This window comes from Phymastichus coffea, unplaced genomic scaffold, assembly GCF_024137745.1.
Source record: "Phymastichus coffea isolate CEN01 unplaced genomic scaffold, Cenicafe_Pcof_1.1 PCOF00038, whole genome shotgun sequence".
NCBI classification, from domain to species: domain Eukaryota; kingdom Metazoa; phylum Arthropoda; class Insecta; order Hymenoptera; family Eulophidae; genus Phymastichus; species Phymastichus coffea.
In genome coordinates this window covers 1,046,410-1,151,077 of record NW_026706849.1, presented here as the reverse complement: position 1 = coordinate 1,151,077, position 104,668 = coordinate 1,046,410, and the positions used below count along the sequence as shown (strand labels likewise).

The 104,668-nt window shown below is 34.5% G+C and overlaps 17 protein-coding genes across 26 annotated transcripts in view; 10 read left to right on the top strand and 7 right to left on the bottom strand.

Moving 5' to 3' along the window:
- The first annotated feature begins 6,029 nt into the window (after positions 1 to 6,029).
- Positions 6,030 to 7,393, top strand: LOC131663751 (uncharacterized). The gene is made up of 2 exons (XM_058934355.1): positions 6,030 to 6,198; positions 6,933 to 7,393. The coding sequence occupies exons 1-2, from the start codon at positions 6,142 to 6,144 to the stop codon at positions 7,149 to 7,151; spliced, it is 276 nt and encodes a 91-aa protein (XP_058790338.1). The 5' UTR covers positions 6,030 to 6,141; the 3' UTR covers positions 7,152 to 7,393.
- Positions 7,394 to 9,642: 2,249 nt separating this feature from the next.
- LOC131663756 (uncharacterized) lies at positions 9,643 to 10,691 on the top strand. The gene is made up of 2 exons (XM_058934362.1): positions 9,643 to 9,985; positions 10,196 to 10,691. The coding sequence occupies exons 1-2, from the start codon at positions 9,734 to 9,736 to the stop codon at positions 10,514 to 10,516; spliced, it is 573 nt and encodes a 190-aa protein (XP_058790345.1). The 5' UTR covers positions 9,643 to 9,733; the 3' UTR covers positions 10,517 to 10,691.
- Positions 10,692 to 11,652: 961 nt separating this feature from the next.
- On the top strand, positions 11,653 to 14,705 carry LOC131663767 (uncharacterized). Its single transcript, XM_058934380.1, has 3 exons — positions 11,653 to 11,672; positions 13,357 to 13,561; positions 14,587 to 14,705. The coding sequence occupies exons 1-3, from the start codon at positions 11,664 to 11,666 to the stop codon at positions 14,703 to 14,705; spliced, it is 333 nt and encodes a 110-aa protein (XP_058790363.1). The 5' UTR covers positions 11,653 to 11,663.
- A 6,339-nt stretch (positions 14,706 to 21,044) lies between these two features.
- Positions 21,045 to 29,640, top strand: LOC131663752 (ataxin-2 homolog). 3 transcript variants are annotated; one of them, XM_058934358.1, is made up of 11 exons: positions 21,045 to 21,398; positions 22,489 to 22,718; positions 22,784 to 22,892; positions 22,976 to 23,314; positions 23,404 to 23,640; positions 23,743 to 24,079; positions 24,173 to 24,690; positions 25,608 to 26,006; positions 26,089 to 26,272; positions 26,365 to 26,724; positions 26,813 to 29,640. In XM_058934358.1, the coding sequence occupies exons 2-11, from the start codon at positions 22,681 to 22,683 to the stop codon at positions 26,992 to 26,994; spliced, it is 2,703 nt and encodes a 900-aa protein (XP_058790341.1). In that variant the 5' UTR covers positions 21,045 to 21,398; positions 22,489 to 22,680; the 3' UTR covers positions 26,995 to 29,640. The 3 variants fall into 3 exon arrangements, with proteins under 3 accessions (XP_058790341.1, XP_058790339.1, XP_058790340.1); XM_058934356.1 differs by having other exon boundaries at positions 23,404 to 23,664; positions 26,813 to 29,460; XM_058934357.1 differs by lacking the exon at positions 21,045 to 21,398 and adding an exon at positions 21,801 to 21,909 and having other exon boundaries at positions 23,404 to 23,664; positions 26,813 to 29,460.
- Positions 29,641 to 29,672: 32 nt separating this feature from the next.
- LOC131663754 (uncharacterized) lies at positions 29,673 to 31,005 on the bottom strand. The gene is made up of 5 exons (XM_058934359.1): positions 30,790 to 31,005; positions 30,595 to 30,672; positions 30,419 to 30,496; positions 29,881 to 30,145; positions 29,673 to 29,792 (listed from the first exon to the last, which is right to left on the bottom strand). Exons 1-5 carry the CDS (start codon positions 30,898 to 30,900, stop codon positions 29,743 to 29,745), a joined length of 582 nt encoding a protein of 193 aa, XP_058790342.1. The 5' UTR covers positions 30,901 to 31,005; the 3' UTR covers positions 29,673 to 29,742.
- A 469-nt stretch (positions 31,006 to 31,474) lies between these two features.
- On the top strand, positions 31,475 to 33,937 carry LOC131663749 (probable ATP-dependent RNA helicase DDX55 homolog). Its single transcript, XM_058934354.1, has 7 exons — positions 31,475 to 31,709; positions 31,795 to 31,902; positions 32,023 to 32,295; positions 32,371 to 32,729; positions 32,799 to 32,996; positions 33,057 to 33,753; positions 33,835 to 33,937. The coding sequence occupies exons 1-7, from the start codon at positions 31,611 to 31,613 to the stop codon at positions 33,871 to 33,873; spliced, it is 1,773 nt and encodes a 590-aa protein (XP_058790337.1). The 5' UTR covers positions 31,475 to 31,610; the 3' UTR covers positions 33,874 to 33,937.
- A 365-nt stretch (positions 33,938 to 34,302) lies between these two features.
- LOC131663701 (testin) lies at positions 34,303 to 37,436 on the top strand. The gene is made up of 6 exons (XM_058934256.1): positions 34,303 to 34,486; positions 34,746 to 34,950; positions 35,041 to 35,333; positions 35,448 to 36,217; positions 36,282 to 36,816; positions 36,891 to 37,436. Exons 1-6 carry the CDS (start codon positions 34,427 to 34,429, stop codon positions 37,257 to 37,259), a joined length of 2,232 nt encoding a protein of 743 aa, XP_058790239.1. The 5' UTR covers positions 34,303 to 34,426; the 3' UTR covers positions 37,260 to 37,436.
- A 1-nt stretch (position 37,437) lies between these two features.
- On the bottom strand, positions 37,438 to 40,468 carry LOC131663702 (transcriptional regulator ATRX-like). The gene is made up of 5 exons (XM_058934257.1): positions 40,361 to 40,468; positions 39,263 to 39,775; positions 38,288 to 39,007; positions 37,959 to 38,205; positions 37,438 to 37,882 (listed from the first exon to the last, which is right to left on the bottom strand). Exons 2-5 carry the CDS (start codon positions 39,740 to 39,742, stop codon positions 37,752 to 37,754), a joined length of 1,578 nt encoding a protein of 525 aa, XP_058790240.1. The 5' UTR covers positions 39,743 to 39,775; positions 40,361 to 40,468; the 3' UTR covers positions 37,438 to 37,751.
- A 327-nt stretch (positions 40,469 to 40,795) lies between these two features.
- LOC131663796 (FK506-binding protein 5) lies at positions 40,796 to 45,482 on the bottom strand. Its single transcript, XM_058934433.1, has 5 exons — positions 45,039 to 45,482; positions 44,681 to 44,949; positions 43,532 to 44,470; positions 41,298 to 42,689; positions 40,796 to 41,067 (listed from the first exon to the last, which is right to left on the bottom strand). Exons 1-5 carry the CDS (start codon positions 45,137 to 45,139, stop codon positions 40,973 to 40,975), a joined length of 2,796 nt encoding a protein of 931 aa, XP_058790416.1. The 5' UTR covers positions 45,140 to 45,482; the 3' UTR covers positions 40,796 to 40,972.
- Positions 45,483 to 45,613: 131 nt separating this feature from the next.
- LOC131663763 (eukaryotic translation initiation factor 3 subunit H) lies at positions 45,614 to 47,140 on the top strand. Of its 2 annotated transcripts, none has more exons than XM_058934375.1 (3): positions 45,614 to 45,702; positions 45,771 to 46,080; positions 46,250 to 47,140. In XM_058934375.1, the coding sequence occupies exons 2-3, from the start codon at positions 45,818 to 45,820 to the stop codon at positions 46,998 to 47,000; spliced, it is 1,014 nt and encodes a 337-aa protein (XP_058790358.1). In that variant the 5' UTR covers positions 45,614 to 45,702; positions 45,771 to 45,817; the 3' UTR covers positions 47,001 to 47,140. The 2 variants fall into 2 exon arrangements, with proteins under 2 accessions (XP_058790358.1, XP_058790357.1); XM_058934374.1 differs by having other exon boundaries at positions 45,619 to 45,702; positions 45,791 to 46,080.
- A 2,241-nt stretch (positions 47,141 to 49,381) lies between these two features.
- On the top strand, positions 49,382 to 51,368 carry LOC131663716 (non-structural maintenance of chromosomes element 1 homolog). Its single transcript, XM_058934284.1, has 7 exons — positions 49,382 to 49,599; positions 49,995 to 50,139; positions 50,223 to 50,418; positions 50,488 to 50,598; positions 50,667 to 50,790; positions 50,908 to 51,058; positions 51,229 to 51,368. Exons 1-6 carry the CDS (start codon positions 49,500 to 49,502, stop codon positions 51,048 to 51,050), a joined length of 819 nt encoding a protein of 272 aa, XP_058790267.1. The 5' UTR covers positions 49,382 to 49,499; the 3' UTR covers positions 51,051 to 51,058; positions 51,229 to 51,368.
- Positions 51,065 to 53,684, bottom strand: LOC131663715 (inositol oxygenase). Its single transcript, XM_058934283.1, has 6 exons — positions 53,542 to 53,684; positions 52,914 to 53,097; positions 52,529 to 52,737; positions 52,109 to 52,245; positions 51,431 to 51,661; positions 51,065 to 51,365 (listed from the first exon to the last, which is right to left on the bottom strand). Exons 1-6 carry the CDS (start codon positions 53,557 to 53,559, stop codon positions 51,257 to 51,259), a joined length of 888 nt encoding a protein of 295 aa, XP_058790266.1. The 5' UTR covers positions 53,560 to 53,684; the 3' UTR covers positions 51,065 to 51,256.
- Positions 53,685 to 57,187: 3,503 nt separating this feature from the next.
- On the bottom strand, positions 57,188 to 61,610 carry LOC131663748 (splicing factor, suppressor of white-apricot homolog). Of its 3 annotated transcripts, none has more exons than XM_058934351.1 (8): positions 61,406 to 61,610; positions 60,305 to 60,474; positions 60,030 to 60,220; positions 59,740 to 59,962; positions 59,374 to 59,450; positions 59,107 to 59,286; positions 57,715 to 59,033; positions 57,188 to 57,624 (listed from the first exon to the last, which is right to left on the bottom strand). In XM_058934351.1, exons 1-8 carry the CDS (start codon positions 61,597 to 61,599, stop codon positions 57,459 to 57,461), a joined length of 2,520 nt encoding a protein of 839 aa, XP_058790334.1. In that variant the 5' UTR covers positions 61,600 to 61,610; the 3' UTR covers positions 57,188 to 57,458. The 3 variants fall into 3 exon arrangements, with proteins under 3 accessions (XP_058790334.1, XP_058790335.1, XP_058790336.1); XM_058934352.1 differs by having other exon boundaries at positions 60,305 to 61,200; positions 61,406 to 61,517; XM_058934353.1 differs by having other exon boundaries at positions 57,189 to 57,624; positions 61,043 to 61,546.
- A 3,545-nt stretch (positions 61,611 to 65,155) lies between these two features.
- LOC131663705 (low molecular weight phosphotyrosine protein phosphatase-like) lies at positions 65,156 to 67,319 on the bottom strand. 4 transcript variants are annotated; one of them, XM_058934263.1, is made up of 5 exons: positions 67,244 to 67,319; positions 66,999 to 67,116; positions 65,729 to 65,919; positions 65,331 to 65,492; positions 65,156 to 65,252 (listed from the first exon to the last, which is right to left on the bottom strand). In XM_058934263.1, the coding sequence occupies exons 2-5, from the start codon at positions 67,051 to 67,053 to the stop codon at positions 65,172 to 65,174; spliced, it is 489 nt and encodes a 162-aa protein (XP_058790246.1). In that variant the 5' UTR covers positions 67,054 to 67,116; positions 67,244 to 67,319; the 3' UTR covers positions 65,156 to 65,171. The 4 variants fall into 4 exon arrangements, with proteins under 4 accessions (XP_058790246.1, XP_058790247.1, XP_058790244.1 ...); XM_058934264.1 differs by having other exon boundaries at positions 67,250 to 67,304; XM_058934261.1 differs by lacking the exon at positions 67,244 to 67,319 and having other exon boundaries at positions 66,999 to 67,225.
- Positions 67,320 to 67,393: 74 nt separating this feature from the next.
- LOC131663704 (U3 small nucleolar RNA-interacting protein 2) lies at positions 67,394 to 71,076 on the top strand. 2 transcript variants are annotated; one of them, XM_058934260.1, is made up of 7 exons: positions 67,394 to 67,579; positions 67,819 to 67,940; positions 68,017 to 68,117; positions 68,186 to 68,413; positions 68,491 to 68,603; positions 68,694 to 69,228; positions 69,600 to 71,076. In XM_058934260.1, the coding sequence occupies exons 1-7, from the start codon at positions 67,529 to 67,531 to the stop codon at positions 69,833 to 69,835; spliced, it is 1,386 nt and encodes a 461-aa protein (XP_058790243.1). In that variant the 5' UTR covers positions 67,394 to 67,528; the 3' UTR covers positions 69,836 to 71,076. The 2 variants fall into 2 exon arrangements, with proteins under 2 accessions (XP_058790243.1, XP_058790242.1); XM_058934259.1 differs by having other exon boundaries at positions 69,588 to 71,076.
- Positions 71,077 to 87,535: 16,459 nt separating this feature from the next.
- LOC131663768 (uncharacterized) lies at positions 87,536 to 88,778 on the top strand. The gene is made up of 2 exons (XM_058934381.1): positions 87,536 to 87,684; positions 87,755 to 88,778. Exons 1-2 carry the CDS (start codon positions 87,592 to 87,594, stop codon positions 88,541 to 88,543), a joined length of 882 nt encoding a protein of 293 aa, XP_058790364.1. The 5' UTR covers positions 87,536 to 87,591; the 3' UTR covers positions 88,544 to 88,778.
- Positions 88,779 to 92,427: 3,649 nt separating this feature from the next.
- LOC131663678 (ephrin-B2) overlaps positions 92,428 to 104,668 on the bottom strand; it is a 27,493-nt gene continuing 15,252 nt past the window's right edge. The window contains exons 2-5 of the mRNA XM_058934210.1: positions 100,922 to 101,063; positions 99,625 to 99,931; positions 98,367 to 98,717; positions 92,428 to 96,648 (exon numbers count right to left, since the gene is read on the bottom strand). Coding sequence (XP_058790193.1) covers positions 96,506 to 96,648; positions 98,367 to 98,717; positions 99,625 to 99,931; positions 100,922 to 101,063 — 943 coding nt within the window. The 3' untranslated portion in view covers positions 92,428 to 96,505. The remainder of the gene's footprint in view (positions 96,649 to 98,366; positions 98,718 to 99,624; positions 99,932 to 100,921; positions 101,064 to 104,668) is intronic.

Sequence of the window (104,668 nt, the reverse complement as noted above, 5' to 3'; positions counted from 1 at the left end):
ACATACAATAATATTCAGACATCGCCACGGCATACCAATCCATCTGAAAATTTCGACTCCGCTAACGGTCCGTCATTAAATACACAATCGCCAAATGAAAATCTCGAAAAAAGTACAGATTCTTCACTTTCTTCTGGGACATTCAACTCTCCAAAAATCTCAACATACAATAATCCAATTCAAGAGCAAGGAAAGTCACTACCACAGGATGGAACCACGCCCTCAAATACTCATCCAACTCAGAACAATAGTTACTCAGCCTCAAACCCACAGTTTCCAGATAATAACCTTGGAAAGAGCTCATATTCTGGAACTTCTTCACCCACTTTTAACTCGCCGGCAAACTCATTGCAACGAAACGCATACTTAGCATCTAATAATCAATCTCCAGTACAAGAGGCAGGGTATACGCCATCGCACCCTATGAACACATACAATAGTATTGAGACATCGCCGCCGCATACCTATCCATCTCAAAATGTTGACTTCGCTAACGGTCCGTCATTAAATACACAATCGCCGAATGTAAATCTCGAAAAAAGTACAGATTCTTCAGTTTCTTCTGGTACATTCAACTCTCCAAAAATCTCATCACACAATAATCCGATTCAAGAGCAAGGAAAGTCACTACCACAGGATGGAACCACGCCTTCAAATACTCATCCAACTCAGAACAATAGTTACTCAGCCTCAAATCCACAGTTTCCAGATAATAACCTTGGAAAGAGCTCATATTCTGGAACTTCTTCACCCACTTTTAACTCGCCGGCAAACTCATTGCAACGAAACGCAAACTTAGCATCTAATAATCAATCTCCAGCACAAGAGGCAGGGTATACGCCATCGCACCCTATGAACACATACAATAATATTCAGACATCGCCACGGCATACCAATCCATCTGAAAATTTCGACTCCGCTAACGGTCCGTCATTAAATACACAATCGCCAAATGAAAATCTCGAAAAAAGTACAGATTCTTCAGTTTCTTCTGGTACATTCAACTCTCCAATAACCCCATTACATAATAATCAAGCTCCAATTCAAGAGCAAGGAAAGTCACTACCACAGGATGGAACCACGCCCTCAAATACTGATCCAACTCAGAACAATAGTTACTCAGCCTCAAACCCACAGTTTCCAGATAATAACCTTGGAAAGAGCTCATATTCTGGAACTTCTTCACCCACTTTTAATTCGCCGGCAAACTCATTGCAACGAAACGCAAACTTAGCATCTAATAATCAATCTCCAGTACAAGAGGCAGGGTATACGCCATCGCACCCTATGAACACATACAATAGTATTGAGACATCGCCGCCGCATACCTATCCATCTCAAAATGTTGACTCCGCTAACGGTCCGTCATTAAATACACAATCGCCAAATGAAAATCTCGAAAAAAGTACAGATTCTTCAGTTTCTTCTGGGACATTCAACTCTCCAAAAATCTCAACATACAATAATCCAATTCAAGAGCAAGGAAAGTCACTACCACGAGATGGAACCACGCCTTCAAATACTCATCCAACTCAGAACAATAGTTACTCAGCCTCAAACCCACAGTTTCCAGATAATAACCTTGGAAAGGGCTCATATTCTGGAATTTCTTCACCCACGCTTAACTCGCCGGCAAACTCATTGCAACATAACGCAAACGTAGAATCTTATAATCAATCTCCAATACAACAGCTAGGTTCTACACCATCATACCATGAAAATATATACGAGTCGACATCACCTCCATCTGCCTCTAAACCTCAATATGTTGGTAAAAAAAATGAAGTGTCTGGCAACCAAATTTCGCCGTTACCCAACACAACAGTAAATTCTAAAACGCAATTATCAAATAAACAAGGAAACACGCATAATATTGCATCACCATTTAATAAAATTGGTAACGCGAATGGTTCAGCTTTAACAAATGCCTCTTCTTCACTCTCACATGATGGCGAATTATCTTTAAATAAGCACGGAAATACAACTGATTCAGCAATTGGAGGTGTAACGGAAACTTCTTCTTTATTATCGCCAGACTCTGATGGTAGTGAATCACCTCGAAAAAAACTTAAAAATACAGCGCCAGAGTCAGATGATAACGAATCGCCTCTAGGAATACTTGGCAATACAGCTCATTCAATTATTAACGTTATATCAAGTGCCGCTTCTCTATTATCCTCAAACTCTCACGACGACGAATCGCCGCTTGAAAAACTTGAAAATACAGCTCAGAAAATTATTAGTTCTGCATCTAATGCTTCTTCGCTGTGTAAGGCTCTTTCAACAGAAGAATCGAAATCGCCTGTGAAAAAACTTAAAAATATGCCACTCACACCATCAAGTAACAAATGTTTAGGCGGAGAGATAGATAAATCATCAGAAAAAGTTTTTTCTAAGCATCCACCATTGTCGGCACCAGTTTCATCAAACATAGACTCACCTTCGGAACAACTGGGTCAATCTTCTAACAATGAGTGTCTTAAAAAATTGGAAAATGCAGTTAATGCTATTGCAGATATTTTATCTTCATTATCTCCTACATCGACGTCAAATACTTCTGAAAAATCATCTCCATGTGAAGGATGTAATCCAGTAGATCGTATTACTGATTCGGTGAGTGCTGCTGCCTTGCTATCGAATTCACGCATACAACAAAGGAAACTTGATTGTGCCAACAATAATCCAAACTCACTAAATAACAAAAATCTACCAGCACCATCAGTTTCTACGATGCCAGTTCTTTTGACAACTCCATCGAGTAATACAAATGCAGCTACTTCTTCCATTACCAATTGCACATTGTCAATGGCAAATCCAGCAACTACAGCAAATACTTTTCCTTCAAAGTTATCGCAATTACCTTTACAAAAACCACAAAATGCATTGCCAGGACTAACTGTTTCACCATCTCGAAACTTTTTTATTAACAGAGCAGTCAATCAACTTGGTCCTATCTCTACATCACCAAATCTAGTTGTTCACCTGCCAGCTAATCAACCTAATCTTGAATCATGTTCCCAATTTACTTTGACCTTACCACGCGATCAAGTTTGTGGTGCTGTAAGTGGAGGTACAATTATTCCTGGTGATATTGTTACGTTCATGCTTAACGAACAATCAGTTTTGGTTGGAAAAGTTATTGATTTTGTAAGTCCTATTGTATTTAGTCTTGTAAAAACCAATAATCCCCAACCTACACAAACGCAAGAAAATCAAATATGGAATGTCCCTATTAATGAATGTAAAGATAAGAATTTAGAAGTATTATTGCAATCGATAAGGCAGCAGTGTTGAGTTGTATAATATTGTATCTATTTTTGAGGTAACTTATGTAATATTGAAATGATTCATGTATACCTGTCTATTTGAGAAATTCAGTTTTAATAGTTAATTTTATGATATAAAGACCATAACTTATTAATAAAACTAGTTAAAAAATTATTATATTTAAAAAAATTTTCTTTGGATCCTTATTCCCTATAATTGTAGTTTTTTATAAGAAATGAATATATATCCATTATTTTATTGGTTTGGCAATATCAAATTTAAAAAAATTTTTTAATCGCATAAGAATGCTCGATTTCGTTTCATCTGTATGCAGTAACGTCTTATGTAGTTCAAGGTAAAAACTTAAAACGATGCCAAAATACAATTCGTTCAACTTTTCAAAATAAATTCTTGATGCAACAGTGACATATTAACCTAAAACGCGCTACTGTAGCAAAAATTTAGCTGACATGTTGTAAGAAAATGCATATCTACAGAGTCCAACTGAATCATCGCGAGTCACTTGAGAAGAGTAATTAGTCGTTGCATTTTTATTTGTAAAAAATACTTTTTCATAAAGTGGTCTTCGACGAAATCTTCAAACAATAATTAGGTAAAAATGGCTCTTTCCAGATTCGTATATTCATTATTAAACTTCTAAATAAAACATACGATGATAGAATATTTGAAAATCATTTGATCTCTTTAGAATATCAAGTCAAAAAATGGGACTAAAAGAAAATATCTTGTTTGCATTACTGTTGATAAGCCTGTCAAGATGCCAAACTGAAATGATAGCCAGAGGTTCCTCGAATTTATCACTTATGCCAACAGAAATGGACGATTCAGGCTCGATCGAAATGCCAGTTCGTAAACCACGAATGGAACCATCCCAACACCGACCGATAATCGAATTGGTCCTCGGCGTACTAGACACCTTCCAGTCATCTTCTAGATCTGAACTCAAACGAATCAAAGCTAGACAAGCGCGTCAGGCATTTCATACAGCAACTACAACCTCGACAACGACCGAGGCATCTATTTCGAAACAATTTTCAGCTAAACCTTCCACTCCGAGAAAGCGTTTTTCAATTACGAAATTGTAAATGGAATGTCGTCTTGTATTTTAAGAATTTTATATAGAAATAGTTGTATTACATTACTTTTATCTGAAAAAAATTTTTACATGCAAACTTCATTATATTTAATTTATGTTTGATTCAATAAATTCTAAACTATTTATATTTTACGACTTTGTTTTATTCGTTGAATTAAAAAACAACATTCTGTCTATTATAATATTTACAGTAGTATAAAATAGAGATCAACAATGACTTATGAAATGATAAACGTGGCTGTCATCTTAACAAGTTGCATATCTGTGAATCATCGAGTCAAAGGTTTCTAGAATAGAGTAAACAACTGGAGGCACAATAGACCATTGAATCACGTGCGCATTCAACAAAATAACCAACTTCTTTGCGACGTAAAATTCTCATTTTCCACGGTGAACTTTTTGATTGGTATCGGAATACATGCAATAATAAGAACGCAAAAGAATCTTACACTTGATTTGATTGTTCACGACTCAGTGGCTGTTGAATAATCAACGGAAAAACTCGAACGATTCAAGAATCAGATGCGTGAAAATCTATTATGCCTTACTTCCGTGTATCTTTCCTCTATACGCCAGATAGTACAATCGAAACAATGCTTCGCGAGTATATATGAGTATTCTATTCTATCCGAGTATATATGTAAGTATGCTCAATAACACTTCTTTTGATTATATCACAATGAATAAATATGGGCAACGATTAATAATGTATTACGTAATAAGCTCTCAAAAAAATTTTAGCATTGGTACTTATTTTAGACTATTACTTGATATATCGAAGTGTTCGTGTTGCATTTTAGATATAACTATGAATCATTCGTGAAAGCAAATAAACAATTGCAAATGCATTATTTGAGTATGCGAAATTAGCTTTCAATTAAAGATGAGGTCGAGCTCACATGTATTCTAGATATCCAAAGGAGTACGAATAAAGAGAGTTGCTCAATAAAATAACATTAATGAAATATTAAGTACAATAAATCATTAAATCTTGTTATTTTGAATGGTATAGACCGGATTATACACTCGGTTATAGTAATTAAGAGCGTTGGCAAACTATTCATTTGATGAATAAAGCAGCCCCCATACTTTCCTCTGAATGGACAACTCGATTTAAATGTATACAGTAAATTAAAAGGTAGGTAGAAAGAAAGAGAGCTAAAAATAGTAAAATTAAGTAATTGCTTTTGTATTCGAATTCTAAGTAATTCAATTTTTTACTTCACTGGATTAATGCGTGCACCAATGGCATTTACATAACGTGTATTATTAATTATTCTCGTTATACAATTTAAAACGCTTTAAGCCGTATAATTTTTTTTCTCATCGAGTAAACTGTATCGTTAAAACAATTGTTAAGACGATGCAAAACAAAACGCATGCGAGAAAACAAATTGAAAGTCAGAGTTTGAAGAAACATTGAAAAGCGGAGAAAAAGAAAAAGTTATCGACTAGCTCTAGATAGTGAGCAAACACAAGATAGACGCAATCGTGAAAATAAGTAATTACGTTGAATGTGTAATGAACAAGGGGCGGAAGCGAGCAACGAACGGCTCTTGCACTAGCCTTCGTCCGACCTCCGACCTCGTACATACTGGACAGCTTGGTGTGTATCTATATCTCCTCTTTATCGCTGATACTACAACTAACCGCTGCTCAACTCGACAAAGCTCAGTTAGCCACGATCTATCGTAGCTCGTACAGCGTCTTCGCTCTCCCGGTAAATCATTATCAATAAAACTTACAAATTGTTCAACATGGCACGTTACTTCATCCTCGCTTTACTCGTCGTTTTCTCCATCTGCCTCATGCAGGTTAGTTTGAATATTTTCCAAGTGTTTATTTTAATTTACTTTCAATTATTTGTTCAAACGCGTGCGTAATACTCTCGTTACTACAATAAATCAATCAGTTTTGTACAGGACGAACTATGTACTGAAATATATACTAGATTCTTTTCTACGGATAATTTCATATTTCAGTGAAACCAAATTCATTTGTGTTTCAATTCAGCAGTCCATTGGATTACATTGTTTCCAAACACACATATATTTTGCTTTATCCACCAGTTTATTCCCTTAACATTATCGAAATTGTAAATTGTCCAGCTTCTACGATTTGGAGGCAAAATTAGACCTAATTGAACGTACATCCGATATGAATAAAATCTATTGTTGGCTTTTTTTGGAGTAATTAGACTTAATTAAGCGTACATCTAATATTTTTTACGAAATTATGAATATGCAATATTTCTCTTCGTCACGTTTTTTATTATTGAAGTAAAATTAATAGTAGTTTCAAATTGTATAAACATTGCGTATAATTGTCATTACAAAAACAGTTTTTTCTATAGTGACAACAGTGAAAATTACTTTTCTATTTATCTATATGTTATTACTTAATACATCAGCAATGAAGAAAAAAACTATCAAGTGTTATTGACTATTAAAAGTTTACAACAAAATGTCGATTTTGTAGAAATCATTAGTATTATAATAAAAATACATCCCAATTTAGTCCTATTAATCATAATCTTTGATTGCCGTAGGTGAGCGCTGCACCGCAAAACGATGAATCTCAAGAACCCAATTTCCAAGATGAACTCAAGAAAGCCGGAGACAAAATTTCTCAAGCTTTTAATGATGCCAAGCCTAAGCTCGAGGAGCTCCTCGCTAAAGGCCAAGAATTTTTAGATAACTTCGGTAAAAAGATAAGCGAAGAAGCTGGAAAGATAATCCCGAAGAGCGATGAAAACAAATCATCATGAATAAATACTTAACTTAATACAGCAGCAACCATTACCTAAACAATAATGCAATGACATTTGTACTTCTCAAAAATCTATTTAAACAAAATTTATTGATCAATAAATACTCGTTACTTAAAACGAACTTCATTTACAAGGTTAAAGTATTGTACATTTTATATTTTTCTATTTTGTCAAAGATTTGTTATTGTCACATCCACATGTGTAACTAAATTTAATAAAAAGCACATTTACACACAGAATAGCGTATAGTTAATAGCCAATTGCCCAATCTTTAAAATATTTGTTAAAATTTTGATTTAAGCAGTATAACTTAGTACAATGAACTTGGAGATAAATAATTTAAACGATTTCAGAGTTCTTTGTACAAGAATGTATGTTGGGAAACATTGCCGACATCTTGAAACTTCTTAAAAGTTAGCATTTCTTGGAAGTTGTTTTCTTGCATCACGGAGAATAAAGCATGATATGATTTTTGTACGCCAATGAACTCGCGATAAAAGTTTTGTATGCCTACTTTTATTCTCTATATAATCTCAAAGAGTAGTATTTACTATCCCGTTGATTCATAATGCATCAGATTCCACTGTATAACTCGGGTAGAAATATTACGTAATCTAAAAAAAGAAAACTACGACTTTAAAGCAATCAACTAATAAATTATCATATATTCTTGCATTATGTAAGAAACATGCAAGTAATTTTTTATCATGAAAAAGGAACATTAAAATGTACCAAAATGCTGATTGGTACGTTTTTCACTGTAAATTTTAATATAAGTCAACTAGGTATATATTTTTGAGTCTTTGTAGAGTAATTTTCACGTATTAATTAGAAGATAATATATACATAGCTATCAGACTAAACGGGATCGAAATTTAATCCTATTCTTTTAATTTAAATGTATTATCCCTCGTGAGAATTTTTTAAAAAGACAAATTTAGAAGTATTCTATTGAATAATTGAAATTTCCTAAAACAAATGTAGATAAACATGAAATTAAAGCGACTAAATAAGTCCGAAGACTGATGTCTTGTAAGTATAAATTGATAAATTCAACTATACGATGGCCTCGTTGACCTTTCGCTGATTATGATGATTAGCACTCTAAAAGTTAGCAATAAATGTTGAAAAAAACTCTGTCGCGTAAAGCTATTATGACTTACAAACTTTTTTGAATAAAAATTCAAGTTTTTAAATGTTTTTTATCAAACTTGTATTACCGTCAACTACTTGAAATTACTATTACTTAATTGATATTATTATTTACTTTAGATTAGGTATTAAAGCAAATATAATTTTCAGTTCAATTTGACATACTCATTTGATATCAGTCCAAGCACAGCACTATAAATGCAAGGTATGCATTAGTGTCATCAGTTATAGCAATATTGTACATAAAAATTTTCGCGTACTCTTGAGAAGTATTTGACATAAATTAAAAAAAGGATAACATTATATCAATTTTCGTTTTAGCAATTAGTTGAAAAAAATAATGAGTGATTCGGTTAATACTCCCCGATCCGTTATGAAATTATAGAACTTGCTTAATAAAGACTTCCAAACACAAAAGTACATAAGATATTTTATAGACAACAGAAACCGAAATCATCGTAATTAAAAATAGTTTTTAAATTATAAATACGATAAGATCATATTTTACATTAAACTAGGGAGTCATTGTCTGTGCTGACTATGTTTAAAAACTTTCCATAGTTGGAACGCCTCCATAGCTAAGCGATAACGTGCTGGAATAATTTTCCTTTTCAGGCATTCATGGTTATACGTAGAATTTTAAAGCTATCTATCAAAAAATTATAATATTGAATAAGAGCTCAAGATCACTATTTCCATTTAGCATGAAGTATACTCTACAAATCATTAACGACAGTGTCCATCAAAATTAACGCATACCTGTTGTTATCTAAATATTATGTAAAGTGGATTCGAACACAATTTATTTTATCACGCATGCAAATGAGAAACAAGTTAAAAAAACAGTTAAAAACAAACATTCATCGCAAAAAGTATTAAGATTTGAGTAGTCGTTTATTATTTAAACGTATTAGAGGCACGACTATGTAGTTTAGAACAAACGTATTATTATGAATTTTCATTCGAAAAACTAACTATTTATTAAATAGCTAGTGTATGCATTTAAAATGATGTCATTGATTAAAGTACTCGCGGAGCTTTTAAATCAAAGAAAAGACAATCATCGTATAAAATAAAAAGAGGAGTTGCGAATAGATAATTTTGGATAACAATAGTCGCAGACAATGCGATAGAAAAGACGAGAATGAAAGACGATAAAAATTAATAGGTCTTTTTCAGAAAGGGGTGCGAAGCTTTAGACGAAGAACTAAGTGTTATAATACCAGTGTGCGCTGGTACATAGCGCGCGCTATAGCGAGCGGCAGGAGATAAACGGCACTTTGCCCCGGCGCGGGCGGTGAACGTGATAAGACTTTCCTATAAATGGAGACTCCGGAGTGCGTCTATGTCAGTTTGTAGTTCGCTCCCAACGGCAAAGTATCTCGTGCTCGACAGTGTCTGTATAAAAAGTCAAATATCTTGCAAACATGAAGTGCATCGTTTTTGTAGCTCTCATCGCTTGCGCCTGGGCTGCGCCCAAGGAGGCCGAAGTCGCCCAGCAACCCTTCCAACTTCCCGAATTCATCAGCAACGCCCAGAAGAACCTCAACGAACTTGCCCAGAACATCAAGAACCAGATCAACATTCCCGACCAAGAGACCGTTGTCAACACCCTCAAGAACCAGAGCTCGAGCTTCGTTACCAATGTCCAGAGCTACATCGATAACGTGTCTGAGGAGGTAATTTTGCGCTCGAATATATCCAACCATTTCTCATACTTTCATCGAGAGTATATAGCTTTTTGCACGCGTTGAGCTAACGATTAATGATCACTGCCGCTATACGTAATTTTTCTGTTTATCACGCATCATTGGGAAATTTTTATGTGGCCAATAGCCATACTATTGGTTTCCAAATAAGTTTCTAAACGATCGAATAACAATTTTCAGATCAAGAAGAAAACTCCCGAGCTCCAGAATGTCTGGAGTGACATAAAGACCAAATTGAACAAGGTCGTCGAAGACATCAATGCCCAAGTACCGCACGCCAAGGAATCCGCCGAACAGCTGCAGAAACAATTCAACGAGGGTGTACAGACGCTGGTGAAGGAAAGCAACAACTTCGCCGAGCAGGTCAAGCAGAACGCTGGCCCAATCAAAGAGGAAATTGCTAGCTTCACCAAGAAGGCCGTCGACATCGCCGTCGAGGCTTCCGAGAACCTCAACGAGCAGCTCAAGAAGGCCGCCCAACAAGTCGAAAAGAAGGATTAGAAATTCCCTTAACTGTTAAATCGTGTATTTAGATATTACGTCGTCATCTTTCTTATCATTCGGTGACTTTCATCAGAATCTTTCTACTCTCTGCTGACCTGATGTGTTTTTGTACGCTAGACCCATTTCTCCATATCACGAAAATAATAATAAATGATGTTTTTTTATAACTGTTATATAAGCATTGTTTTTTTATTTTACCATTCGTCTTTCGCAGCGTTGATCAAATCTCCATGAATAATTATTAAAAAAAATGTTTATTAACTCGATCAAAGAACAAAATTCAACTCTGAACATCACATGATCAACGATAATTGGCACGCGTCTTTGCACAATTAATTTTTAGTAAACAATTTTGGGCAATCGAATTAGGTCATCCAGACATTATGCGATATGTTTGCCAAGCGGTAAATTGAAAAACGATAAACAAGCACAAGCGGAAATTAAGCCATGCATCATTTGAAAAAGAATATATCTAGTGCACGGCAAATAATCCAAATGAAATGACATAATGCGCGACTCTCGTCTACTTGAAGGACTCGAAAAAGAAAAAAAATTAGATTTAATGATAGCCAATTATCACGCAACCGCGTATAGTCAGAGTTCAATGTTGCTGATATATGGTCAGCTGGAGAGCACATGCATCTGTCTTTCAGGATTTCTTATTTTTCATTGACGACGATAAGCTACATTGATAAATACCTAGAATTATACATCAATTGTACTTATCAAACTTTCGCGCCACAACATTTAATGTAAAAAATGTGATTCTCGCATGTTCATACATATTTTGCGTAATGCTTATACATTTAGATTGAAAACGTCATTATTTTGTACGCTTCGTTGCGTACAATGTACGTGACTACAATGTCCTCAATTAAGAAAATGAGCTCGAGTGTTTTCAATCGTGAGACTGAAATTATTGAATAATGGATACGCTATTAGCAGTGCGTAACAATAAAACAGGAAAAAGTGTAATAGTAGTTCTTGTTTAAGTGCGCGTGAATCAGCTGTATTGTACCAGCGTCGTGTGTGCGTGAAATCACAAGCTCGATTTATCGCTATAAAGATGAAAAATGAGACATATAAATATGCGATCCAGTTTTCGAACAGAAAAACTGTTAGTGCATTTTGAAACTCCGAGGCGATGGAAAAAGTACACCGCTCCGATTCTCGACGTCATATTTTCGCTCGACGTATTAATTTACACCGCGGATGTTTACTCGATGACGTGGATGATTTAACAAACACGATTCTTCTGCAAATTAACAATTAACAACACGGCAAATTTACAATATTTGTTTATTTATTTATTTATATGCTGTAAAACATAATTAATCAATATCATAATCTAACAAAAATCAATAAAAATCGTCATCGTCATCGTCGTAATGTCGTCGTCGACTTTTCCTTCTCTCGTAATTTTTGAAGATGCGTCTGGAAAATCTGGGCGGCACTGGTCTGAAGAAGTCAGGCACCCATTGATAGAAAAAAGATAAGGTTCTAACAAAGACTCCCAAGGCTCTCGATACCATGTAACTTAGTGGATTTTGTGACCCCGCTCTTAACCTATTAGTGGTTAGGTAATGTCTTTCCGCCGGCGCCGCTGATGTCTGTAAATGGGCAATAAAGCTAGGTGTCATTTGCGTCTCTTTCTTAACATATCGCGAGTATTACAGCAATCCATAAGGAAACCGAGACCTTGAAAAATTAGCAAGCATGATTTATTTTCAGAAAGCAAAATGATTGCTATAAGCATCTAAAAGTATCGTTGCACAATGCATGTTCATTGTTTCGCTTACCAGTAATATACAAAGCGAATGATCGTTACACGTTATAAGTTTTTTTCTTTCCGCGGGAATAACGGTGGTTCGGAAACTCGCATACAAAACTGTACTGTTGTACGTAAATGTTACAATCAGACGAATCTAGCACTAATGATAAAATAATTTCCATACATTAACGTGTCTCGACTGGAGCCACTTAAAAATCCTATCTATGGGCCCATTAATTGAAGTCTACACAAATGTTAAAAGCATCACGGGAGACCGATGAGTTTTAATCTTTTTCCGCATAAATCATTATAAAACGTAAATGCTCGAACACTCACCCATTGGCAAAGCAACAACACAAACAAAGAAAATACGCAGATCCCACTAATATTGCAGCAAAAAAACCTCATCACGATCGTTTCGTTTTGCTTCTAACCGATCGCACCAGGAATTATGCGTGTACATCCGCGAAAGCTTTCCATGTCAAAATATAAAATGAAAACTTGGGCAATGACCTTCCGGAGAGGAACGGATGCGCGTGCTGAAACTCGAACGAGCAGCGAGCAATCGTGAGCCGTGCAGTGTCGCGTTTTCCGCATTCGTCGACGCTCGAGAAAGGAAAAGGAAAAAAAAATCGAGGTGCGAAGTGCAATATTGAGAACAAAAGTGCGGCTCGATGCCAGAAATCGTCTTCATTTCCGCATTGTTGCGCGGAGGCATTCGTTTCCTATTGCTGGTGCTCTTCGTTGGCTCTGTTGTCTGGAGTAATACGGAGGCCGCTGTCAATCGCGATTATCTCAAATATCATCGGCCGATCGACTGTCAGGTCTGGCTTGTCTTATCAAATGTTGCAAGCCCGAATAGTGCAATAGTAATACGTAAATCAATTTTCTTTACTCGTGCGGTTCAATTGATTTTGCATTTAAATTGGCCGATTTGCACATACTGCGCGATCTTTGCACCGCGCTCGCTTGTCTATGTTAGTGTTGCATATGCAATCGAATAATTGCGGCGTTTGAGGAAATTCCAGGGCGGGCTAAGGAAATAATGGAATGATGGTGTGCGCAGGCTAACGCGAGGGAGAGCATCCGCCAGTTTCTGATACAGGCGAAGAAGGCCAGTCGGGAGGACTTGGATCATTTGCGAAAGCACATACGCGAGCTGATCGACTTTCGGATGGGCTGCTTCAAGAAAGCCGCGATCGAGCGCAAGTCGGCCCGTTTGGAGAAACGCAAACTGCGACGCGCCGCCGCCAATCGACGACGATCGCCAGGTCAGCATGTGTGTTTGCTTTGCGTCGCCGTCTTCTCTCTCTTTATTGCTCAATGCCGCGACGCTAATGACCCCCTGCTACTCGCTACGAATATCACTGCGCGCACGTGTAACGAGGAACGTGAACGTGGCGTTCGCAAAACGTCGGGTTTCTCAATCGGCGAGGTGGCCAAGGCTTCGCTGCCGATTATTATCAATAATATTCCAGATTTCCAAGATACACATCTGTAAAAATACGTTTTTCACGTGAAATTTTGAATTTCGTTGTTTGTTAAAAATTTGAAAATAGCTCAGACTTTAGCAAGCAAGCTACGTTTCGTACGGTTTTTCTAAATACCCTCAGTTTTATAGACACTACAATTAATAAACTTCGTTATTAGCCGACAAGTATTCAAGCTCAGTTCGATGTATATTCACCAGACATGGAACTGTTCCATCAGTAAACCATGCTTCGTTGCCACGCAAAACAGATCTATTTCGAGATAATTCACGTTATAATTACAAAATTTTGATTATGATGAAATGTAGGCCGCGATCACCCGCAACAATATCAACAAATTTTGATGAGTATTGAATTCCCGAGCCCGTGTCATATGTATAAGAGTACGCTGAGCATTGACTTTTGGCATTGCCGATCGACAAGCGCGTTACAATTTCATAAATTTATTTAGCGCTCTTTTTCAACTGAAAGTAGTCGACTGAAGTCGATTCTCGATACTTTTGGAAAGCTGCCCGCGATGGCGTTTTCCGTATTCGTCACTATTTTCATTGTCGCTCTTCTATCAGTAAGTAAACACAGTGAATAATTATCATCCTCGCATAAATTGTTTTCTCTTGACCTTTATCATTTTCTTGCACAGTAAGTGCAAATTCCATTTTCAAATTTTACGCGCTGCCTAATAGCTGATAATTTTGTATTGCGTTCGCATTCTTCACGAAAACGTAGAATCAATGCACATTTGTATCGTGTAAGGATATTTTGTACTGACGAAAAGTTTAACATTGATCCCATTTTCTTGTTAACAGACAGCCTCGGCGGACGAAAAATTCACAAGGGAGGACCGAGAGATGCTAAAACGGATCTCACGAATGGTCCAGGAATCGTCAAACCCGAAGTCGCTACTGGATATACCGTTGACTCGTGAGCAATTCGAGCTCGAGAAATCCGAGCGGATAAATCGGGGCTTCGAGAAGATGATACAGCTGGTCAGCGTGCTCGGTCAAATCGATAGCTTTATCACAGATAGAACGAAATGTCTGGTCAGAAAGCTTAATGCCGTTTACGATGTCGACGACAAAGATCGAATGAGAAACCGAGTAAGGAGATCGCTAAATCCCCAATAAGCCCATTCATACTCAATTTTTGTAACCACAATTTTTTACTTTGTATACGTTACGTTCCAGCCCATTGGCCGGTGACAGTATAACTAACTAGTAAGGCACGTTTTTCTAATTTTCTATACTTGCTAGGTTTTATTTATTAATCAATAAAATAGTTTAAATGATGTAAACGATTCTCCTGTTACTATGAAGGTTTATTTGTTATTTTTCATATCACGCGACATAGTTCTTTGCAGTTTATTACCCTGCATCTAAAATAACATTGAAAACAAACGAATTTTTTCAAATTGTAAACTTTGTTTCCTTCTAATATTTGCAAAGAAATGTTTATTATTCAAAATCATATTCGATACTTATATTATACTTATGAAAATTATCTTGAAAATTCGAGTTCAATAAATATATATTTGTTTCATTAGAAACAACATATACATGACCGAACAATACGCAATAACCGTATCGATTGCTATGTAACTAAATCATTCATCAAGCATGTCAGTATTCGTTATTATTGTTATATAATAAAACGAATTTAATCTGCTTTATATGTCAAACAATAATTTGTAGATATCAATTGATAAATAATGAATTTAACGAAAGTACAGATGGTTTATGATTTTTTCGTACTGCGTACGATCAATTCATTTACTACACTACCGTTTTACGAGTTGAAAATTACAGTGTAATATTACAGATTTGAGAAGAAGCTTCCGAACAATGCGTTTAAGGACAAATAATGTTTCAAAATAAAAAGCCGACTTCAACATTTTTTTTTGTAAATACTCGCAAAGTTATGCTTTATTCAAGCAAAAAATTTGATAAATAATAAATTTATCTATAAATAAATAATAAATTTATCAATGCAAAACTTCTATACCCCTTTCAATGAGCTCATTCCATTGAAGTCGATTTGATTGTTCAAGACAAATAGGCGAACATACAAAAAAAATCATTTCGAATAGAACCTCCTTTTTTTTCAATCGGTGGATTCACAACGCGGTTTTACACGGTTATGGTTGTGAAAGAAATTTTGTAACCTTGTAACATGAAAATAAGACAAGTTCATTTATTCTTTTAATTAACATTTTATCGCTGATTCCGTAGTGAACAGCATGCTAATAAGATTTTTTAAATACTAACACTTCCAGTTTGGGCTGAATGTTAAATTCTGACAGTTAAGAGCTTATCGGTATGATTATTAAATAAAACACACATTTCTTTGTCTGAGAGACACCAGTTACAATGATTTTGTTTAGGATTTTGTTACCTCTTTACATGAAAAGTACATATATATATGTGTTACTTAAAAATTTTACACAATAATTTGAATTAAAAAATAAACTTTATAATTCAACTAAACATTCATGAGCAAATAAAATATATACAAAATAAAAGCAAAGCTTCTTCTCTAATGAAGTAAAAATGTTTCTTTTAACGCCTCCTACCCTCCCAAACATACATAGAGGAGATTCGGTGTTAGGTGGATTGTTAGGGGAAAGAACAAGAGTTATATATTGTTGTTTATTAAGTTTGCAATTGAACTAAAATTTTTTTCAACGCGGACATATGGTGAATCGAAAAAAATTATAACTTGGCAGCAAATTCGCACAGTGACACAATATTTTTAACGCGTATCTTACAACTGATTTCGTTATGCGCTTAAAAGAGTCTGCTATCTCTGCCATCATCTCTACTTGACTCTTCCTTTCGTCTCGTCACGCTGACCGTCGGCAGCGACTGCATAAGCATTACTTTTCGGGCCATTCTTTACTTCCCTATTCACCAAATTTTCCATTCCTTAACTCGTTCTTGCTTACCGCTGACCACGCTAATCCTGTACGCTGTACAATTACTTTTCCGAACTGTGCAGCGTAAGGCCCAAGTTTTGTTCACATATCCGCAAAACAGCCTGGCAGTTTACATATGCAGGATTAATGACTGTAACTGCAAATCTAAAAAACAAGCTAACTATTCTCCACTGATCATGAACACATAAATTAGTACATTACGATACAAACGCGAGAAAATAGATTTTTGTTTCACGTGACGTTTACTTCCGAGCAAAGTGAGACCAACAATTCGAGCATAATAAACTGTGATTAAAAAAAGCATTAAGAATGAGTATAATTTATCAGTGTACATAAAGCTTGTGTGAGTAAAGAAGATTGAAGCTGTTTTTTTCCGGATTTCTTAACGTGTTTCTGTAGGGACCGTTTTATCCCAAATTTTTTCAAATGCTTAACATTTTCCCTATTTTTTGAGGTTAAAAACCGTAATTGAAAAAAAATAACCATATGATTTTGTACAATTTGGAACAAGGAATTTAAGTTAAGCATTTAAAATTCGATTATTTAATTTGCGAAGGCTTTACCGAAGTTCAAATTCGAAGGAGCCGTTTTATCCACTTTTATCTGTAATACATATTTAACGACTAAGGAATCATTTTCTTTACGATCGCACAATCACGAATTACAATTAATAAAAATGAATTCTATTACAAATAATAAATAATGGAACCTTAGAACAATTTCACTTAGTAAGAATCTACATCCTAAAACCAATCATTAGAAAATTTTAGCATTTTGAAGAGGATTATCACTGACATTTTTGAAAATATAATTGAAAAACGATCTAGTCTATACGAAAGTAAATTCACGATTAAAGATGCAGAAACATCTACAATTTAATTATTTTCTTCCTTATTCTTTCACATGATAGTAAATAAGGTATTATAGATCAAATGGATCTCAGCCATTAATCGCCTAAGTAGTATTGATTTTTATATTTATGTCTTGTGTATTTGACAATAAGTATGTTATCGGAAATTTCCAATTCTACAGGATGTTTTAGGAACGACCAATAGCTTGGGTTTCAAACTATAGTTAACAATAATAAATTATATTGTAAATTAATTATAACATAATACTCTTGAAAATACTACAACAGTATAGTTAGATTATAGTTGACAAATTCTCACTGTCATACACGAACTCTATATAATGGCGACTGAATATTTAGGTAAACTTTTATAAATTTTTAAAAAATACATATTATGAGAACCTTCACAAAGATCTAAATATTAAAAGCCTCTAAAGTCAATGACTAAGCGTTACAAGAAACTAGATTAAAATGATATAATGTTAGACAAGAATGCATATAATAAAAAATTTCAGCGTGTGAAAGTAAGTCAGGGAAGATTTATAAAGCGCTTTTATTAAAATCAATGTTTTCTAATAAAAATTATGACATTTACATAAATGAAATTGAAATTTTGTATCTTACTTCACAAATAATTTCCTTAATCACTTTTATTCGATCAATATAAATTAGAAATATGAAATCTTCATTTCGTTTATTAAATTGTTATAATTATAATTGGCAATTTATTGTTAAATTATCATATGCAAAATACATACAGCACTGTACGCTGTTAATTAATTAAATATATTACAAACCTATAAAATAGTACACATTGAGCCATCTCTCGAGAAAAGAGTTGAACTCAAATGTGCCGGTCAATTATGAATCGATCTCCTCGCTATTCAGAAGTTTGTTGTGATTATTGAACCAATTGCGGCATGATAATTTGGTCAACTTCTAGAAGATCTCAAAGACCAAGAGGAGGGATGTTATTTCCTCGACTATTAAAAAGCCACGAGTGTGTGGGCCAAGCTGCACTGTTGTGCAAATAGTTTTTGTCAAAATTAATGTAAAGCTCTATTATAGAAGAATCAACAATGTACTTTGCCGGTAAAATTAAGTTTCTTTTTATCAATATTTCAACTTTTTTCTATTCTTTTTTCTATTCTTTAGTTCGCGAACGGATAATCGACGTCATTAATTTCCTAATTGCACGTGCTATAAAGGTCCTGCAAGTGTCTCGGATAGAGCTACATTTACTAAGGAAAATTAGATTCTACAACACGTTTCGTCATGCTTTTTGACTCTTCAATATCACATCCTTGCTAGTTCAAGTTTTATTGCAGGAGAGTGCAGACTAAAAACAGCGTAATTAAATATGTCATATTTTCTGACGTCACAAGATGTCTAATCATGTTAAAATAGTTTAAATTATAGTAATTTATACTTTATTTGTAGGAATTGTTAATATAATTGTGATCTTTTTAAATAAATTTGAATCGCGCGCCATATTCCCAGGTGGGGATTTGTACAAAAATATATACTCGAGCGCGCACGCTCGAAAAATAAAACGTTCAAGCATGAAATAAAAACTTTAATCTATGAATTAATTAATCAATCTACTAATTAATTAATAAGTTCGGTGATTCATGATGACTAAATTCAACATATAATAACAGTAACTTGCACAAATGGTAAATAAAAACAATTTAGTATCTCAGAAAGATATATACACACACACACGCACACATGCGCGCGCGCGCACACACACACACACATAGTTCACTCATTATTTGTCAGGTTCCTCTATTATTGTGTAGAGAGTTATATACTATCTGTATATTGTACAGAACTATGGATTTAAGCTATTAACCATTGTAATCAACAGATTAATATGAATTTTGATGACTAATTGACTAAACATTTTATTTTTCTCGTAGCGTTGCCTTTGAAATCGTTGAAAACATATTTTACAAAGTTCCTAGAAATTATCGCATTATGTTAAATGAAATAAATTCTAGGGACCCAGAGAGAATTTTTTTCAGCAGCAACGCTGTTTTCACGCGTCCGCGCTGAAGTGCGACGTTGTCGTTCGGTTTAAAACATTCCGTAAGACTATTGGCAGTCAATTGTACAGGCCGTTACTACCTGGCCATTACCACTTTCTCCAAACATGCATACATATACTTAGTAATTTAATTGCCTGGTAGTCACTGCATGTTATCTTGCAGATCCTTTTTCATAACCTACGTTATAAATTTCAAGTAGTCGTTCTAGAAGCCCCACCACTTGCCTTGTCTCGACTAATCCCTTTGTCTGACGAAAACTCACGTCCGCCGAGCCCGCTCCTGGCCGATGACCTTCGGTCCTAATTGCACTTTTCTCGAATTTCGTAAAATGTTTGCGCATGTCGGAACTCTCGCACGAACTTGTGATACATTATTCGATTATACACACATCTAACAAAACTATACGTTTATGTATACGTTTATTTTAAAGTTGAATATAATAATTTTTTAACATTTGTTTTGAATAACGGGTAATTTTTGTGAAATTTCACGTTCATCGTATATACGTATTACTTCCCATTATTTTTCTTAGACTCAATGCGGTTTTAAGTGTTCAAACACTTTATGAAAGGAATTTACGATACATATAAATCCATATAAATAGACATCATAGTTAAGTATCTATTATCGAAAGGATTAGCGCACTCGATCTAAATTTGGCGGTTACACAGGTTATGCTTTGCGCGCGCATCAAAGAAAACATTGTAAGATAAAAGCAGACAAAAGATATGTAAAAGTGATCGGCGAACTCTTAGAAAAAGAGAGAGGGAAGAAAATTGCAGGAATATCTACGCTATACGGTCGTCGAACTAAGACACGCACACAACGTTAGGCATTAAAAATATGCGTGTATACATGTGTATATGCAATATACATACGCGTTATTTTGTACAATAAGTTGCAGAGCACTGCAAAACTTAGTCTAATAAAGAAATTTGGCAAATCAGCATTTTCAAATTGACATTGAATTTGAAAGTGTAAATGAAACAGGCCCCGTTCTGGCCCCGCTTTTTGTCCATTGAATGACTCGCCAAGCTGTTGTGACGTGCGCATTGAAAAATGCATCCAGCAAAAACAAAGTTGAAAATGAGACGAGATAAAAAAACGATAAAGCAAGTCAATAAGGTATATAACAGAAAAGGGCGGGTTGGGTGACACACAGTGCTCAAAACGAACTAACGAAGTGTCAGGGCCGAAACATGCAAACTAGATGCCTTGATCTGCGTAACCGCACATGCAAACAATGCGCAAACCCACAGCAAAGTTTGCCAGGTTAAGCTGTAGGTAGCGTGCTGGCAGAAGGGGGGGAGAGAAGGAAAGAGAGATATAGGCTGGGGCCGAGAGAGCGAGCAAGATACAAATTAGAAAGAGACAAAGCGAATCAGCGTAGGGTGCGCGCGCCGCGTGTATCCCTGCGCGTATTATCGGCGGCATTTTCCCGAGCGTGAATAGCGCGCGGTAGCTGTTCCGCAGTCTCACCGAGCACTCGGTAGACTTCGACAATCCTTACGCATATAGACATTGTTTTTAGTGTTTATCCGTCTGCACACGCGGTGACGACGGCACATGTTGATTTGAAGTAAGGGTGCACGTCCTCGCCCCAGGTTCGACCACTCGAGGAGAGGACAAGAGTGCGTTTATCGTTGCTTTCTGCGGCGTCGTTGGCAGAGGGAGAGAGAAAGAGTCGCTCGTACGTGTACACGCTACTTTGGTTCCTTCCAAGTAGCACCAGCAACAAGCAGCTTTTGAAATCGTAAACGGTGAACAAGTAAAGTAGCGGACGAGTAGGTAAGTTTGTCAAATGTAAAAAGTATTCTCAAAAACGTGTCAATTTTAGTCCATTTCTTTTTCTGTGCGCTTGTTTGTCTGCGACTACAGCATGCACCTTCCCTTGATTCGGTCCTTCGCAATGCTCGGTCTGTCTCGCTTGCACTTACGGCGCTTTATTTATCAGAGGCAGGGTTAGGGTGTACTCGAGTTTTGGCAAGTTTGTTTATTCAAGTATATCTTTGAAAGCTGGGACCGGCCCAGCGTAAAAGGGTCACGTCTGTCTGTCGGCTTCGCAAGTGAGTACGCGGCCCAGAGCGAGAGAAAGACGAGTAACGTGCGTGTATGTGTGTGTATGGTATGATGTGTGCGTGCATGTATATGCGTGTGTGTAAGAGAGAGAGAGAAAGAGGGACGATCCGAGTCCGACGTTACGTCACGCGCCAGCGAGCGAACGAGGTAGATACGAGGTGCACCTACTCGGTAAAACGGCGACGAGGAGAGTTTGCGATCTGTGTGCGCGCATAGACTGGTAACGGATGATTGCGAGACGCTTTTCCACTTGGTGTTCCCATTTTCCTTTGCGAAAATTTCGAGCATGCGGATATAAGCGCGCGCGCACTCTTCCTCTCTCTTTCTCTATCTTTCTCTTTCTCATATTTGCACACGCTGATGCTGCTCCCAAGAACCATTACCTCGCTCACTGCAGATGACTCTAAGGCTGTGTCTGTATTTCCTTGCGTTCTTGTCCCATTCCAATTGATCACCGTTATTCTTGCGTTCCGTCCTAGTCCTTTTTGCAATCTTTGCCTAATTATAAATACATCACGGATGCCCATGTGTCGATTTAGTACTTGTCATCTTAAACTGTTGATCATGGATACAGCTTTTACAAGCTCTGATTAATTTATTCATTGTAACAGCTTAAATTTCCTTTTGCTTATTTTAGCTCGTCCTCGCGTCGTTCAGCTAATGTAAGAAAAAGAACTTTAGACATTATTAATCAATTTAAAGACTGCTCAGAAAGAGAAAGAGACACAGAGTGAAAGAGAGAGGAAATACCAGTTAGTTTGTATACATTGGTTGGAGTAAATTCTACTGTTCGTTACAGTGACTTGACTGACGGAGGCATTCCGTAAACTGCAACCAGAGGATAACAGGCCTCTAGTAATAATATTGCGTTTGGAGAGTTTTTGAAAAAGTCGTCAAAATTCCGGTCCCCACAAGGAAACCAGAAGGCCCCCAAAAAACCGGCGGGAGAAATCCACCAACTTCTGGTGAGGATAGCTATCACGATAGCAAAATGAGCAGCAAAAGAAAGAACCGTCCAAACCTTACAAGGTCAGTTAATTTTGATATTAATTGAAAATCAATAAAATATTTAACAATGCTTCTACTTTTGATAGATCTCCACGGGCTCGAGGTCCGCAAGACCGCAGTGTCATAGCGGAAGGAGTTTACAACAATGCTCATTTTATGCATGCAATTACAAGCCATGTGGGTAACACTGTTCAGGTACTTATAATACAATATTATCATATGGTTGTTGAATTATTTTACTATTAATTGATACTAATCAAATTTGGATAACTCTTCAGGTTCAAACTCAAAATGGTTCAATCTATGAAGGTGTTTTTCGAACATTCTCTAGTCAATTTGAAGTTGTTTTGGAAATGGCTCACCGAGTTGAAAACTCTGGAAAGATGAATGTTGAGAGTGTTGTAGAAAAATTGATCTTCAAACCCCAAGATATAGTGATGCTATCTGCCCTAGATGTTGACTTGGAATATGCGGTAAGAGATACATTCCAAACAGACACAGCAATCAGCAAATTTAATGGTGTTCTGAAGGGAGAAAAAGAACTTGAACCTTGGGATGCTAGTACTGATAACGGAAAACCAACAAATGGGGCCAGTTTGGAATTAGATTCCTCTTCAGTAAGTTATTCAACTTGCAGAAAAATCATCATTGACAATGCTTTTTCAAAGATACATTCATTTAAAATCTTATTTGTTTTCCTTTATAGAATGGTTGGGATGTTGATGAAATGTTCCGTGAAAATGAGCAAAGATTTGGTATTCAAACCACGTTTGAACCAAATTTAAGTCAATATACTGTTCAGCTGCAGCGCAAAGATACAAAGGATTACAAAGAACAAGAAAAGAAAGCTGCGGAAATAGCAAGCGAGATTGAGTCTCAGCCAGATCATAGAGCTCGTTTGGAACTCGAAAATGGCGATGAAGAAGATAAATTCGCTGCTGTTGTTCGTAATCCATATGACTCTTATGTAATTATTTATACCGTATGGGTACTTGAAAATTTGAAACGTACTGGCTTTTTCACATTTGAAATTATATTTTTACAGTCTCGGAGCAACGAAGGTAAATATGTTCCTCCAGCAAAAAGGAAAAATGGAAATACCGGCAAGTTGATGCGTACAACTCCGCCACCACAGTCACCAGGTTCGGCGACGAGTAAGAACGCGTTCAATCAGCCTCCAGCGTCTACCAACACCACTGTAAATGTTCCTCCTTCAAGCAACATTCCAGCTAATATGCCGTCACACCCACCCGTCGTGCAACACGCGGTACCTATGAATATGAATGCAATTCCAAGTGGCATGCCCAGCGGAGTTGTAGTCTCGTACAATCCGCCACCTTTTGTGCCTGCACCGTCTTCTCAACCACCCCCGCCTGGCCCTGGTAACTAATCAATTAAATTTCAAATCAAAAGCGATTTATAGCTCGAAGTGTCACTTGGCTTATACAATAAATTTTTAATTTGCTCTTTTGTAGTGATGTCGCAGGGCCAGCCTCCATCGCAAGTCACTTCGAATATTCCTCAGGTACCATTTTCTGGTCCACAGCAACCACCCATGAACAAAATAAGTATGGAGAAACGTGAACGTCCTAGTAGACAACAAGTTTATCAATCAGACAAGGCGCCACCTGCGCCTTTCCCTGGTGCTCATGTGGTGCCTCAGCATCCTCAGCAGTCGCCACAACCCCAGCCACCGTCGCATGTTCCCATGCAACAACAGCAACAAAATGTGGCAGATGGTCCTCCCTCTCAAATGATGCCTCCTAAGGAGCAACAATCACATAGAAAAGCACCAATTCCGAGAAGTCGAGATGATCAGAATTCTGAACTAAGACAATTTCACACAGAGTTTAAGTTGGCGGAGCCACAAGTCGGTCAGGAGCAACAACAGCAGCAGCAACAGCAACAACAGCAACAACAACCACAACCACAATCGTCACTCGGTAGAAAACCTCATCCTCAAGAAGCGCATTTACCGCAAGGTCCTCCAATGGTAAGAAATCACTAGTGCTGCAAGTATCTTTATTTTCTACAGGATTCACAAATATCTGAAAATCTATTTATTCTTAAATTTATTGCTTAGGCTAGCGCGTATTTATTGAAGATTTTCAAACTTTAACCGGACAACATACAAATGTGTGGAGATAAAATATTTCAGAAAGATTTAGTTAAAAGTTCTTATTTGAGCATTTTAATTTTTATTTTCAATTAATGTTAAATTATAATATTATAATGATAGGATACTCTTGATCACTATATCAAATTTGAAGGAATCTCCAACATTTGTACACAGTATTACAACCGGTTATTTAATATTTATTTGCAAAAACTAGAATGATATTTGCTTTGAGTATTTCGTTCAACCAAAGACTTAGTTTTAAATTGTTTTTTCACAAATTAAAATAAAATTTTATTTTGTATGTTTTTGTTTGAAACAAGAAACAAAAATCATTGGCGAGATACATACTTTTTACCACACTTAATGAATTGATTGTATGATTTGAATGAGTGTACTAATTATAATAATAAACGTGCTTTTATTTTTTTTGTTTATTTCTTTTCTGTATGTTCGTTGGCTGTCTCAGTGTAATCCTTGTGTTTGTCTTTTACCTCACTGCTTCTGCTTAATCTCATGCAATAATGGTAATGTTTACTGTTTTTGGGTAATACATGTACCATTCCATATAATAATGGAACATATCAAATCAAAATTTTACTTATCTTTTCGGAATAATCATATTTGTTTAAAGTATTTATAATAATGTTATCTTAAAAAATTAGTAATAGTAAATTGATTTACTGCCAAAATATGTTAGGGACCAGGTGTACCACAGGTGTACCAGGTGTACAGTGTGGGACCATAAGAAATTATTAAAAAAAAAAATGTATACGAAATTATTTGTCAATCAGGGTCCGCCACATCATCAACAAGCACATTCACACAGTACGCCACCACAAACGGTGCAGCCAACACCTGCATCACAGCAGCATCAGCCACATCAACAACCTCATCAACCGCCTATACAAGAAGAGCTGGTAGTCACAAATAAGCCTCCACCAGGCTCGATACCAGTTCAATCAACGAGTCCACAGCAGCCTCCGCAGCCATCTCCATCTCAGCAACAGTCGCAGCCACCGCCTCCATCTTCGCAACCTCCACAGTCTCAACCGCAAAATCCACAACCAACGCCGCCAACTCAGCAAACACCACCGGATGTTACTGTCGAAAAAATAGCAAATTCCTTTAAAAATTCCACGCTTAATCCGAATGCTAAAGAATTTAATCCGAATGCTAAACCTTTTACACCGGTAAATGACTCAATATTACATTTTTCGTACATAAACCTTTAAGGAAATGTCGTTTACTAAAATAGTTACTTTATTTTTACAGCGATCTCCGAGTACACCGACACCAAGTAGACCACATACGCCTCAAACTCCACAATACGCGCCAGCAACAATGTCCTCTGCAGTCGTGGTACCTGCATTTATAATGCAAAATCAACCACCAGGCGCATTCACGCAACAACCAACTCAACAAATGACTAGGTTCCGGAAGGGAAGTCAATATTTAGGTATTGCAAATAATCTCAATATTTACTAATTAATTTCGCTGATAATATAGCATAAAAAAGGAACAATTTGACAAACGATTGCTTTATTTTAGTACCTGTGATGCAACATCGAGGGCCCGACGTAGCATCGCAGATGCAGGTGGCTGCGGCAACGGGACAGCCACTGTTGGCTCCAGCTCCGCTACATCCGCCATTCCAGTTGCCTTATTCCGGACAACCGATTTACGGAGCTCAAGCAGTAAGAATGGTGCAGACGGCACCGCCTCCGCCACACCTCGCCGCAAATCCGTATCATCATCATCATGAATCTCCGGGCCCTCAAGCTCCGGGACTACAGTATATGAATCCGCACGCCCATCCACATCCCCATGTTGGTCAACAGCCACCGAGTCAAACTCCGTCACCGGCCAACCCCAATCCACCTCATACGCCCAGCGCTTACAATCCTCCAGGTGGACTATCTGCTCAATTCTACTATGCAATTTCAAATTCAAACCTGATTTGAATAATCCAGCTGATTTATCGTATGATTAATCACAGGTACACCACAGCCCTCGTACCCGCAACCACCACCAAGTCATGCACCAGCGGGCTATCCTATGATTTGTCCCATAATTCCGCCGCATTTGCCTCTACCACCCCAACATATGCAGTACATCCCACAGCCTCAGCCACCACCAGGCCAGCAAACCATACCCGTCATCATGCCGCATAACCAGTAGTCCCACGCCTTCCCAGGCAGACAGCAGCAGCAACACTTACGAGAAAGCCAGCGATAAGGATGCGCACATATACAAACAACACATACGCCTGGGTATATACATACGTATGAGAGAAAACGTGCTCTCGTTGGCTCAGGATACAGTGCCGCGCGGGTTTAAATCTGCTAGTGCCGGGAAGTGCGGAAAAATAAACATAGAACTTTATCGATATAAATATATACATATATAAATATATTATCATTACGACGGAAATCGTAACACCTGCGGAAATATTAGCGAAAATTTCCAAGTCACTTTTATCAACGTTGGACGATTGCGGCCAAAATGAAAAATTTTCTGTTATACTTTCTACATCTATCTACGTCTATACCCGTACATCTCCACCTTCATATTTTCATTTCTGTTTTTATCTTCCTTATCACCTCACTCTCATAGACTATCTACTTAAGTTAATCATCACACTCGTCTTTTGATCTCTCCTTTAACTTTCCTTCTTTCTCTCTCTCTTTCTCTTTTATTTTATTTTTTCTTCTCTTTTTGGCTCGTGAGTGAAACAGCGACGGATTTTCACTCTTCTACATTGACATAATACATATCTGCTCTCAATTGCTTCTGAGGTATAAGAGTCTCTTACGAAATTTATTATTATTTTGTGTTCATAAGAGGAAATCACTTTAAACGTCACGTTAAAAAGAACTATAACTCTTGCAAGTGGCTTTCACTGCGACTAGGTATATAGTATAATTAAAAAACTTGACGCCCGCAGCTTACGTGCAGTTCTTAAACTGCGTTGTAAAAAGCTCGTAGCAGGGAAAACAAATGTTCTCATTTTTAATTGAAACAAGCAGATAATGCTGCTCGATAGATGATATGCTATTCTGCGAATATATAGGAAAGAAAAGCAGAGTAGTGAGAGAGGATGTGAAATCGCTCGAATGAATACACAAGGTTCGCATACAAGCTTCCAATCCGGATAAGCTGTGTATACCAAAGCTGGAGTGACGCAAAATATTAGGAGAAAGGGAAAATGTCAAATCACAATAATGATATTTGTCATTTTCAACGATATGGTGTTCTGAGAAGAAAATCTTTGATCATAACATTCTAAATGCCTTTTTAGAAAAAAAGTTAGCTGATCAAAATAAAAAAATTCAGAACACACATTTGTGTGACAGTTTTTTTTTTTTTTTTTTTTTCTTTTTTTTTTTTTTTCAAAATAAAAAAAGTTATTAAAATTTATCAAATTTTAATAATATCGACATCAATTTGAAATTTAGAATCTCCTTCTTAGCTTAAGAAAAGAGAGGCAGAATAAAGATAGTGGGAAATTAAGGAAGGAGGAAATGGGAGATCAAATTTGAAAACGTATGCGCATTGAAATGTTACATCTTTCAATATGGTGAAGTGTAGGTGAAGTGTACGGTATTACAACGGGGATGCGAAAGAATTTGCACACTCCAAATTTGTTGATATTGATTTTTGTTATTAAAAAAAATACGACTCACGTGATAAGAACTTCGATGCCTGTATTTTCTATCGAACGCTAAAAAATTGATAGACACGCAAATGATATCGCTATTTCGAGTTCAATACAGAATATTGCCAACGAGATATAAAGCTTGTACACAGCTTGTGTCACAATCGTGAATAATTTTCTTGTCGAGAAATAAACTTGACGCTTGAAATATGTGATGCTTTTATACAACGCAATTAATATCCGATATGTATAAAATTGCCATTTTTCTAGGTCATCTGGTTCAAAATCCTTTTTCTATGCATGAACTTTAGTTATTCGTTTGTTACGCATAGGTCAAAGAAATAAAACATATTTTTCAGAATCATTTTATTTCTGCAGGCATGCAGAAGAGAAAATTAAGCGGGTTCAATTACTTTTCGAATAATTTGCTTATTTATTCATTAGCAGAAAACATTCACATTTCAGTGCAAATTAATACATATTTTGTATCAAAGCATGTTGAAATAAAAATAAATATCTCGAAACTTATAACTGTTTATGCAACCGAACAATCATGGTTGAAGTGTGCGATATCAAGATATTAAAGAATGGAACAATCTTTTACGGCCTTAGACCTAGTCGAGTATATAGAGTGAGTGAGAAAATCAGGAACAGACAGAATATCACACAGCGTGGCATCGTTACACAAATTTTATATGGAAGAGATTTAAAAAAAAACCATCAAATAAATTCATTAAAAAGCAATAGTTCTGCATCCTTTTCTTTTGTTTTTATGCGTTTCATTCCTTAAAATAGTTTAAAAAATGCGCTGTCCACTTAATGATTTTTTAGGTATACAGCATATAAAACGCATAAAAAATATTTTATTGATAAAAAGAATAGAAAATATAAATTGTATTTTTTTGCTTTATACTTAATACTACGAAATTAATTATTTACCAATACTTAAATATTATTAGTACACAATAACTCATTTACAACTTTTTATTTATGAAACCCTAAATAATTTCATCTGTCGTAATTTTTGTTGCAAAGTTTTTGTTGATGATGTATTAGATTGAGCACATACAGATACAAATGGAATTAATATTCGAATGTTCTGACTTCTTTTTTCTTTAAAAATTGCAAATACCTGTTTTTGCAGCAATTTTTTCCTTTTTAATGATTCACTCCGAGTTATACGCCCTGGAAAAATTTGTCAAAATTAATTCTGATGTGGTATCTTCTCAACTTTATACAAATGAAATATTTGAAAATTCAGAATATTGCTATCATTTTAAACTTAAAGTCGTTATAGGTTCCCAAACTTCAATTTTACATTCTGCAAAGTTATAAAAATCAATGGAACACCTCATTACACAATTTTAAATATAAGAATCAACATTATTATTTCCTATAATTGAACTTACTTTTCAGTTTATCAGATTCTTTTAATATTCGATAGGAATGTAATGAATTTCTCATGACATTTCTTTCATTCGTCGAACAACTATCACCATCTGAACTAAATAGCTCTCTATTGGTTTGATTACCAATTTTCTTAAATTGATTCATTTCTAGCTCACTTTCAGAGGATGAACTATTTTCATTTCTGTTTTCAGAATTTGAAAATAATTCGTTTTTTTTGTATGCCTCCACTTTATTGATACAAAGTTGTAACTTGTAACTCAAAGACTGAAAGTAAGTATAAAAATTGAATTTACAAGGCATTTATTGTTAAGTGAATATTAAAAACATAAACAATATTATATTTCGTTGTTTTATTAAGAAAAGTTCGGACATGATTTTGAAAAAATAAATCAAAATAATTAAATGAAACATCGCACGTATGTGTGTAGTTAATTAAATTACCGACTTCATTATTTAACTATATTCACAAATTATTCAACTACACTCAAATATTTTATCAGTTTGGTATTATTCAGTGGAGAAAATTAATTACGCTACCTGAAAAGAAACTGTTTTTCTTTGAACCATTTTAAAATTGAAAATAGGACTGAGCGATCTGTTCTCATCCATTTGGATCTGGAAATATGAAAATTCAGTCAAAATTATCAAAAATATAAGATTAGTGATAAAAATAAAAATTTGATTTTATACAGGCTTAACAAATGCAATCATACCGTCGAAGATGACAGCCCACTTCCTGTCGCAGAATTATAGTAATCACTATTGGTATTATCGTCATCACTTGCAGAAATCTATTGTTATTTTGGAAAAAATATAGCATTACTCGATCAATATTTTACTGTAATATACAAAGCATTAAACATAGAATATGAACAGCAATTACGAAAATTTCTGTTCGCATAACGAACCGCAAGTTTCAGACTATCATTTTCACTTTCGTTGCTCGATATTCTTAACGTAAAACTATCTGAGTCATCAGAATCTATTTTGTTTTTAGTGAATGAATATTGGCTACTCATTATATTCCAAATATTCGCTTTATATTTTACAATCAATCTCTGTTACAATAATATATATCTAGGACAATGTGAGGTTCCTATATAGGTTCACTTGTTTTAACTTAAGTCCGCTGCCCGACCTTTTTTATTTGTAAATATGATGGCTTTTAGCAAGCTATATAGACATGTTCGCTTATAGAAAACTATACATATGATATGTGTGTGTAATTTGTAAGTAATCAGCAAGTTATTCAGATGTTTGTCTTGAATTCAAATAAATTTCGATATAAATTATATAAATTTCATAATGAGTATTAATAATTATAATTAGTTATATGCTACTATGGTGTTTAGATCAAACAAAATAATCATTTTGATTTTGATATAAAAAATTATAAGTTTGCGACTAGACAAATCAAAGCTTTTTTCGTACCAGGCGCCTGAAAAGTGTGAATTCCGAATGCAGGGTTGGGCGATTCTGTCAAAAAGCTTCCAGCAGTTAACTTCAGACTTCACAATTTTCACTTCCTCTTTACGAAAATTGTGAGGTCTGAAGTCAACTGCTGGAAGCTTTTTGACAAAACCGCCCGACCCTGGTTATACAGTATACTTAACCTCGATAAAATCACGCATGCATACCGCTTAAAATTGTAATTAGAATATCTGTACTGTAATTTTTTCATCTATTTAATTATTTTTAAAATTTAATACAAAATAAAAAAAAAACAATAATGGTCTCGGAAAACTGGAATGAGACAGAAGTTCCACTAAGTCCTGCGGTTTTAGAAACTGTAAAAGAATTGAAGTTTGATCGCATGACTCCTGTACAGGCAAGCGCTATTACTTATTCAAGTGAATTTAAACATTTGATTATAGATTTATTTATATCTAATCAATTATTGAAAAATGTATTAGGCTGTTTGTATTCCCCTTTTATTGCAAGGACGAGATATTTCTGCGGAAGCTGTTACAGGTAGTGGAAAGACTCTTGCTTTTTTAATACCTTTACTAGAAATATTACAGGTAAAATTTATAATTTAAATCTTCATACTTAATGTTAATATTTACTTAAACGAATTTGAAAAATATATTTTATCAAAACTGGTTACCCCTTTTTTTAAAAATAAAATTTAATTATTATAGAAAAGACCAGGTAAATGGAAAAAATTAGAAATAGGTGGAATAATTATTTCACCAACTAGAGAACTAGCTACACAAATTAGTAAGGTATTAGACAAATTTCTTGACAGGATAAATTATCTAAAGCAAGTATTATTAGTTGGAGGCACAACTATTAAGGAAGATATTCGTAAATTGAAAAATGGAGTAAACATAATTGTTGCTACACCTGGTCGATTAGAAGATATATTAACAAATTGCAAGGAAGTTAATTTGGCTGCTGCTGTCAAATCTTTGGTAATAAATACATTTTTCAAAACGTTTCACTGTTAGGAAGTATAAAATTATACTAGTTTTTATTATTACTTTTAGGAAATATTGGTCTTGGATGAAGCTGACAGATTATTTGATTTAGGCTTTTCCTTGAAAATCAATATTATTTTGAGTTTTCTGCCTAAATTGCGAAGAACAGGTTTATTTTCTGCCACACAAACTAAAGAAGTTAATCAACTTGTCAGAGCTGGATTACGAAATCCATGTATGATAACTATGAAGGAAAATGATATTTATTCAACTCCTACAAATTTGAACAATTACTATTCAGTAGTAGAACCAAATGAAAAACTAGCTTATATGATAAATTTTATTAAAAGTAAAGGACCAGACTTAAAATATATGATCTTTTTTTCAACTTGTGCATGTGTAGATTACTTCAGCACTGTTATTAAGACGTAACTAAATAATATCTTAAGTTCAATAATATTTTTACACAAATAAAATATTTATAAATAATATTACAGGTTTTTATCTTCAACAAAAATCTTATCACTACATGGAAAAATGAAAAAAAAACGACACAAAATTTTTGAAGAATTTCAGACACTTGAAAGTGGTTTATTGATATGTACAGATGTATTAGCTCGTGGAATTGATATTCCAGAAGTTGACTGGGTTATTCAGTATGATCCGCCATCCAATGCAAGTTGTTTTGTACACAGGTTAGTCTGAAAATTGCTATTTTTTTACTAAAAAAATTGATAATTTGACTTGTGATTTAGGTGTGGGAGAACAGCAAGAAGTGGAAAGGAAGGTAATGCACTTTTGTTGTTGTCTGAATCTGAAGATGCCTATGTTATTTTTATAATGAAAAATCAGAAAGTAAATATGGAATTACTAAAACTAGATGTGAGGGAAGACTTTGTAGAAAAATGTTTTAAATGTATGAGAAAATTGCAAAAAACAGATAGGCTTTTATATGACAAGGCAAATAGAGCTGTAGTTTCATACATACAAGCATACCAAAAACATGTATGCAGTTATATTTTACCTTTAAGAGATTTAAATTTAGGAAAAGTTTTTATGGGCTTTGGTCTGCTAAAAGTTCCTCGAATGCCAGAAACAAAAGGAAGAGATTTATCATCTTTTAAAGAAGACGATGTCGATGTGAATTTATTAGCTTATAAAAACAAGCAAAAAGAAGCAATAAGATTACAAAAGTTACAAAATTATCACGACACGGGAATTTGGCCTGGGAAGAATAAGAAGAAAATGAAAGAAACAGAGGCTTGGTCTGAAGCTAAAAAAAATAAATCAGAAAAGAAAACAAAAAAACAAAAACGCAAAGAAAAAGAAAAAAGACGCGAAGAAAACAATCCAGGAATTAAAAAAAGAAAACGTAAGAATGTTATAAGTGAAGAAGATTTAAAAGAATTAGAGGAAGATATTGCTCTGTACAAAAAATATAAGAAAGGAAAGGTAGAATTTTTATTTTTATTTCACATAATGAAACAATAAAAATCTTAGTCTCATATGTTTACTAATTGACTTTGTTTATAGGTATCTGAAGAGGAATATTTAACAAGAAATGGTTTATAAGATATTCTTACTATTACTATTTCGTCATAAATTTGTAAATATGTAAATAATATTTCTTATGTAATTCTTCAATGGCATGTCAATTGATAGAATGAAAAATTAAATGGAATACAATAAACATTAAGAAAATTGTCATGAGGGTTATTAATTCACATTGAAAAATGAATATGAACTGTATAAAATCAAATGATTTTTTCTTTCATTGAAGAATCTTATTTTGAACGTCACACAGTTCATATTATGAATTCATCGTAACTAATCCTGATTATATGTGACACATTGTCTTTACATACTTTTTCTTACTCGACTACAAATCTCTGTATCTTTTTCTTGCCTGTACAGTATAGTCTTTTGAGTTTAACTGTACAGTTACTTCAAAAGATGACTCAGAGAGTATTTATATATGCGTGATAGTAGATGGAAGCAAATCAGCACTCAAGTCACTCCACCTTTTTTTCTAAAATATTTTGGAAAAACAGTAGTATTGCAATTAAAATTTATCTTACTCATTATTTGTATTTTAATTACTGATGATAATTTATGGAATCTAAACATGGAAGATCAAGAAGATAAACCAAAGTGGTTGGTAGAGTTGGAAAACAGAAAGAGAAAGGTACAATTAGTATATATTATTCTAAATATTTGGTAACAGTACATATAAAATTAAATATATTTGCATTTAAATAGTATAAAATTCAATCTAATTTCATGAGTTAATTTTCATTTTCTAATTTGACTGCTCTAAAATATTTTTTTGTAATATTTTTTCTAAAATATTATGATTTATTTAAAAATTACGTAAATTATTATTTTATAAAGTTTTTTCTGTTCACTATGAAATTAAATCATTTACTTTTCCTGTATTATTGTAGCCAAAATTAGCTCATGAAGCTGGTGCTGGTGCACCTTGTTTGAACTGTGAGTCAGCTTGTCCTGGATTAGATTTGCATTTCTGGAGAAAAATTTGTAAAAACTGCAAATGTAGAGGTGACAATCATGATGTCGATGATGAAGATTTTCCTCAATTCGAATTGCTTTTTGGACCAGGTCTTAAAAGAAAAAGCAATCGCTCTGTTGGTGAGTGATTGTTAAGGCTATCCATTTCAAGTTTTATGCAAACAATATTTCAAAATTTTAAAAGATTGACTTGAAAAATAAATGTTACAGTGCTTAAAGTAAATAATAAGAAGCAAGTTAAACAAGAAACTCCATTCGAATGGGTTCCACCTGACATAACAAAAGAATTGGCAGAAGATTATATGAATGCATTACCATCTAATAAATTACCTATTAAAGGATCTACAGGTGCAGCTTTAAGAAGACAACAACTCCAAAAACAATTGCCATTACATGATATCGATTACAAAGCCTGTGATAATCTTAGTGAACAAGAAAAACAGGAGTTTAATAAGTACTTGGATAATCTTAAAAAATCAGCTGGCCAAGGAAAAGTTTCCAAAGTAATTAATTATTTAATTATATATATATATATATATATATATATATATATATATATATATATATATATAAATTATGTTGTAAAATATTCAATCTAACACAATTTTATTTTTCAGTTAACCACTATAAAACCATTTGATAAATCCTTCATGACTCCAGTAAATGCAACTGATGTTCAACAGTTCAGTCCACAGCATAGTCAAAGTTTAATGAACCCAAATGCAAAGTTGAATTTACGTACTCCAAGTAGTTTCATTCCTAAAAATCTTCAAGTGCCTTTAATATCTAATTTACCTAATTTTCATGGTAATGTTGGTCCGATAATTAGTTCAACACCTTGTACAAAGGATGTAATACAAGTACAAAGTTTGCAAGCTCAAAGTGAACCCTATTTTAAACAACCTGAATATGAAAGTGCCCTGAAAAATAGTAACCAGCCAAATGAAACTTGTTCTGCACCACAAAATAACAATGAATTACAATTCAATAGTTCTATTAAAAAAAGTAATAAGAATTGGGAAAGCAATCCGATATGTCATGGGATTGAACATGTACAACATTCTAGTATTATTGCAAGTGAAGAGTATCCACAGACTAGCCAACCTTATCAGTCAGTACATTTAAATAATAAAAATCCTAATATGAGAACTGATATCATACAAAATTTAGAACTTTTAAAAGGTAAATCTATTAGTGCTGGAATATTACAGCAAACAGTATCATCTAAAGATCTTTTATTGCCAAGTAGTATGAGAGCAAATAAAATTAAAGGTGGAAATTCTAATGAAACAAGATTTTTGGATTCCCATAATGAAGTTGGCAATCAAAGCAGCAATAAAGATGATTGTGCAGCAGGTTTTGTCTCTAGTAATATTGAATCTATAAGGTGTGTTATTATATTTCATGAATTTATGAAAAAATGTTTTCTAATCATAACAATCACTTTTCAGACATTATCCATTAATTTTTAATTCTTTGGAAATAGCTAATAATCCTGAAATTTCTAAAAGTTTTGGAAACAAAACAAAATATCCTAATCATGAATATCAAGTGCCTTCCAATCCACCAACAAGTCCAACAAAACATTTAAATGCAGAATTAAATACCTCTTTGCCTATACAATCAAATGTTATTCACTCAGAATTATTAAATAATCCAATATTCCCAGAAAATAGCGTTAATGCTTTAATTGTACATCAAAATTTAGACAATATAAGTCAGTTACAAAATGAGATGGAGGGTTTGACAATGAATGCAAATAAAATATACCAGTGCCATAATTGCCAAGAAAATATACACTGTGGTGATGTAGTTGTTACTGCTGAAAAGATTAAAGAGGCAGCCTGGCATCCAGGGTGTTTTGTATGTTCTGCATGCAACGAACTGCTTGTAGATTTAGTTTACTTTAGCCATAAGGATAAATTATATTGTGCAAGAGATTTTGCAGAATATTTGGATATTCCACGATGCTTTGCCTGTGACGAGGTAGATTCTTTTTATTATTAATTGATATATTCTTTAAAGCTTTTAAATAATAATTATTCTTTTATATTTAACAGCTTATTTTTGTACGTGAATATACGGTTGCTGAGGGGCACAATTATCATGTGAAACATTTTTGTTGTTGGGACTGCGACATTCCCTTAGCTGAACGGCAGTATCTTACGGAAAATGATAGACCAGTTTGTCTTTCTTGTTATCAAAATAATTATGCTCAGACTTGTAATGCCTGTAATAATGTCATTGCTGCTGATCAACAAGGAGTTACTGTAAAAGACCTACACTTTCATGTAACAGAAAATTGCTTCTGTTGCACTACATGTAAGAAAAGTCTTCTTGGAGGTAAAATATCTGTCAAAGAAAATAAACTCCTTTGTAGCAAAGAGTGCATTGCAGAATTTTTGCATCGAAAAGCCTTTGGAAGATAAAATGAATGATTGATAATGTATATTTTTAAACATTTATACTTGATAATTTTATAATAAAGAGTCAAATCATAAAAAATTTTTTTTTATTAAATACAATAGTCATTTAACAAAATTTAATATTAATATGTACAATGGTTTACAATATAACTTTAATTTACCTTGCAGACAGTATCAAGAATATTCGATTTTTCATTATGATTTATGATGTTTCATAACACAATGTCTGTTAATCAATTTTTAATTATTTTATAATAAAATACTCAGTAGAAAATTTCTTTCATATTTCAGATTTTTCAAAAGTATTTATTATTAATTTAGACTTTTTAATAAATCAAAAGATTGTCAAAATATAAATAATACATAAATACAGCTATCAATATCTATTTTGGAACTATTAACTAAATTAAATAAATATGAAAATTGTAATTGTAAAAACATTTTCTGTATAAGTTAACTTTGAATAATGTACATTTTTTAGGTAACTACATTCCATTACTCAGAATCACTGTCAACAATAACTTTATAAGTTTCAGAAGCCTTTTTGTTAGGAGTAGAAGGTGTTTTTGAGATTACTTTTTTTTCAATTCGAGACTTTCTTGCAATTTTACCTCGAGTGGAACGAGCTATTTGGGATATGATTTCATTATTTATGTAATTGAAAAATATACTATAATTATAATATATTTAAAAGAAACTTACTTTCAGAGATAATATTGGTATTCAATTCTTGAATTTCTTTCAAAGTTTCATTCTTTATTCTGATTTTATTGCATTTTTCTAAAGTTGGTCTTCCAACAACACCATGCTCATGTAAAAATACAGTAAGACGTTTTGCTTTAGCAGCATCAGTGTCACAACCTTTTAATAACATTGTATAACATTGAACTTTGATTCCTGCTGCTCGAATATACTTTTTTAGCTTTTCTATTTTTTGAATATTACGCTTCTGAAAAATGAAAATAAAATATTAATAATTTTGACAAAACACGAATGTCTATTTTATGAAAGAATTAAAATGGAAAACTAACACTAGGCTTCCTTCTTTTTCCCTTTTTAACATCTTCACTCTCATCACTTTCATCATTATTTTTTTTGTCAGATTCTTCATCTACAGAATCTTCAGTTTTTGAATCAGCTTTATCTGAATCCTTTGCCTCTGTAGATTTGCTATCGTTTTGTTTCTTAGTCTTGTCGCTACTAGTCTCTCTCTTTTTCTCAGGTTTAACTTCTGATATATGTTTTGTTAAATTTATAGAATTTTTAGGAGGTCTACCACGTGGACGACCACGCCCTCTTTTTGCTTCTGTTGTCTTTTTAGAGCTTGGACACTTTTTTAACTTTTTTTTCAAAACAGGGCTGTAATCTTCATCATCTGTGTTAGATTCCAACACAGAAGCTGCTGTTTTAATGAGTAAAGACTTTTTTTTATCTCTTTTTTGAACCTGTTGCATAAAAGTTGTTTCACTATTGCTTTTTGATTTAGCTTCTATTATTTTATAAGAATCTGACTTCTCTGCTTCAGAAGAGCTAGCATCAACTTCAGAGTCATTTGGCTCTTCTCTTATGATTTCAGTCTTAGGTCTGGGCTTGAAACTTTCCTCTTTCACACTTTCTTCACTAGAATTTTCATCACTTGCACATTCTACAGTAAGTTCTACTCCGTTAATTATTTCAGACTCTTCATTTTTTTTCTTACTTTTTGTCTTTTTCATTTCTTTTTCAGACTCATCATCTTCCATTGATTGATCCTTCAAAAAAAAAAACAATTAATTAAAATTTCTTAAAATATCAATGTATTTGATAATGAAATAATGATAACATAAAAGATTGTAACATTGAAGGTCTATAGAAATATTTATTATTCAAATATAATTAAAACAATAAATAATTTATCAAAGTTAAAGAACTATATATGTACAGTTTCACAAAATAAGAAAATTGAAATAGTCAGTTAGTAAATTGAATAAATTTAATAAAACTAATGATTAAATAGATCGTATTACCATTTTCTCTTTTTCTTTTTCCAAAGATAAATTATGTTTATTAGTTTCTTCTTCTGATACTTTCATACTATTTTGTTCATTTTCTTGAATATCGTAGTTTCGATATCTTTCAGTCTCACTTTCTTTAGTAGTAGTTGATTTTGTTGTATCTTTATAATCTGTTTCTGTACATTCATTAACTTTCTCATCTAGTATATTATTAGATTTTGATTGATTGTTTATATTTTTATTCTGATCATTGTCTAATTCTTCTACACTATTATTTGAATCAGAACTGGAGATAACTTTTTTTATTTTTATTGGACTTATTTCTTTTTCCTGTGATACTTTGTTAATGCCAGCTTTTTTCAATGGTAAGTTATTTTCAGAGTCAGATGTTTCTTCTCTATTTCGCTTATTAGAAAGTTCGTCACTGGCAATTTTACCTGACGATTTCTGGGTAACCATTGGCTCCTCTTCATTGTGATTTGACTCAACCATTTTTACCAGTTTATTAGAATACAATTAATAAAGCTAAAATCAATGATCTATTAATTTATTTAATTCATATATGTAATATATGTAATACAAATTTTTAAAACAAAATAATTCTAACATATAAGATTCATGTATTCCGAATAAAAAATATTATGTTAACCCCTTTTTTTATCATAATAAATATTCATATTTCAATGTTTATTGCAACTTTTAAGGATATATGTTAATATGATTCGCTAAATTATTTTCGACAGTTGAAAAATATTTTTTTAAGACATTATACATAATGAGTTTAAAAACTAAATGAAAGATGTTTTCAAAATTTTATCGCAGGTTCAATAAAGTACGGGATTAACAAAAATGACAAAATAAGTTTCTTATGTTATCAAGAAACATAATTTTCATTAGAACTTAAATTGTTCGCTTAAAAATAATAAATAAAACTTACGATAGCAACGAAATAATACTCGCTATAAAGTTTGCGCGGGAAAAGAATATAATAAACTAAAATTGGTTTGAATAGAATCGCATAACTGTAGCTGAACTTCGTAATATAGGATATACATTTAACTAAATGTCAATATCTTAAAAATTTTATTTTAATAAATAGTTATTACTCACCAATTTTCTCAATTGTAACGATTTTAGTTGTGTGCTTAACGTTCAACGTGCACCAAATGCTGAAACCGAGCAGCCATTGACCGGTTGTATTTTGCTGTTCAGTTTCACATTTTACAAGTGCAAGATGAGTAGCGAAAGTGTATATATATATATATATGTAATATAGTATGCATTATCAGTAACACGTTGTACCATGTTTAGATGTATATGTATGAGTATGAAGGTTAGATTAAGCAATTACAAATTTAAAAGTGCTAGCAAATGCACAAATATAATTTTAATTGATTGATTGTGTATAATTGACTCGTTATTTTCAAAACATTTTTTAAATCCGTTAATTAAGTTATTTTTTCTATATGGAAATACTTGCAATAAGTTTGTTGAAAATTTATTTTGGAATGAATAAAATAATTGATTATTTTTTAAATCATTTCTTCATTTTATCATTTCAATCATTTTTTTTAACAATATAAATTAGTTACTAACAGTCTTATAATTAAATATAAAGTATTCAACTACAGTATTATTGTAATATACAATATAAGAATTACTTTTATAAAAAATTATTTACACTCTGATAAAAAATTATTTTATTAAATGTATTGTGCATATCTATTGTGAAGATTTATTTTCAAATTGCTGTCTTAAAAACTTCAATCCAGCTTCCACTTGATTCACAATGTCAACTCGCTCATTTATTCCTGGATCTGAAAAATAAGAATCAAAAATTCTAATCAAAAGAGTATCTAGAGTATTTCTTAATTATTAAACTTTCAAATATTTAAAAAGGCTAAGATATTAATATAAAAATATAAAATTGATAATAATTCACTAATGTTGTGCTAAAATTAATATTATTAAATTTAACGCTAGTGTATTATTTAGTATGTTATTTAATATAAAAATAAAATCTTAATATGCACATAAGATTACAAACCTTTTATAGAATTTGTTTCTAAATCACATGGAGGTATTGGTCCTATCACGTCAGATTCATCTGAGAATAATTCATTTTCTTCAACAGGTATGAAACTAGTGGCTTGTTTATTTTCATGACTTGCTAATACTTCATGTGTAACATTATTTTGAAATGTATTATTTAAATTCAAAGTTTCTCCAGGCTGGAAGTTTCCATAATCTGGAGCAAATTCTTCTATTCTTTCTTTTCTCTTTTTGCTAATCCATTCTTCTTGAGTCATTACATACCACTTATTTCTTTTGCCTAGCAATTCTCCAAATGCTTGTATTTTGCTTTCATTATCAGTAAGCTCATTTTTAGCTATTTCTTGTGTATTATCCTTCATAGAATTATCTAATATGGTTTCTTGAATATTTGTGTTTGGTGTACCACTTTCATTTATTATCTTCGTACTTTCATTATCTACAGATTGCAAATGATTTGTGGCATCTTCTTGATTAATTTCATCTTCAGCTTCTTTAGCAGAGAGCCCTGCTCTTATTCGTTGCCTTATTCTTGCCACTCTCAATCTATTTTGTTGCATTTTTTCTTTCACTTCTCGTATACTTTCATTTTCTTTTTGCTTTTGTTCAGTTTCTTTTCTCAACTTAGTTAATTCTTCTTGTTGCTTTTTCCTTTCTTTTTCATCCTGTGAAAAAGCATAGTAACCAACACCATGTGTTCTTGCTTCATCAAAAAGTATATCTTGGTAGTGAATATCAACTTTGTTGACTAATTTGGCAGTTTGTTCTTCCCATTTTCTCCTCATTATTTCTATTTCTGGTTCTTTTTCTGGAGTTCTATCTTCAACATAAAATATCTGCTCTTGGACATTTTCATGTGGTTCTTTAAAAATGTCTCTTCTCAAGGATTCATCTTTTTGTTTCATTTTAGGTAAATCTTCTCGAAGACATTTCCTTGTTCGTCCTAAGCAATCTGTGTATTCAGCCCATTCACTATCAGAATCATCATCACTTAAGTTGTCACTTTTGTTAAAGTCCTCCTCTTCTGACTTATATGGATCATCAGATTTATGTTCAAAATCAACAAGAAAATTAGGATTCATATTTGTTCGTGTTTTTGATAATTTATCGTATAACCTAGATTTTGCTTGTAACATCAATTGAGATTTCTTTAAAGTTTTCATACTTTCAATATCATCAGTTTCTTGTGAAATATCTACATTCGTTACGTTTTTCTCTTTTTTGTTTACAACTTTTTCATTTATTTTTGTTTTATTTTTTGCCGTTATATTTTCTAACTTAGCCTTTGCCACTTTTGCTTCTTCCTGCTTCTTAAGAAGCTCTGCTTTTAAACCAACTAAAGAAGAATAATGAACACTTATTTTACTATCAGAATTCATTTTACAAACTATTATTTAATAAGTTTTTCATCTGATTTATCTAAGATTTGTTAATAATACTATAACTGCTGAATACTTTCTACGCTACGCCGTATTGCAGACGAAAACGTATAGGTAAACATGTCAACGAAAGTATATATATACATATATATATATATATGTAGGCTAGGATATTATACTATCGCTATATATATCGACTATACAAAAATATAAAGTGCGCTCATTTTAAATATTTTCTAATTTAAGAAGAGATAATATTTTTTTAAAAAGTCTACGTTGGTTATTTTAAAATTCTATCTATATATAAGTCAGATAAAGAAAACTCAAAGGGAATAAATAAGGAAAATAATATTTAAAAAACTCATAAAGTATAAAATGTTTAGTTTTATTATTCGTTTAAATATATATCATTACAATACTATAAATATTCACAGATTTTTAATTCTGTGTCATTAAAATACTGGTAATTTTTCTCAATTTGATATTTTACCTACTTAGCATTAATTATCGATATGTAAATGCACTTGAGTTTTGTGCAATTTAAACTCAAGTAATCACGTAAATAGCATGTATTTATATATAAATGTAAAAATTTAGAAATATAAAGCGAAAATGTTTGCCTATCTACTTATAAAAATGTATATAAATATTAAAAAATTTCTAAATGCGATTTTTAAGAACTAAATGAATCACAGCAGAACCATAGTTTAAGACCTATAATTATTTTTAGTATGAACTACTATTAAAGCTGATGTGACTAGAATTACTAAATCGCTATCATTCACTAATAAACTCTAAATGACACTTAATTCTATCTTTGTGCGAAAATACTGAATTTAAAATTTAAGTGTCCGTAAGTCATGTGCTTTAGGTAAGCAAAATATTTTTTGCAAATACTTATATATTTTTGGACCAGCTAAAAACAATGACAGGCATTGTTTTTTAAAATCGAGTGTAAAGTTTCGTTTGTTGTCTTTTTCTTTAAATAGTTGAGCTTGAATTTTAATAAAATCAGAAGTCTCAGCAGGAAAAAACTTTTGTGTTAATAATTGAAATTGTTCTAGAGTAATATCATCTATAATATTTATATAATTTTTTTGAAGTTTCTGTTTTAATTGTTTGATTTCATGTTTTTTGCTTATCAATAATTTTTTCAACTTTTTATTATTCAATCTAGCTTTTATATAGCTTGATGTAGTTTGAGTCGAATTTTCTATTGATTTTCCCACAAAGTTAGATTGAATTTGAATAATTTTTTCAAACTCAATTATACTAGTTTTGTCTAAATTATTTTCTAAAAAATCAACTTCGGTTTGAGTAGCTTCTTCTGATTTACCTTTTACAATATTTAAATCTGTTTCGTTGATTTCTCCTAAAGTATCATAAGTATTTGAGACATTAGTCAATGCTTCGTTAATATTTTGACCGTCTAAAATAGCTTCTGGCAACTTTTCTACCTCTACATTTTTATCTGAAATAAGAAAAGATAATTCACTTGTTTCCATAGGAGATTCAGGACCAGTTCCATTAATAAGAGATAATGGTAATGAATTTATTAGATCCTGATAAGATAAGGCTTCAATAGGGAACCCATTAGAACTTTCATTATCAATATTAATAGCTAGTTCATTTGCAGTGGAGTTCATTGAATCATTGACTTTTATACTGGAGTAAACATGATCTAATGGACTTGAATTTTCCAAATACTCTTCAGTTGCTTTTATTGCAGATACAGGTTCATTAATGCGTATACCAGTTGCTTTGTAAAATTCATCTGCAGATATTTTCTCTGAAAAACATTAGAATAAATCTTTAAATAAAGAAATTATTTATCATTCAGACAATTACAAATTACAGTTGGTTTTCTAGATTTTAAATATTGGTTAGTCAAACATATGCTTTACAAAATATAACTTATTGTTAAATAGTTATATTAATATAGTTTAAAACACTAGCACTATTAAAGTTGTTAGTGTGGTCTTGTTTATCCATTACTTACGTAATACACAATTACTTAAAATATTGGTCACAGGATCATGGTTGTCAGTTAATGTATCGTTTGTCTTATTTGCATTTATAGTATCATCTGAATCCTCTGTCAGCTCTAAATGCATTGGTATGGAATTAGGTTGCAATCTATTTCTTAAATCATTAAGAAACATTGAATCTGTAAAATGCTTAGCACAGACTCTATAACTATTAAAAAGTTCCAGTGGTGTTTTTTCTAAAAGGTCATTTCTGTCACATGCTTTGACCCACTCTTTCGATCTGTAACACAAATAAAATTCACTAGTACCCGTCATCATTACAATAATTACTTATTATTGAAAATCAAGTTCTTTATTTCCATGAACTACCTTAATGGATCTTTAGGAAAACGAAAGAAACTTCTCTTGTCACGTCGAGATAAACCTCGGCAATTTTTAAAAGCACAGTAATAACCACCTTTTTTACTCATTTTTGTAATATATCATATCAGTTAACATCTAGAATGTTTTTGTAACAAAAGTAGATCGGCTATATATACATGGACTGCAAACCTTTTCATCTGCAACTGCAGAGTGTACTGTGTACTGCAGATTGCAGAACTGCATAGACAAGGTGGTTTGAACTCTTGCGTGCATTGTTCACGCATGATCACTGTTCACAGTGAAACTTGCAGTCCGCGACTGTCACAAAAGTAGCTATTTTTTATCAAGTAAGTATATTTAATTATTTTTCATTTTTGATAATAATTCAAGGTAAAGATACTCATATATCAGAAAATTGAAAACTCAATAGAGATATAAGCGATGAATTTTCACACAACTTTTTAGAAATGCAAAATTGGAGTTGTTATAGAGCATTAATTTTGTCAGTAACATCGTTATTGACCAATTGACATCTATGAAATCGTCCTTAGGTCACCCTTCCATGTTTTACTGTTCAGTTCTATAGCCATTTTTTTACGACCTGGATGGCCGATGGACCCGCTAGAGTCCCTGGAGAGTGGAGACATAACGTGAAACGTGGTTAAGCCAGGTTAAGCTTGTTCATGAATTTTTCGCTCTTGTAGTATTGGAGATATATAATAAGAAAATTATTAACAGCACAATAATTTCATTAAAAGTTTTTCACTTGACTCAAAAAACGAAAAATGTCAAGTCGAAATCCATCACGACGTGTACAGGAGATGGAGCCGCGTATTGATTACGTTCAATGCGATGGCTTGGTGGTTATGAAAATGGTTAAACACTGTCATGAAGAGGCATCCAGTAATATGGAAGTGGCCCAGGGTGCCCTTCTTGGTTTGAATACTCAGGGACGTCTTGAAATCACAAATTGCTTTCCATTCTCAAAGAATGACGACTTTGCAGACGAAGAAGATTATCAATTGAATATGATGAGACGATTGCGCATGTAAGTTTTAACACTCTCGCATATGCCTATTTTTATATCAATATTTTACTTAGATAATTATCTATTTTCAGAATGTCCCATTTACTACTTTACTTTATGCAATTTGTAGTCATTGTTATTATAAAAATTATACATATCGACTGTACATTTTAATTCGTATTTTTTTCAGTGTTAATGTTGATCACTTTCATGTTGGATGGTATCAAAGTGCAGATGTTGGTAATTTCTTAAGTTTGCCACTGCTCGAGTCTCAATACCATTACCAAACATCAATAGAGGAGTCAGTTGTTATTATTTATGACACTGCAAAATCAGCAAGAGGTTTCTTAACACTCAAAGCTTATCGATTAACTCCTCAAGCTATTCAGATGTATAAAGATGGTGAATTTACACCAGAAGCTCTTAAGAATCTGAAAATTGGATACGAAAATCTGTTTGTTGAGTTACCAATAGTAATTAGAAATAGTGCTCTGACTAATATTGTCATGAGTGAACTGGAAGAAATGGTTCCAGAAGAGGAAGGTACAAAATATTTGGATTTAGGAACTGCATCAGTTTTAGAAAATCAACTGCGCTGCATGATGGATAGAGTTGATGAATTAAACCAAGAAGCTATTAAATTCAATCGCTACCAAAGTATGGTTATTCGTCAACAACAAGATAAGAACAGATTAATGCAAAAGAGAGCTCAAGAAAATGCAGCTCGTGCTGCTAAAGATGAACCTCCATTACCAGAGGAGGATATTAACAAACTAATCAGACCTATTCCAGTTCCATTAAGGCTCAATCCTATGATCACTGCTGGCCAAATAAATACATATAGTCAACATATTTCCCAGTTCTGTGCTCAAAGTTTAGCTAAATTGTACATCACTCAAAGTCTTCAGAATGCAAAGGAAGCCAAATCATCAACTCAATAAGAAAAATCATGTTTTACTATAAAAAGTTTCTTCAATTGTGTAAAATTTTTTTTAACAAATGTATTTGAATAATTATTCAAGTGAAATTTATTTAAAAAATTAAAAAAATACATTTTTTATTTATTTTGATTTGAACTAAATAATGCAAAAGATACTATACACTATGCCAAAGTTAAAATTGGCTAAAAATTGTTCTACACTTTTAATTAAACCAGTAGAAATTTTATTTTCCAAATGAATTATAACAATGATGCAGCTTAAATGTTAAAAGTATTAATGGAATGGAAATATGGATTTATTAATTAACTGGATTAACTCCAGGAAAATTGCTCTCAGGGTTTCTACAAATTATTGCACTATGTTAAATTCTCTCCAGGTAAGATCCGAGGGTCAGAACATCGCGCGATGTTTTGTAAAAGCCCTCTACTTGTTTTTTCGTTTTGTTTCATTCTGTACTTATAATGATTAAAAACAACTTGGCAATAGTGCTGTGATGAGTGACTTGTAAACATAACTGAATATATATTTAAAATTATTGTTAAGTTCAATTATATAATTAATGAAAAGTATTTTTTAAACAGTGTAAAACTTTACTTTAATTATATAGAAATGGGGCGCGCGTTCTGAAAAAAATAAAAAATAATAAAACACAAAAAAAATGATTACTATGTATGAGATTATTAATATTGACCATTACCAGGTATACCATATGATATTTTTGCTTCAGACATGTTGATATAATTACAATATTTACATTGTTTAAAAAATAAATATATAGTTAACTTAATAATTTATATTATTTATATTCGTAACTGTTGTTAGATTTTTTTAACCGGTACAAATAAAGAATTAGAACAAAACAAAACAGAGGACTGCAGAGAGCCTTATTTGATGGTCATGAGTCATGTGTACTTGGATGTTCCACAGTACATTGTGCGCTGATCCTGTCTGTCAAAAAACTAATTAACATTGATTAGTTACTCTATTGACAATATTGGGATTGTCCTTGTGACGGACAGATCTGGATACAATATATTGCGTAATGTCCAAGTACGTATGACCATCACTATGGTTTCCGACATATTCAAAAAGACCTGAATTCTGACGTATACTATTAAACATAACAAGACCACAGGGGGCCTATTCTGAAAAAAAATTTTAGCACGGGGCCTATTCTGAAAAAAAATTTTAGCACATGTCATAAGCATTTATCACATCTAAAGTGATTAATTCTGTGGTAAACTGAAGTGACAAACTGATTTACCACAAAATTTTTTTTCAGAATAGGCCCCCTGTGCACTGCGCAGCCATTTGTACGCTGATTTATAGAGACTTTAAGGGGGCGCGCATTTTGAAATAAAGAAAATAAAAAATGATAAAACTTAATAAAACGGTTGCTGTAGATAAAATTATTAAAATTATTAATATTAATAATTTCATATATAGCAATCATTTTAGTATCATAGTATTTTAGTATTATTGTATAAAGTATCATATTCTTTATACAATATTAAATAGGATAAAATAAATACTACTTATCTGAAAACAAACCAGTGGTGAGTTGGATGATTTAATTTCAATTGAACCTTCATTTTTTTCCTTTGATATTTAACATCTCTAATATACACATATATTTACTTTTTAACTAGTTATATTATTATATTATTCATTTATTCATTAAAATCCAGATCTGCAAACTGACACTTGAAATTTTGAAATGGGTGGACAGAATCAACATCCGGGGACTGTATGTACACCCAACGTGGATTGAATCGCGACCCCCCCAGTTAGGTTGGTATGAGACTATGAGTGCTACTTTCAGTCCGTAACGGTGGTTTTCAGATCGGTCATAGTATAACGCTCGTTCTTAAATTATATAATTAAAACCTAAAATCAAATAATCATGCATCTAAATTCATTGTTCGGCAAACAATTAATTTTAAACCTAAAAACAAATTAGTAACGTTTTAGCTTTTTATCGTATCTTAAAACGAATTTTCATTTTTGAATTTTCCCGCGGTTTCTTCGTTCCGATGCAACGACGGAATTCTCATACCAACCTAACTGGGGGGGGTCGCAATTCAATCCACGTTGGGTGTACATACGTTCGGCGCTACAGTTTTAAACAGTCACTTTTGCTCACTACCGATAGTGTTGGTACTAAATAATCGAACTAGATATTTTTAGTAATGTTACTAGAGTTGCGATTCGCGTCCGTATCCGTTCGCATCCGTAACATACCTATGGGACCGGAGCCTTAGGGACCCTGGGAGAGATTTTTCGATCGGAAACCGGTGTACTTTCAAGTCTCGGAACAGAAATGTATGATTGAGTTGGTATCAATGAAAATTCATGTTTTGATTTCGAGCATGGACTATAGAGACTATTTTTGACAAGAAACAATCCCTATCTCGATTCCGAATTGTTGATCGATCAGTTGTTATTTTTAAGTTTATTTTTTATATTTTAATACTTATTTTGACATAAAATTGACGGAAAATGGTTTACGACAATCGTCATCGTGTTTTTTTACAAGCTATCATGCAAGGTGGAGCTGTACTAGATCAAACTGCAAAGACGATGTTTATACGAATTTTTAGTAAGTGCTTATTGAAAAAGAAAAGTAACATCTTTACAAATTATGTTTAGAACTCAATCATTAGATATTTTCTACTTAAGAGCTATCGGACATCAAACATTGGATGTTGGACGAATACTGTGGTAAAAAACCAAATCGATTGTTTGTCATTATCTTAACAAAGATTTATATGCGGTCTGAAAAAACCATATGCAACACTTATTTTTATTTTATGAATTAATGTTAAATAATTAATTCATTTTTACACCTTCATTCACGTCCAATATCTGATGGCTCTTATGTAGAAAATCCCTTATAACCATTAAATAAAGACAATTATTAAATAATTATCCACAAATGTAATTTTTTTTAAATTTTAGTATCAATGTGAAAATAATACTTTTACATTTTTACAGGGGAAAATCTAGACATGTCTTCAACTATTTCAGTAATAAATGACAAGTTATCTACAATAGCCATGTCTATGAAGACTGGAATGTGTGAAATAACTGGTCAGACATATTGGTGTGTTGTTGGAACATTGCATGAAGATTCAATCAAGTAACTAATACTTTCAATTAGTTTATTATATTATTTTAACCAATAAGGACATAATTTTAATAAAATAATGATCCTTTTTAAAGGATCCCATGTGAATTTTCTAAAGCTCAACAAGCATTTTTAAAAGAGGTTTATTCTCAAATAATAAATGCAGATGATGGGTGTATTTCAAGTATTGATTGTTTAAGACTTATACACAATCTTGATACAAAATTTACAGCTACTGATGCAGAATCATTTCTTAAAAATGTTACGAGAAACAAATGGTTACATTGCCAGGTGATTTATCATTTCTATGGTTTCAAATTTTATTTTTCAGAAAGACTAAATAGTCGTTTATTTTTATAGAATGGCTTCTATTACATGGGAATAAGAAGCATTATTGAACTCATGCCTTATTTTAGAGCCACTTATGAAAATTTCCATAACTGCCATTTGTGTAAAGATGTTTTGTTTTATGTAAGAATTATGACTTTTTGAACTAATTATGAAAACTACATCTAATTTAATTAATATATATGTTACAGGGATTTAAATGTGAACACTGCAATAAAACGTATCATTTTTATTGCATATCAAGAAAAATAGCAGCTCAACAAGAAGATAAGTGCCCAAATTGCTTTGAAAATATGGATTGCAGTGAAATAATAGGCAAGTTTTTTTCATTAAAATAAAAATGTAATATGCAAATTGTTCAAACAAACAGTACCTATTATAGCTTATTTGAACCATTATTGTATTATACTGTATTTTATTTTACTATAATAGAATTCAACAATACCCAGAATTTAAATGAAACACAAAATGAGGAAAATAAAGATGAACCTATGGATGTTTCTGATGATGCAGTTATTTCCCAGCCATTCAGAGTACAAGAAAAATCAAAAAGAAAGACAAGGAATAACAAATAAAATTCATAGTAAGCTTTTAATTGTTTTATAAAACCTTATTCTATTTATATTTCATATAAAATTTTTGTATAAAATTGGTGACTTATATTACGAATAATCTTTACTAATAATAAATGCTTATAAAATACATAAATTTTCAAGATTCCAGTGAATAATACAGTATCATTTTTATTTTTAGAATTGAAAGATTATTAACTCATCTGTAGTCACCATTCCAGAACTCCAGGCATGTATTTATCAATGAGTTTTTTATAATAAGGCCAAAGAGCATCAATATCAGGGACTTCTGCACTTTTAGTATACAAATCATATTTGCTAAACAAGGAAACGGTTAAATTAGTTCAAGGTCAATATTCAATATTCAAAAAATAGGCACTTACTTAAATTCCAAAACCCAATGTAACATTTCATCATCTTCTTTGGTACAAAAATGTTTGTAATCACCACCAGCATGCCATGGGTAAAATGAGTGATAGCGAATCATAGCTAGTCCTTTTTTTGGTAATGTACTTTTGTTATGTTTCAATACCTGGTATAAATACTCATCATGTCCCCATGACATAATTAAATTATTGATTCCACATTTGGGCTTGTATATTCCATATTTTGTGCTAATAGTACATTAGAAGTTAATTTTTTGTGTTTTTCCATGTAAACTTAGTTAAAAGTACCAATAGAAATATAGTTAATTTGTTATTAATAAAAAAATTAAAGTATTAAAAAACTATTCTATCCAAAAGTTTAAATAAAAAGTAATTTTAATCTAAAATGAATGATTTTTCTATTCATTGAATCGTATTTATTTGAATGCTGTTTTTGTAAGGTCGTTGCACATAATGTAATAAATAATTTTATTTCTTTATTCTTATGTTCTAATATTCTGCATTCTGAAAGTATTAAATAAAAGAAATCTATCCACGTCATTTATGTTACATGATATCAAGAGAAAATTCTTTAAAAGAGTTACTTGTGTTGACGTCAAAAGTGGAATTTTTATATCTAGCGTACACTTTTTAAATAAAAGTGTTCGGTTAACTTTCATTTTAAACAGAACTTACTTGTAACGAGAATCTTTTCCATCGGGATTATTTTCAAAACTAGTGTCTCTGTAGACTATAGAATTACCCCATGCACAACCGACCGGAAAAGTGTCTCCAACGACTGCCCATTGTGGTTCTCCATAAAATGCCATGATCTGTAATTGAAGGATTTTATGTTACAAACCTTTTTTCAACTTATTATTAGGCTAATCGTAAATTTTATATTTAAATAATCTTTAGTTTATTTTAAGAAATGAAAGCGTAAAAAGACACATTATACACAACTGAAAATTTTGTGTGATAAAAAAAATGTTGTTTATAACAAGAGACAAATCTTTTTAGTGCTGTTTTACAAAAAGGTAAAACTTTTCACTAACAGTTTTCAAAACGGAAAGGTAATATATTTCTACAATAAATTTCTCGATTCGAATAAGATACCTTGCCAAGATCATGAATTAGTCCTGTAAGATGAAACCAATCTTCATTTGGATGATCCTCTCTAATTTTTTCTGCTGTTTGAAAAGCATGTACTATGTTGGGTAGATCCGAATCAGGATCACTTTCGTCAATCAGTTCGTTTAATTGTAAAAGAGCTTCCTTGACAGTCATTTTACATTTGTTGAATTGAAGCCAATCTGCCATTCGTGCTAAAACAAATACAAATTCTATCTTAAAAGGAATCTTTTTTGCTCTATAATTTCACAAGATCTATCTTAAAAAGAAATAAGAATTGATTCTTTTGTAAATAAAAAGTGACATATTATTAGAAGAGAATAAAAGCTATTTTTAAAAACTGCCGAAAAACAGAAAAGTAATAACTTACATTTTACGAATTCGACTGTCTGGTTAGTGTGCATGTTCAAATACGTTTTCCGAACTCTTTCTTTGATAGGATCATCATCATCCATTGTAAAGTCTCTAAATTCGCCCTCAAACTTACCGTTGTATATTGTCTCTGGACGAAACTGTTCAGACGGATCAAAAATCTTCGGAGATTGTAAAGCTGACTAACATTTTTAAATAATAAAAATCAATAAGAATTTTTTTGCGAATTATTGTAAATCGTATAAAATTAAATTATTCTCATTGTTTAGTTTGAATTAAAAAGAAAGTAGAAGAAAGCCAGTTTATCAATCAAATATCGACATTTTACGTGTATTTATCATTCAATGTATACTATTGTATTTAATTGGTACAAATAAAATTTTGCTATTTGTATTTTATTTTTTAAAATGTATCATTTTTCAACATATCAGACAGTAAAGTAAGATTACATTCATATAACAAAATTTTTAACTCATGCCATGATTTGAATATAAATAGTTTTTCCAATGTTTAATCTAAATGATAAAAAATAATTCACGTAATTTTTTCTTAACTGTTTTGTTAAAAGAGAGCAAATAAGAAATTGTGGAAAAAAAGCGCTGAAAAATTAATAAAATTCAACTTACTGCCAATTTAGTGGACATGATGACGCTTGCAGGCAACACTGAAATCGAGCACTTTGTAAGCAAAAAGAAATCAGCGTCTCAGCATACACTTTGTTCTTGAGCTTAGTCGATTGCGTTCTATCACCCTCGAACCACGATCGGCTCATCTTATATTTCATCTCCCACTACATTTCATCTCGTGAAAAAAACCGTGCCGGCAAAAGAAGCACGTGCCTTACTATATTTATGATATTTTCCAAAAATCAAAACTTTAAAATACAGCTCCGTCGCACATGAATCATTGAAATATTATCAGTAGTATTAGCTTCACCATAATTAATTTCAGAAAATGTACGGAAAAGTTTATATCGATAACAAAATCAAATTATTTTACGAACAAATTGTCTTATGAAACTGTCTTTTTTAAATTAATATTTTTGTAAAAAATTAAATTGTCTCTAATAAAAGTCAAAAATTATAATTTTATTTTTTTACATAGCCAGATTATATAACAGCAGTAAATTTTTAATAAATGCTTTGGAAATAAGTTATCTATCCAATAAAGTGTATACAACTTTTATAATTTATGATCACATCAAATCTTGCGCGAATGAACTTGGCCGAACAACTTAAGTATCTCATCGTTTCAATTCCAAATATTGTCCTTGGGGGCCTACCGGGAGAATATGGTGATGTCTGATACAAAAATCCACGTGACGGGAGTCATTACGCAGATAAGACTTTCTAAAAAACTCTTATTCCCAAACAGTGCATCTTTTTTATTCCGCAATTGACAGCATAATGACGTTGCAAATATCATTCACCTAATCAACAGTCTTACGTAAAGCGTTTTATTTATCAAAGGGTTTCTCAACGCTTTTCTTATTTCAATCACTGCTGCTTCCTCTTCTAATTAATGGAAATTTTTTTTTTTTTGAAAAATAGCCATATTTCTTCGAAGATTTGAAGCATATCACAAGAAGTATCCCATTCCCATTATAAAAAAGTCATGACCGGAATATTGTGAAGCCAAGATAAATGCTATCTGATTGGCTCATGCAATGCACATGTTTCTATTTGAATCTAACCGTATCTAATTGAAAAATGTTTCATCAAAATTATGCTAATATCTGTTTTAGTTTAAATATAAATATATAAAATCCTTTTAATATTTTTAATTCATATCATTTGCATGAACATATATTTTATTTAAAAAATTAGTTTTTTCATTAATAAGTTTCGAGAAAAATGCTATTTCTTCCACTCTGATTATTATTAGTAATGTCTGACAAAAATCCTGAAAATTTTAAGAAAACTAGAGGTATTGTTCGCTTGTAAAAAATAGAGTTAACGCATCTTTTTCGTTTTACTATATATTGTATAGACGTATTTCCTTTCACTTTTAAACAGAGGTAATTTCCAGTTAAATTAGCCTTTGTGATTATCATAAATAAAGTGCAAGGTCAAACTTATGACAAAATTGGGATAGATCTACGGAGAAATGTTTTTAATCACGAACAGCCTTATGTAGTTATGCCTTAAATTCGATTTTGGTATCCCCTTATAATTTTATCCTGGATGATCGTAGAAGAGAAAATACAAGAGTCAACAATTATCTTTATAAAGAAATATGTTCATGATTATTAAATTAAATAAATGTATTCTGTTAATATTTTACAAACGTAAAATTTCTACTCAAACATCAATTAAACAATCAATCAATAATTATTAATCGTGTTTAATTTTATTAGCTTGATTATGGAAAACAAAAATGTAAGTTGTGCGCGCGATGCGCGCTGTTCACATTTTAGTATCAATATAAAATACGAAACAATAACAATATAAAGTTGATGTTATTTATAAGAAAATATTAGCGTTTAATGTTAAAAATTTTCATTCGATCAAATCTAAGTAATTACAAATTAAATAGTACAAATTTTGACACAAAAAAAATCAATTGATAATTTTGAGTGTTATTCCAGTATTGCTACTCCTATCTCTCAGATAAGAGATAATCAAACACAAGTTAATTGCTTCACAATTAAAATTAGCTTAATAGAATGCATTATTTTCGGGATTTTAAATAAACATTTTAGTATTATTGACTTTATTAATTTCATTCAATTAAAGATTGCTATGTCAGAATCATTAAATTAGAAAAACGATTAAGTGTTAACATGATTAACATAATTAAGTGTTACAGTACTATTTTATTTAAATATTGATTATTGTTTTCATATATATACTAAAAAAAGGTTTTTTGAATAAACAATGCATAATAAGTTGACGATGAGATTTTCGTAATATCTCTACAGAAATCATGAACAAATGAGATGCTGACAATGACGCTGCGTTTAATATTAAAAAAACCATTTGCTACATCAAGTTCCTTTAGTTAAGCGCGCACAAGTATAAATGTTGATGCTTTCAATGTGACGTACAGTTAGATCGCTAAAACGCGTGTTTAATTTTTGTTTCAAGAAATAAGTATTTTTATAATATGAACTATATCTAATATATATAATAAATAAATTGTGCGTCATCTATATACGTTTCATAAGTTTACAAATTACAAGAAAACAAAACGTCAATAACCACTTGTAAAAAAGCAATACGTACAGCATATTGAAATAATACGCATACTATATCATCGTGCGATTGATGGAAAATTTACAACAAAAATTACAACAAAAATTAACTACAAGCAATGTAGTCGGGCACGTGTCCAATAGTGAAAACTTTCTCCGTCGGGTAGTAAATGCGGAACAATAAGTTGAATCTGCTGAATGGCATCAGGGAAGCTGTTTGGGTTCGGGTTTGCATTGTTTGTTATCATATGAGATTAGTGGAATCGCCCATAACGTGACAACTATTTTTAATGTCATTGATGCCTTTCAAGTGCAGCTAAATAACGAGACTGTTCCGCGGCTAATTTAGTTTGACGTGCCGAATGTCCAGTATTTGATAAGAAGTATTATTTTTAACTTATTTTAGCTTTCTTTTGAAAATTACGATATAAATGCAGTCTAGTGGGCTCATTACTAACTTAGGTGTAGCCTCGTGTTCGACGTAGTAATTTTTCAGCTGTATAATTGATTCAAATGTTCCCCGATCATCCAATTCATGCTTATTATTATTATTCTTGATATTTTTGTGCACTTATTTTAAGCAATTATCGCAAACGCATATCCTCAATTGATTTTTTATATAATGCTCGTTCGATTCATGAAATTTTTCATTACTTGTAGATAGTAAGAATTTTCCATTAATTCAATTTCTTCAAACTTTTCCTCTTAGCTATTTGACTTGTAATTGTTCATGTTATACATAAATTTCTCATTCACGCTTTTTTTCCACCTGTGTATTCATTCATCGTTTTACTAGCTTGTAATATTATTCAGATTTAATACAAATAAAAATCAGTGATATAAATAAATATAAATACTTTTTAATAATATAAATTATTCTTGGCAGAATCTTTTAAAAATTAATCAAATTAATTTAAATAAAATAATTGTTTATATTTAAGAGTGGAAACTGAATTACCATTGCTAATTGAAAAAAAATCAATGAGTAATGAAAGTTATTTAAAAAGGATGAAAACCAATTTAAATAATTAATAAAATATCGAATGGCAAGAATATGACCTTAGTAAGGATCAATAACAATTCTTCTCTAAGAATACTATTTTTGTTTATTGAGCGTTACAATTTATTTTTAACAAAATATGATTTCGAAAACTTTGATGTCACAGTATAAAAGAATTTCATCCGACAAACTTTTGTCAATCAAAATACAAAACACATCCGAATCAAATATTCAAAATTCTTTCATTCACACATATCGCAGTAGAGAAAATTCCTAAGATGTACTTATGACTATATACACAGCATGTTTATTTACATATTAATACATTTTTCAAAAAACTTTAAAAATTCTTAAGAAGATGTAGAATCTGAATCACTGGAAGTACTTTCTCTTCGATGACGCGATGAAGAAGACCGATGTTTGTGAGGACTTCGCGAACGTGATCGATGTCTTGACGTTTTTTTATTCTTTCTCGATTTGTGAGATCGTGAACTGCTCATACTTTCTCGATAACTACTGTAATGATTAAAACTGTTAATAAATGAGCATGTTAACTAAATAAATCCTTAAATAATGCAAATATTTAGAAATCAATTGTACAAATACCTTTTGTGTGAACTTTTCTTCTTTTTATGCTTCTTGTGACTCCTGTGTTTCTCCGAATAACTGATGCTACTACTTCTGCTTCTTGATCGCTGTCTAGATCGTCGATCCAAATCTGCTTCCCTTAATCTGCTCATTAAAGAATTTGTACACATTCTTATTTCCTCTATATCAATATCTACTCGCGTGGACGAAGGAAACGAAGGTTTCATTGGTTCTTCTTTTACAATCATAACGACAGGTGGTTCTGGTTTCTTAATCGTTGGTGCATGAATTTGACTCAAAAACATTGCAGCTTTTTTCCGTCTTTCTGCCTGCAACTGTTTTTCCCTCGAAGCAGCTAATTTTTCTTTGGTAGCAGCTAACATTTTTTCTCGAATTCTTTCTTCTGCTTGTTTTTCACGTATCTCTTTTTGACAGTCTTCGAAAATATCACTAGTGAGGTCCACGAAATCAGTAACGTCCACTTGAACCACCGGGGGTTTGGGTTTTGATTTCTTCTCTAACAAAGGTCTTCGCGGAGGTGTTGGACTTTTATCTTTTTTAACAGGATATGTAATGACTTCTTCAATGATCGGTGGTGGTGAATGAACTTTCGTATTATTTTCATTTTTATCTTCACCAGACTCGTCATCGCTCTCCTCTAAAGGCAATGCATTCCGTTTTTCTATTACGCTATTTTCACCTTCTTTAGGTTTTTTTATTGAGAATGAAACCGGATTGATTTGTTTGCTAGAACTTTGTTTTGTACTGGAAGTATTATCTCCACTATTACTTTCTCCTTTCTTTTTAGCCTGAATCATCATCACTCTTTTTTGCACTTCTTCCATCCTCTGCTGTTTCTTCTGCAATTCTTGCAATTTCTTTTGTTTTTCCTCTTGCAATTCTTGTTTTTGTAAAAGTTCTTCTTCTGTTAGGACTCTTGGATTCACGCCTCCCTCATAAATGGTCAGTTTGTGTGCATAATATCCATGATACTGGTGCGAAAGTTCCAAAAAATTAAATCTTGGATCTCCTTTACTTTTAACTATAGCTTCAAAGTCGCGTCCATTTTTTGCAACGTAACTTGCCATCTTATCGATGATAATCTGTACATCTGCCGGTGGAACAATAAAAGAAGGTCTGCTGAGAGGTTTCGGTGGCGTAGGCCCGTACGGAACTAAAGACGTAGGCTCCTTTTGTGGTGTTTGAACGACGTTAGTAGTTGGCACCGACACTTTTGGAGTAACTTGTGTGGTTACAGTTGTCATCGCACTGCCATTCGCTCCGTATAAAACTGGTCCATGAGCATACTGCTGCGGCAATGTCGGAAATGAATAACCCTGTAAAGTAGTTTATTGTTTTGAAGATATACGTATTTTCGAAGAAAACAATTTTTTTAACATATAAACTTACTGGTGGCATCGGTGGAAAGAAAGTAGCTGGTGGTTGTGGCGGTGGAGGAATAATTTCTTCTGGCTGCATTTGAGTCTTTATTGCTGGCGGTTTCCCGGTGATTTTATTGACTAATAATGAGTAGGCACAATCTGATGATGGCTTGTAACTGATGTTTGGTATAGTTGGGATACTTGGTGCCTTAAAAAACAGAGTTACGAATAAAGTCAATAGTATGCTGGAATTTATATTGAAAAGTATTGAAATAGAGTTCATAATGAAATATACCAATTCAACTTTGAAAGATGACGCAAGGCTTGGATGTAAATATGGTTCGTCATCTTCCTCTGACTCTTCAGCAGGCTCTGTCAATAAAATCGAGCAAATTAGATAACTTACAAGTAACTTATGATACTTACACCTGTTATTAAAGATGGGTATTTTTAAAGACTTAACATAATGGTGGTACTTACGGTACTTGCAAAATAAGTAGAATCAAAGGAGATGTTGATAATGAATTCCAGCGTATATTCAGTTACTTCGTTTCAATGAGGACAATATCATGTTACAACAATTCTCAAATTTGGTCTTCCACTCGATAAATAAGTGAAGAGAGAGATAAATTACGTTTATGAAATATAATTAAATGCATACCAGGTTCTTCCTTTTCAGGTTGTTTTTCTGGATTATATTTCCCAGATTTAATAGCTTCTAAAACGTGCTTGTAATAGGGATGCAGCTCTCCATCCATAGACAGAAATTCAAATTGCTTATTGTTTGCTTGCTTTGCTTTAATCAACACTTCCATCTGACCCCCTTGACGGCTGATAAACAATGCCGTTTTTGTAATGATTGCATTGTGTTTTTGTGTTTCAGGCTACAAAATTAATATTTGTAAATAGATGTTTTACAATTGGATTTTCTTATTTGCTACGATTACTTACCACTTTCATATCAACTGGAACATCCAAATCAGGCTCAGCTATGTATGCTTCATCTTCTTCAAAAGAGCCTTCTGATTGCTTTGGGCTCTGTGAGTCTTCAGCAAATTTTTTTTCATCGTCATAGTTAAATGCTACTTGAGAATATGAATTTTCAGCATCCAGTGCCTGATGAAGCCTTTTGATTTCTTCCTCTATAATAATAATAATATGGATAAATTTTTCATTGATCTTGGATATTCTCATAATGTAGGATAACAAACATGCTATATATTTACCATGGTACATTGATTCCTCAGCATCATTATTGTAGAGAGACCGATACCGTTCCTCATCACATGCCTGCTCAACTTTGTACTCCTCCTCAGTAAGAATAGTCCGAATGTCATGTCCACCTGGTGGTGGCTCATATATCCGAAGATCTCCCAAGGCTCCTCGGCCATCGTATCTACAGACATAAAACAATTGAATTAAAACCATGTAATGACAAAAATATAATTTAAAAGTCTCTGCTTTCACTCTGCATCTGAAAATAGAAAAATATTTAGCAGTACAGTCTGCCATAGAATTGTTTGATATTTGTTTAATTTTTATCAAGTGTTTGAAGAAAAACAAAAAATGGAAGATCACTATATGATTGGTGCAATCATCAGCCTTCAAGTTTAATGAATCAATAGAGATGAACTTGTCAAGAAGAGATAAAAATTGTGTTGAGTTTAAACTTGTCTGATGTAAAAAGTAGTTATCTTCATCACTTTACTCTTATAAACAATGAAGTTGTTGAAATATTTGAAAAATTGAGGAACTGTGTGTGGCAAAACATAAAAGTCTTAATAGCAACATGAGAATATAATTAATGAAGATTAAATTAATGGAGATATAGCAGCCAATGTAACTGGTAGTATCATAAGGGCTTTACCAATTGAAACTAAAGCTCTAATACATACCAGCCCGATCGGCCATGGTTTATATCATGACCATCGGTCATTCACCTGTCTCTCTACGCTGTGTCTCACCTTGCTGCTTTTGGGGATGCCCTGATTGTCAGCAAGCCATCGCTAATGAGCTCAGTGTCTGTCTGATGTGTAGTGCATATTAAAAGCACTGCCACACGTGATTAGCCACGGTACACCTGCACAAAGCCTTAAACAGTTGATCCAGATTGCTTCGATGCCTGCATTAATCATACAAACAGAATTGATCGAGGACTTGCAGAGGATTGGCTCTCTGCACGTTGCTGAGTGAAGAAACGATTGATTGGATAATAGTATTGAATTTTTGTTTATTGGCGAGCCCTCGTTGGTCGAAATAAAAATTGATATTAACAGTACACTAGATGATTATTGGTTTTTGTGTTTTGTTAGGTTAGGGAAACGGACCTGTCTATCATCAGCGTGTTATCGCCCATCCAAGGTATCAAATGTTTGCCCTGATCAATCAATTTGGCTCTCTCGTCATCTCGAAACAATTTGCAGCTGTATCCGAAGACAAGCAGTTCCTGAGGCTCCTCTTCTCCACTTTTTTTTCGTAAAATTCCGGAGTCTACAACCCATCGTTGACTCTTCGACGCCATTTTTTTGTACTGAGTGAGTAGTGAGTACTCATGGTTGGCGAGACTTATTCTAGTATATAATTATATATAGTATATAGTTTTCATGCCATTACCATGCACTGGACCATATTATTTTATATATCATAGAATGAGTGCTGGGGACGGCAGAACTCAGCGGGAAACCAAAAATGAATTAAGAAAAATTATACAAAAACTACGCATGTTTAGCATGGATAGAAAAACTCATTAATAACTCCATACAATTTAGTTTACGTTAATAAAAAAAATACTAAAAATTGTACACTCCCATATTGAATAAAAATTGAATCTACATAACATTTTAATTTGGTTTTTTCCTTAATGTGTGACGTGATAACTATAACGTGTCTAAAAGATCAGTATTTAATATAGATCTATACTTGTATAAATATCCTCTCAATTAAAAACTACAAGTATACATCTACTTATAAGAGCTGTATACCGATTTGTAGGAATGGATTATTTTCTTAAATTAGTGTTATTTAGCGCGCTTTGCGCTCTCATTCATTTGTGTTTTTCTATTATTTATTACATTATTTGAATCCTTTACATGCCAACGTAGAAATTCTAATGGCATATACGGATTAGTAAATCATACTATTTAAAATACACTATACATTCATTAATATTCATTGATAACTAAGAATAGAATTCGCACTCATTTTTTCACATAGAAATCGATGAGCTTTATTACTCATTTTAAGATGTATTAGAAGAATTATCTAAAAGATTAATAATTAATTGAACCTATATGAATGATAAAATCTACTAAACTATTATACTATATACCATAGTAAACCATACTTAATAGTAATGGTTATACAGTCTTATATTATTATGAATAATTTATTTAAAATAGTGTGTTTTTTGTTGTCTTATTTTATTCTATTCACTTTCTCTCTCTGCCAACCAAATTTAAAAACAATATTAATTTTAGTATTATAGATGGTTATAAAATTATCGATTTGCTGTTACGATCAACAAGTCTACTATGAGCTGCTGGCAGTGCGATTTCTGTTCATACGATACGTTTGACTTTTGACGCCATCGCCAGCTATGTAAGCTGCACCACTTTCTAGATTGCCAAATATGCTGTCAAGGAGAAGTCGTATAAAATGAAAAATTTCTTCAATGAATCTTGCTATTCCACGGGGCAGTGATAAAAATATATTAAAAATGCCGCCACCCTTGCCATTATTACTGACTCCGGATCCACCAGAGTTTCTCATCGTACCTGATGAACCAAAAGGCAAACCAAAAATCATTCCTATTATACGGAATGGTAACGAGATCATATACGATATGAATCTTGTAAAACGAATAGGATTGAAAGGCGAAATTGATATGTTGCCAGAACCTGTAATTATTAATAATACTCCACAAATATCAATATTGTCATTGACATTCCAAAAAGGTTTGTGCAATACACTTGCACAAACCTTTGTGCATAATGTTTGTCCTGACGCTAAAAGGTCAGTTCAATTCCGCATTTTAATAAAAAATTCAATAATAAATACATCCTTCTAAAAAAATAATAAGTCGATCTTTTCATTTCGCGCAATACTCGTTTTTATCTCGAAATACTCGAACATTTATATAATACACGTAAATGATTTCAGTTACAATCAATAGTGTGAAAGTCATATAAATAATAGAAAAAATGTTTTTACCACCAATAAGTCCTCCGCTATCCTGAGATAGGACGTTACTATATGCAGAAACTAATATAATTAATATAAAAATTGCCTTGTACATGTTTACTAGTTTTTCTTATTTGATTTGGCCAACTATAGCAAAGCTAAGACATCCCTCTGCTAAATAATTTCTTATTTAAATTTTTACAACCAGGCATATTTTTACCTTATTTTAATTACTTGGTTTATCTACCGATTAACTTATCGTTTTATTATTGTGACCATTTTTTATCAATAATCATGTAGATAGTATGGTACAAAATAATCGACATGAATTTGTTTGTAATTGCAACTTTTAAATAACTAAATTAAAGCCTATGACGTAAACAGTAAATTTCCAAGAAAAAAAAGATGCACTAAATTTTAATTAAGGAAAAAATAAGGTTAAATATACTTATAGAATATATCGCATTATCGTCGTTGAATACAACACTTGACATGTAGTTTCATACAAGTTATAATTATAGCATATAATTTAACAAAGTAGATAAATCAGTCAAACTCACTTAAAAATAAAAAAAAAACTTTAAACTTTTAATTGAAAAATATACATTGCATCAATCTCGCTCATCTTGTATAGTAGAAATTCTTCCATGAAACGTATTCAGAATGCTTACATAGCATTAAAATATCGGCGAACTGAAACATCCAAATTAAAAAAGTTATGACTAGAATTTAACTACGACAGCTTAATTTTTCTTGATTCTTCATAAGTATCAAATGTTAAACAAGGATATTATTTAATACTACTTTTTTCACCTTTTTCATATTTAAAAATTATAAAGTATGAATATTAAATAACATGTTTTTAAACACAAATCTTGAATTAATAAATCCACCAAAATATATGAATTTTATCGTAGAAATGATAAATCTGGTCTTTTTATTTAAAAATATTATTGGTTCGTTCTAAAGTTATACTAACGTTAAATTTATTTCAGTGTAATCGGTAAAATTTTTATACAAAGTGTGCTAACTTTTTTAGAATAAAAGTATTTTATCTTAGCTTTCTATTAAAAACAACCTAATAGCATTTTACCTAATAATTCAACATTTATTTTTGTTTGAAGAAGTACCAATTATACAAGCATATCTTTCACCATAGAACTTCTTTCAATTACATGGTTGCATCATTCCGAAAACAAAATGTCAGTCCAAGTAAACTAATGGATTTATTATTTAATTATTCACTCGAAATAACTTATTAATTAACTTTACTTTTATTCTTTTTTATTTATTTAGTTTAATTCAAACAGTTCTTCAAAATTTAAAAACTTATTTTTCTTCAAGTACTGGTTCAGTGCTCACAAAATTTTATACAGTACTGGCTAGTTAGTGCAACTGCCAACTACATGTTTGTAAAATTTCATATTTTTCAACAGTAAACTGCTAGATTTTTAACAAACCTATTCTAATTAAAAATCTTTTCGGCTCTTTTCCGTATAACTACTGGACTAATCTCAACAGTAAACCAGTAATGATATAAAACCATCTAATAAAAATATACCCATTTAAATAAAGACACCCCCCACCCAATACGCGGGGACATACAATATATAAATTGCAATTCGAATAAAAAAATTAATAATAATTCCTTCTTCATTTATAGAAATAATTTAGTTGTATAGATGTCGATTTGCCAACGGTCTTAAATGATTTATTCCTTAAAATTGTGTTTCTAACAAAATATGTCGTGATTATTATATAGTTATTTTTTTCTTTAAATATCATGTGAAACTCGCACATGTCAATGATTAAAGATACTACGATCTATATTTATCAAATATTTACATAAATTATGTAGTTAGAGATGTGGGTTTAGTAAATTATTAGATTAAACAAGTATGATGTTACTTTAATTTATTTATGTTTCTCAATGAATGATTGAACGCATCTGATACATTGGCTATAAATTGTTTCAAACTTATGAGTCTGCTGGTCCTGAAAAAAAATTGTACGAAATATAATTGTGAATTATTAAACAAAATAAATGATTATTTTAGTTGAAATAATACACACGCAGTATGGATCTTCAATTTCGACTTCTCCTTCCGGGTCATAATGGCCTAAAAGGTCGATTTTAACTGAGCTTCCTTGAGGTTGCATACCACTTAGTAAATTAAGATTATAATAATCCATTCCAAGAATCCAATCGAAATTGTGAAAATCTTCTTTATTTATCTGTGCAAAAAGAAAAGAAAAAAAAATGCTATTCGAGGTAAGTGACATAAAAATAGTTCTACAATTTGCTAGCAATTATAAATATTTGTAAGAATGAAATAAAATGAAATACATATCGTGGAAAAAAAATAAAAATTATTTAATAATGTCACAAATCAAAATTAAAAATGACATTTCCGAGAGCGCTATTTATCGGTTGCATAATTTCTGGTAAGAATATATATGCATGTACATACAATGCGGGCAACGTGGTTGTAATCGACAATGCCGTTTCTTTCAAGGACCTCTCTAGACTTTGTATTTATGTTTTTCCCTTCGTGGTACCCAAACAATGCAGCACTATCGACTTCCCAAAATTGTTCTAAGTTATTTTCTTTGACATATTTACGAAAAACAGCTTCGGCAATAGGCGATCTGCACGTGTTTCCTAAAGTAAAGTTCACAATTATACACATTATTTGTAAGTATAGTAGTCTCAGACTATGGAACTCAACACATAAATCCCGATTTATTACCCAATAATTATTAAATTATTATTTTAAAAAATGTTGCTGCAATATACATTTTGCAAGATATCAAACATTTCCCGCAGCCAACAAAAATGGTATAGAAATGTTATTTACGTTTGTTTCCAAAATAATGTTACCAAAACATTTCCAGAATGCTAGTTATAACTTTTCATTTTGTGAGGCAACCTTTGCATAACATTTTTATAACATTTTTACAAGTTCATAAAACATTTTTTTCCAAAGAACAGTATTCACGCAACATTTTTATAACTTTTTTGTAACTAGATACGAAACAATGTTGACTCGACGTTATAACAACGCTTATGAAACAAATGATTTCTAGATCAGTAATCAAAATATTTATAACAAGCAAAAATGATTTGTTTTAGAAGAGCTACAACGATGTTGATTGAGTTAACGTTATATACTTGGTTGCAAAGATGAGAGGAAGGGAGAGGCACTCTTTTATTTTGTACATGCACGACGTTAGCCAGCCTGTAAGCTGTACTCTCTATCTAGTCACGACTTGCGTGTCGCATTCTTCCTTTCATAAAGCTACACACGCTCAATGTCTGCCAAATTTCTTAATTTATTTCTCTCTCTCGATTCTACTCACAGGTTTCTTATTGCAGCTCCGTACTTACATATGCGCTCGCATTAACGAATCTCTATTCGTCGCAAAGTTACGTTATCAAAATGTATATTAGTGAAGTTATAAGATAATAATTTTAATAAAATTATAGAAATTTTCATAATTTATAATAAATTCGTTAATTTAATATGAGATCATTAATGTTGTTTACTCATAATCAGGCTTTCGAAAAAACTCTCTCGAGCTTTTCTATAGTTTTAGCAGAAGCTTGCATTCATAACTATATCCTTTATATTACACATTTTTAATATTTATCGAGTTGAAGATCAATATTAAAGCATTAATGAATAATTCTATTTATTTTATCTAAATATACGTTAAATACTATAGTAAAAATATATGTACCAAAGCAAACCATTAATACTTTTTTTTTTCTTCGCGTGAACTCTGATTTGCGCATATAAAATATTCCAACAGAGCTTGTACGACTTGATAACCAAAAACGAATCACTAAACCATATTACTGTAAAAGTAAAATATCAAAGATAAAAATTATTATCATTTATTTGATGATACGTTTTATTGTTCGAAACTACAATTGAGGTTAGTTATACAACATATTGCAAAGTAAAATATATAGTAATAATCACTTTTACATGGAAATAGTTGAAATTCTATTTCACTTTACTTTACTTTACTTTACTAGATGGCGGTAGGACTCTGACTGAGACGCCGATATATTTCACAAGGATGCGCCTGCGCAATTTTTAAGTGCGCAAGCGCAGTACAAACAGCAAATGCGCGTGGTTAGCGTGATAAATGGTGGAATAATGATGGTAGTTGGATGATACTTCCCCGTGTATTATACCATGTGGTTAACAACGTAATAGTATGACGATATTCTAAATTGTTTTTGATTAATAATTCTTATCAAAATGTCATTCTTTATTCGAAATCAGCGAGATACTAGTAGTTCTAAGCGAAAGGTAAGTTAATTAAAAAATTTAACGTTGCCAATTAAGTTTAATTTTGCAATGTTTCTTAAAATTTTAGGTTAGAAAATTTTATTTTTCGATATTTATTATCTTTTTATTTAAATTATTTCTTTTTAACTATAATTAGAAAAATGTAGAAACTTAATTAAGTTATATATAAGAACTTTAACAAAAAAGTTAACAATTTAAATTGGATTCATTTTTAATACAATTTTTTTTATGGATCACAGATAAATGGCTTTAATACAAAAGATTCCAAAACTAAAAAAACAAAAAGAAAAACTAAAAAGCATTTTGATGATAATGAAAGTATTGCTAGTACAGATGAAGAATTGGCAGAAGAACAAAAGAGGTAATTCAGTTTATCATAATAACTTTTAACTTTCTGTAATCAATGTTAATTATACAATTTATTTTTTCTTATAAAGGAATGATTACGAATCTGATAGTAATTCAGAAGAAGAAGAAACAGCACAAGAAAAGAAGATCAGATTGGCTAAAAAATATTTAGCAGAGATAGAAGAAGAAGGTACAAAATATTTAAGTTTTTGGTTATTTTATGTTTTTGGGTATCACAATGTGGATTATTTGTTGTAGTGCGGGACAGAAAAGAATTTGAAGAAGGTGCTATTGCCAAAAGATTAACAGAAGATTATTTAGAAACAAAAGGTAGATTAAGAAAATTAGTAGCTGATAAATATACAGGCCATAAAGAGCCTTTTATTTTGAGGAGCAAAGATCACAAAGATTCTATTACTTGTATTTGTCTATCAAGTGATGGTCAATTTTTGTTTTCTGGTTCCAAAAATGGTAGTATAGTGAAATGTGAGTATATTAAAAAATTTAATATTTCATTTATTTCATTTGCATATAGATCCTTTATATAGATATAACTTTCACAGGGATGCTGTCCAACCGGCAAAAAGTAAAATCATTGAAGGGCAAAAGTAAAAAAAATCAACAAGGACTAAAATCTGTCAAATGCATCGCTGTCAGTACAGATAGTAAATTTTTGGTAAAATCAGAATTTATATTTCATATTTTCAGTTATTTTTAATGATACATTATAGATCTTTTTCAAACTTATTAGAAAATATTTTTCTAGGCTGCAGGATCAGATGGTTCAAAAAATATAAGTGTCTTTTCATCATCAGACCTTAGTCATATAAAAGATTTACAAGGTCATAGAGATATTGTTTCTGCACTAGTATTTAGAAAAGATACTCATACTTTGTATTCTGCATCAATGGACCGATGTATAAAAGTATGGGATTTGGATGATATGGCGTACGTTGAATCCCTTTTTGGACATCAGAGTGGAATAACATCAATTGATGCACTATCAAAAGAAAGAGCTATAACTAGTGGTGGATTTGATGGAACAGTAAGAATATGGAAGATTGCCGAAGAATCACAATTGATTTTTAATGGTCATGGCAGTAGTATAGATATGGTCAAATTTATAAATGACGAAAATTTTATTAGTGGTGGAGATGACGGGCAATTATGTATATGGGGTGCTTTAAAAAAGAAACCATTGTGTTGCATACTCGAAGCTCATGGAAAAGATGAAGAGAATGGTCTACCAATGTGGATATCAAGTGTTACAGCATTACTGAACACGGATTTAGTAGCGTCAGGTTTGTTTTCAAAACATATTTTAAAGCTTTTTAAATAGTTTACTTAAATAAAAAAAATAAATTTCATATTCTGTATTCGATAAGTCATTGTTACTTTGAACAAAGATAAATATTGTATTTTTACAATTACTCAAGTTCAGAAACTTATGACTATACTGTTGTATATTCAAAGAAACGTATTATAATTTGAAAAATATACAACAAAATGTTTGAGTAGAATAATCCAATTTTAGGTATGTTAATTCACAAATAAAACGGACAATTAAATTTAGGTCTAGACATATGTTTTTAATTTTCGAAATTTTTGTTATTTAGTATTAATGTATAAGATACCAAACAGTTGCAAATAAACAAATTAGCGTCTGTTTCAGGTTCTCGAAATGGCATCATTAAGCTATGGAAATGTGGAGAATCATTTAAAAGTATCCATCCGTTATTTGAAATAAAAATAATCGGTTTCATAAACTCTCTTGCATTTACTTCTGATGGAAACTTTCTTATTGCCGGTGTTGGACAGGAACACAGACTAGGAAGATGGTGGCGTATCCCTGAAGCAAAAAATAGCGTTGTTATAATACCACTTATTCAAAGTACTACTGATACATGATTGCAATAATGTATAAGTAAAATATAATGAATGAGTCACGTGTAAATAGTACATTTCCTAACTAGTGCAGAAAAAAGATTCTTGTCTTGCGTGAGGTTTACGTCCAAGCAAAGACTAGAAAGGTACGTAAGACAATAATCTACTTTCCCACATTAAGTAGGTACAGTTTTTTCAAAACAACGTGTGGAAAGCGTGAATTTGAGTGCATATCTTTCGCCAAGCGTGCGGCAAAGTCATACTTTTCGCACGGTGTGTTAAAAAGACTATGCGACTGTTAAGTTTTACTGATTGTTACTTCTGGTAAAATTTGGTTCAAGAACATTGTTGTATAGTAAGATGTAACATATTTTCAAAGACATTATTTGTATCTCTAGACCCACATACATACATGTTTTTTTATTTAAAAATAAAAAATAAAATTTTTAAATATAACGAACATTTACACAAGTATTCAAAATAAATTCTATATAGGTATAAGATCATTTTAATTTATTGTAATTTTTAATAGAAAAGGCTAGTTTGTTTCTTTACACTCTGATTTATGTTTGCATACTAATAGTAATATTCTTAATCGCGTTTAATACATTACCTAATTAGTGCAGAAAAGTAAGTTCTTATATCTTGCGAGATAATTTTTTATAATTTCAAATTTTGTATTCAATGATATTTTATATCTTTTTTAGATATTGTAATTTAATTTTTTATAATTATTGTAAGTTTTATTAGTTACACTCGTTACAAAAGTTGATATCACTTGGTGATCAAATTACATGATTACAAAACTTATTGTGTTTTCACTTGAATCGTACAAATTATATCAAATAAAAAAAACTTGACTCTTATTTGCTTTCATTAAAATTCAATTGAACATCTATTATGCTTCGATCAATTGTCAGTCTAACATTAAAACCATATAATTTAGAGTTCTAGAACTTCAATATCCAAACATCAAGATGCTGTCACGAAGACTTAATGTTGCGGAATTGTTCACAGATGAATGAAATTCACAAAAACATTTGTAAGCTTATATTTTTATTTGCTAAATCTATTCATTTGTAGTTTTCATGTAAAGATTTGACCAAGAGATTCCTGAAAAGGGAATCGGCAATATTGGATGCACTGTTAGAAAATGTTAATGTATAGGTAATATAAACGTTTCCATGGATTTGACTTTTTTATTATCGATTAAAAAATGTATATAATAAAGCTTAATTGACTTCTGCAATAGTTAACGAATTCTACAAATAAATAATCTAAGTTAGAAGCTACAACTGCTAAGACAAGAACTGCAAACGTCCATTAACTTAGTATATCCATACATGAAGTAATTAGAGACAATAATTTATGTAACTGAAGCTTCTCTATATGCTGTAAGGTTTTAAAAGATATCTCAGTATATCTTAGTCTGACTGAAGTACGTGTACGAAACTTTTTATGCTTTTATACGTTAAATGTAAGAGAACGTAAAAAAGTCTAAATTATAATTATAAGTTCTGCAAAGTGTTTTCGACTAAACGTAATCCTTCTTAGCAAGGATTATCTTCTATAAATTATACATTAAATTAAACAAAGCTATATTTATCAACGATGCTGACTAGCGGTCGCGAGGGTTACGAATAGGCTTTATTCTTGCTTATGGATTTTTTAACATTTGTTAAGAAATGTGATTGATACGAAGCTCCTTAGTGGACTAGTCAGGGTGCGCAAATTTAATATTTATGCATATCAGAAAATAGCTTCCATAATAAATTTACACAGCTGGAGCTCCTTAAGAAGTTAAAGATTGTTTGATTTGTATAAGTTACAGAAATTCACTGCCTCAATCTGTCATAAATCCAATCTACCACTATCTCTGTGAAAAAAATTCACAGAACGATAAAGAAATATTCCTTATATTTTATCATTGTATAGAGCGTATTTTGTATTTTTTTAGCAAAATTTAAATTAGATAAACACAACACACGAGAAATTTATTTCCAACGATACAATTGTGTACGTTTGTATCATTTTTATCGATTATTTTTGTTTCAAAAAATAAGTAAATTGAATTCGATCGCACGTTTGAACCGCCATTCAAGCATGACATACTTTCAATTTTGCAAATTTACAGTTTTAGCTCATGCGAGATATCATCGTCTTCACTGACCGACATTTAATAAATTATAAACTGAGTGTTCTATACCTATAAATGAAAATTAATAATCAATATACGAAAGAGTTTCATTGTTTATCATTGTCACTTACAAAAGTATTAAACACAAAACTTGAAAATATGTTATTACAATGTTTTACTTGTTTGTAGGATTTGCAGGATTTAAGAAATATATTTTGCAAATTTACCTATTTTACTGTCTCTATCTGAAAAGGTCTAAAAAGTTTATAGAAAATTCACATATGTCAAAGAACTCGTTAACAGGTGTATTTGCGTAAATGCAAATTTGATAAGGAAATATCCACGCCATTGGTAATCCTACTAGAAATATCTAAAAGATTTTTCTACAACAATTTTGTAAACATTAAAATATAATTCTTTATAAATACTATCATCTGCACATGCTCATAGCTTATTACATAAACAACAATTAATATTACATTACAAATGTCAAATAGAACGTTCGTAAAAGATATCAGAATCCGTAAACGAGGAATCCTCAGAAATATTAAATTATTAAAATTATTTAGTATTTGCTTTAAATAAATTAACTCATATAATAGAGCTTCGATCTTCAATAGTACATTTCCATAATAGTTCGAGAAAGTAATTTTTCAACACGACGTGTATGGGACGAGATTTTAGGTATGCTTGCTTAAGCGTGTGTAAAGTTGAGTCCCAGCGCATAATGCTCTGCTCAATTTTATATTTTTAAATTGCAGTGTTTTGTGAATTATACATTGACAAGCGGCAAAGTACGGTTTTTAAATTAGCATTTCCACATAAAGGGAACGAAATGAACGGAGTTTAAAGAGTTTTTGGTACATTTGTTTTCGTTGCTTATCGTACAGTTCGCACTGCCATACTACATAGTTTAAATGTTTTCATTTCCTTTTCCGCATACGTAAAAAACATTAGGAACAATATTTATTTCATTTAACGATTCCACCATATGATAGTCATTGGATCTAGTGCGATTTACTGAAACAATTCGATCTATAGAAATATTCTTATTCCATAACCATGGTTTCTTGGCATTAGCGTAAAATAATTAACAGTATAATTTACCCTTTGAAATCCTTTCTTTAAGAAGCAGTTTCAGCTGTTTTTTCAATCGCCACCCTATTACAATTTTCAAAAGTGTCAGTGAAAAGAATTTTGAGGAAATAGATATACGTTTTTTTGATAATCATTAAGTTATATTTGATGTTCCTTCAATCCACTTTGATTTCCTGATCGTAGATTGCAATTTTTGCCTAGTTCTAAATTTTGAATTTTAAATTATCACGTTATCCAAAAATTATTTTATTCCTAGAAGTTACACTGTCTAACGTACTCTACGATAAGCCTAGTCGGCATCTCGTATGACAAGGACAAAAATATATAAATAATAATATTGTTCAATTTAGAGTTGCATTTATGCACAGTTTTCATTTTGATACAATATTCAATTTGAATACACAAAATAACTGAAAAATTTGATATAAAGAAAAATTTCTTCGATTAGCTTCGTGTGATAGGGTAATGTATTGTTTTCTCAATTTTTTCGTCTATTTAAAAAAAAAATTCATTTATGTAAATTAATCATCTGGATAATTTTTATTTGAGCATAAGATACTTTCTGTTTTATTTACAATAAGCTGATTATTCATAAATAAAAGCTTACAGTTTTCAGCTTGTGCAAGATGTAATCGCTGTTGTATGCTATTTTACATTCAATAATTTGTAAAGCTCAGCATTATATACAGGGTGTCCCATTTTAACTTACGCACCAAGATAACCCAAAAACTATGAGAGCTAGCGAAAAATGTTTTGAATAAAAGTTACTCGTCTCCGAGGGGGACATATTATGGTGACCTTGACTTTGACCTTGAGGGTCATTTTCAAGGTCATTCGAAGGTCAACTTTGTTTTTTCAAATAGAAACCCCTATTTTCGATCCTGGATTCGGAAAGAGCGGAAAATTCTACGTTTAGACGACCTATCATGCGTGGGGTCCGGGAGACCCGCCAAGGAGGGGGGTCCGGCACGAGCCGTCGAGCTGACTGGTCGCATGCCGATCGCTCCGCAACTTTACCGTTATTTCACGGAGTGAGGATCGCTTTTCCTGCCTCAATGTGTGACAACCGAGTGATCAAGTGAACAGTTCATCTCACCACCCACCGATCGAGTGCAGATGCCTCATATTCCGTGAAAAGAAAAACGAAAAACATCACGAACGAGAGTGACCGTGCAATTTTGATCGGCGAGCGCCGCCGCGCACGCGCACGGCGCGGCGAGCCATCGGCAACGCGGCACCACCGAGTACCCGTCTCTCATCGCTTCAAACTTTCTCGTGAAGGGCACAAAATGCCCAACACCGACGGAAAAGATGACAACTCGGGCGGCTTGCCCACAAATGGAACGACATCGCCCACCGCGGCCATTGGGAACAACCACCAAAGCTCAGCTACGAGCCCGAACGCAAAGGCGGTTGACAGCAGCAACGGACAAAAAGTCAACGCTCGCCAAACGCACGACGAAATCTCCACGCAAACCCTTGTCGCGTCAGCCACTAAGTATTTAACAGGCAAAGTTGACCCGCATAAGCTCGATAGAATGTTTAAGGACGCATTACGCAAATGCGGAAAATTCAAATGTCCTATCCAACCAAGCTTCGTTGAGAGAAAGAAGAAGTACATTCCAATGAACACTGACAAAGTGGACGAAAATGCGAAAAAACGCAGCGCAGCTGACAGCCCAGGTGACTCGTGGGAAAAACCACGAAAAACGAAGAGAATCCAACGAGCACCACAACAAGTCATGTTCGAAAATTCGCCCGACAACAATCGCTACGCATCATTCAGTGACTCATCGGAGATGGAAGTTTCCGAGAACGAATCAGACAACAGCATAACACAAGCCCCAAGCAGACGTAACGGCAAATCGACCAGACGCGCGGCCAGCCTGAATATATCGGCCGATCAAACCACAAACACGGCCCGCTCTCGGCCTCAAGCCCAAGCTACTCAGCCTGCTCGCACATCGTACAAATCTCCGCCAATATTCGTTAAGAACAGCACGCTAAAAACTCTAATCTCACTCCTAACAAACAGCAATTTTGGGAAAGAGGACTTCGTTGTACGTCAGACTGACACCGATTGCTTCACAGTATCGACTTCAAATCTCGAAATATTCGACGAAGTTCTTGTCGTCCTGCGCGAGAAAAATATTGATTTCTTCACGTACACACCGAAGCAAAGAAAGCCAAAGAACCTGGTACTAAAGGGAATCTACGGAGACTACTCTGCTGACGAAATCAAGGAGGAGATCACCAGTCTACAAATACCAAAAGTAACCGTACAAAAGGTGCAACAAGTACGCTACAACAAAAATAACCCGAATCTCTATTATTACATCATCGCAGTATCAACGGACAGCGACATCAAAGCCTTGAAAGCAGTCAGGCATATAGCTCATCAACGAGCCAAATGGGACGACCTCCGGCGAAACGAAGTGTTCCAGTGCAAGAATTGCCAACGAACCGACCACGCTAGCGCTAGCTGCAACATGAAATTCCGTTGCGTAAAATGCGGCGAAGCACACGGCCCAAAGCAGTGTCCCATCCCTAAAGATTCCATGGACAAAAGCCGCCTGTACTGCTGCAACTGCGGAAGCAATGGCCACCCCGCATCGTACCGAGGCTGCCCATACCTGAAATTCGTCAAAGGAGTACGACAAAGAGAGAAGGAACTTCACCAACGACAGATTGACGACAAAATCAACAAGCACCGCACCCGCCTCACCAGCTACGGTAACATCAGGAACGACAACATTTCTTATGCAAACGCCACATCTAACGCCCCCCTCCCACACCGTCAAATTAACACTACGCCGATCCTCCCCCTCCCCATCAACAACCCTACTCCCCATCACAACAATCCCATAAATAATAATCTTAGTACTAATGCATTCGAGACGAGATTCAATGAATTAAGCGATAACTTGATGAAAATGATGCAAGAGCAACTAAGCAATATTTATAACATTCTGTCCATGCACGCTCAAAATATCCAGAGAATCACGTCTCAAATGCTAACTCGGCCTAATTATGGATAGACACCCGTCTATTTCTCGAGCATCACTCGATATAGCCACGACTAGTCAAAATAATGACAACATCGCTTCACTCAATATCGCAGCCATAAATGTAAATTCGATAGTCACGCTAAGTAGACGGTACGATCTACTCAATTTTGTAAATAATAATGTTCTCGACATCATATTGCTATCCGAAACGAAACTGAAGAGTCGACACAGAGTGGAATTTTCGGAGTTTGATTTTATTAGATCCGACAGAGTTTATGATAATGGGGGCGGGACTGCCATTATGATCAAAAAATGTATCCCATACGATATTATTAACTCACCTTCTTCAAAAATGAACTCAATTTTGGAATACACTATCATTAAAATTAAAATCAAAGACTCCAATTTGTTCATGGTGGCCGCCTACGCAAATAATCAGTCAGAAGGGGTATTTATCAATGAACTGGATCGTCTTTTCTCACGCTTAGAATTAGAACAAGCCAAGAACTTTTACATCTTATGCGGCGACCTAAACGCCAGACACACCGCTTGGGGTGACTCCGTCACTAAAACTAAGGGAAAAATGCTCAAGGGCTGGCTTGATAATTCCGCGTTCGTATACAAAGCACAAATTTACCCTCCGTCTGAGGCCACATTCCCTAGTGCCAACTCCTTTTTAGATCTCTGTATTGCGGACAATAGACTAACAATAAAAAATTCAACCAATAACAAACTGGCAACGCTAGATTACAGCAGCGACCACAAAGCTATTCTCCTAACTCTCGACCTGCCCACTAATTTTGTAATAGAGAAAATAGAACCTTCAACCAAATTCAGGCATATGTTTAAGAAAACTAAGTGGAGTAAATTTGAAAAAAGGCTTGGTTGCGATTACGTAAATACAATCCCATCCGATCGCAATCTCACTGCTGCCGAAATTAATAATCACTTAAACACGATTCAAAAAACGATCTCTAACGCCATCGAAGCCTACGTGCCTAAATACAAACCTTCTGACAACGTCCTCAACTACATTAATGTAAAAATAAAAAAAATCCACAAAATTAAATCGTCCGCTTTCACTCGTATAAATAAGCTATATAAACAGCGACGCACACCCGACATCAATGACAGGCTGAGCGCTCTCAAGGATCTCGTGCAGTGTTGTAATGACATTCTCAAAAATGAATACAAGGTTGCTTACAGCAAGTACTGGGATACTCTTATCCGCAGTATTAGCTATAGAGACTCGACCTCATTCTTTCCCAAAATCAACAAATTTTTCCGGCCTAGACAACAACCTAAAATTGATACTCTCCGTGTAACCAAAAACGACCCTGACCTACTTAGACGTATTGACTGTGACATGGCGACACTGCAAAGCTCCGACGACAATTTCGTAATTGATTCAACAGACGGCATTTTGAATGTGATCGGCGCACACTACGAACGGGTCAATGCCCCGAGACATTTAAATGCAGGCACGAACACTAGGCGAATTGTTGAACTCCGAGCCAACGCATTAAAAGAGTCATTTACAGCAAAATTCAACAACAACATAACTATAACCCAATTCTCTACCGTAAACCCAGCGCACTCCCCTAAATCGCTCGATAACTCATTCCATTTCATAACTTCCCGTTGCCTAATCAAAATCTTAAAAAATCTACCGAACAAAACATCCTCCGGACTAGATAACATCCCCCCTATTGTACTTAAGCACTTACCGCCAAATATTATCTCACACTACACTATTCTGTTCAACAACTGCATCAATCTGAAATATTTCCCAGACACATGGAAACGGTCAAAAATCCTACCCATCTTTAAAAAAGACAAACCACCCGATAGGGCTTCTAGCTACCGTCCAATAAGTTTGACACTTGCCATCAGTAAAGTTTACGAATGCATCATTAACGACTCGTTGATTAAATACTGCAAAAAGAACTCTGTCATTCCGGATAACCAGTTCGGTTTTAAACAGCACCATTCAACAACCCACGCGGTGCACAACGTTATTACAAATATATATAAGCATCTAAACACGCGACAGGTAGTCGGCGCATGCTTGGTCGACCTCGAAAAAGCATTCGACTCGGTCTGGATAGATGGTTTATTATATATACTGTATGTCGAAAAATTCCCCATAGACCTTATACAGATGGGATGGCACATGACCCAAAACCGCTCATTTGTTGTCTGGAATGGAGAGAAAATTTCATCGCTTGTTTTCCTAATCGTCGAAGGGCTTATGCAGGGCGCCGTCAACTCACCCATATTGTTTAATATTTACACGTGCAAGATCCCAAAAATCCCATCTGTCTTTAATCTGGACGGCATATATGAGGCCTAAATATGCTGATGACTACATCGCGCTGGTAGCCGATGCCAACCCAGAGATAGTCCAAAATAAACTTGAAAAGATAATTAATCATATCAATAACCACTATAAACTTTGGAATCTCAAGCCTAATCCCGCAAAATGCGAAACCATAGTTTTCAGGCTGCCCTTTAATCGCATTAACCCCAACAAACGCGCCATCATCAAAGATTTTAACATAAAAATTCTCGAAAATAATACACCCATCGCTATTCCTCATAACAATGTAGTTAAATACCTCGGTGTTTACCTAGACAACTTACTCAGGCTAAACATACATATAAAAACACAACTTGAAAAAGCCAAAAAAGCTTTCCGTAAATTCTCAAATATTTTCTACAATAGGTCTCTAACAGCTAAAGCCAAAATAATCTGCTATCTCCTTTTGATTCGGCCAATAATTACCTATGCGGTACCTGTCTGGTGGAATGCGAGCGCCTCGATTGTCGAAAAAATCAGAAGGCTCGAGAGAATGTGCCTCCGAGCCTGTCTCCACTTATACAGACGCTCTGAGAGCAAATTTTTTGTCAGCAATATGGACATCTATAATGCGGCCAATATCCCACGAATAGATGTATTTATGCTTAAGCTTACCCGTGATTATCTTGCGAACCTTGTAAATATTGACAACGAACTCCTAAAACAATATACATCGTGCAACACATGCGAGTGCGAACAAGCCAGCCTATCTGGGTATATAGCCCCACACATGTTCATGTACTTTGACAAAAAAGGGATAATCCAGGACCTTGAAGGCGTGCCGATCTTGTATCATATGCCTAGGCATATGAACATCAAATCAATTACGCTTGATAAGAATGAAGCGCCCCCCTTATTAAAATACTCCACCGCTCTGCCCAGGCGCTGTGTTGATGCGTTTGACCGCGGCAATAAAAAATATCATTGGCTCGTAGACGATCCACGCATACAAAACGAAATCAAAAAGCGCTCTAAGCACAAAAGAAATAATCGCACATAATAGCGTTATAGACTCTTCCGTACAACACGTGGTATGTATATGTCTTTATGTATTTGTGTATCTGTGCTCTCGCGGGTGCGTGTGTGCGAGCGTGTGTATGTGTGCGTGTGTATGCATGTGTGCATGCGCTTGTGTTCACATAGGCTTGTATGCGGATGTGTGTGCACGCGCACCGTGCCTCCCAATACTCGAACCACGCATCAATGCTAAGGATATACCATTTACAACTACAACAATAACCGGGCTCTCGGCCGCTGCTCACGCAGCCTTTTGTAAGACTGATCCTCCCTCCCCTCCCCCTGCCCTTACTTCCCCTCAATATCCACTCCTTCCCCACGTACGTCCTGTGATTATTTTATACAGATACTGTCATGTAGGTTTTTAGACTTTTTCCTGCGTCAAAAAAAATAGAAAACGTTAAGCACACGCGACACACTGTGTCAACGCTTACATAATTGTAACTCCTAGTTATAATCTTTTACCATGTTAACCAACGACAGTAAATGAGTCTTCGCCGAAGCATTTTTACTTATATTCACTCACTACTCTGTAAGGCTTTTGTTTCGTATATTTATTTGCGCCCATACTGTACCTAATAATGTATAACTTCAAGCAAATAAAATCATTTAAAAAAAAAAAAAAAAAAGGAGACCCGCCAAGGTCATTTGAAGGTCAACTTTGTTTTTTCAAATAGGAATCCCTAATTTTAACCCCGGATTCGAAAAGTACAAAAAATCCTAAATATTTTATGTAATGAATTAATTCAACTTTCCATGGCCATTTAAACGTCAAATTAATGGCAAATTACTTTACTCAGAACAGTTTCATGTTTTCATATGAGAAATAAAGTATGCGTAAATTTTAGAACACACTAAATTTATTCAACTTTTTATGTACAGAGTTTAACAAAAAAATATTAGTCATTGGTAGTAATAATCAACAGTATTAGTCAATCTGATGAGGAATAACTCAATAATAACAATAATAATGATCTGGAAATAAGTTGGTGATGAATGATGCGCACGCACAATTACATGAGATGTTCAATAGGTCCCCCATTGTTTGCTAAGCATGTTTCCAAACGCCGTAGATAATTATTGAGAACGTTTGTAAGTATTTCAGGCGTAACAGCCGCACAAGCTCTTCTCACTCTATCCATCATATCTAATCTAGTGGTAGGTGCATCCTTGTAAACAGCGTCCTTGCAATATCCCTAGAAATGGCTGTCTAGTGGATTCAGGTCAGGAGACCTAGGTGGCCAGGGAACTGGACCACCTCGACCTATCCAATGGTCACGTAATTGAGCATTCAAAAATTCTCTAACGTTTACAGCAAAGTGAGCTGGAGCACATCTTGTTGTAGCCACATGAGCTGCCGAACATTCAGTGGGATGTCCTCCAAGTATTCAGATAGATGATTCTCCAGAAAATCAAGATACGCTTGGCCGTTGACATTGCCATCAAAAAAATGGGGACCAATAATATGCCCGTTGAATATTCCCACCCAAACATTAAGACTCCAACGGTGTTGATTTATCACTTGACGATGCCAATGAGGATTGACAGGTGACCAATAATGACAATTATGTCTATTGAGTTTACCGTCACTTTTGAAGGTAGCTTCATCGCTAAAACAAACATTCCAAAAGAAATTGGGATCCTCGTCCAGTTGATTAAGAGCCCACCTACAGTAATTCATTCTGAGTAAATAATCATTTTCATTGAGTTCTTGGTGCAGGATGATGTGGTATGGATGGTAACCCACGGATCTTAACATCCGATGAGCAGTAGTACGAGGTACGCCCAACCGACGTTCGATTTCTCTTGTACTGATGTGAGGATTCACATGAACCATTGCTAACACAGCAAGAAGTCTTGGATCATTGTTGTTCACATTTCTGTTTCCACCTCTCTGTCGATGAAGATCATTCATACGGCAACGTCTTTCGATATTTCTGATTTGCCTGTCATTAGGATGGCGCTGGTTCGGAAAACGTTCAGCATAGAGCCGAGCAGCAGCTCGGTAGTTCCGGCGACATTCACCAAGTACTAACAATACTTCAACGACTTCATTTCCTGAATAATTGGTCATTCTGTGATGAAATATCAAAGACGTAATGCATATTTGAAAGATAACACTAACCACAAGAGTGGTAATAATTTGTTAATACTTACATGAAAAACGCTCAACGACTTTTTCAACAGTTGTTAAAAAAATGCTTACTATTAATAATCACTCATCTCAACACTAAATTCGTCACTCTGTTCAAAACAAAAATCGACGTTTTTATTCAAAAACTTACTTTTACCTCTAAATGAGCATAAAGAATTGAATACACGTTACATCTCAACGTTGACAGAACGGACAACCTTCCATACTTCCCGAATCCGGGGTCGAGAATAGCGATTCCTATGAAAAATAGTTAACCTTCACATGTTCTTGAGTGATCAACCACAAGTTACAACTTGCCTGAACGTAGAATTTTTTGTTGTTTCCGAATCCGTGATAAACAAAGTAGGGTACTCCAGGAAAAAACAAAGTTGACCTTCAAATGACCTTGGTGGGTCTCCCGGACCCCACGCATGATAGGTTATCTAAACGTAGAATTTTCCGCTCTTTCCGAATCCGGGGTCGAAAATAGGGGTTCCTATTTGAAAAAACAAAGTTGACCTTCAAATGACCTTGGCGGATCTCCCGGACCCCACGTATGGTAGGTCATCTAAACGTAGGATTTTCCGCTCTTTCCGAATCCGGGGTCGAAAATAGGGGTTCCTATTTGAAAAAACAAAGTTGACCTTCAAATGACCTTGAAAATGACCCTCGAAGTCAAAGTCAAGGTCACCATAATATGTCCCCCTCGGAGACGAGTTACTTTTATTCGAAACATTTTTCGCTAGCTCTCATAGTTTTTGGGTTATCTTGGTGCGTAAGTTAAAATGGGACACCCTGTATATAAAAATGAAAATTTTATTTACCGAATCGAGGCTGAAAAACATACAGATAAAATGTAGATAGTGTAGAGTACAATAAAATTATGTAGCATAATTATAAAATAAAATATAATTGTTAGCCACTTAATAAGCGTGGGTTTCAATTCTAAAATATAACATGCATAGAAGTACGATTATCATAAATACTTAATATATGCGATAACATGAATTTTCTTCGGATTAAACTAAAAACAGTTTAAGTTTTCTAACTTACCACCTAAATTATTTTGAAGTATCAAGTTTCACTGGTAGTGAATAAATTAAGATGTCAAGCCAAAATAACTAAAAGTGCAAGTAATGCCGCAAGTTTAAAGTCATACGTAACCATATTGCATTTTACATAAGATAAAAAAAATTTTGTTTTTCTACTTGAATCATTCAACGTGCAATCAACTCTGTCTACCCTTTTTTATGTACATCAGTTTTTTATATCTCAAAAAATTGGCTTCGATTGCGTCATAAAAAAGGCTACAGCGGAGAAAATACAACAGTGAAAATAACGTGATTCCGCCGTTTTTTTAATGTGCTTAAATGTACAGTTAAAAAAATTTTTTTCCAACGAAGGAATACAAATTTATTTTATCTTTTACCCATGCCTACTCTCAATAAGTGAAAACCTTTTTTTAATAATTAAATAAATCAAAAAACTCTCTTTTTTTCAACTGATAATGTTTATTCTTTCACAGCTAAAAGATAATTTAATAATATTCGTTGCAAAGAGAGAAATCAAAATCGTTAATCATTAAATCATTTAGTACTAAACAAAGGTTAATTTTATTCCAAACATCCAACATCCATGGATCCATATGTTTACTTCTCCTTGTATGTATTCTTGTCTTTTATCGTCCTTTTAGGCAGTGGTAAGACCTTGCTGCTCTGAACAAATTGTCCGTGCTTGTGGCTTAGAATTTTCAATCTCGCACTTGACGTAATATTTCTTTCGATTCCTAATTTTTATCGCGATAATACCTACCAGTAGTTAAAAACAAAATGTATACAATTTCTCCAATGGAACAATTATAGCGAAAAAAGGAACTTTGCTATTTAGTGCAAAGCAGCAGATATTAAATGAATGACTCTTAAATATTTTCTGCTAATACAAACAATAACCATTTAGTTTCCCGTCTACTCACACCAATTGGCAACGGTTCAGAAAAAAAGTTTGTGAATAGAATGGCTATAGTAAAAAAGATACAGTGAAAAAAGATGCAACTTTGCAAAAAAAACCGCAAAAAACTTTTTCAACAATGGTATTTTAAACAAATTTCTTTTCAATCAATTCTATGAATAAAACGACTGTAGCTATTGAAAACTCACGTGCATATACATACACATATATACAGAAAGCAAGACAACATTCTGTATTTGAACTTTTTATGATGCCTAATACGTAAATACATAAACATAGTGATAACCAAAATATACATGAGTATAGATACAGAAAAATATAAAATAAATATGTATGAAGCCTCTATATATTAACCAATTTTAACAAAATTCTGTACTTTATTAGTTATTAACTACGAAAAATTGGTTGTATTGAACATTTCTTAAATTTCTGGAAATTGTCAATTTATTTAATATTGAAAATTAATGTATTTCACTGATATGGATTTCAGTTACCAAAGCCATATCTTTGGAACATTATTTTTACTTTTATGTTTTTAAATAATCCAGTTATAAAAAGCTTATTTTTTAAATCAAACTGATACTAATAGCAAATAAAGAACACGTACAAGTGATTTGTTATCATGAACTGTCTTTTTGGACGCTTCGCTAAGCAGATCGGTAAGGATACAACAGTTTTCCTTAGACGCCAAGAGAAACATTGCTCGAGGTTTTAGTAAAGAAGACAATACAATCAAACTAAATACTCTCTAAGATGGAACATTTCATTCGGTGAAATATAAGATTTCAGCACATCAGTTAACGCAGTTTATTGCAGATAATCGATCGGTATTTTGATACAATGGCATTCAATATTCGATAAATTTTATAACATTTTTAATGTACTTTTACATAAAAATATAGAAGAATCTTTAAGAATATTTTATTGGGAATATTAAAGCAATGGCAACTGCCAATACTTGTACATTTCTTACAGTAGAATTTCCTTGGTTTAATTAGCTATTTGCTATAAATTTGTAATATATCCATAAAACTATTAATTATAAAGTATATTAGATCAATATATAACTGTTAAACAATTATTATCATAGCAAATTTAATTTATATGTAAACGTATTAAATAGAATGGCAAACTATTAGAATAGTTATATGTATAGTTGACATTACTTGCGGACATTTTATATTTTATATTTATAAAATTGTCATTATCTCTATTTGACAATAATTTTTTGTCTGATTTTAATTAAAGACAGATAAATTCTTGGCTTTAACACTATCTACCAAACATACTCGAGTAAATTAAACCAAAAATCAACAAACTTCTTGGAACTCATCGCAAAACAATAAAAATTAAAATATTGCTCAACGTAATTCATGAAAATCACGTATATGCAAACAAAGAAACATGCTTGCACAATGGCTTTTCGCATCGCATATTTTTCCGCGACGAGGCCAATGCTGAGTATGAATGTACGTATTAAAATATTAAAAGTTGTTAACTTTAACAACATTGAGACTCCGCTTATGGACATGTATACCCAAAAAATAAATCGTATAATAAATGAGAACTTACAACTTGAAATAATAAACAACTTTTCCAACCAAACTATAAGAGAAATTTTAATGTTTATAAATTGATTAAGATTGTTATTGGATCAAAAAAGTTTTTTTAACTTTTATAGATTTTTCTTATAAACTATGCACATATTGTTTTCTTACAGTAATATAGCGACTCATATAATAATTATGACAATAGACTAAATTAAATATAAAATCTTATTTTGCAAAATTTCGTAGTATATATAGTTGAAAATGCAGACGTCAAGATTTAAGATAGACCTAGAGCAAAAATTAAGTAGTAGTAATTTGTTTTGTAAAGACATTGATTACAAGTTAATCATGTTCTCAAATATTGTTTCATCCCTCAAATAAACGACTTACGTAACTCGCTGTAAGATCGTTCCTAGGTTACAAACCTTACGATGTCATTGTAAATAAAGAGCCTAAAAAATAAGACAGATAATGATGATTGAATTATGAAAAGTATTAGGATAGAATAATAAACGAAAAAGAGAAAAAATTCTATGCAAGAAATATGGGGAAAAATTGCAATATGTGCTAAATAAAAATATTATTAAATTAACAACAAACCACACTAAGGAAAAACTTTTATTAGATCATTAAAATACATTCATGAAAAAGAACAATAATAAGTCTTCTTTTTGTACACCATTTACAATTTAGCAAAATGTTATTATACGCATGTCACTAGTGCATTATTAAATAACTTATAATCGCATAACAATACAACACTATCATAATAATACTAAATAAAAAAGTATATCAAATATTCTTGATAGAAGAAAGTTAAACATATCAAACCCTGTTAAATGTTGTTAATCAATAAGTTAGTTTTCTGATGAAGACATTGTCCTGCAGATTTATCAGCACATTTTAAGAACACACAAGACAATTAAATTAAATTTAAGAGCTTTTAGACAATTTAAGCACTCTTTAACAATTATATATTATTTGTTTTTTTATTGCAAAAAAAATCATAAATTTCCTTTAATACGATGGCAATAACCAATAACGTTAATAGCATTGAGTATATGAATAGTCGTAAATGTTTACATACTTTTACGCACCAGAAGATTCTATTAAGTTACCGGCAAATCAGTGATTCAAACATGCAATACTTACTTCATTAGTATTTACATATTTAACGTAACAGATTTAATTTCTAGACAATGGAACCCGCAATGTTAAAAAATTTTCTTATGAAAGACGTGGTTTACTAATTTTTTTCAATTGTGTTCTATTTTTTACTGCGTACACGTAAAAATTTAGGTGTTTTATTCTACTTTGAAATACTCCAGTAATAAGTATGTATATAAATTAATTCATTAAAATAGTTGCCAAAATTTTTGAATTCCAGTGTATGTATTTAATGATATGCATGTAATTATTTTCAAGTAAATGGTCTCTCTCTCTCTCTCTCTCTCTCTCTCTCTCTCTCTCTCCAGACACTGTATTAAAGTAAATGTACTGGAATCATTATCTTTTTAAAAAATTACAATTAAATTACAAGTATACTATTAAATTTCTCTGTGAACATTTTTCTAAATATACTATTTCAATAAGTCAAAGTAGTAACAAACTGTAACATTATCTCTTTTACTCTGTATTTCAATTCAAAATCATTTTTCAACTGCATTCAAAATATATGATTGAAACAATACTACAGGCAAGTCGATTTTATACATGCATAATCTTTAATTATTGTTTTATGCTTAACCCTTAACTGCTATGTGGGGTAGATTTACCCCAGACAATTTTTAACATTAAATAAAATTTTTTTTTTTTTTTTCAACAATTTTTTTCAGTGTGTATAACATTAAAAGCTGTTAACCTGAATATTTTTTTTGTAGTAAAAGGTTTGAAATATACTAGAAAAAATTTTCATAGCAAAATATCTAAAATTCTCTGATTTATTTGATGTTTTTCGGGCTGGGGTAGATTTACCCCACAGAGCAGTTACGTGACCAAAATGAGGTGTGCAAGTTAAAGGTTAATTGCATAATTTTTTTCACGTCATCATATTTTAAATTATCACAATTCTTTTTATCATTAAAATAGTATATCATATGCATAAGCAATATATAATATTCGATTGAAGTTAAAAGAAGCAACATATTCCAAGCATGTATATCAGACAAAATATCACGCAAACAACTACGCATAGTACGTGAGAAACAGATGAAAAATTTTCAAAACAGGAAAAACGAAGTAATTAATATCGAAACATGAAACGTGAATAAACCACAAATCTGACTGTTGTAATTAAATTGAAAATCGTCATCATGAATAAGGAAGAAAAAAAGCAGCATATAAAAAAAGTCGAGTTCAGGAAGAAAGCACAACGAGCAGCGACACCAATCCGAACATGTCGTTCGCGCCTCGAATCGTGTACCTGGCCTCGGTATTGGCCTTTGTATTCTGTATCTACGAATGTAATGCATTGGTCGCTAGTGATTGTAATAATAATAATAATAGTTTTATGCCCGTTTACGTAAAACTGATTTCAAAATCATCGTTATCTTCCTGTTTGCGCGACAACTGGGAAAATGAGGAACCTGAAACGAACACTATGGTAAAAGCCTTCTCAATATAATTGATTATCCAAATGGTAGAATATCATCAGGAGTAAACTTTATTGACAGTACGTATACATGCCTTCACTGACCTCGTCTGGATCTGGCTCTGCTGGTTCTGGTTCTTCGGGATCCGGCTGCGGACCAGCTCCGGCTACAGCAGTTTCAGCTGGCTACGGACCGAGTCCGTCTGTACCAGCATCAGCTCCGATTATCTATAAACTAGTCCAGGCTCCAGCTGTTCATAGACCTGTCTCAGCTCCGGTTACTTGCGGACAAGCTCAGGCTTCGGTTGCCAACGAATCAGCTCCGACTCCGACTTCGGTTACTTACGGACAAGGTCAGGCTCCGGCTTCGATTACCTACGTACTTACCCCAGCTTCGGCTGTCAACGGACAAGGTCAGGCTCCAGATGCCTGTGATCCTCCACCTCCTTCTCCATCAGTGTACACACCCCCTACACCAGCACCAGTTTATACTCCACAGCCGCCACCACCAACATGCGTAATCCAACCTCCATCACCATCTCCTTCTCCTCCATCACCTCCGGCCAATGCTCCATCACCACCACCAGCATACATTCCACCACCACCACCAGCATACATTCCACAACCACCGCCAGCTTACGCTCCATCACCACCGCCAGCTTACGCTATACCATCTCCACTGTCGGTATACATCGCACCGCCCACACCTCCAGTTTACACTCCATCACCATCGCCGGCGCCATCACCAGTATATACCTATTCAGCACCAGCATCATCAGTTTACACACCTCCATCCCCACCACCAACTTGCTCTAAGACCGTACAACGACCATTTATGTTCATCACTCCATTTGCATCATCAAAAAAGTAACCTGCCCCGAAACATTCGAAAATTATTGTGCCAGCGACTTGTCAAATCCACGCAGTCGGCAAGTCGGAATGCGGATGTAACAAGTATTAAGCGCTTTGAAAGAAAACTTGAATCTTCGTTACATCCAATGTTCATTGTAAAATAGCAACATTTGACATGAATAAATCAAAGAGCATCATAAATACCAAAAACCAAAAGGCGAGTGATACAGAATTGCAAGATAATATTATGTTAATGTTTACCAAAATCGAAATTTGTATTAAGTAAATAAATAATAAGTTAATTCAATATATTTCTTATCTTTCTATTCAATGTCATATCCCAAAATTGGAATTTATATAACTTAAGTTAAAGAAAAGAAAAGGAACAAGCACAGAATTTTTATTGGTAATACAGAATAAAATAATTATTTAAATAAATTTTAAATGATATTCATAGCACATTTTTTTATGATGCAGTAATAAAACTGCATTACAAATAACAATTTTCCGTAATTCAACTGAATACCTAAAATCGGATGAAATAAGATTTATTTTCTAAAGTGATAATTGCTAACAAATAAAATTGAATATTGAAGACTTTTTTACAGCTGTTACTTTTTGTTAACTTTTTTACAGTTTTTACAGCAGTAAGCAATTAAATAGATGAGCACTTGGAAGGATAGGATATCCTTTTACCGTTACGATTGGAAAAAGATTTTGAGAGTACTCAAGCGAAGATAAATTACTGTAGATGGCTGTCAATAATTTATTATCAAATATTCTTTATTTTCTCAGTAAAGTTAAACTCTTTAATGACCCTATTTTATCAATATAATAAAGGCTATAGTTTTATATACTTCATGAAAAAAACTATATCCTTGTTAGATAGATAATAGATATGTTGCTTATGTAAATATATATTAAGCGCGTGATGCGATGAAATCTGCAAAATAAACATATTTGAGATGACGCCCGAGTCGTCCTTCAGACCAAAGAAATCGGCAGGAAACTTGCGTAAAACGATGGTGGTTACGAGGTGGGTGCCGGGCAGTTAGGAGTTTGAATGCGTTTAATTTGGTCATATCTAATATAATATAACGAAACATAAAAGAAGATTATGTGCTTTGTTTCATAAATCTTATTTTTATTTGGCGATGGGATTTTTTTAATAATTCAAGTTTTTGACACACGTACATGTGTAATTAAATACTCTAATATTTAACAAAAATGTTCATATAACATTCCATACGAAAAGATGACCATGATTTAGAATAATGAAAATGTGCACGACAGAATCTTAGTCAAATTGATGTTGTTTCGTGAACTTGACTTTGCTATATAATTTGTTATATCAAAATTTTATATTTTTATTAAATAATGTCATTCGAACTTGTTTCTAAATCTCGCGCATGAATTTTCACTAGTAAAATACGTGTTACGTAAGATAGTCTAATTGTCCTTACCTTAAAAATTATCAAAACGAACACCAAACAATAAAATCCTGATGTTTTCTCAAAATACACCACATAACAGACAACATTGAATTCTGTTATTGAAACCAGAGAATCTTTAAATAATTTAATTATGATTGATTAATTAAAAATGATATCTTCTTTAAAATATGTAGATTGTTTGTCATCGAGATCAATCGATATCAAAAACTATCACATCCTCTCAGGGTCTGCAATAGCATGCAAGTGTTCTAATGAAAATTAATAATCTACAGCAATGAAAGAATGACTGTTTATCAAGGTATTTTAATTACTACTTATAATTCAAATTAAATTATAATCTCTTAAATGAAAAAAATGGCAATAAATGAGATTCACGTGTGCTGTATAATTTGTGCAGCATCCTTGTAAATGCATGTTGTGCTCACCTATCTAAAATATAGGAAAACGTGTTTTAATTTTAAGTTACAAATAAAAAAATAGAAACAATCATAGTATTTGAGTTTTTTATTTTCTTTCACTCTCGTCGTTTTTACATTCTCTTCACACTAACTTCTACGTGTTTTAGAAAATTATCAAATTTTTACAGTCGTCTTGTATGTATACGAGTACATAAATTTTCTTTATCGTCGTCAAACTGTTTTATCGTTTCTTTTAAGAAAAATATAAACAAGTTTCCACTTTATAAATGTATTAATAGCAGATTACAAGCATTTTACAAAAAACAATTTTTTTCTTTTGTCTATCGCTATGAAACCAACTGTATGACGAAATCGTATATTTTTCATAAAGAGAAAGCTTTCACCATCCGAAGAATTGATTTGTTGAAATTGGACAATAGAAAAACAACCGGATACTCGATAAACAAAAGTCACGACGCCGCCCAACGTAGTTTTTCTTAAAATATTTTGGTTCGAACCGTCACTACCTATCGCTTGCCTTGCACTGTACTCATAAGAAAGCAAATAATTCTGCATATGATATATTCGTTGATGGACGTGGTATGTACTGAGAAAATTCGTTCGATGGGGAGGGGGTGGTACGCGCATTCGCGCAACTGCAATGTGAATATATGTTTACCTGCAATGATTCCATTTTTTTGTAGATTATGTCATTTTTTTAAATTGTTTTGTTAACCTGTTGCATCTGTTTAAACACTATTTCGCTACGATGGACTACTGTTATGAATTCTACGCTACTCTGTATTTTAATGTAATGCATTGTATGAACGGCGTACTTTATCTGTATGTGCTTAACGTAGGCACACGCAACCTATTTTAAAAAGCAGCTGCTGGGCTCTCGCTCACTTTGTTGCTTCTGTTACTGGGGCTCGAGCGCACGATCCGCCGCACACGACTTTTAGACACCTTTTTCGACATTTCTTTGTACTGTTGCGAGTGACTCTGACGAATCGCAAAGTTGCTCGGATATTCAACTTCTACACACTTGATTGCAGCTTTTTCTCGACCTTCCTCGAAATGTACATGTACTTGTATACAAGCGAGACCCGAAAGAAAAAGCGAAGCGCGACAGACGGCGCCTTTTCTGCTCAATATCCACTGATAGGGCTCGAAACAAAAGTGCATTGTCCGGAGGTCTCGAGTGAGAGGGAAAGAGAAGGCGACAGAAAACACGAAACGAGCCTCACGCCGGCCGATTTAGCGTAATCCGGGGGCAAAGCGCGCGCATGATCGAGCGTTTAACAATGAGATCGCGGCCGCTTTTCGTTTTCCTTTCCATCGCGCGTAGGTGCAGGCGGTTCGGGCGGCCAGGCTCTCGCCAATCGCCAACGGCTTGCTACGTTGCTGTTTCTGCTGGCTCTTTTCCCTTCGCAAATATGGAAAATCAAAACACACGTCCGCGACTACACGCCGAGCGACTCGCATTCAATGGAAAAACCGAGGGCTTACGAAAACAATTATAATCGGCCTTATTTCTGCATATAAGGAGACAGACATGTGCTGTGTGTGATCATCGTACGTGAACGAATTCACAGACTGGCTATAAACTGTGACTGCGTGGGGGAGCCTTTCCACGCTCGACTTTTATTATGTTTTATCCATTTTTTTTTCTTTATATCTTTTCATTTATTTATAGTGTACCTGCGCTGATTTACGGGTAATAATTGTAATTAATTAATTGATAATCATTTGCCTCGACTTGGCCAACCCCTCGTATAGTCAGATAGCGACGCGCTTCACATTATCAGACAATCACGGCTCATCTTTTACTTCCCGACCCCGTGGCTTTAAAAATCTTAGACATCAACATACATTCACTTTTATAATAATAAATTGTTATTAGAAACCTATTTTTTTTAACCTACTATGTATTTAATATAAATTTATTCGCACTCCTTCATCCTCTCTTTATCATATATCTTTATCGCATTAATTTAGCTTTTTTTCTGTGTTTTTACTTGATCCTTTCCTTATGCACTTGTTTTATTTCTATTTACAACTTTTTCGACAATTCATTTGTCCTCCTTATCATTATCTCGATATTTATATATTTATATAAATATTTATATTTTATATATATAGCATACATCGTTGGTTGACAAATAACAATATTCGTCAGTTTTGTTTGTAAACAGGTGGTTTTCTCTTCCATTAACATTGGTTTTCCTGCATAGACACTTTTTTATTTATTTGTTAGTAGACGCAAAGGTCTTTGGCGAACCTGATTTGTAACTGCAGCTAGCGTAGATGTGGGCTGTGTCGGCTGATTGGATTTGCAATACAATTATATCACTTTCTTTACTTGCCCTTCAGAGCCTCTCTCTCACGAGTTTAGATTTTTTCAAACGTCCTTTTAACATTAACAAAACCATCAAGTGTTGGCTGCCTCTGTTTCTCTTCATTCGACGGAGAGAAAAAAGATTGACAATTACAGAGAATTATTAATAACTTTTAAGAATGCCATATGTCCAAATTGGCCATTGCATGCTTTAGTTCTAATAATCTTTGCAATACTTCGTGCAGCGAGGACTCGATTGACACACACTCGGGCAAACAAATTTGCTTGGAATCTCATCTCGCACACGTCGTATCGAAAAATCAAGTTTGAATACGAGAAAGTGATTTCAGCCTCGTGCGGCCTCTTCACCCTCGCTTAGCTCAGGCGCAAATGTCCACGTGAGGCTCAAATTACATTATCGCACTAGTATCGAAATGTACTACAAACGAATAATTATTATAGTAACAATATATGGATTCGAATAATTATATGAACGTGCCCACATCTGCTCTAAGCTTATTGCACATGTGATATTGTTGATTTGAAAAATCGACGAAGCAGGATTTGTATAAATCAGTTACAGATGTACGCTTGAAACATACAACAATAACAAAAAGTGCTTTATTATAATGGTAGATTGGAAAATTCCATTGACAAAACAAAATAACAAACTAAACTTATATCCAAATATGTACATTTATACTCTTTTATTGGAAAAATTATTCAACTATGTTTCACAAAAATTATTTTACTTTGCAGTACGATATCATTAACTGCATGAAATTTAAGAATATTAAGTAAAGTATGTCGAGTCAAAAATAAATCTCAAGTTTCGATATAAAAACAGGCTATACGTTAAAGATTTACATACTTATAAACACCCAACTAAAAGCTTGAAATGGCATAGACACAAGAACTAAAACTATATAGAATATATACAATACTATCTGAGCTACTTAGAGTATATTGATAACATTAACAATTTAAAAAAATTGGAAAAATTTTTAAATTCTTAAATAAAGTTGAACTTTCTTCGTTTGGAAAAATTTCGGCAATTAATATAAAAAACTGATTTACTTGCATATTCTTCAACGTTAGTTCATTGATAAATTATACTTGGACGGTTTGAACTGTATTGTTAATTTGACAGCGCAGAGGCAGTCAGAATTTCTATCATAGAATACTTTAGCATAGTTACATTTTACAATCTGGAACTAGTAAAGAATATTTTTCATACAAGAAAAATAGAAATTGATAATCTTTGCAATTTTCAATTGTAGGCCCTGAAATAAAGAGAGTCAATCACAAGTGGCATGCGGGATAACAAAATAAAATAAATGGCTGTGAAGAAAAAATAAAACAACTAAAAAATAATTTTAAATAAGAATTTTATAATTTCATACGTAATAATGCTACATATTTTACAATTTTTATGTACATATAAAAATTATTTTCTAATAGTAAAGTAAATGTAAAATAATTTTTATACATCCTAGATAAAAATCGTAAAAGGATTTGCGCTAATATTAATTGGCGCAAGACAGTCAGTTGTTCATTAAAAATTGAAGACACCTCGAACGATCAAACGGTCTTATCGATATTACATGGTTTCAAACAAACGTGAATATGAGAGCTGCTGTACTATTACAGTTGATGTGATACGAGTCTGATACAGAAAAATGGTAAACAGTATATATTGTAAACGGTAAAGTATTGTTGCACACAGATTATATATTGCCTTATATTGCGTATTGAGTAAAGATCGCTCGGGTGTGTTGGTGTATATATGAGCACGGTTCACAAGTTAAAAAATGTTTTTCTTTGCTTTGTTTTACGTACAAAAAAAAAGAACTGTAGAATAAATTAGAAGATTCGTATGCTGAGGTTGAGGTCTAGGAAATCTGAATGAAAACGACAGTTGCGTCGTGTGACATACGTTGGCGAGATTATTAAAAAATGCCTCGTCGATTTTTCATGTAGTATAAAAACAATAATAACGGAGCAGGCTCATTGCTTTGGACGCGCCCCCTCCATTTCGCAATTTATTCGCTATTAAATTTGACATTTTACTAATAATAATCATAGAATATCGAGTAAATATCCGTAGTGTCATAATTATTGTAGATAATAAATATAATACAAATCTATAGATAGGTGTCTCGGTATAATACAGCTATGGTACAAATGTATTGGGTAGCACACCCGCATTCACTCTCGCTTGAACTCGCACGCCTATAATTTCATACACCCGGTTCGCTCGTCTATTTCTGTCTTTCGCATTTTTTTTCTCGCGTCACATGGTTCATCATTGTCCAACATGCATACAAATTCGCACAACGATACGTGCATATTCGCGCTAAATAGTAATTTAAAAATAAAACAGAAAGTTTCAACACAAAGTCGAAAAGAAAAAGACATATTGCGAAATTGACAGTCACTTGGATTTCGTAATTTATTCTGGCGGCGCGCGGCCTGCGGGTACACACACTCGTCAGTTCAAATTCGTTCGAGTATATAATTTCGCAGCACTGATGCGACAGTGTGTGTATGCCTGTGTGTGACTTGACAAAGGCAAATAGTTATACATAGTTCGTCGATAAAACCCGAACTGCCTCCCCGTATAGCAGACCGCCACTGCTCCATTAGGAATAATATGATTATTTTTATTCGTCTTAATAATCTTGTTCGCTTATTTACACAAACATGGGGAGAGAGAGGCGCGCTAATTTTTCGCCTAAAGCTCGCGTGAATACGATGGCGCATTGATTCGTATGGAACAACGCTCTTTTTTCCCTAACAATCGCTTTACTTCTTTCATTATTTTCAAGGCGTGCGCTGCGTGTCGCTCAATCGAATCGCTTTTCTTGCGAGCCTAGAGGAACCAAATAACGTGGCAAATGTGTGCGGGTGTGTGTGTGTATGTCGGTGTATAATCTGAGCGAGTGTCGTTTTGGCGAGAACAACTTGCAAGCGATTCGATTATACGCGGCGACGACGAAGAGACGCCGACTAGTGGTCCAAATTGGTTATTTCTCAGCTATCGTGACAATGCGAGCTTAAATGCACATGATCATCGCGACAACGGGTGCAGGCACAAAGAGGCACAGCTCTATGAGGCTTGCTCTTCGGTGGCTTTGCGCTCGCGGGATAGAAGAAATAATAAAAAGTTTCAAAAGGAAACAAAGGAGACGACTATATGTGTACGAATATATAGCAATATGTAGCATACACAGGATACAACACACGACTAACAATCGCTGCTCCATTCGCTGCCGGCGGAGTACAGTGATAACAGTGGGCGTGAATACTCGTGTTAACAGTAAATATGGCGTGCCGCGTTGATCACTCACTCAGTCTCGCTCGCTTATGAGAACGCTATGGCGCACCTCTCTCTCACTCTCTCGCTCTTTCTCTCCCTCTCTCTCTCTCTCTCTCTCTCTTTCTCTCGCTCTTTCTCTCCCTCTCTCTCTCTCTCTCTCTCTCTCTCTCTCTCTCTCTCTCTCTCTCTCTCAATCTCGCGCTTGTTCGCTCTCTTTTCTCTTGGAGAAGCTCCGACGCGAGGAAGTGCGCTCGGACTACATAAATTCCTTTCCGGCTAGCGGGAAACGAATTGCGAACGTAGGATTACAATCACAGAAGAAGGGGTTTTACTTTTTCGTTTTGTTAATTCTTGTTGTTGTGGCTGTTGTTGTTGTAGTTGTTACTGCTGCTGTTGATGTCGCATGTTAATCTCTGTTGCTGCTCGTCGTCGGCCGATTGTTTGCTCTCAGGGGACTAATGCGGGAGTCGCTTCACCGGAGCAGCAGTGCGCCGCACAGCAGCGCCAACGTCCACGCGATTTGCTGCTGCGAGCGTTGCAGCGTGCTGGCCGAGGCGCCGTTGTACGTCAGCTCCTCGTTCTTTACCACTTCGTTCGGGTGGTCCGAATACTCCTCTGCAATAACGAAATCACGCATGCATTAGTATTCCGCGGTCAGTGGCGGCGGGCTTATGAATTATTGATGTATATGCGCGGACACTTCGCCGAATCGACGTGAACACTGCCGAACGCGCAACGCGACGACACCCCGCCCGAGAGAGCCAACTCTTCATCGTCGTTTTTACGCGACAGAGGCAGAAGCAATAGAAAGCTGGCTGCACTGGGTATATGCGATGTATAGGGAAGGGTTTCGGCAAGCGACCGAGAGCCGTAGGCGACTGCGACGCAGGACACTCGCTTTCCGTTGAGCGGAGAAACCCGATCGCCTGCTCGCGAGCTCTCCTTTCTATTATCAGCAGCGCCCGATCGTTCGCCGGCGAACGTCAAATTACTAGGTGACGAGCGTGACGCACGCACGAGACTCTGATTCCACTTTGGGGAACAGATGGCGGCCGTCGCCCCGTCGCCCCGTCGCCCCGTCGCCCAACGGAAAACTATAACGGAGAACGAGGGAGGACAAGAAAAAATACGTAGACTCACGGCGTGGCCCGCGCAGCCGTGCGCGTGCGTGCGTCTGCGCGTCATTAAAAACGATGATAAGGGCATTCGCAGCGCAGCGAGAACTTTGATTACTAGCCGAAAGGGGCGGGCAGTCGGCCGAGCGTTGCCCGTGAAAGGAAGCTTTTCCCGCGCCACGACGACGAGCCCGTTCGCCGGGCGCCACACCACGGCGCTGCGCCCGAGCCAATGTCACGCCTAGTGCCGAAACCGACGAAGGATCGCGTGCATTCGTACACAGGTGCGCGCGGTAACGAGCGATGATGAAGCGCAAGCGAAGTGGCTCTGCTCTATCTCTCTCTCTCTCTCTCTCGCTCTCTGTTCTGCAATCGTCTGCTTCCCGTGTCAATGGTAGCTCTCACCGTGGCGGCGCGAGGACGCAACTTTCGCGGCGTACAACGCACTCGCCAGTTTTATTCCGCAATTAGAGAGTTCCGAGAAGGGCGACGGCAGCAGTGGCGGCGGCGAGCTCATAATTCCCATTCGCGGAGATAAAGAGCGGCCGGCGCGCGATAAGGAAAGTGATGAAAAGACGAGAGAGAGAGAGAGAAAAAGTAGGAACAAGAAACAAAGAGATAACGAGCGCACGCGCTTTTTCGGCCGGCGCAGTAGGAGAGAGAAAAGCACTCTGCCGCGCATGACTTGCACCCGAGGGCATAAAGCGAGTGTGCTGCGATCGCGCTACGCAGATAAGTGACTGCGAGAGCGCGTCTGCTGCTGTTTACAGCGCTGCTTTTGGAAAGAACAACAGTCCGGCTTCGTCAACTCCTCTTCTTGCCTCTTCCGACAAAGAGAGAGAGAGAGAGAGAGAGAGAGAGAAAGAGAGAGACGCGCGACCAATCTGCCGCAAAAAGTGTTGCTCGCAGAAAATTAACTGCACGCAGAACTGAATGACTCGCGGCTTTCATTCAATCCGATCTTTTTCAATTAATTCTTAGGTAGATTAATTACTGGCCGCTCGGCTATGCTATTCCCTACCTTCCCTTCCCTCGGTGATTGCTGTTCGAAGCAGCGCTTATACGCACCGCATCCCCCTGTGAGAAATCCCGAAGACGATTCTCACACCACACGAGCGTACCGAACGCGCATTTATCAATTCACAACGGTCGAGCGCGCAATCATCGTAATAACTTGATCGCCAAACGGAGCCCAGTTTTGTATCAAGATATACGTACTGTTCTTCTTCTTCTGGGTGATGGAGGTCTTGGGTGGCTGCGACGCAGGCGGCTGGTAGACCGGCGGCTGCGGCTGCTGGTGCGGATAGTTGGGGAACATCGGCGGCGGCTGAGGCACGTGAATGGTCGGTACGTGATCGGTTGGCGGCTGCTGCGGCTGACCCGAGTGTCCGTGCACGTTGCTCGGGTAGTAGCGATCGCTGCCCTTGTAAACCGACGGCGGGATCGCTGGCACCATCGGCTCTCGGCCGACGTTGATGCCGTTGCCCATTCCGTTGACGATCGACGTGCTCGTCGAGCTGCTGCTGCTACTGCTGCTGCTGCTCACTGTGCTACTCGTCACGGTGATCGCTGAGAAACACAAACCATTGCTTATTTTTCTTTTCTGCGCCTTGCCATTATCTTTTTTTTTCTGTTTCTTAAGACTATTTTCACTGATTACATTGAAGAGAGAATTCTCAGTACTCAAAATCTTATACTGAACATTTGCTTCGTTATTCATCGCAACAGCCCACATCGCATGTTTGCTATATGATTAAAAATATTTGTTAGTGCGTATAAAATCGCAATCCACATTATGGAGGCGAAGCCCGAAATCGTTTCAAGTCCCTTTGTCGGAGGAAAATAATTATCGTCGGACATAGCTGATGCGCGAGATAATAAAGAAAAGCGTCAATACAAAAAGACATTAAAATGGTGCGGCCGAGAGGAGCGCGTATATATCAATATACGGCGAGGAAGGCGTGTGTCGAAAGAACGAAAGGGCGGGTGAAAAAAAACCGAGAGGCATGTAAGTGTGAGGACTAGCAAGGTGCTTCATAAAAATCCTCAGCTGTGCGTATAAAAATGAGAGAGCGTGTGTAGGAACGGCATTAGATGATTTCGTCAAACGAAACCGCGGAACGAGGCTTTCGCTTTCTCGTTAGGGATAATAGAAGAAGGCGGCGTCTCGAATCGAGGCGAGTGGATTTCGCGCCGAGTCACGCCGAGGGCGAGGATGAAAATAAAAGAAAAAAGAAGAGAGAGAGAGAGAGAGAGAGAGAGGAGCGAACGGATTTGGTTGATGGGAGGAAAAGAAGGAGGAGACGCAGGTGTGTGTATGTGTGTGCGGGTTTTTTTCAAAAGGGTCTCGCGCCCGCGCGCTACTTGGTTATTTGATCGATGAAACTGGCTTCTCGTTTATTGCGAATTACCGCGCGGCAAAAGCGGGACGCGTCAAGCAAACGACCAAGAGATTGGAAGTAATTAAAGCACTCACAGTTGTTGCGAGAGGTGGCTGGGTAGGATGACGAGTCGGTGGCCTCGTTGTTGCAGCAGACCTTGAATACGACCTTCATGTTGTGGGTGGTGCACCGTCCGCCGATGCGCCTGTGCAAGTCGTCCTTTGACGAAGTGCTGATGAAGTAGTAGTCACGGCCGGGATGGAACTCCAAGCCACCGGGCTGCGGCGTGAACGGCCTGAACGTTATCGTGAAGTACATCGTTTTAAAGGGCTTGTCGCAGATCGCTATGACCCGCGGACTCGGATTCGTTATCCGACACGTCTCGTACTCCTCCTTCGATACCTGCGTTCAACGACAAAACTTTTAGGTCAAACACACTTTATATGGTGACAATTGTCGTGACGACAAAAGGCGCACACGCGATTGGTAGTTCAAATATTTGGAATGTTTTTGAGGAGCGGCGTCGTTCCATCGCAGCGTAAAAAACTCGTCGTCGGCAGTATAAGTATGCATACTATCTCAAGATTCCGCGGACACAACAACCAGACATGTAAATGGGGGAACGGGGGGAGGGCGATTACTAAAGCTCTCTCTCAGGAGGCTTGCGCGACACGTGTTTTCGGGACGGCATATATAGCGTGTGCTTTAACTTTGGTTTTTTTATTGTGGTTTGCGGCTAATTTATAGGCGAGCGCGGGAGCAGCTGTCTAAACAGTGCGCGTTCTTTTTTCGTAGTGCGCGTCGTCGGCCGTTGCGCGCCGAGGAATTAAAAAACGAGCGCGGATACGTTCCATTAATTTGGCCCCGCCGACGACGAAAACGACGACGACTCGCGCTCTCTCTCTCTCTCGCCCATCGATACGCAGCAGCGCGCGGGCTTTACTTTTGCGTCACGCTGTCGCAGCCTCGTAAATGCGCACGGTCTCGTCGTTTCTCCAGAGAGCGGGCAAGAAGAGAGTTTTACGGCGTCGTCGCGCGGCAGCGAGAAAATGGATCGCGGTCCGCGCTGATTTGAGAACAACGCATAGCGCGAGAGCTGCAGAACTCGGTCTCGTCTCGCGCGTTATTTCCATTCTATTCTATACCGACTGGAGATCTCGCGTTTGTTTGCGTCAATGTCGGCGCTGTATCTCGCGCGCGGGATGCGTAAATTAGAATGGAATTGTCAGCGAGAGCAAAAATGTTTAGTCTCCGAGCTTCCGAGGGGAAACGAAATGAGGCTTGATAGGTGTACACGCAAGATCAAAGGAAAGCGACTTACTAGGGCTATTCGCTATATATACGAAGGGACTCCGAGGTGGCCATACGGCTGCATATAGTGTATATACTTACGTTGTAAATAATGTACTTCTCCGCTTCGTCATCGTACGTGCCCGGCTGGTACACCGGACAAATTATATTCACTTGATCGTACTCGAACGCCGCGTTGTTCTTGTTCACGTCTATTATGTGGTCCGTATTGTCTATTCGAAATCTGAAACACAAATGCAAAGCATAGCGTTAATGTCGAGCTACTTGTCCGACAAGGGCACCTTATTACGAAACGCATGGCTTATCACTGACAGCTGAAATTTTCGCGCACACACGTATAAGAAGCTACCATGATATTCCCAAGCGAGGAGCAAGTCGTCGAGATGCTCCGAGTGGATAATGCGATTGGCGATGCGAGGGCGCACGGGTCAAGGATGCAAGCAGCTCTTTCGGTCTTCACCGAAAAATCCTTGCCGCGCTTATTTTCCAATGTGTGATTATCATAAGACGCTCTCTCTCTCTCTCTCTCTCTCTCTCTCTCTCTCTCTCTCTCTCTCTCTCTCTCTCTCTCTCTCTCTCTCTCTCTCTCTCTCTCTCTCTCTCTGCTGCCTGCCCATTGTAGTGTAGCTCTGTTGCGAGTAAATTATAACGCTGCAGCAGACAGAGAACGCAGCCTTGGCGCACTCGGTCGGAGAGAGAAAAAGAGAGAGAAACAAAAAGAGGATAAAAAAGTCGAGCGGACTTTCGAGTATTCCCATAATGCACAGCCAATATTTACGGGCCGAAGGAAATACTAGTAAAAATATGAGAGAGAGAGAGAGAGAGAGAGAGAGAGAGACAAGTCGGAGAAAAAGAGAGAGAGAGATAGAGGAATAAGCTGCGGGGCGTAGGGGTCCACGCGGCGGCCAGGAGTATATATTCGAAAAAGGACCAAATAAAAGAAACGGAGAAAGAAGTCAGGAAGAGTAAATAAGAAAAAAAGAGCGAGAGAGGTAAGGAGGAATGAATAAGGTTCAGGGTGAGAAAGGAAGAAAGGAGTGTGCGCGCGAGAGAGAGAGAGAGCTGCTATAACCCATAACCGGTTCCTCTCTCTCTCTCTCTCTCTCTCTCTCTCTCGCTGTATATACTGCGTATTAAGCCGCCGCGAGCGGGAGGAGGTGCCGCCGCCTGCACAATACGAAAAATAACTCGGACCTATTTCATCTCACTCTCCCTATCTCGGTGCAAGCAAGTGACCCTCGGGTATATGTTGCGCGACATTGGTCATACCGATTTTCGGGACTTGACCCTTACGCGCAGATCGCCAAGCTCTCTCGCTTTCATGCGCAAGAGAATAAAGGCACGGGGCGAAAAAGAAGTCAACGAGCGACGCACAGCTCGGGCAATCTTCGGCCGGCGGAGTGGGCGTGCAAGAGCGGAGAAATTGGAAGGCCCATCGGGGCCGGTCCCCTGCGCGAATTAACCTGCGCGCCGATAATATCCGCGCACTCGTCAAGACGCCCCCACGGCGCGCTCCTCTGCTTCCTTTTTTCTTTTCTTTTTTTTTTCGTTTAAAGGCCGTACGCGCACGATCAATAGACAGCCGAGGGCCTTCTCCTTCTTCTTCTCTAGCATCATATGATCGCTATTATATATCTCGAGCGAGACAGAGCACACAATGATTCACCGAGAGCGCGAGGATAGAATTCAGCCTGGCCGAAATATCTTAATAATTGACGCACGCATACATATAAGCGCAGACTTTGTTGAAAAGACTCGTCAGGGAAATCGTACAGATCTTGCTAGAGAGAGGTTTCAACTTGGATGCCTCGGGGCCGAATCCGATGATCTGGGAACAAAGGCCATCGGGGCTGCCCCTCACTCTCTCTTCCTTTTTTGTCTTCTTCTTCGTTCGAATTTCTTTCAAGGGCCGCGCGTTTAGGTCATTAGGATCCAACGAACCGGATGAAACTGCGCACACCTGCCCTCAAAAATCGCCATTTAAAACTGATAACCAAGACGTTTATATGTACACTTGGTAGGCAACGAACGTCAGTCGATAATTAAAATAATTCAACGTCGAGCCGATTACATCGCCGACCTAATTTTCTCAAAATCTCGAGCAAGGAGGCACTGGGCAATAGTATGCAAGCGAATCAAGAGCCGCGGGGGCTTAAGGAAAAAAGGGCCGTTCTCCCACGTCCCTTGAAATGAAAAAGAAAAGATAAACAAATAAAATAATCCGGTCCGGTCATTATCGAAAAAGGGCCTTTCGTGCAGCGAGCGGCTCCGCAATGCCAGCCGAGAAAGACTGAGATAGAGAGGCTTGATATGGGCCAAAAATCGATGTGTGGGTGGGGGGTGCAAGATAAATACACGGGGCGGCCTGCGCCGAGGAGCCGACGATGCGCGATAAGAAAGTTTCGCAGCGGCTCCAGCGCTGCAACAACGAGCGACCAAGCAAAAAAACAGAAGAGTTAAATTATTACGCCGCCGGCTGCTCAACTCGTCCTCTCGTCATCTCCCTCCCTCTCGCGCGCGCGTGCGATAGTCTTCTCGAATAAGCCGGCGCGAATGATCGATTCCATCTGTTTTATGGATTCTCACTGGGGCGCAAGGCGAGAAAAAAGACAGAGGGAGAGAGAGAGAGAGAGACAGTGGGCAAAGAATCGATTGGCCGTGTAACTAATTGGCACGACCAAATACCAATTGAATGCTCATCGAGTGACATAGACACTAACAGCGCGCATCCTTTGTCGAGCTATCGTCGCTGCAGAGACAAAAGATCGAGCGAGCGAACGGGTCTAGAAATAGGAGATACGCTGCTTTCTTCGCAAGCCGACGAGGGGAAGATGCGCGCGCGTACGTTTAAGCTAAAAAGAATAAGCATGAGCACGTGCACGAGAGGGACAGGCCTGAAGATACCGCGCCACGGCCAAAACGAAAGGCCAAGTATCAAAAGGGATCGAGTCCGACGACTCGAAGCGTGTATTCGCTTTTCTTTTCCCTCCACATAATACCCTCTTTGGTTGCTCGAGCGCTCGCGACTTTTGTGTATATATAACTGTCAATTGGGGACAGCGTCACTCTTTGTTCATTACTGCTGCCGAGCATGCATTAAAAACACGGCCGAGTAATATTTGCTTTGTCGATGCGTTTATTTCCTTGATTGCGATAGATTGCTTTATTTTATATATCGCGGCCGAGTGCAATTCGGATTGTACCAATTCGATTGAAGGGAACAACTTTTTGGGATCAACTGCTAACTACTTTTTCCAAGGTGCCGAGAAAAATAATGAGCACTTCTGCGGAGAATTGCATTAATCATTAATACACGTTCTTTTTAAAAGCACTGTCGAGTTATTCATAACTTTGCGGCGGATTAAAAGTCACACTGCAAATAAATGACGGTGAAAAGAATTTGAAGAGGAGGACGACCTCGTTTTGCAAATGAAAAATAAATTCAATCAAAAAATATGACGGCGCATCCATCAAGCAGCTCGCGGTGGAGGGAGAGAGGCACGAAAGTTTGTAACGAAAGTTCAATCGGCTGGCGCGAGCGCGCAAACTCGTAAATAATGGCTATCCGATAGAAGCTTTTTCGAAATGAATAACGACGTGTCCCTTCGCGGAAACACGTTTAGAGCTTGGCGCGAGAAAAGAAGCGAAGAGAGTCAGAGAGGCGCAGCGAAGCGAGCAAGTGGCGAGACGAAAAAGGCTCACTTAGCGGCGAGCGACGCGCAGAGGACACATTCTGGCAGCGCATATCAAAGTGTCTCGGGCGGCGCTTTGAGCGTTCCGCCTGTGCGCCCCGACGTTTCTTGCCAATTACGGCCTAGTCCGCAACGG

Bases quoted from the DNA above. Each gene is read 5' to 3' on its own strand.
- LOC131663716 (XM_058934284.1), top strand. From the start codon at position 49,500: ATGGTTTACGACAATCGTCATCGTGTTTTTTTACAAGCTATCATGCAA. The intron at 50,140-50,222 runs GTAACTAATACT...TCCTTTTTAAAG, and splicing joins TTGCATGAAGATTCAATCAA to GATCCCATGTGAATTTTCTA. The intron at 50,791-50,907 runs GCAAGTTTTTTT...TTACTATAATAG, and splicing joins GGATTGCAGTGAAATAATAG to AATTCAACAATACCCAGAAT.
- LOC131663751 (XM_058934355.1), top strand. From the start codon at position 6,142: ATGGCACGTTACTTCATCCTCGCTTTACTCGTCGTTTTCTCCATCTGC. The intron at 6,199-6,932 runs GTTAGTTTGAAT...TGATTGCCGTAG, and splicing joins TCTCCATCTGCCTCATGCAG to GTGAGCGCTGCACCGCAAAA.
- LOC131663749 (XM_058934354.1), top strand. From the start codon at position 31,611: ATGGTCTCGGAAAACTGGAATGAGACAGAAGTTCCACTAAGTCCTGCG. The intron at 32,730-32,798 runs GTAACTAAATAA...ATAATATTACAG, and splicing joins TTCAGCACTGTTATTAAGAC to GTTTTTATCTTCAACAAAAA. The intron at 32,997-33,056 runs GTTAGTCTGAAA...CTTGTGATTTAG, and splicing joins GCAAGTTGTTTTGTACACAG to GTGTGGGAGAACAGCAAGAA.
- LOC131663752 (XM_058934356.1), top strand. From the start codon at position 22,681: ATGAGCAGCAAAAGAAAGAACCGTCCAAACCTTACAAG. The intron at 22,893-22,975 runs GTACTTATAATA...ATAACTCTTCAG, and splicing joins ATGTGGGTAACACTGTTCAG to GTTCAAACTCAAAATGGTTC. The intron at 26,273-26,364 runs GTATTGCAAATA...GCTTTATTTTAG, and splicing joins GAAGGGAAGTCAATATTTAG to TACCTGTGATGCAACATCGA.
- LOC131663754 (XM_058934359.1), bottom strand. From the start codon at position 30,900: ATGAGTAGCCAATATTCATTCACTAAAAACAAAATAGATTCTGATGAC. The intron at 30,146-30,418 runs GTAGCGTAATTA...ACTTACTTTCAG, and splicing joins GAAAAACAGTTTCTTTTCAG to TCTTTGAGTTACAAGTTACA. The intron at 29,793-29,880 runs GTAAGTTCAATT...ATAACTTTGCAG, and splicing joins AGAATCTGATAAACTGAAAA to AATGTAAAATTGAAGTTTGG.
- LOC131663704 (XM_058934259.1), top strand. From the start codon at position 67,529: ATGTCATTCTTTATTCGAAATCAGCGAGATACTAGTAGTTCTAAGCGA. The intron at 67,580-67,818 runs GTAAGTTAATTA...TATGGATCACAG, and splicing joins CTAGTAGTTCTAAGCGAAAG to ATAAATGGCTTTAATACAAA. The intron at 67,941-68,016 runs GTAATTCAGTTT...TTTCTTATAAAG, and splicing joins TTGGCAGAAGAACAAAAGAG to GAATGATTACGAATCTGATA.
- LOC131663767 (XM_058934380.1), top strand. The intron at 13,562-14,586 runs GTCAGCATGTGT...TCTTGTTAACAG, and splicing joins CAATCGACGACGATCGCCAG to ACAGCCTCGGCGGACGAAAA.
- LOC131663796 (XM_058934433.1), bottom strand. From the start codon at position 45,139: ATGAGTAAAAAAGGTGGTTATTACTGTGCTTTTAAAAATTGCCGAGGT. The intron at 44,950-45,038 runs GTAGTTCATGGA...TTTGTGTTACAG, and splicing joins TTTCCTAAAGATCCATTAAG to ATCGAAAGAGTGGGTCAAAG. The intron at 44,471-44,680 runs GTAAGTAATGGA...AATGTTTTTCAG, and splicing joins TTTAAGTAATTGTGTATTAC to AGAAAATATCTGCAGATGAA.
- LOC131663702 (XM_058934257.1), bottom strand. From the start codon at position 39,742: ATGGTTGAGTCAAATCACAATGAAGAGGAGCCAATGGTTACCCAGAAA. The intron at 39,008-39,262 runs GTAATACGATCT...TTTTTTTTGAAG, and splicing joins AAAAAGAAAAAGAGAAAATG to GATCAATCAATGGAAGATGA. The intron at 38,206-38,287 runs GTTAGTTTTCCA...TTCATTTTTCAG, and splicing joins GAAAAAGAAGGAAGCCTAGT to AAGCGTAATATTCAAAAAAT.
- LOC131663763 (XM_058934375.1), top strand. From the start codon at position 45,818: ATGTCAAGTCGAAATCCATCACGACGTGTACAGGAGATGGAGCCGCGT. The intron at 46,081-46,249 runs GTAAGTTTTAAC...TATTTTTTTCAG, and splicing joins ATGATGAGACGATTGCGCAT to TGTTAATGTTGATCACTTTC.
- LOC131663715 (XM_058934283.1), bottom strand. The intron at 51,662-52,108 runs GTAAGTTCTGTT...ATGTACTATTAG, and splicing joins GGAAAAGATTCTCGTTACAA to CACAAAATATGGAATATACA. The intron at 51,366-51,430 runs GTAAGTGCCTAT...TTCCTTGTTTAG, and splicing joins CATTGGGTTTTGGAATTTAA to CAAATATGATTTGTATACTA.
- LOC131663705 (XM_058934263.1), bottom strand. From the start codon at position 67,053: ATGCGCAAATCAGAGTTCACGCGAAGAAAAAAAAAAGTATTAATGGTT. The intron at 65,920-66,998 runs GTACATATATTT...ACTTTACTTTAG, and splicing joins AGTATTAATGGTTTGCTTTG to GAAACACGTGCAGATCGCCT. The intron at 65,253-65,330 runs GTGTGTATTATT...ATTTTTTTTCAG, and splicing joins AAATTGAAGATCCATACTGC to GACCAGCAGACTCATAAGTT.
- LOC131663748 (XM_058934351.1), bottom strand. From the start codon at position 61,599: ATGGCGTCGAAGAGTCAACGATGGGTTGTAGACTCCGGAATTTTACGA. The intron at 59,287-59,373 runs GTATATTTCATT...CTGTTTTTTAAG, and splicing joins CATCTTTCAAAGTTGAATTG to GCACCAAGTATCCCAACTAT. The intron at 59,034-59,106 runs GTAAGTTTATAT...ACTACTTTACAG, and splicing joins TCTTTCCACCGATGCCACCA to GGTTATTCATTTCCGACATT.
- LOC131663756 (XM_058934362.1), top strand. From the start codon at position 9,734: ATGAAGTGCATCGTTTTTGTAGCTCTCATCGCTTGCGCCTGGGCTGCG. The intron at 9,986-10,195 runs GTAATTTTGCGC...AACAATTTTCAG, and splicing joins TCGATAACGTGTCTGAGGAG to ATCAAGAAGAAAACTCCCGA.
- LOC131663768 (XM_058934381.1), top strand. From the start codon at position 87,592: ATGCCCGTTTACGTAAAACTGATTTCAAAATCATCGTTATCTTCCTGT. The intron at 87,685-87,754 runs GTAAAAGCCTTC...CTTTATTGACAG, and splicing joins AACCTGAAACGAACACTATG to TACGTATACATGCCTTCACT.
- LOC131663701 (XM_058934256.1), top strand. From the start codon at position 34,427: ATGGAAGATCAAGAAGATAAACCAAAGTGGTTGGTAGAGTTGGAAAAC. The intron at 34,951-35,040 runs GTGAGTGATTGT...TAAATGTTACAG, and splicing joins AAAAAGCAATCGCTCTGTTG to TGCTTAAAGTAAATAATAAG. The intron at 36,218-36,281 runs GTGTGTTATTAT...ATCACTTTTCAG, and splicing joins AGTAATATTGAATCTATAAG to ACATTATCCATTAATTTTTA.